This window comes from Carcharhinus amblyrhynchos, chromosome 12 (assembly GCF_965287045.1).
Source record: "Carcharhinus amblyrhynchos chromosome 12, sCarAmb.v2.hapA, whole genome shotgun sequence".
NCBI classification, from domain to species: domain Eukaryota; kingdom Metazoa; phylum Chordata; class Chondrichthyes; order Carcharhiniformes; family Carcharhinidae; genus Carcharhinus; species Carcharhinus amblyrhynchos.
Window position 1 is genome coordinate 48,184,454 of NC_137335.1, and position 144,179 is coordinate 48,328,632.

Consider the following 144,179-nt stretch of genomic DNA (forward strand, 5'->3'; position numbering starts at 1 on the left):
TAAAGACCGCGATTCTCCCAAAGTGTTTCCAGCTGGCGCTACCAGCGATTTGCTTGCACTATTCAGAATATGATAATTGATCAGTTCTCCCTCCACGTGTTTCACGCTGGCCTCCTGATGCCTGGCGTGTGGTTCGCTACAGTCAGGATTCAGCTGTAAGCCCTTTACAAGCAGGAGCAGGATTTCACCACTCCCTTCTGCAGCACTCTCATTTCAACCAGCAACATGGCAGGGAGAAGGGCAACTCTCAGATTCCTGGAATCAGAGGTGGAGAGGATGCTGGAAGCTGGGGAGGAGGGGGGGTCACTCTGTTTCTGAGAGCTGGCAGGAGGTTGCCATCAGATGAGGGATGAGGGTGCTGAAGCACAGGAAGCAGCGGCTCTCTCCATAAGTGCCAGGAGCAATGCCACAAGAAGGTGAACTACCTGCTCCAGTCTGCAAGGATGAGTGCCCACTTCCCTGCCCCTGGCATCACTCATGTTCTTAACCTCTCACCTTAAACCCCCTCTATCCCACCACACTACCTTCCAATGTGGTCACACAGAAATCCCATCAGAACCACACACACCCCACCCCACAGTCTATATCACACCCCCTGATTGGCCAGCCCCAGGCCCACACATTTCACCAGCTATTAACACTCCCCCCCCGCCCACCCCACACGATTGTAGTCCGGAGGCCGTCTAATTCTGTCATCTTTGTGGTCCCATAGGCAAAAATTTCCATTAACAAGAGGGAGCAGGCAAAGTCAGATAGGGGCATTCCCAAAATATGAGTCTTCACCCCTTCGGAGAGGGCCCTGGAAATTGTAGATGAGACCCAAGAGTGAGCAGTCACTGATTGTGAGGTTGGCAGGCCCTGAGCAAATAAGATCACAAAGCATTGTGATCCAAGTGACCTTTTACAGGTGACTCTATCATCCCACAATCCTTGACATCTGCACCAGCTGAACCCACGTCCTTTGTCTTGCAGGATTCCCATCGGATGAGGCCAGGCCAACCTGGGTTGCATCCTGCCGTCCAACCTTCCGAGCCACAGCTCCGGGGAGGACACAGACATATCGTCAATACATTCACCAGCACCAAGCACCAGCACAGCAACATTCATCTCAGTGGAAACACTGGTGGACAGGCTGCTGGGGCAATCCCTAGTGAGCACCGCACTGCTGTTATTGCAGGTCAGTTGTCCGAAAGCAGCATTTTAGAGATTACTCTGAACTCTCTCCCCAGAGCATGTTGACCTTCAGCCAGGAGAGGCAGTTGGGGTGGTGGGTGGGGAACCTTCATGATTGCCTCTCAGCCACCAATAGGGATACCACTACCCACAGGTGCTTTGCAAGACCCTCCCCCAGACGTAGACTCTGGTACAACTCTCCAGTTGTGGTTTACCTCTTATTCCCACATGGTGCTCAGTCTGCTGGGTCTCTGCTTGTCAGGACCCGTACCAATTCACACCCATGTGACTTCTTGCTAGAGGGACGGAAGCATCTCGAGTGGCCATTGAATCGGCCTCCTAACCCACTAATGAGATGCTAAGGAGGCCATTTGAATATTTATAGGCTTCCTGCTGGCTCTGGACAGGAATACGATCAGGGCCGACGGCGCAGCCTAGGAGGTTCGGAATGAGTTTGACGACCAGCGCGGAACCTGGTTTTCAGCCCATGCCCGATTCTCCGGGCCATCGTAATACTCGCTGGGAGTTAGCGGACCGGGGGAATGCCCCTTTTCGGGTAGTTTCTCAGAATGGCAGGAAGTGGGAAGTGCTGTTTCACAAGGATCAGTGCTGGGATCACTGCTGTTCACAATTTACATGAACAATTTGGACTTTGGAATCAAAATCACAATTGGTGAGTTTGCAGATGAAACCACCTTGGAGTGGGGATAATCAATACTGATTGGCGTATATCTGGTGACAAGAGCTGTGCTCTCATGATGATAAGGTTGTGTAGCTTGCAGTAAACCAGGATGAATCTTGACGTTTACTCTGCCAAGTGCTCCAGGAAGTGCTCAAGGTAGCAAAAACATTGTTTAAACATTCCACCACTCCACTTGATCACTTTCCATGTGGCAGCATGGTTTTCCTGATATGAATGTTCACCGCATATACATGGGTTGCGCACAGGAGCTGTGCACCATGCGCTCAGCAGGTAATGCTAGTCACCCAATAACCACCCTCTTGTTTGTCATGGTTGTTTAAGTGTAGCTGACACAGCTGACTGCAATACAATGAAGACATTATGACTTCTGACAAGATTCTGGGCATTCCCCTGTAGGATCCATTGGGTATGGTCACATAGCAGCTGGAATATGAGGAAATTAAATCCATTTCATTGTGGTACATCTCAGAGTTGGTATGCATCACCTAGAAAGCAATATGTATGCGGTCATGACAACTTGCACTGTGGGGAAGCCTGCATATTTCACAAAAACATTTGCTTGCTCTGTCCACTTCTCTCTGTTATAGGAGAATGAATTATAATCAGCTCTCTGAATCTCAGTAACTTCCCTTATGCGAAAAGGAGATATCACAAACTATCACCTGCTCCACCCTGCAATAAATGTCCGTGTCCATAGTTATGTTCACAGCCACTGGCAATGCCATCCTTGCCCTGCTCAAGCGTTGCAAGTGATAGATTTCAGTGAGGGATTCCTTCATGAAGCAGAAACATCCGACACATTGTTCCTCGCTGAGCTTCAGGTATGGGAATTGCTCCCTGAAAACCTTGAGATGGAATATGACCTCTTCCTCAGAGTCCTTCTCCTCTTTCTCCTCCTCCATCTCGCTCTTTGAGCAGCTTGTCCTGCTTTGCGTTTCCTTTCCTCACTTTCCCTGACATGCTGTAATCTGTAAGGATAAAAGCTGCCGTACCTCTGAGTGGGAGCAAGCCATTTGTACAGATTGTTGAAGGCAGGAGGAAATGTGTCAAACCATGCCCTGTATGCTTTAACAATTTCAAACAACTCTGGAAACCGCCATATTTCTTCAAACTCAGCAATGGCCAATACAAATCAATCAGTAACTAGCTTGAAGGTGGTTGATGATCCCTTTAAGTCGCATTGGTGGAGGGTCATCTGTGCTATTCAACACATGTTCAGTCTGTATGGTTAAGAGAGGCAAATGGCTGAAGCTTTGGGCTCCAAAATGGCAGCACTGACGTCAACACAACATTACATACTGATTGACATTAGGATCTACCTATTCTGCGTACCTCATGCAGACTGACCCTACACCTGCACTAAGACTTTGACCAAAGTAGTGTCTGATACAGCTAGCACCAGAATGGTGCACACACACACCACGGATGCCATTTTGTAGGCAAAGCAACACAAAAGCACTGCAGAGCTTAAATTTGTGGTCTGAACTTGCATTTAGAATTTCACCTCTGGGTCATTTTGTCAAGATCTGGGGAGCTAATTACCTTTTGTAATTGTATTTACAATTATCACAAATGATGAGTGAGAAACATTCTATTGGTATTTGATTACATCTTATGCCAGCTGCCACACTATCCTGCTGCACATTCTTCACACAGACCTCCCAAGTCACTTTCCAAATCCAGAGAAATAATATTTTGGAAGGCACCATTGCTTTGACAGTTTAAGTAAAATGAAACCTATTGAGATAGAATTTCCAATGGGAAGGGGCAGGGAGGGGATGGGGGTGTACAGGTTCTCATTATTCTCTTCATTGTAAATGTTAATTGAAATATTTAGAACTATCATTGAATTCGGTACATCATAATGCATCTTCTCACCAGAGAGGCAAACAAAAGACGTATTTACAAAAATATTGTAAACCCCATTTTACACTATTTTTTCCTGTGCTCTGTAATGTTCAACTCATTAACAGATTCATCTGATAATTTCCCTGGGAACTTTTCACAGTTTTCCCCTTATCTCAGGGCAAATAGCTTGTAGCTGACCTACCGGATGGTGCTCATTAACCACTGAGTCCCGAAGGAATACTGGAAGTCCTTAATTAGGATGTTAGGGTAAGGGTTCCAAGTGCATAAAGATGGTAGGAGGAAGCTGGATGAAAGACAGAGGCTGCTCATCTTTCTAAGTTCAAGGCAAGCTGCAGAATGGGACGCAATGAATAACAAAACACGAAAGCCTTCGGCCGGAACTCGCTGTCCAGCCATTCACACAGAATGTGCAGCTGGGAAACTGTGATGTCTGACCAGTAATCTAGATCAATTTGTTTCTTATTTAATCAATAGAATCAGGGTTACATAAGAACACAACACCCTTAAGTACTAACATATTTAGAAATACCTGTTTCCTAATGATGGGAATGAAAGGAACTTAGTTGGCAATAAATGCTTGACAAATATGCTTCCACTTTGTAACAAATTGGATGAAATCCTTGATATGATTAACAAACCATTAGTGAAATCAGATGAATTATATTTTGATCCCAGCTCATATTTTTCCAGTGGAATTCAGAGCACTTTAGTCTTCAGCTGTTCTCTGGTGAATACATGTTGTTCAATTCAATGTCTAATTCTTTGCATAACGAAGCAGCGGAAGGCCGGCCAACATTTAGATTTGGACTAATAAGTAACAATGAATATGTGAATCACAAGGTAAGGCAATGGCCATCTACAACAAATGGCAACCCAAGGGAGCGACCTTATCAAAAAAATTTCTAAGTCCAGCTGGGTGTGAAAATGGGAGAGTTTCAGATCCATTTTTTGGGAGAGTTCAAATCTGCAAGCTTATGCAGTCAGTATATGAAAAAAACAGCAGCAAATGTTTCTCGCCTGTAGAGGGAGGGGGCAGAGTTTCAGTCACCTGAACACTGACTGAGAGCAGCAAAGGGAGTCATTGCGCATGTGCAGATCTCCAGCAGCAGAGAGCTGCCACTCAGCCTCTGCTGCTCTCTGCTTGCCTCCCTGCCTAAACAAAACTCCACCCCAACTATGACAGGGGCCTGCAGCCTGTCATGATCTCATCACCCACCTAGATCTATTGCCCCCCCGCATCTACCTGCCCCGCGACTGGCTGCCCAAACCCACTGCGATCAGTGGCCCAGCCCCTCCTCCCACAATCAGCCACCCAACACCCCCTCAATCGCTGGCCCAAATCCCACCACCACCATCTCCACCCCCACCCCCGGCGAGCGACCATCCCTGATCATATCCCTCCTTCCTCTTACTGATCCCAATGCAGAATGGTAGCTGATCCCCCTCCCCCACCCACCGATCCCTAATGCAGACTGTGCTGAGTGCTCCCCACGCCCCCCCATCACTGACTGACCACCCACAGTCTGGCCAAAACCTCCAGTAAGCCCTGCCCCCTCCAGCCCCACCCATTTCATACAATAGAATCGCTACAGTGCAGAACAGGACCATTCAGCCCATTGAGCTTGCACCAACTACAATCCACACAAGCCCTATTCCTGTAACACCGCATATGTACCCTGCTAATCCCCCTGACGCTAGAGTCAATTTAGCATGGCCAAGCAATCTAATCCATACACCTTTGGATTGTGGGAGAAAATTGGAGCACCCTCGCAGACACGGGGAGAACGTGCAAACTCCACATAGACAGTGACCTGAGGCTGGAATTGAACCCGGGCCCCTGACGCTGTGAGGCATCAGTGTGAATTATTGTGCCACATGCTGCCCAAAGGTTGATCACACTGGATACCTGGTGCCATTAAGGTTGTGAGAGGCGAGAAATCAAACCTGATTCCTAAGCTCTCACGTTTTCTTACTGACTTGCCCCGCCAATCGGCCAGTGGGGCACAAAGGTATGGTTGCCCCAACCCCGGTAACTCCCTGACATTCAGTTACATTGCCATCATCAAATGCCCTATTGTCAGCATCCTAGCATGTCACCATTTGCCAACACTTCCATTGAGCCAGTTTGTCATGGTAGATTAATAGAGCAAGGACAGAGACTGGGTATTCTTCAGTGGTTGACTCACCTCCAAACCTCCCACAGCATTTCCATCTCCCACAAGGCACATGTCAGGAATACTCTCTACTTACTTCAATTTGTGCATCTAAAAATAACATTCAAGAAACTCAACACCAACCCGAGTCTGACTGGAGGCCAATCCACCCTGAGCAGCCAGTCCACCAACTGCCAGCATACATTATCTGAGTGTGCACTACCTTCAGGATACATTGCAGAATTTGGTTTCATCTATATCGTTCCTAATTGATTATGGTAGCAAGCAAAACCAGGATGATTCAGTGTTAAAGTGGGAGAAGATCAATGGGTCAACGCCCCTAACACCTGTGGTGAGAATGTGGAACTCTCTGCTGAAGGGAGTTGTTGGGGTCAATAGGATAGATGTATTTAAGGGGAATCTGGTGAAACACATAAGGGAGAAAGAAATAAAAGGATATGTTGATTGGGTGAGATGAAGTGGGAAGGAGGAGGCATGTGAGTAGCAAAATCACCAGCAGATGAGCCAAAAGACCTATTTCTCTGCTGTAAATACATGTGCAATTCACTGAGGCTTCAATAGAAGCATCTTCCAAACTTGGATCTCCACAACCACAATTTTTAAATGGCCATCACTGGCAAGGTCAACATTTATTGTCCATCTCCAATTGCCCTTGAGCAGGTACTGGGAGGCTGCCACCTTGAACCACTGCAATCTGTGTGATGAGGGTATTTCCACAGTGTTGTAAGGCAGAGAGTACCAGAACTTTGGTCCAGTGGTGATGAAAGAATTGTGGTACATTTCCACATGAGGAAATTGGAGATGGTATTCCCACAGATCAACTGCCCTTGTGCTCCTAAATGGTACAGTACATGGGATTGGGAGATGTTGTTAGCCTTGACGATGGAACAACATCATCAAGATTTTCCAGATTTTCCATCAAGTCACACATCACTATAATTTGGACAGATACCTTCCTTCTTTCCTTCTCAGTGTATCAAAAATCTGGAACTCACTGCTAACAGTATAATGCCAGTACCTTCACCACATGCAATACAATAATTTGAGAAGAAAGACTCCCACCACCTTCTCAAAGGCAAAAGCAGATAGACTGGACTTGCCATTCAGTGGTAGTGACACCCCTAGAACGAATGTATACTTTTAAAGTCATTAAATGGGTGAAGCATCAAATTTTTAAGGTTAATCAGATTTATTGGACAGCACACTGGCACAGTGATTAGCACTGCTCCCTCACAATGCCAGTGACCCAGGTTCAATACTGGCCTCAAGGGACTGTCTGTGTGGAGTTTGTACATTCTCCACATCACTGCGTGGGTTTCCTCTGGGTGCTCCGGTTTCCTCCCACACACCAAAAATGTGTAGGTTAGGTGGATTGGCCATGGTAAATTGTCCCTTAGTGTTCAAAGATGTACGGGTTAAGTTGCTCTTAATGTCAGAATGATTAGCAGAGTAAATACATGGGTTATGCGAATAGTGCCTATCTGGGATTGTTGTCAGCACAAGCTTGATGGGCAGAATGGCCTCTTTCTGCACTGTAGGGACTCTATGATTCTATGATTATCAGCTTTTATGATCAACAAAACATCAAAACTCAAACCATGATTTAATCCGTTTCTCTGCTCCTATAGTTTTCCTGTTGAACTTTACTGATCTTACGTTTCTCTTTATTGGCCTAAATTGGTAGCTTGCATCTCTGGCAGCATTTATAATGTAAAGCTTATCCAAGTCTGACCTCTAGGGAAACTTGGAATCACCTCCTGGATTATGGTCATGGCCAGAGTAATAAAGCTTCTCACACTAGGGAGTGGGTCAGCAGCAGGAAGGTGTGGGAGATAGGGTGAGGGACAGAATTGAAACAACATCGCACTTAGTGCATATGACAGGAGTAGCAAGAAAAGACATGAGAAAGTGGGTATAGTTGCACCAGCTGCATTTCTCTATCTCAGAAGGTTTAAAAAGGTAAAGGGTTTCTTCTGTCATATCACTTCAATTAAAGCAACACCATCTACATTAGGAATGGGGACTGAGATTTCAATCAAAGCTAAGCACACGATAAATTTAGACATAACATGAGAAATAGTGTGACATAAAGAAGTAATTAGGGATAGTAAAAAGAGAAAATGACACAGTACTTTTGATATTATTATAGACATTGAAATAATCTTGCTCTTTCTTTGGGCCAGCACAGTGGCTTGGATCACTGTCTGAACAGAGACTGCACGTTCTATCCATATCAACTTGGGTTTCCTCCGGGTGCTCCAATTTCTTCCCACAGTCCAAAGATGTGTTGGTTTGGTGCATTGGCCATGCTAAATTGCTCCTTAGTGACCCAGGATATGTAGGTTAGAAGATTAGCGGGGTAAATATGTGATGTTACGGGGATAGGGCACGGGTAAGATTGTTGTCAGTGCAGACACAATGGGCTAAATGGCCTCTTTCCGCACTATAGGGATCCTATGATTCTGCTTTTAATTCTTGTATTGGGAGGATGTGAGACGGCTCCTATGAGTATGAAGCAGGGAATGCTCAACACTGAACAATTAAGATGCTACCAAGTCTCTTCAGTGAAAATTCAAATGCAGTCCACCAAAAGAGATGGCCATCGATACTGAGCATTAATATGCAGTAAATATGTGCGGTAATTCTTTCCAACGTATGTTTACCTGAAAACTTAAAAAGAACAATATAGATATTATATGTAATGAAACATTTGAAAAATCTGAACCTTGTATGTCACATTTATTTGAATTGAAGAAAAGGAAGAGATGGCAAACTTCTTTGGGCCCTTTCAGTAATTATAAGCTAAGTATTGGCGTAATTTATATTAAAGCAAACATCCCATTGTATCACTTACAAACATAGAACAGCACAGCACAGAAACAGGCTCTTCTGCTCACGATGTTGTGCCGAATATGATGCTAAATTAAACTAATCCCTTCTGGCTGTTCTTGGTCCATATCCCTCTATTCCTTGCATATTCATGCACTTACCAAAAAGTCCCTTAAATGCCCCTATCGTATCTACCTACACTACCCCACTGGCAGCACATTCCAGACCACTCTCTGTGTAAATAACTTGCCAGTTGCATCTCCTTTGAACTTTCCCCTTTCGTCTTAAGTGTATGCTCCCTAGTATTAGACATTTCAGCTTTGAGAAAAAGATTCTGACTGTCAACACTATCTATGCCTCACATAATTTTATAGACCTCTATCAAGTCTCCCCTCAGCCGCTGCTGCTCCAGAGAAAACAACCCTAGTTTCTCCAGCCTCTCTTTATAACTCTTACCCTTTAATCCAGACAGCATCCTGGTAAACCTCTTCTGCACCAAAGCCTCCACATCCTTCCTGTGATGTGGTGACCAGAATTGAACGCAATACTCTAAATGCAGTCTAACTAAAGTTATATAAAGCTGCAACATGACATTCTGACTCTTGTACTCAATGCCCCAACAAATACAGGCAAGCATGCCACGTGCCTTCTTTACCACCCTATCCACTTGTGTGGCCACTTTCAGGGAACTATGGACTTGAACACCAAGGATCCCTCTGTTAATCAATGTTATTTAGGACTTTGCTATTAACTGTATACTTACCCTTAACATTTGATCTCCCAAAGTGCAGCACTTTACAGTTGCCCGGATTATACTCCATCTGCCATTTCTCTGCCCATATCTATTGCTGATCTATATCCTGCTGTATCCTTTGATGACCTTCTACACTATCCATAACTCCACCTATCTTTTTGTCTTCTGCAAACTTAGTAACCCATCCATCCATGTCTTCATCCTGTGGGCCGAAAGGCCTGTTTGTGCTGTAGTTTTTCTATGATTCTATGGTTCTAAATATATATTATGTCACAAACAGCAGAGGTCCCAGTACAGATCCCCGCAGAACACCACTAGTCACCGACCTCCAGCCAGAAAAACATCCTTCCAATACCACGCTCTGACTTCTATGGGCAAGCCAATTCTGAATCCAAGTGGACAAGTCACCATGGGTCCCATGCATCTTAATCTTCTGGATGAGCTTCCCACGAAGGATCTTGTCAAAAGCCTTACTAAAATTCATGTACACAACATCCACTGCTCTACCCCCATCGGTCACCTTCATCACCTCTTCAAAAAAATCAATTAAGTTAGTAAGACATGGCCTGATGGCAACAATCTATTCTGACTTGCCCTAATTAGGCCACGCTTTTATGAATGAGAGTAAATCCTATCCCTAAGAATTCTCTCCAATAGCTTCGCAACCACCAATGTGAGGCTCACCAGTCTATAATTTCCTGGATTAAGCCTTTTTCCTTTCTTGAACAGAGGAACGACATTAACTACTTGTCACTCCTCTGGAACTTCTACAATAGCTAGCAAGAATACAAAGATCTTTGTCAGGGCTCCAGCATTCTCCGCTCTTGGCTCTCTCAATAACCTGAAGTGTATCCCATCGAGCCCTGGGGGACCTATCTACCTTAATGCTCTTCAAGAGACCCAACACCATTTCTTTCTTGATCTCAAAATGTCTTGGCATGCTCCATACTAATCTCACTATCCTCCAGACCCTTCTCCTTGATGAACACCAATGCAAAGTACTCATTTAGAATTGCACCCACATCCCCTGCTTCTAAGCACAAGTTCCCTCTTATATCCTTAAGTAGTCCTATCCTCTCCCTAGTTATCCTCTTGTTTTTAATGTATGTATAAAATAATAATGAAGAGCTGAGAGACTCCAGAACCGGACTGCCTCAAACTAAGTTATTTTATAGCTCAATGAAAACAAACATATAATGAAATTTTGTGTGCCTGAGCTAATGTTCAGCACTTGAGTTCAATGAAAATGAGAAGATGGAATGTCTGATACTGTATTGGAGCTCTGAACAATATTCCATTTTACCAAAGTACTTTATTGGCATCAGTAACCAGGCATGCTCTACTAAATTCATTATAATATTGCACATGATTTTCCTGGGCCTGAATTCTTGGAGGGGAACTCGTCCCCGCTGACTCCGACAGGCCCAGTGCCATTTCATGCTCTAACGAGTGTTAATTGGCAGAAGGCAAGAGTTTTGTTCTCACTTGGGAGAAAGTCTGGTCTTGGAGTCCTGCTGGCCAATCAGATTGGCTGGCAGCTCTCCAGCCCTTCGAGATACAGCACTGCAGTGGCCGGAAAAGGCACTGCAACAACACGCTGAGAACTACATACAGGGATCCGGACTGAAGGTCAGAGGCAAGGGTCCCAAGGAGGGGGGAGTGGGGGATGCCTGCAAGGGTCATGGTGGAGAATGCTGATGGGGCCTGACGATATTAAAGTCACAAATCTCGCTGACGAGATCGCGATTTCAGATCTGCCCCCATCCCCCCACCCCCCCAACTCCCCCACTCGCCACCATCACCATATTAGGCGTGAATCTGATTTACATTCACTTAAATATATTCCATATTAGTGCTATGTCCCTCAGCATATATTGCCCCACCCCCCGCGTTATTTCAAATGGCACATCAGCGCAGTTTACAACAGGTTCACACAGATGTGAAACTGTTCTGGGGACATCCAGAGGGACAAAAGTGAGTATAGCCCCCGGGAGAGAGGGCCATAGCCAGGCAGTGGCCTGGCAATGCCCCCTGGCACAGCCCCTTGGCACAGTTTGGCGCTGCTGGGTTGGCAACTTGCCCACCAAGTGGCAAATCCCAGTGGGAGCCTCATGGAGTGGAATCATTTGTAAATGCTGGTGGGCTGGGGCAGGCAGGTGTAGGGATGGCAGGGAATATTGGGGATGGCATTTAGGGGTGGGCAACTGGGAGGTGGATGCCAGGTCCAACGGTTTAGGGATGTGGGGGGGTGCGGTGATCACGGCGGGGCAGGAAAAATGGGCCAATGAACACGGGGGCAAGGTAGCAAAGGCCAATGATCGTCGGAGGGTGAAGGGGCGATGATTGTGAGGGGTGGGCAGATCGGAGTGAATGTTGGCTCCAATTGAAGTAGAGGTGGGGGTGGGTGGTTGGAGCCCCTGAGACCTTTGTGGTGGGCCGAGGGAGGGAGATCACTGTTTGTTTTGATTGGACTGCCTTTTAATCATGGCATTCGGACCTCAATGCGGAGCCGAGCTCTGTTGGCGTGTTGAGGCCCCGCTCGACATGATGACGTGAAACATGCCTATCTGTTTGTGGCAGCGTGTGGTAAGATCTGGAGAGAAAACCGGCTGGTTTATCTGAAGAGAAAGACACCAGTTTTCTCGCCGGCACCAACACTCTGCCACTTTTTGGTAAGATTTGGTCAATGGCTTAACAAACTTTTTCTAGTTTAATTTATCTCTCTTTTTCCCACAGCAGTACATCAAACTTCTTGTAGTTCTGGTGAAAGACAGATGTGCTGAAATCTCTCTCCAGTGGTGCTGCCTGAACTGCTCAGCGTGACTTGTATGTTTCAATTTTCATTTCAAATTTGCAGCATCTGCACTATTTTATTTTCACGTGGAGAAACTTGTCAGATCTTACAGTCCAACATTTGAGCTGTGATGATATTCTTTCCTCCCCACCTAGAGATGGCTTGGACTTTTTCTGCGCTGATCCATTCTAGGAAAGACTCTGGCACTCTGTATTGCAAGGAAGTCAGAGGTGGTTAGGGAGCACCGAGGTTCTGTAGTTATGGAAGTCTTGGGGGACCCAGGGACACTTGGGGCCAGAGTGTTAGCAGGCTATTTGATTGTGAAGGCATCACAGTTGAGTCCAAATCTACCCTCAGCTGGAATAGGTAGAGCTAAAATAAAGTAAAAAATTTTCTTTTAAGTTTATTTATTAGTCACAAGTCGGCTTACATTAACGCTGCAACCAAGTTACTGTGAAAATCCCCTAGGCATCACGCCCCAGCGCCTATTGGGTATATTGAGGGAGAATTTAGTGTGGCCAATTCACTAAACATGCACATCTTTGGATTGTAGGAGGAAAGCAGAGCACCCGGAGGAAACACACGCAGACACAGGGAGAGCGTGCAAATTCCACACAATGATCCAAGCTGGGCCCCTGACACTCTGAGGCAGCAATGCCAACCACTGTGCCTTCGTGCCACCCACTGTATGTTACAGTAGGATTCACTGGACAACAGTCAATGGCAAAAACCCTGCTTGCTTTCTCTCTTCTCAGCTCAGAGTGGATGGGCTGAAAGGCTGTCTGTCTATCCTGTTCAATGCTCCAACTGGGCAGCACCGTGGCACAGTGGTTAGCACTGCTGCCTCACAGCGTCAGAGGCCTGGATGTGATTCCAGCCTCGGTTGACCGTCTATGTGGAGTTTGAACATTCCCCCTGTGCCTGCGTGGGTTTCCTCCAGATGCTCTGGTTTCCTCTCCCAGTCCAAAGATAGAACATAGAACATAGAACATAGAACACTACAGCACAAACAGGCCCTTCGGCCCACAAGTTGCGCCGATCACATCACCTACCAACCTACAGACCTATCTATAACCCTCAATCTCATTAAACCCCATATACTCATCCAGAAGTCTTTTAAAAGACCCCAGCGAGTTCGCCTCCACCACCACTGACGGCAGCCGATTCCATTCACTCACCACCCTCTGAGTGAAAAACTTACCCCTAACATCACTTCTGAACCTCCCTCCCCGCACCTTAAATCTGTGTCCTCTCGTAGCGACCATTTCAACCCAGGGAAATAGCCTCTGAGAGTCCACCCTATCTATTCCTCTCAACATTTTGTAAACTTCTATCAGGTCGCCTCTCAACCTTCGTCTCTCCAGGGAAAAGAGTCCCAGCTCCCTCAACCTAACTTCATAAGGCATGCCTCCCAGTCCAGGCAACATCCTTGTAAATCTCCTCTGCACCCTTTCAATAGCTTCTACATCTTTCCTATAGTGAGGCGACCAGAACTGCGCACAATACTCCAAATGAGGCCTGACAAGGGTCTTATAAAGTTCCAGCATTACCTCCCGACTCCTAAACTCAATCCCTCGATTAATGAAGGCCAGTACACCATACGCCTTCTTGACCACCTCCTCCACCTGCGAGGCTGATTTAAGAGTCCTGTGGACCCGGACCCCAAGATCCTTCTGCTCCTCAACACTACTCAGACTTCTGCCCTTGATAGTGTACTCGTTCATCCCGTTGGTTCTGCCAAAATGGACGACTACACATTTATCCGCGTTGAAGTCCATCTGCCACTTCTCCGCCCAGTCCTGCATCCTATCTACGTCCTGCTGCAACTTTTGCCATCCTTCCAGATCATCCACAACACCACCGACCTTCGTGTCATCAGCGAACTTACTTACCCATCCCTCCACTTCCTCATCCAGGTCATTTATGAAAATGACAAACAACAAGGGTCCCAGAACAGATCCTTGAGGCACTCCGCTGGTGACTGACCTCCATTCAGAAAAAGCCCCATCCACAACCACTCTCTGCCTTCTGCAGGCAAGCCAGTTCTGGATCCACAAGGCCAAAGGCCCTTGGATCCCATGCCCTCTCACCTTCTCAAGAAGTCTTGCATGGGGGACCTTATCAAATGCCTTGCTGAAGTCCATGTACACTACGTCCACGGCACTTCCTTCGTCAATGTGTTCAGTCACATTATCGAAGATGTGCAGGTTAGGTTGATTGACCATGCTAAATTGACCCTCATGTCAGGGGGATTAGCAGGATAAATATGAAGTGCCAAGATGTGCAGGTTAGGTTGATTGGCCATGGTAAATTGTCCCTTGGTATCAGGGCAAAAACATGGGGTTACAGGGTAAGGCCTGAGTGGGATAGTTGTCGGCACAGACTTGATGGGCTGAAAGGCCTCCTTCTGCACTCTAGGGATTCTATGATTTTATTGCCAGGTTCTAAAGAGCTGACTTCGCACACAGTTTGGCAATTAAATCTAGAATCTTTCTTGTCTGTAAGCCTCAATACCACACATCGAGGTAGCCTCTACTAAACATGTGAAACCCCCTATACTGATTAAGCACAAAGATCAGGAAACCAAGTATGGAGAAATATTGAACAAAATCTGAGGTAATGATATCATGTATATATAAATTCTCCAATATCATTCAAAGTGATGACATCTGTAAACGTTCAAAACAGTCAATTCCAAAGGCAGGCTTCAAAACACTGCCAATAATTCCACAAACCAAATCAAGTGGCAGTGTTAGTCTGTCCAACGTGGCTGTGAACTAACTGAATGTGGCTGTCAGCGCCCAAAGGGTTAAAGATGTCAGTCTCTGAACTAACTGCCTTATTCGCAGCTGTTGGTGGATTGTGTTTCAAAATCACCTGCATTGGTTGTGGATACAGGAAGGGACTGTCAGAGAGAACAGGATAATTACCTCTAGTCATCCGCACTTCTTCTCTGCTGGCTAATTGAAGTTTAAATGGTATCAGCACAGTATTTTCTTACACTTGTAAAGAGATCTGTCTCATTTGAACCCCAGACCTATTCTTTTGTGTGTTTGGGTGCATTAAACATGACCCCTTTTTAATCCTCAGATCTACGTGTTTCACGAGGGATGCTGTTCTTCATATACAAGTTTTTTTCAGGAAGCATTAATCATGTCAGATAAAACTCCTGTTTAATTTTGTGACCTGAAAGAACATAACTGTTAAGTTTGTACTGACATTAGAGCAGGTTGTTCCACTGGGAAACACTAAATTGAAATTAAGGCTGTTGCTGATGACCTACAGGATGTGTCTGTGAATGTAGCAATATTAGAATGGTGAAAAAGCCTGTTCATGTCTATTCATACCGGGTGAATGGCCAGTAATGTTCTTACCCCAAGGGGATGGTGGTTACATTGCAAATGAGAAAAGAAGGCAGGAAGAAAGGAATGGATATGACATAACTTTATTTCAGCGCACTACAGGTTCCCTCCTCCCTGTGGTCCAGTGGTATGCACCTCTGAGTCTTGTTAGGAAGGAACAAGACTGAACCCCTACAGCTCTGGTTAAGGTCTTCAGGTTAAAGATCTGACCAAATGTCCTCGGCCAGCCACCTTTACAGCTGCCTGAGGTACAAGAAGAGGATGGGCTACCTTAAATTCTTTTGACAATTAGCTCATTTCCTCAAAGAAACAGTATCTGGAAGAATATAAACCGTTTGCAGTCAATCTTTCAGGCTAACAGCAGCTTGCTGTATTGCTCTGTAATTTGTCTTATAATAATATAAATTTTATTATCCGGTAAGACAGTAGTTAGCACTGCTGCCTCACAGTGCCAGGGACTCTGGTTCAATTCCCGGCTTGGGCCATGTCTGTGTGGAATCTGCGCATTCTCCCCGTGTCTGCATCGGTTTCCTCTGGGTGCTTCTGTTTCTTCCCACAGTCCGAAAGACGCGCTGGTTAGGTGCATTGACCGTGCTAAATTCTCCCTTAGTGTACCCGAACAGTAGTGTGGCGGCTGGGGGATTTACACAGTAACTTCATTGCAGTGTTAATGTAAGCCTACTTGCAGCACTAACAAACTTTAAAAAAGTGCAACTATCTTGCAAAGATGTCAGATTTTGCAAAGTGCTGAGAAGGCCTGAAGTAACATGTCAGATTAATGGCCGAGCACTTCAACGTATTTTTCGGTTAGCAGCTGTTCTTTTCCTCATTTTAACTTTTAATTTGATTGGATTTATTATTGTCACATGTTAGAGCACACAATAAAAAGTATTGTTTCTTGCGTGCTATACAGACAGATCATAGCGTACATAGAGAAGGAAAGAAGAGGGTGCAGAATGTTGTGTTATAGTCACAGCTAGGGTGTAGAGAAAGAACAACTTAATGTGATGTAGGTCATCGTTAGAGAGTTTAAACGTTTTAGAAGCACAGAGCGTGAGTTAAAGATAGAATTAGTGGGTATGCTGGGCACAGTTTACAAGAAGTCGCCTCTCTCCGGCACCATCTTGGAGGTCCCCCTACCAAATGCAGCAAAATGCAATTCAAATCTCTTACTGTTAGTCCCCAAAACATCTGCATTACTCACTGGAGCAAGCAAATTTCTGAATTCACCTCACTGTTGCTGTTGCCCTCAAAATTGATATAATGGATAGCAGTGTTGACATTGTTCATGAATTAGTTTCCATTGCACATCATTTCAAAGATTTAAGGTACTTAGCTGCAGATTTGGATCAGTTGAGGTGCAAAATTTTATTACAAGCAGGCAGTCAGTAGTCAAAATGACAGTTACTGTATCCCCTTTGCCCTTTGAACTGTCAGGGCAAACAAATAACAGAAGTGAGTCCACCTGCAAAAAGAATGAAGCGAGAAGCTCATTGACAGCCTTCCATTTTCTTATTAAAAACTGTCATGTTGTTTCTGGTGAGAAAACCAATCTGTTTTTCTCCAAAGAAACACACCAGTTTTCTCTCCAGGTTCTACAAGACTCTGCTTAAAAAAGTCCAGGGGGCGTATTTCAAGTCGTCATGCAGGGGGGCAGGGTTTAAACATGTTAGCAAAACCCATACCTTGATCGTAACAGAAATAGACCCCCCCCCAAGCCCACAATGGAGGTCTCCCCTCCCAACCCCCAATCAGAGTCAGCACTTCTCTCCCCCTCAACTTCCCCTCCCAATCAATTGTTCCCTTCTCCGCTTTCCCTCCGATTGCCAGCCTCCTTCAGTCACAGCCAACAAACACCCACCCTGCCCCTTCCCAACAGCCATCACCAACATCCCTCGCTCATCCGTCCCCTCCTGGCCTACAATCAAATCTGAATGAATCTGCCTTCTTCTCCCATGAAGCTGGGGTCTGCCCCATGATACAGGTTGGCACTGCCAAGTTGGCACTGCCATGGGGGACCTTGCTGTGCGCAAAGTTTGTGTGGTGTTTCCTACAACAGTGACTGCACTTCAAAAATATTTAATGCGTTGCAAAATGGTTTGGACATCCCATAATGGAAGACAGTTTTTTTTCCATTCTTTCTAGGAGTATTTATCTGGAAGAGGTTCCATCGTCAACTGCAGATGTAAAAAAAATGCATGAAATCTTAATTTTGATATATTCATAAATAAGGGCAATTTCAATAGCCTGCAAAAAGCCACCACAACCTGCATTGAACTATAAAACTTATTTCCAGGAGATAAAGAGTCGATCGCAAGCAAGGAGTATATCAATAGTAATACGCACAATAGCGGCAGTGTGTAATATATACAAGGCGCACTGCAGCAACTCACCAATGCTTCCTCAACAGCACCTTGCAAACCCATTAGCTCTACCACTTAGAAGGATAAGGGAGCAGCAAGTTCCCCTCCAAGCCACACATCATGCTGATTTGGAATTATATGACTGTACCTTTGCTGAGGTTGGGTCAAAATCTTGGAATTCCCTCCCTAACAGCACTGTGGTTCAAGAAAGCAGTTCACCACCACCTTCTCAAGGGACGGGTAATAAATAAAAATGCTGGCTTAGCCAACTACACCCACACCCCATGAATTAATTTTAAAAATGAACTGATCACCAATTCACCAATTCAAATATGGCAAATACGGCAAAGGGTAAGCGCGCTGTCCAGGGTCTTTTCACATTAAGTAATGTTCAATGGACAGTGGCTTAAGGCAGACTATCTAAAAACCTATTTAATAAGATTGATTCCATTCCTATGCTAGTAATTACCAGAAGGAAAACCAACAAAGCTGACTTTTGAAAATGAAATTATAACTGCAAATTCTGGAAATACAGTATAAAAACATCTGAGGAATCACTTTCCAACCAGAACCTGTTCTTTCTGTTTTGTTACCATAGGAGGGCTGACCACAATATGATGAGATTTGAGATAAAACTGAAAGGTAAAAAAAAATGAGTAGAACAAGAACAAGAACACCAGATACAATGGAGACAAATTTCAAAATATGACAGGCTCAATTTGAACTCCGAGCAAATGGGTGGGCTTCAAATGGGTTAAAATTGGACCCAAGAAGTGAACTAGCTGAGGTGAGATAGGAGGAGAAATTGGTATTTAGGACTGTAGAGTAACAATGCAATGTTTAAATTTTAGTTTGAAATGGCATAGAATCAATATATTATATTAAAATAGAAGGAAGCTATTAGTAATTTAACCAAGTTTGTGTAAGGAATCAGGCAAGCACAAAGATTAGCAACACTGTTGACAGCATTGCATTTCCCAATCGTTTTCCCAGAAGCTGGATGGTGTTTGGCAAGATTATCCTATTATTTGGTAAATCAGTGAAACTAAATTAACAAATTAACAAACAAAATATGGTGCGGCACGGTAGCACAGTGGTTAGCACTGCTGCTTCACAGCTCCAGGGACCTGGGTTCGATCCCTGGCTTGGGTCACCGTCTGTGTGGAGTTTGCATATTCTCCTCGTGTCTGCATGGGTTTCCTCCGGGTGCTCCGGTTTCCTCCCACGGTCCAAAGATGTGTGAGTTAGGCTAGCGGCCATGCTAAATTGCCCCTTAGTGCCCTGAGATGCGTAGGTTAGAGGGATTGGCGGGTAAAATATGTAGAGATATAGGGATAGGGCCTGGGTGGGTTTGTGGTCGGTGCAGACTCGATAGGACAAACGGCCTACTTCTGTACTGTAGGGTTTCTATGATTTCTGTGAAAATAGAAATGCAGCCCCTTAAGAGGACACTGCATCAAACAAAAACAAATTTCAAAGGAAACTTGAAACATTAAAACAAAAGATAATTAATGGGTTGGCAGGTAGAGAGCCAATTAAGGGGAACAAAAGGCCACCTAAAGCTATTGACAGAGGCTGACCAGGATGTTGCAATCAAAGTTCTGAAGCATCGGGGCTGGATCAGCTATCTGGAAGTGGCAGCAGACCTAGGGAACCACACTCCTGGCAGGCTCTGAGACCTTCTCATGGTCACAGACTGCCCTGTGAAATGGCTTTTCCTCCACAATGGTAGCCTGGCAGTTGATTCCTTTTAAATAGAAATCTGCTAAAAGCTGGAGAAAGGGCTCCTCAGTGTGGAAATTCCCTCATCCTCTTACCAGAAAAGGCATCCTAATCTCTTGCTTCTTCATGGCTAAGGGCTTCCAATTGGCCTTTCAGCCTCAAGATCCTGCCCACCATCCTAAGAGAGGCAATGATGTAGTACAGGAGGAGGTGGGGTACTGGTATTGTCACTGGGCTAGTAATCCAGAGACCCAGGGTAATGCTCTGGAGACCCAGGTTCCAATGCTACCACGGCAGATGGTGAAATTTGAATTGGATAAAAATCTGATGGTGACCATGAAACTGTTGTTGTTTCAAAAAAAGATCAGTTCACTAATGTCCTTCTGGTCTGGCCTACATGTGACTCCAGACCCTCAGCAATGTGGTTGACTCTTAACCACCCTCTGAAATGGCCCAGCAAACTACTCAGTTCAAGGGCAATTAGGAACGGGCAATAAATGCTGGCCCACTCAGTGATGCTCATATCTAATGAGGTAAAAAAGTTACTGATGGCAAACTGAACATAATATCCAAAATCATGGCATAATCTCTTAAATGAATTATTTTATTTATCAGTAAAAGTTGCATTCATATAGTGTCTTTTATGGTGAACCCATCCCAATATGTTCATAGAGGCATGATGGCAATATAGCTACTGATTGATGGGAGATGTTAAGAGTGTTGATTAACAGCATGGTCAAAGACATCTATTTTAAGGAGGATCTTAAAGAAGGAGAAGGAGAGCTTGAGAAAGAGATAGATTAGGCAATTTCAGAGAATGGGGCCTACACTAAAAGTAGGACTACTAGTGATGGGACAAATGATAGATTCTTCAATCCCAATCCCTAAATGATAGAAGAAATTGTATCATGTCATTCCCCCCAAAAAAATCCCATTATGAACAAAAATGCCCTATTTCTCTTATACAAAGTTCAATTTGCACATTTTACTATGTTTAATAAAAGTTTAACACTCGTGAACTAAGGACACTAAATTACTGCAGCCACCTGTAAATTAAATGAAGCAAAATAGCTTATTTTGAAATTTGGCATTTTTAATCAAATCATTCGAAGAACCAGAGGTGATCTGATTGAAACTTACAAGATTGTTATGGGGCATGACAGGGTGTCATGTAGATGGCGGGGGAGGAGGGGTGATTCTCCAGACGCAAACAAAGTTATGGCCGAAGACTATTGTGAGAGAGGCCAAATGTGATCTGTGCCAACGAGAACCCATTTGGGATTCTTCCCATGTCAGTGTAATCTGATTGACTATCCCAGAAGGCTGTGGAAGTTCAATCACTGAGCAAGATGGACAGTTTGCTGGGCTATTTCAGTGGGCGGTTAAGAGTCAACCACATTGCTGTGGGTCTGGAGTTACATGTAGGCCAAACCGGAAGGACATTAGTGAACCAGATTTTTTTTAAAACAACAATTTCATTGTCACCATCAGATTTTTATCCAGTTCAAATTTCACCACCTGTCATGGTAGCATTGGAACCTCGGTCTCCAGACATTACCCTGGGTCTCTGGATTACTAGTCCAGTGACAATACCAGTGCCCCACTTAGTCTCGTAAATTTCTGCACGGAAAATCTCTGTCCTCGTTTGTGGCTAGGATTATCCAGTGCTGCTGAAAGCGAATGGAGTTTTAGCTGGGAATTAGAGGCCAAATTCCCCATCGTCACAGGCGGTGGACAGCCACAAATAAAGTCAGAGGATCTCACCAGAATGACATCAAAGGATATGGGAATAGCACAAAAAGTGGCTTGCGCTAGATAATCAACCATGATTTAATTGATTAGTGAAGCAGGTTTAATGGGCCAAAATGGCCTACTATTGCTCCTATGACCATAAGACCATAAGGTATAGGAGTAAAATTGGGCCATTCAGCCTATCAAGTATGCTCCACCATTCAATTATGGCTATGTTCATTGTTATAAAGGATATGGGGTTAGTCTTGACCAATGTCAGAATACTACGTGACATTCCCAACTCTGGCAACAACAAGAGTGCTGTTAGAAGTGTGTGGAATAAAGCCTGGTGCCACAGAAAAAATAAATAAATATTTTTGGAATAGATTGTTACAGATCTTGTATGATAAAACAAACCCTGTCAACAAAGCAGACCATATGGATGCACAGACTCAGGTGATGACTTGATATCTTCACTTATCAATGGTATTATGACGTTTTGAAATCCAGGTTACTGCTTTAACAGAGAAATAGTAAGTGATACATTTATAATGATAAAACTGTGTAAGGTGGCTATATCCAAAGCTCCTAGAATTTCTTTTGGTCTGACTGACAACATCCTCTCATGTCTATATCATTCCTATGTTAACCAGTATCCACACTCAAAATAAGTCCTATGACATAGTTTGCCATAATATAAAGAGCCGTATCAACCTGCTGCCAAAGATCCAAATCTGTGCTTGATAAAGAGCTTTGAAAGATTCTCTGCCCATTGGCTCACTTCTAGATTTCAAGAGTACCCCAAACTGTAATAATGTGCTTTGGGGACTTCCCAGACAGCTTTTTCTTACATATATCCTACTGCAATAACCTAACTAACTCTTTCCCTCATTGCCCATATCATCGCCTTTTGGAAATGGAATTGCTAAGTAACTGCCAGTGGTGAGTAATTGAAATGAAACTTGCCAAACCTTTTTTTCAAATTGAGAAACACTAACAGCCTTTGAGAAAGAAGCTTTCATTCAGCACTCGCTATGTTCTGGGTTAGTATCCAGATGTATGGACTAAAAGGATATAATTCCAATCTATTAGCTCCCTAAATTTTAGTTAGAAGGAAATTCATGATTAATGTGATGTCAACAGCTTTGGCAATATCCTCCAAATTTTGGATTGTTTAAAACTACCTAATGCACTTAAGAAATAAATTGTTATTTTGGAATGTGAGTAAAAAACATTCAGTAATTTATAATGGATAGAATTACTCTGACTGTGGGCACATTGTCAACTACACTTTTTTGACATCCAAATGAGACTGTAACCTACCCAAAGATTTGATTTGCTCGTCCTGCAGTTTTTAAAGTGCTTTTTTTTTCGAAAATGTTCTTGCATCCCTATATTGAGACAAAAAGGTGGCATGATGCTGCCCATGGATACTTTTGTCAGGATATAATAGTCCAGTTGTTATTGGACCTAAAGGTCTGATGCAGAGTAATGTACGCTGAAATTCTAACAAGTCTTTTAGAGAATTGGTTTCAGCCCAAAAGAAAAATAAATAAAACTAAAGACCTTGAAGTTATTGGAAAAACTCTGTTGGGACTCACTTTAGAGAAAAAAACCTACCATTTATGTGACTCAGCACCAATGTGGTTGACTTAAAAGGGCCAAGCGAGACACTCAGTTACATCATTCTTCAGTTAGTTCATAAAGAAGGCCCACTATTACTAATAAAGATGAGCTATTATTAGCTGTTGGGAGAAAAATAAAAGTATTCAGCTGTAATGTACTTCACTCTCTCACCCTTGAGAAAACCAGACTCTTGGAGTTTTAGGCCTTTATTATGAACTATAGTGCAGGCTGGCCCCATGCTCTGACTAGTGGTTCACCAGGGACAGCCCCGATCCAGGAATTATATTTATAGTTAAGATCCAGTTACATAGCATGTCCAACTCAAAGATGTACATTTGCGCAGAAGATAAATCTATATCCATTCACAACTATGGATTAGGTTTACATCATACATAATATAAGGGCATAGTTTTCCAATTACAACTTGTGCACATCTACCTAATTATAGTATCACCAAGCATGTATTTCTTTCTGTCCAATTATGAAGTTATCTTTCAACCAGTGGTATATGAACTCCCCTATCCCATTGCCTCTTGTTAGAACAGACACTAACAATCTGCAGCTATGTAACTGTGTCTTCACTCATAACTAGGAGTTTTATGGTCTTTCACGCTTATCTGGGTCTGCTTTATTCAAGACCTGTGGTTTTCTCGTGGCTTTCCCTGTGTGACTGAGTTTAGCAGCTTGCAGTTTATGTGGTTTTTAAACCTGTATGATTATTAAGTTGCCAGCAGTGCCCTCGTTCTGAGAACCAATAAATATACACACCAATGAAAGGTCATCAACCTGAAACAATAACTCCACAGATGCAGCCAGACCTGCTGAGTATTTTCAGTATTTTCCATTTTCATTTCAGATTTCTAACGTCTGGAGCATTTTGTTTCCACACTCTTGCTTTATTAATTTATTATTATGATATCTATGCATTTTGAAGGAACAGGGAAGGCTATGTGGTGGAAAATTGAGAGTGTAATAACAGGAGAAAAGGAGAGGATGATGGTTTGACTGAGTCTTCTACTTCTATAGGTGGCAGGGTGGAGGAGTTTGTTATGTAATAGGGAAACATTTAATTGTGGCTCAGAAAGTAGAAAGAAAGAATTCCTTTCACAGTCGTTAAGTTGCTTGTGGATCTCACTATTCACCCTGCTCAAGATAACGGGTATTGCAACCCAGTTTAATTAATGTGAAGGTGAATCGTTAGGCAAAGTACAGAGCATGGCCCACTTGCAAAACACCAGCATCGTTGAGCAACAAATATTGAAGCAGCAGCATCATTTTTGCCATAGCTTTCTTGACAACTCTCAGCATCAGCTGCCAATTGATTTGAGGATGATACTTCTCAGGGACATGGATTTCTGCCATGAGTCTTCATATGACTGAACAGGCCAATTCATGAACCTTGGATCTATGTACACGTAGGGTTCATGATATCCCATGAGGAAGTGGGATCCAGAATCTGCTTTGTTGTCTTTCCTTCTCTGCTGTCCCTCTGCCTCAGCGCTAAGGCATTTCAGCTCAAAGTGTGATGCAGCTTGATGGACAAGTTGTTGCCATTTTGAACAATTGTTAGGAAGCTGCTCCCAGTCATAAAGGTCAATACTTCAAGGAAAGCCACAACACTTGAAGGAGAGCTTCAGTGTGTCTTTGAAGAGTTGCCCCTTTCCTACCCTGGAACATTGGCAATTTGAGAGTTGAGAAAACAAGACCTGGTGGGGGAGACACTTTTCAGCCAACTTGTTGTGTCCAGTTCATTGAAATTGATTTTTCAGGAGTTTTGCCTGATTGCCTCTGGAGATGACTTTAAGAGGGACACTAGCTTTGTTCGATGGTCGCCACATTGAATCTGGAGAATGTAGCGGAGGCATTGCCCATGGAATTTCTCCAGCACTCTTATATGTCACTGATATATAATCCAGGTCACACATCACTACAGAAATGTTGACTTTTGTTGACTTGTGGAAGCTTTATTGTCAAATACTCAGTGTCATGGGGGAGATCCACCCATCGTGAGCTGCAACTTTTCTGGCAGGTCAGGCTGGGAGATTCGCGTCATCGGCCTTTTTCCGGGATTTGCGCATGCACTGGGAATGCATGTACACCTTCCAGAGCTGGAGAACAGTCTGAGTCCAAATCACGCTGGAAACCAGTGGGGAGACAGGTAAGTAAGTTGAATCTTTTTTTGATGTAGTTTAAATATGTTGAGCATTTCATTATCAGGAACTTACCGGTTCCAACTGACTCTCCCATCCCGCCAGGAATACTTCACTCAGGCGGGATTTAGAGTAACTCCCCCACATTCAGGAAACTAGCAAGAGACGCAGCCAGAATGAAGGGGGATCAATCAGGGACCCCCAAGAGGTCAGACAGTTGGGGGTGGGGGGGTGCCCCTGGGCATGGGTACCTTGGCAGTGCCAGTCTGTGCCCTTGGCACTGCCCAAAGGGAAAAGTGCCTATGCCCAGGGGGCACCTTGACACTGCCCACTGGGCATCGGGCAGTGCCAAGGGAGTGGGGCCTATTGTGGGCAGGGTCTAAGGGGCAATTGGCAGGGGTCCCTCTGCCACTTTGGGGATCAGTCTGGGCTGGAGGGAAGCCAGCGATTGGAGTGGGCTGGGGGGTGTGGCAGTGTGCTGTGGGAAAGGGCCTGCTTCCCAAGTGGGGGCGTCTGACCCTGGGATCGGGAGCCAGCGAGTGGGAGGGGGATCTGCCAGGGTTAAATGGGTGAGGGGATCACCACTGCTGGGTGCAGGGGTCTAGACATCACGATGCTCCGGGGCAGGGGGGCCAATCTGGCCTGGGAATTGTTGTAGGGAATGAAATTGGGCCATGGGGTGGTGCTGGAGGGGCAACACCGCAGGGGTCCCGGGCTGGCCAGCAATTAAGCTGGCCAGCAAAAGGGGAGTCTGATAGATCAGGGCCACTGCACACGTGCAGAGTTCCAGAACTGTCAAACTCTGGTGCGAATAGGCCCCGTCCTCTGAGTTTTTAATGAGATTCATGATTGGGACCTCTGCAGTGCAAGGTGTGGAGATTTGAGTGAGAAGCTGAACTGAGAAAACAATCGTGGTCTAGAACAGTTTTCCCACCAATTCAGTATTTTTGGGAGAATCATCCCCAAAGTTTGTAGAAGGCTGAGTTGATGATGCTAATCCTGGATCTCTCTGTCAATGATGGCCTTTTGAGACAGGTGGTGGCCAAGGTATGGGAAAAGCTCAGTATGTTCCACATTCTCTACTTCAGCATGCCTGGGAGGGATGTCCAGGTGTGGTCGCATTAGAGTTTTGTTTTGGCAATATTTAAGGACAGGCTATATCACTTGTATGCAGAATTGAAGAGATCGAGAATGGTGTGCAAATCTGATGTAGAGTGGCTAACTACACTGCAGTCGTCTGCAAACTGTAGATCACGTGGGTCTGTGGTGATTAGTTTAGCTTTGGCACAGGGGTGATTGAGGTTCAAGAGTTTCCCATCTCAGCTGCATTTAACACTGACATCAGAGGGCAGTTGATTTTTGATGAGGCGACTAGCCACTGTCAGGTAGATTGTAAATAGGATGGGAGCTATCACACAAAACCTTGTTTGACCCAACTCCAGATTTTGAAAGCATCTATTTCACATCTCCCATTCAAGACAGTTATATCATTTTGAAACAATGACAGGATTGTGATGAAGTCTTTTGTCCATTTGACTTTGGTCTATAAATGGCCCCGGTAGCTTCAAAATAGCTTTGCGTGTCATGATGGCAGCACATAGTTGGATCTGTTGGGCTTTCCCTTTCTTAACTTCCTGATTTGCCTTTGGGTGTCAGCATTGAGCTGCTGGAATTCTGCTTTTTTGACCTCAGGTTGTTCTGCTGGGCAATGAAAGCTAAGAGGTCATAAATTTCAGCATCAGTTTCATCGAACCCATCCTGTTGATGATAATGCTCAAACCCAATGGTCTGAACACAGGAGTCTGGTATAGATGACTTTATTATTAAATGGGATGTGTGAAGATTTTCCAGATGGCTTGTGGGCTGCACTTGGAATTCCTCTACTATCAGACTGCTTTTGAGTTGAGATGTTGATCTTCCAGCTCTTCAACATTTGGGTCCCACAATGTCTTGGTGTTAGATGGATGTTCATCACCAATTGAACAAATCAATGGTTTGTCCAGGAGACATCTATCCCCCACATGGATTGAGTGATGCAGCCATCAATCTGATCTTAAACCCAAACAATGATTTAATCCAGGTGCTTTGATCTTGGATGTTATGTGTGGTTTTGTGTTTGTCTTTCTAGTGGAAGGAGCTATTTGTTAGAATAAGGCTGTGCTATGCACACTTTGACAGCAGGAAAGCACCATCTGCATTGGCTATTCCCAACCTTTTTCCCAATGGTTCCTCTCCAGACGTCAGAATTATGGCCAACTCTAGCATTAAAATTCCCCCAGAAGGACAGTCTTTTCTTCTTGTGGGTTGAACTGAGGACTTCATCAAGGACAGAATAGAACTTTTCCTTAAATATCTTAATCAGAGCCAAGGGTTGGGGCACAAGTGTCGAAGACGGCGAGGTATTTATTATGGTTGAGCTATAGGTGAAATGTCATGGCTCTTTCATTGGTACAACTGGGGACCTGTACAATTGGTACAATTGGTACCTCTGGAAGGCAAAATCCATGGATGCGAGGATCACTGTCAGCCTTTCTTTTATCCCACTTGTTCCTTCAGCTGCCCTTCCCCAGGAAGGCAGGTTTCACTGAAGGTGGCAATGTTAATTTGGAGCCTTGATAGTTCCGTGATCCGATTGCAGTTCATCTTCCTGGAACAGTCTCTCTTGAGATTATCCATGAGAACTCTAACATTCTTGATTATAAAATTTACAAGTTCTTTCTTTGACCATGAAGTTGATAATCCCAGCAGGAGAAAATGGGACAATCTATTTTTAGAGCATTTTCTCTTCCCTTCTCCCCATTCAAAGTAAGCAGAAGGTTTCCTGAAAAAAACTTCTCAGTCTCAGGTGCTGCTATCAAAGACATGCCCAACCCAACACAGTAGGATAGTCATGCACATGTCATTTGTGTGCAGATTCTTGAATAGGAACTCCCAGCTTGCCAGTCCTGTCCCTGTCCCCTAGTGGAGTCTGGTAGAGGCCTGTGTGTGACTTTGTTTAATATGGAGACGCTGTAATCTCCACACAATCTTGACAGATAGGTCATGTCTTGCCACTTTAATGTGGTGGAGAGGCTTTGATGGTCTTTTGAATTATGCCACTGGTTCCTGTTAGGGCGGACCATGGCAGCAAGATTGCCAGACAATGTGCAGTCCAAAAATTCCTCAAAAAGCAGAAAAGATGAAGGAAGACTGGATACAACAGCAGAAGAAGGTTGCTGCAGATTACTAACTTTGTGGTCCGTGTGGTAATTCTCAGTTATGTCAGTGATATCATATAGCAGCCATGGCTTTGCCTGCCCTTGCGCAGTCAACATACAGCCAGTAGCACTGGTCTGAATTCTTCCCCACAAGTGCCATAACAGCAGCACAGAGAGCAATAGAATCAGGGTATTATGGAAGATGTTTTCTCACCTCCACGCAGTTTCACTGGGTGAAATCTGGGAGCATGGCCAGAAGGGACATGTGATTTAAATTATTATACCTTGTTTGGACTGAGTCAAACCGTAGAAAAGTAAGTTCTGGAAAAGGATTATTTGGGTACAAAATCAGTTCCGGGATGGTAGAAGGAAATTCGCCCTACTGACTTGTGTCAAAAGATAATGTTTAATTTTTTTTATTCATAGGATGTGGGTATCGCTGGCTGGGCTAACATTTGTTGCACACCCCTAATTGTCCTTGAACTGAGAGGCTTGATTGGCCATTTTAGAGGGTAATTAAAGTCAACCATATTGTTTTGGGTCTGGAGCTACATGTAGGCCAGACCAAGTAAGGACAGCACATTTGCTTCCCTAAAGGACATTGATGAATTAGATGGGTTTTTATGACTATTGACATGGTTTCACTGAATTCGGGATTTTATCAAATTCAAATGTCATCACTTGCTGTGGTGGGATTCAAACACACGTCCCTTGAGTGTTAACCTGGGTCTCTGGATTATTAGTCCAGTGACAATACCACTGTGCCACTGCCTCACCACTGAGGGTAGGAACATATGAAAAGGAGTAGACCATTCAGAGCCTGGAACCTGTTCCGGCATTATATTAAATCAGGACTGATCTGTATCGTAGCTTCATTTTTCCAATTTGGTTCCAAATCCCTTGATTACTGAACCAAACTCTATCAATCTGCTTTGAAATTTCCTATCGGCCTCGCTCAACAACATTTTGGGTGACGGAATTCCAGGTACCCACTAACCTAAGAATTAATTGCTTAGTTATGGAGTATAAAAATATATTTGTAACTGCAAAAGCCCATAAGTCTTGAAGTAACTGCTGTCAATATGGATGGTAACCAAAGTCAACAAATTTATTAAATTTCAATATCACCTGGATTTTCTCTCAAATGATTTTTTGCACACTGGTTAAAAAGTATTTGTATTCAATTCCTGTTTGTACTATTTTTGTTCAGTCATGAATTCTTTATATTAACTAGGTTCTGAAAATTTAATCAACAACCTGCACAGGGAATCAAACTCTTTGACAACTTATTTGGTCATCCATACATTAATTGTTTATTCAATTTAAACTAACTTATCAGGCTGAGTTTTCACTGAGTCGCCATAATTCAAGAGCCCTTTAAAAATGGTGGGCAGCTCCCCGGGATTCTGGGATTCCCAGCCCTATTCCCAGGCTGTCTGATTTTTTGGAATGGCCTGGTTTCTGTTATAAGCCTGTATCTGGCATTCCCAACCTGGCTGCCTCCATGTCTTATCCCCTGCAACTTTCCTGGAGTCAGGCTAGATTTTTAAGAAGTTGCACTTCATGGCTCCTGAAAGGAGTCGTGAACCTGAGTCTGCATGAAAAGACCATTTAAAAGGAAAGTTCCAAAGGCCCTTCTCATGCCTCCTATGCTAAGGCAAGGCCCATGTCAATCTTCATGGCCTCTTACCTCCAAACAAAGTGATGGCATTCCACCAACCCCACAAAAGCCCCTCATACCCCTATGCCAATATATGGTATTCCACCCACTCCCTACCATTGCCACTCATGCCTACTACACCAAGCTCTGGTGCTTTCATGCCCATTGACTCACTATTCACTCTATAGAATCAATGGACCCTACAGTGACAGTAGGATATGCAGCATAAAAATCTTTAAAAAGTCATTCATTCATTCATTACGTTCCACTATATTTTTAAAAAAGTAATTTCACTACAGGCTATCATCCAGACCCTTTAAAGTGTCAATAACAGAAATCAAAACCCCTTGAAACCACTTAACCCTGTGTGAATAAACATTGTGAAATTGACTGCAGAGATCAGAGAGGTATAACTGTCTATCAAGCAATGTTTTCTCCAGGGCTCAACCATTTCAACATGAATAATGGGTGTCTGGGCTCTCAGCCAAGCATACATGATCGTTTGTGGAGTGATGGACACAGCTTCCATGGTACCCAAATTTACACCACAATCCCCCCCTCCCCCCAACAACCTCAGCTGCCATCCCATCCCTGGAAGGGGTTGTAAAATTCAGGCAATTGCATATTTTAAAATCAGACACATTACAATTAATGGACAATTGAAAATCAAATGGAAAATGTATGCCTAACAATGGAACTGAGGCACCAAATAGCACATTTAATAGATCCATGAATCCATTTTCTTCAAAATCAAGGGAGTTATTCCTGGTATCTCAGCCAATATTCATCCTTCAATCAACCCCACTAAAAAAACAACGCTATCTGTTCATGATTACACAGCTAGTTCATGAGAACTTGCTATGTGCAAACTGTTTGCCATATTTGTTACATTACAACAGTCACTATGTTTCAAAACACTTCAGAAGCATCCTAAAAAGTGCCATATAAATGCACATCTTTTCCTTCTTTTTAATGTTGATGCTAAAGCACATTAGGACAGGTGACAAATTGTTTGCAACAGATAAGTTTTAAGGAATGTCTAAAAGGAGGGGAGAGATGTAGGGAGGTGAAGAAGTTTAGCAAGAATAATTGCATACTTATGGCCTCAACAATTGAAAGCTGTCGGACAAGAACCAGTAAAATCAGAGATACATACAAGGGCAGAATTAAAGGAGCACAGATATCTTTGGAGGGTAGCAGGAGATCACAGGGATATAGAATGATGACATTCTTGAGGCATTCAAAAATGAGGGAGCCAAGGTAGGTTAGTGAGGACCTGGTTTAATGGTGAATATGAATTGGTGAGGGTTAGAAAACAGATAGTTTTGAATGAATGCAAACGTTTACTAGCTGGAAAATGGCAGGCTGTCCTGCAGAGTATTGGTGTTATCATGTCTATAGGTAAAGTAAAAATGAAGTTTATTTACTAGTCACAAGTAAGGCTTACATTAACACTGCAATGAAGTTACTGTGAAATTCCCCTAGTCACCTGTTCGAGTCAATGCACCCAACCAACACATCTTTCAGACTGTGGGAAGAAAAAGGAGCATCCAGAGGAAACCCACACAGACACGGGGAGAATGTGCAAATTCCACACAGACAGTGACTCAACCTGGAAATCAAACCTAGGTTCCTAGCGTTGTGAGGCAGCAGTGCTAACCACTGTGCCATCATGCTGCCCTTGGGAAAACAAAGGCTGAATGAGGCTCTCAGAAGCAGATGAGCTGTTGCAGTGGCGGAGTTGTGAATGATGTTACAGTAGTGGAAATTGTGGCATAGATAGGTGCCATGAGCCTCATCTTGGGATGAAATGTAACACCAAGGTTGTGAAGAGTCTGGTTCAGCCTCGGACACCTGACAGAGAGAAAGATGGAGTTGGTTGCTGTGGAGCAGAGTTTGTTCCCTGGGTTCAACGTTTTTGTTCAAACATGGAGCTTTGGGAAAGATGAAAACTGATTTGGGAGGTGACCGCACATTCCAGGACTTCAGAGAGTGTGTGCAGTTTGAAGATGAGTCAGTAATTTAATCACTGAGCCACAGGCAAAAACAAAACCAATGTGAGCAAAAAAGAATTCAAGTGCTGTATTTTATAGCCTTCCCGATCTCTTTCTAGGTGCAGGACTTTCCAGCTCAAGACAGAAAATCGCACCCAAGGCATGGTCTGTATCCCACCCACTACGATCACTGTGGTGGGCGTGACAGGAAAATTTCCAGGTATTTTTCTGGTGGCGAGGCCATGTACAATATGTCACATGGACAGCCCACCATCTTCTCACCCAGCCCAACCCAGTCTACATAATACGAGTTGTGAGTAAGGTATCCACTAGCCTGCCCAATCTTAGACGTCTTGAGGAATTAAGTGGACAAATGTTGCCCACTTGCCACATAGAGTCATAGAGGTTTACAGCATGGAAACAGGCCCTTTGGTCCAACTTGTCCATGTCGCACCTTTTTTTTAATAATTAAGCTAATCCCAATTGTCTACATTTGGCCCATATCCCTCTATACCCATTTTACCCATGTAACTGTCTAAATGGTTTTTAAAAGACAAAATTGTACCCACCTCTACTACTACTGCTGGCAGCTTGTTCCAGACAGTCACCACCCTCTGTGTGAAACTATTGTCCCTCTGGACACTTTTGTATCTCTTCCCTCTTACCTTAAACCTATGCCCTCTAGTTTTAGACTCCCCTACCTTTGGGAAAAGATATTGACTATCCAGTTATTCTATGCCTTTCATTATTTTATCAGCCTCTATAAGATTACCCCTAAGCCCCCCTATCCTCCAGAGGAAAAAGTCCCAGTCTTTCCTTATAACTCAAACCATCAAGTCCTGGTAGCATTGTAGTAAAACTTTTCTGCGCTCTTTCTAGTTTAATAATATCCTTTCTATAATAGGGAGACCAGAATTGTACACAGTATTCCAAATATGGTCTTATCAGTCTCTTGTACAACTTCAGTAAGACATTCTAACTCCTGTATTCGCTATCCGGACCAAGCATGAAACCAAGCATGCTGAATGCTTTCTTCACCACTTTGTTCACCTGTGACTCCACTTTCAAGGAGCTTTGAACCTGTACCCCGAGATCTCTTTGTTCTATAACACTCCCAGCATCCTACCATTAACTGAGTAAGGCCTGCCCTTGTTCGATCTACCAAAACGCACCACCTCGCATTTATCTAAATTAAACTCCATCTGTCATTCATCAGTCCACTGGCCCAAGTGATCAAGATCCTGTTGCAATCCTACATAAACTTCTTCACTATCCACTATGCCACCAATCTTGGTATCATCTGCAAACTTACTAACCGTGCCTCATCAATTCTCATCCAAATTTTTAATATAAATGATAAATAATAGTGGACCCAGCCCCAATCCCTGAGGCACACCAGTTGTCACAGGCCTCCAGTTTGAAAAGCAACCCGTTGAGCCACTCATAAACACTGGATCCTAGTGTCAGGCAAGCCAGTGTGAAAGGTCATCTTTTAAACAACATTGTTGAGAAGATGGGAAGGTAGAGAGGCATATCAATCTACAAGGTGTTACTCCATGTTCACTTCACCAACCCAATTCCCAAAAATATAGCCCTTTATCTTGATTTATATAAATTTTAAAGTTAAAATGAGGCTGCACCTTCTCTAGGTTCAAAATGAGACATCAGTAAGTTTCAAGCAGAGATAAATTAGACACAAGAAAGGTCTCCTTGATGGGGACAGCAGGCTTAAAATTTAAATGCTAATAAAAGCCATTCCAACTTATTAATAGTTCAACACTATGTCCTGAATTATTGAATGCCAATTTTCTTTCAGAAGTAATGCTTGTAAACAACATTATAACTTTTATCACTTACTGCAACTAGCAATTCACTTAGAGCTAGTTTGTTGAAACTTAATAATATGATGGAAAATTAGTTGGTATGCAATTTCCAATTATTAACATATATTTAGTTACATGACAACTTAATGGAAGGCTCATGGATAAATACCCCAAACTATTGAGATTCCAAACTGTTAAGAGACTGTTTGCTAAACACAGGCCTCATAGAATTATTTCTGAATCAAAAGAACTTAATGTTTGAAAAATGTCAGCCCTGATGACTAGTAACTAATGGTGTTCCAAAGGGATCAGTGCTGGGACATGTGCTGTTTGAAATACATATAAATGATTTGGAAGAAAACGTAGCTGGTCTGATAAGCAAGTTTACAGGTGATATTAAGAGTTGAGGATAGTGATGAAGATTGTCAGAGAATACAGCAGGGTATAGATAGACTGGAAAATTGGGTGGAAATGGCAGATGGAATTTAATCTGGACAAATACAAGGTGATGCATTTTGGTCCAGTTCAGGTGCAAGCTATAAAATAAATGGCAGAATAATAGGACATAGACAGACAGAGCGATCTGGGAGTACAGATCCACAGATCTTTAAAAGTGGCAGCACAGGTGGAAAAAGTGGAGAAGAAAGCATATGGCATGCTTGCCTTCATCGAATGGTGCATTGAGTATAAAAATTGGCAAATTATGTTACAGTTGTACAAAATGTTGTTTAGACCACATTTGGTATATTGTGTCCAATTCTGGTCACAACACTACCTGAAGGACGTGCAGGCTTTGGAAAGAGTATAGAAAAGGTTTTTCAGGACGTTGCTTGTATGGAGGGTTTTAGCTATAAAGAGAGATGAATAAATTGGGATTGTTCTCCCTGGAAAGAAGAGGCTGAGAGGCGACCTGATAGAAGTTTATAAAATGATGAGGGATATAGATAGGGTGAACAGTTGGAAGCTTTATCCCAGGGCGAAAATGATAATTACAAGGGGGAAAGGTTCAGTGGAGATGCGCAGGGGAAGATTTTACACAAAGGGTGGTGGGGGATCTGGGAATGTACTGCCAAGTGACTTGGTTGAGGCAGTTACGTTAGCGATATTTAAGACTTACCTTAATAGGCATATGAACAAACAGGGAATAGAGAGATATAAACGGTTGGTTTAGATAGCTAAACATAATCAGCACAGATTTGGAGGGCCAAAGGACTGTTCCTGTGCTGTAGTGTTCTTTGTTCTTTGACTGCTTGTTAATCCTGCTCGGTATAATGTGATGACCCAGAGTATGTGGAATTCTACAAGCAGTTGTTTGTGTAGGCACACATTTGATCTCCCAAAATAAAGAGCACCAGTCAGGAATTTCACTAGTTTATTTAATCATTTATTTTACTTCATTTCTAATATTCTTGACAACGATCAGTACATACTATATGCCATAAGTGACAAGGCTACATCATGTGAGTGCTTTAAAGCAAATGATAATGTTGGTCTACAGCCACTTGCATTTGGACTTTATTTATATTTTCTCTTTGCAGAGCTTCCATCTAGCTAAAGTCAATCATTAATTTAGAAAGGTCCTGGGGGTGATTCTCCCAGCCCACTGCGTAGTTTTAGCAACACAGTGGGCCAAGAGACTCAAGCGGAGGTCGTTTAGGAGGCTCCCACCGAGGTACCATGGCCTCTGTTTGTCAGCACCACGCAACTCATTGTTCTCGAACGTCACCTCTCATGTAGGTATCTTCCACACAGTAGTCACACTCCTACAGCCCACTTTGCTATGTTGGATTGTTGCCATACACACTTTGTAAACTCAGCTGAAGGCTGTCCTGCGGAAAATGTTTAGGTTATTGAGGTGACATTTCTTCCTGAGTGTGACCCTATTGGTTTAGGATTTCTCCCACAGTGCCTCATACACTGATAAGTTCAATAAGTTCAATTTTCGGCACCATCGGCTCCACACCAGAAATCAGTGCAGAGCTGTATAAATTATTCAGATTCAAATTTAAATAGAATTGGCTATTTAGCAGACCCAGGACTGAAATCTCCGGGCCTGCTAGCCTTCTCCCTGCCAGGAGTATTTCAGTAGCTCCCCACTTGCAGGCAGCTGGCGACCCAATCCTGCTGGAGTGAATGGGGGCCATGGAGGCCCCACAGGAGGGCAGGGTGTAGGGGTTGCCAAGGGGCAAAGTGCCAATGCCTGGGGAGCATCTTGGCACTTACACTGGGCATTGGGCAGGGCCAAGGGAGTAGGGCCTAATGGGGCAGGACCTAATAGGGACAGGATTTCTGAGGGCCATTGCTGGGCGTTGGGGATCCTGCTGCCACTGTACACTCAGCAGTGACAGAGGAAGGGAGGCGAGCATTTGGAGATGGCCATCAGGGTCATGGGGAGGTCTGAGCTGCTGATGGGGGGGACAGGGCTGACAGTATGTGGTGGGAGATCGGGAGTCTCAGGGGTGGGGCTGGTGGTGGGGGTTGGGGGGGGAGGGGGTGGTTGTCAGGGCTGGCCCAGACATGTCCAGACAACCATCGTAATTGTCAGATGATCGAGCTGGCCAGCAATTGTGAGGCCAGCAGTGTGGGACTGCTCCATGTGTGCCAATCTCAGCACTGACAGATCAGTACAAGCACAGAGGCTCACTCAGCGCTACACTGCCAGTCTCTCCAGCAGGAATAGTTCCCACCCATTGATTTTTAGCATGATTCACACTAGGGCACTCCATGATGCACAGAGTGTGGGAGATTCACTTTGAAACTCCCACTGAAACAGCCAGAGGGATTTACTTCAGTTTTTACTCGATAACTCTGACCTGTATAACCAATCTAGTGTGAGCTGAGCCAAGAATAAAAGCATTGAAAGCTGAAGAAGACATTTGCTTCTCCACCTGAACATATAGCTGTGGTGTTGTGAACTCAACTGAGCCAGCATTAGAAGGGCAAATCAGCCAGAGACTATGCAAACATTATCCCATCTCATCCATCATAATGTTAGGGGGCTCAGTCATTCTAGAAAATTCTCAGTATACAGTTTTAACTGTGCAAAAGTCAGGTTATTTAAAATATTTTACAACACCATGCAACTCATTGTTCTCGAACGTCACCTCTCATGTAGGTATCTTCCACACAGTAGTCACACTCCTACAGCCCACTTTGCTATGTTGGATTGTTGCCATACACACTTTGTAAACTCAGCTGAAGGCTGTCCTGCGGAAAATGTTTAGGTTATTGAGGTGACATTTCTTCCTGAGTGTGACCCTATTGGTTTAGGATTTCTCCCACAGTGCCTCATACACTGATAAGTTCAATAGGCAAAAAGTGAATATGTTGCTCTTGCAATTGGCTGTGACTTATCCACCTTAACACACTTGTTAAACAGTACGTTTTAAAATGGCATATTTATAAATTGATAGTGGTTTGATTTCTTTGGCACTACCTTCTCAGTTACTGTTCTTGTGGACAGTAATTGATTTGAATATTACTAGAAAGGTCAGGATATAGTGTCAGTGATCTATCATGAATATGTTGCCAGCAATAAACCACCAAGCTCGTCATCTACAATGGCAGGAGATGAGGGTCTCCTCATGAACTCCATTGTATTCTCCTACTTATATGGTATGAGGGATTTAACAATTGGGATGTTCCCTGGGGTTGACTGCATTGTGCACCAGTTTCTCCTGAAAAAACATTGAGTTATGAGGGGAAGTCTGGCATTCGGATGTGTCCCAGGTGGCATATGGGAGAGCCAAAACAAGAGGGGTGGGGCTTACAGTTTGCTAAATTGTGGAAAGCAGTTTCTGGGGTCATGGCTAAATGACTGCTATGACTGAAGTTGGGTAGCCATAGTGCAAAATGTTAAGTTGGCCTTTAGCTATCATCTGTAATGAGTTGGTTGTGAAAGTGTTGTTTTGAGCAGTTGTTTGTGAACAAATAAAGGGAGAGCATTTGGTATGTCACTAGTTTGTTTGGCCTGGGGAAAGTTCTTGAACTTCCTGTGGAACTGACCTACAGTCCTGATATTTAGAGAGAGAGAGAGAGAGCATTCAGACATTCAGTGCCACTCTACTCCGGGAGTCTGAAACCATTTAACTACGTTTCCTCAAGAGAGGCTTGGAGGTATGAGTCAGAAGATTGCTGTGTTCCACTGTGGCTAGGCGCCATTCCCTGCCTCCTTGATTGACTGCTTGGCCAAATGGATATGCCGTTCTTGAAAACTATCATGAAAAGGTTGATGCGACGTACAGTGATGTTATCTCAGTGCCAAGTGACTGACACAAGCATGGCTCTTTCCTTATCTGGTTGGCCTCCTGTCCGTTGTTGTAAGCTGAACTGTCTTTTGAAATGCTGCTCTCCAGTTTCCATGTATTCCAGCAGCTCACACCTGTCTTACACAGAACCTCTGCCAATCAATACTACAACAAGTATATAAATGAGTTGGCTCAAGACAGTGTAAATACCTCTGCTGAACACTAGCGGGCACCGATCTTTCTTCATTGGTAAAACAATTGTCACTCTATCCCAATGTCACATGGAACTTCACACTTATTCATTAACCATTCAGCCAAATGCTCTGTTAGTAATGTCCTGGCAACATAAACCAAAAGGTGATTTGAACTGAGGTTTCTGAATGAGAATGGGGTTGGTAAACTAATTCCATTAGTTTAAAGATAGCTATGAAGAATGATAGGCCTGATCCAAAAGTTAAAATTCTAAATTGAGGCAAGGCCAATTTTGATGGTATTAGACAGGAACTTTCAAAAGTTGATTGGGGGAGTCTATGGGAAGGCAAAGGGACATCTGGTAAGTGGAAGGCTTTCAAAAGCGTGTTAACCAGGGTTCAGGCTAAACACATTCCTGTTAGAGTGAAGGGCAAGGCTGGTAGAAGTCGGAAACCCTGGATGACTCGAGATATTGAGGTCCTGGTAAAGAAGAAGGAGGCATATGACATGCATAGGCGGCTGGGATCAAGTGGATTCCTTGAAGAGTATTGAGGGTGTCAGAATAGAGTTAAGAGAGAAATCAGGAGGGCAAAAAGGGGACATGAGATTGCTTTGGCAGATAAGATAAAGGAGAATCCAAAGAGCTTCTACAAATACATAAAGGGCAAAAGAATAACTGGAAGAGAATAGGGCCTACAGATCTACAAGAGATGGGTGAGATCATCAGTATTTACTGTTGAGAATGGTATGGATGTGAGGAAACTTGGGGAAATAAATAGTCATGTCTTGAGGTGTGTACATATTACAGAACAGGTGGTGCTAGAAGTCTTAAAGCGCATCAAGGTTGATAAAACCCCAGGATCTGATGAAGTGTATCCCAGGACATTGTGGGAGGCTAGGGAAGAAATTGTAGGTCCCCTAGCAGAGATATTTGAATCATCGATAGTCACAGGTGAGGTGCCTGAAGATTAGGGGGTGGCAAATGTTGTGCCTTTGTTTAAGAAGGGCTGCAGGAAAAAGCTTGGGAACTACAAGCCAGTGAGCTTAATGTCTGTAGTGGGTAAGTTGTTAGAAGGTGTTCTGAGAGACAGGTATTTACAGGTATTTAGAGATGCAAGGGTTGATTAGGGGCAGTCAGCCTGGCATTGTGAGTGGAAAATCACGTCTGATGAATTTGATTGAGTTTTTGAAGGGGTAACCAAGAAGGTAGATGAAGGCAGTGCAGTCAGCATTGTCTACATTGACTTTAGCAAGGCCTTTGACAAAGTACTGCATGGTAGGTTGTTACATAAGATTAAATCTCATGAGATCCAGGGTGAGGTAGCCAATTGGATACAAAATTGGCTTGATGACAGAAGGTTGTAGAGGGCTGTTTTTCAAACTGGAGGCCTGTGACCAGCGCAGTGCCTCAGGGTTCAGTGTTAGGTCCACTGTTATTTGTCATTTATATTAATGATTGGATGGGAATTTAGGAGGCATGGATAGTAAATTTGCAGATGACACCAGGAAACAATCTCCCAGCTTCCACCCTAACAAGCCCCTTCAAAAATGTACATGATACAATGAGGCTAACTCTCAATCTTTGAAACTCCAGAGAAAATAGACCCAATTTACTTATTGTCTCATCATAGGACAACCCCTTCTTCACAGGGACCAATTTTGTGAACCTTCGCTGTACCGTCTCCAATGCAAGTATATCTTTTCCGAAAAGTGGAGACCAAACCTGTGCATGATATTCCAGATGTGGTCTCACCAAAACCTTGCATGATTGTAGCAACTCTTCTTCATTCTTGTACTCCAATCCCCTTGCAATAAAGGTCAGCTTGTCATCTGGCCTTCTATTTTGTAGCTGCATCAGCATGGTGACTTTCTCTAGATCAAAGCAAAATGCAGCAGATGCTGGAATCTGAAACAAAAACAGAAAATGCTGGAAAATCTCAGCAGGTCTGACAGCATCTGTGGGGAGAGAATAGAGCCAACGTTTCGAGTCTAGATGACCCATTTTCTGTTTTTGTGCTGACTTTCTGTGTTCCTTGAACAATAGAACCTCACTGGATAATGAGATGTTTTACTTTTCGCTTTTCCAGGAGAATTTACAGTTTCCGGTTTGCAATGTCTATACTTTTCTTGCCGTCACTGATCTTTCTGTATTTGGGAACTATTCTTGATTCCTGGCCTTGGAGGGAGCAAAACTTGTTGGGGGAGGTGCACCAACAGCCTTGGCAACCACCACCAGCAACACATGGGCAGGGGAGCATGCCATGCCCATTGACCTCAGGATTATATACCATTGCAGGGCACATCAGCCAGATCTCCAAATCTGCAGGTTACAGCTGCATTAAGCAAGTCCTCAACACTTTCTTAGCCAGAGCTGAGAAGGACGGCATCTTCCTCACTGGGCCTTTGGTGTAGAAATGGAACTTATTTCTCTCTTTCCTCATATCTGTATTTTCGCTTTCATTTTGTCACTGTGAAATGTGTGGAAATATTCATTGTCTGGGGAGAAAATGGTTTTCTTTCCTCCTTTCACATTAATTTCTGTGGCACCTTTAGCTTTCCCCTCTACCCCATGCCCCTCATGTACCCTGACACCCCCTCCCCCCCATCCACCTACCGCACTCACCCCCCACCACTGCACCCCTCCCTCCCTCCACCCCCCACACCTGGGCCTGGATATTCAGCATTGTCAGATTTCTCTTCAGCCAGCCGTTTGCATGATTGCAACAATATCAGGAATCAACACACTTTCTGTTTTCCTTCTCGTTTTCAATGGCAGTGCTTTTCTCAGGTGTTCACGCTGAGATCTCAAGCTTAGCACATGGAACATTTCAGACTGAACCCATTGTTATGATTCTGGCTCACTCAGATAGCTTTCCCATGCCCTCAACAGATGTTCACTTCTATAGTCAAGCTTTGTTTCTGATGAAAATGTGATCTTACACACAACACAATAGGGGCAGCATGGTGGCACAGTAGTTAGCGCTGCTACCTCACAGTGCTAGGGACTTGATTTCAATTCCTGGCTTGGGTCACTGTCTGTGCAGAGTCTACACGTTCTCCCCATGTCTGTGTAGATTTCGTCCGGGTGCTCTGGTTTCCTCCCTCGATCCACAAGATGTGCTAGTTAGGTGTATTGGCCATGCTAAATTCTCCCGCAGTGTACCTGAACAGGACCCAGAGCGTGGTGATTAGGGGATTTTCACAGTAACTTCATTGCAGCGTTACTGTCAGCCTACTTGTGGCACTAATAAATAAACATTGAACATTCTGGGATTACAGTCTGCAGGATGAAAAGTGAGACCTTTTACTGATGAGGTTTCACAGAAAAAGAATTAAAACATAAATTGAGAGGGCTGGCATGGATATGATGGACTGAGTAGTCTCTTCCTCTCAATTTCCTTGCTACTTAAAAAAGGATAGTCAGGAAGATCTCTATTTATAAGATTAACTTGGTGTTGATCCAGGCTAGAACAAAAGAACAATTAAAAAAACCTTTACAATTAATCAGTGTAAAAATAAAGTCAAAAGAAACAATAAAATAAGCTTTATAATTAGACAATAGAATGTTTGAGCTTAAAAAGATTACATACCTTGGTGACTTATCAACTTTTAACATTAATATCATAATACAAATAATTTGGCCTCGATGCCTGTTTCAACCAGAATATTTAACGGAAAACGTGTTAGCCCTTTAGTCTCACTGCGGATCTGCTAACTTTTAAAACAATTGCAGTGTATTGTAAAAGCAAAATACTGCAGATGCTAGAATCTAAAACAAAAACAGAAGATGCTGGAAAATCTCAGCAGGTCCAACAGCATCTGTGAGGAGGGAATAGAGTCAACATTTCTCAGAGTAATATGGAATGGGAGCACACTTCTCTAATTTATGCAAGAAGCAAAGTTTACTTTAGTTTATTTGTTAGTGTCACAAGTAGGCTTACTTTAACACTGCAATGAAGTTACTGTGAAAATCCTCTAGTTGCCACACTCTGGCACCGGTTCGGGTACACTGAGGGAGAATTTAGCATGGTCAATGTACCGAACCAGTACATCTTTCAGACTTGTGGGAGGAAACCGGAGCACCCGGAGGAAACCCACACAGACACGGGGAGAACATGCAGATTCTGCACAGAGAGTGACCCAAGCTGGGAATCAGACCTGGGTCCCTGGCACTGTGAGGCAGTTGTGCTAACTACTGTGCCACCAAACCATGGGTTTGTGATTCAGATTCTCCAGCTGAATTGTAAGCCATGCAAGTTCCAAGAATGGAATTCAATCAGCACTTCAGCCAAGGAATCACGTTTTCTTTTCCATGCAAAATGTTTGAATAGTGAAGTCTGTCTGTTTGCATTGGATCCTGTTTCATTGCTTCTCAGTTAGGTGCTTTTGTGAATGGATAGTTCAAGGTGATTTTTTAAAATATTTTGAATGAAGTTGTTACATCTGACCTTCCAAATCCACAAATGCACAATATCATAAGACTACTTGTTACCAGCCTTATAAACACTTGAAAGAGTGATTCAAGAACAACCTAAATATCAATTCACTTTCTCTTTCCTCAGATTGATCTTTGTTTGTCCTGCAGTTCATTCATTTACCCTTTTTGCTTTCAGACACTGAGCAAACAAACAATGGTTAGATGAGAATCTGTACATGGCCACCCCATTCTGAGTGCTAGTGTTATCTCAACACTTCATCCATCGTCATTATCACCCCAGCAAATTTTGGCTCCAGGTAAAAGACAAGAGTGAGCCACTGTCTTACTTAGGGTGCACAGTAAGAAGTCTCATTCACCTGAGGAAGGAGCAGCGCTCTGAAAGCTCATGATTCCAAATAAACCTGTTGGACTTTAACCTGGTGTTGTGAGACTTCTTACTGTGCCCACCCCAATCCAATGCCGCATCTCCACATCATTACTTACAGAGAACATCAGCAATAGCATCGTTGCAGCAAATTCCCATCCAATAAATGAGTTAATTAGCTTCTGAGAACCCATCTTTGATGAGATAGTCATTTGGAGATAATCAGAAATGCCTTCCATTGTCTCAAATTTAAAAGTTTTGTCTTTGCTTTTTAATTCACACATAGCCTTTCCCACCCCTATCCTTGTTATCTCCTGCAGACCTACAGCCACCAGTCCCCTGACTACTCCCTTTCTCTATGCATTCTTCCCTCCTTTGTGCCTTCAGATATTAAGATCCCGCTCAAATGCTTCAGGCCTCCTATCTCTCTAAGACCATCTTAAAACTCACCAGCTTGTGGACCCCTCTCCTAAATTTTTAACTCGGCTTCCCTGTGCATCTATGAAACGCAGAGTGGTTTTCTTTACTGAAGAAACTCAGGTTGTTGTTGGTGTTGTTTTGGCTCCCTGACAGAATGAAGCTAAATGAATCGGCAGTACACAAACTTCAGCTGTTTGTCCATCCATTTCAAATCTGATGAGGGACCAAAGAGGTAAACAAACGGCAGACTGGCACACCTTCCCCAGCCCCGTGCATCCACCCCTCAGCACTTCAATGTCAAGCATTGCTTACTGGTGTCTCTTAATCTCCCCCAAAGTGCAGTCATTAAAAATTGTCACAATGCAGGAAAATCAGACATTTTTATACAGAAAAATAAGGTTTAGTGTTTTACGATCTGAAGCATGATGTACCGTCAGAGTAAATCAAAGTTGCTTTCTATCTATTGTATCTCAGTGCATTAAAACAGCAGAGCGTGGCACATTAAACCTTCTCTAATGTCTTTTTACTGTCAAAATGCTAACAAATGTATCTATGACTTGATAACACAATGTTCTTTTATTTATTAAAAATCCTATTACCCTTGTAATTCCCTCTGAATAACACGTTGGGATGTTAAATGTTTGCAGAAATACTGTTCATCTCTTAAAGGAAACACAGAAAGAATTAATTACATTCTGTGTCTATTTTAGAAATGGAACATAAGGAAAGGTGGTGGTAAAGAAGTGGAAACAAGATGATATAACATCATCAGGGGTGTGTGTAGGGTATGCAGTATGAAAAACATGACAATAAATATTTGCTGTTTGCATTTTAACACCAGAGCAACTCATGGAAGGAAATGTAATGTGTTTTCAAAAGGAAATGTGCTTTTCTCCACTTCATCCATTTTAAACCTCAGTGCTTCCACTGTGCTGAAGCATAAAATGTCGAGAGATAAATTAAATGGTCCTTAACTTTTCCCTGTGAATGCTGCCTCGGAGCACCACTAACTATTCAGTAGGGTCAGAAAGGAAAACCATTTACAGTATTTGGCAACATCCATCTTATGAGGGTTCAGATGGAGCGACAATCCATTCTCATGGTCCGCTATGCTAGCTACATTCCTCAATATTTGCTCATTCGTCTTCCCTCCCTACGGAACTGCTGCCTGAGTTTCCCAAAGCTGGTATTAATATCACAGACCATTGTGATACAGTTATTTTCATGGAACCCTTTAAGGAAGTCATGTGGCCTTAATTGGTCCCCTGTGCCCTGAAGGTCTCCGTTTAGTTCGTTGTTTTTACTCACATAATCATCAATGAACTGGAAAGCTGAGGAAGTGGTGATCATTGTCTGCATTCAGCTGGTAACAAGGCTGTTTTGTTAACAGATCTCGATTCCTCCTATCCCCAATCCTTTTAAAGCCTGCATGTACGTGTGCATATGCAGACACATCTAATTCCTCTGACAGTGCTTCAGCCAACTTACTCCCATGCCTACCTCACCACTAATAGCAAACTCTAAAATCTGTTTTGAAAGAATTGTATCAGGTCCATTAAAAGACTGAGAGATTACAGTTTTAACGTCATATCCCTGCTGTTTCTAAGATTACATCAAGGCAACAGGTGAGCAGCAGCACTGTTTGATTTTTCCAGCCTCTCTCCAGACTGAAGCAAATCATAAACCAAATATCTGACTGCAGGATGGATGTGGGGTGCTCCCTGAGCAAACTGAGAGGGGACATGGATCAACAACAGGTCTTCAGGGACTGTAAATCAACAGCCTAAAAGGGAGCTGAATGTACTTACTGGGCCTCATGAGCTCAGCCCAAAGCTGAGGCCTCTGTCAGTCAGGGCCTTCACTAATGTTAAAGCCAGCTGTAGCTGGAAGCCAGCAGCTGAAGAAATGATTGAGCTATATCTGTCAATTACTAACAGTCCACTAGAGGCCATTGTACTGTCATTCAATGCAGCCCCGGAGCAGAAGTACTTAAAATACAACCACCACTAATCTATAAATCTATTTAAACAGGCTCTGTTTCCCTATTAGAATTCTGGAAGGATATTATTTCTCCTCATGATATTAGTTGCACATAAATCGAGATTTAAATCTGATATAGATAAAGAAGATACACTGTGCTAAAACTGATGTTCTCTGGTAACCAGGCAGTGCAATTAGTAGGAATAGAAAAGTAACAAACAAGTTTAATACATTAGACATGGAAGTAATACATTTAAGGTGATAAAAACTAACTTTTGTTGACATATTGTCCATAAATAAACATGGCTCTGTGTCAACAACAGCACCAATGTATTTTGTGAAGGTTTCCTCCCAGGCTTGAAAAAGAATATAGCACATAGAGACCAGGGTGATTCTTACCCTCATATATCTAAATGGGCTGGTGCGTTAAGTCACTTTTACAAATCATAAATGTCAGTCTCAACATTTTTTTGATGTTTACAGCCCCGGTAATATATTCCCTACTTTCGGAAGATCTTCTCCACATGAGGACATTGGCAGGAAACAATCTCAGTGGGATTTGGAAGGGAAGCCAGAAGCCCACAACCAGAGACTATCGTTAGAACATCTCTCAGGAATGTTCTCCCTAAGGAGTTTGAGCCATTTGGGTTCGGCATTCAAGGCATGATTAATGCCACTTTAAAAATACTTGAAGTACATTTGGAGCAACCATCATCAACAGATTCGATGAATTAATAGAACTACTATGGTATCTGTCTACAGGGATCAATGTATTAGCTTTGAGGCTTTACCTGCAATGACAGCATGCATGCAGAATCATAGGAAATGCCAAATGATTCTCTAGTCTCTGCCAGTCCTTTGCCACAACATATTTTTGGACAAGTAATAGGAGATAACTGTTCCACATTTAAAAAGGGCAGTGATTCATCAGTGTCTTTTCAATGATAGGTTTTATTGAACTGAAGAGAAATGTAATGCGACAGTGAATTTATCTTATGGCAGAGTCACATAACATGGGGATAGGCCCTGGGTGGGACTGTGGTTGGTGTAGACTTGATGGGCCAAATGGCCTCCTTCGGCATTGTAGGATTCTGATTCTATGACTACAGCAAGTCAGAGGTAACATCAGACTGATTACTCTTTAAAACCCAAACATTTCCTTTTCCATATCAAACAAAATATGCAAACATCCCCTTTTTCCGAGAAAACAAAAGACACACTTGCACACATGATCCTGTGTAACTGTGAGTTGCCCAACTTACTCACTGTTGACATGCAGTAACAACTGTTTGTTCTGCTAGTCAGTCACTGCACGTGGATTGAAAACAATTTTCCCAAATAACCAGCAAAGGCCAATGGTGGATGGGAAAAGTGGTGTTGAAGCAGTCGGCACCAATTGCAGCATTCTCTGTCATATCATTCAGGGCATAGGGCAAAAAACTTGTCCCACGACGTCACGCTGATTTTTGATAATCCCAAGACCATTTTTGAAGGCCGTGCAAATGCACAAAAATTGAACCCCCTCGTCATCCATGTCACTTCCCCCATCCCCTACCCCCCACCACAGTGCATCCCGCCCCACAGCACTGCTCTCTGGAACTGCCCACTGGCACTGCCTAGGCTTCATCCTCCCGTCATAAGCAATGTGCTCATCTGAGCTCCTCTGGGAGATCGGCCTGCCATGTGAAAGCCTTAGGGGACCAATTGTAATTCAATCTGGTCTGCACTCATGCCAATGTGAACGGACCCTGTTTTAGAGGTTTGGGGGGGAATGATTCAGGTTTCAATAAAGCATTTGTATAATTTCATATTTAAATGTTGTTTTAATGTTTCAATAAAGCATTAGTAGACTTTTGTAAAATTTAATGGAAATAATTTATTAACAAAATTAATATTATAACTATTAAACTTTGATATGTTAACATTCAACTAAAGATTTTACTTCAGCAGATACACTATGACATTTTGTTTAATTGCATCATCTTTCAAATTTCTTACAATAAGATGTATTTTTCTCTCTAATAAAATGATCAATTAAGTATTTTTATACATTAACGCAACAGTTCTGTTGTCTATGTAAGCAAGGAGGTAAGGGAAGGAGGTGAGGGAGGGAAGGAGGGATATGGGGAGGAGTAAGGAGGGGAGAGAAGGGGAGGGAGGGGGAAAGGGGAGGGGAGAGTTTAGATGTTAAAATTGCACATTTACATGCAGCTTGACTCTTCTGCATCTACTTCGAAACCCCAGAAAGAATTTCAGTGATTTTAAGAATGTGTACCAGTGGTGGTGGAAGATGACTCCAGACTTCCAATCTGCACTGGATCCTGCAATACTGACCAAAGAGATAGTTCACATCAGCTTACAGGAGACTTATGTCACCATAAGGAATACACTTTCTTAAAGCATTTGAATGAGCCAAGTTGTATATTTCGCACTGGAAATGTAGAACTCATTTTATCAAAAGGCTTCTAAAGATCACCGCTACATCAGGGAGACCCTTAAAATTGGGATAAACTTAGGTGAGAGGTTCTTTCAGAAAGTCAGTTAGGCTTGATGGATCAAATAGTTTCCTTCTGCACTGTAGGGATTCTATGGTCCAAATGCACATTTTGGCCAGAAAATTGAGCGCTGCAAGCGTGTGGATTTCTGATGAGCGTTTCCTCCTCATCAAGAGTCAAGTTCAAACCTCAGTCCCTTTAGTCAACCCTATCCTTCAAGCATTTCATAGACAGGGAGAATTTGGGATGCAATTAACATCATAATTTTCTCCTGAGAGATCATCCGGCTGCATAATACCATGTAATCCCCTATTCAGTGTTTGTCATTAAGGCCATGTGAGGAAGCGTTAAAAATTATTTTCCTATCCTACCACTCCAAGTCTGACCATAACAGGGATTTTGCTGAATTTAGAAGCATGAAAATAGTTACACATTTTCTGTGCTTAACCATTTACATGCTGATTACAAAGAAACTAGTGTGGCAGGCTTTCTTGATTTTAAAACAAAAATGGGTCCATTTTTAAGAACATAAGAAATAGGAGCAGGAGTAGGCTATCTAGCCGTTCGAGCCTGCCCCGCCATTCAATAAGATCATGGCTGTTCTGAAGTGGATCAGTTCCACTTTCCCGCTTTCTCCCCATAACCCTTAATTCCCCTGTCTATCGGAGACCTATCTACCCGTGACTTAAATATATTTAGCGAGGTAGCCTCCACCACTTCAACGGGCAGAGAATTCCAAAGATTCACCACCCTTTGAGTGAAGAAGTTCCTCCTCAACTCTGATCTAAACTGCACCCCCCTTATCTTGAGGCTGTGTCCTCTAGTCCTGCTATCCTTTCCAAGCGGGAAGAATCTCTCTACCTCTACCCTATCCATCCCCTTCATTATCTTATACGTCTCTATAAGATCCCCCCTCATCCTTCTAAACTCCAACGAGTACAGACCCAGTCTATTTAGTCTCTCTTCATAGTCCAACATCCTCATCTCCGGTATCAGCCTAGTGAACCTCCTCTGCACTCCCTCCAAGGCCAAGATATCCTTCCGCAAGTGCGGCAACCAAAACTGCACACAATACTCCAGCTGCAGCCTCACCAGTACCCTGTACAGTTGCAGCAAGACCTCCCTACTTTTATATTCTATCCCCCTTGCTATAAAGGCCAACATTCCATTCGCCTTCTTGATCACCTGCTGGACCTGCAGACTGGGTTTTTGCGACTCGTGCACAAGGACCCCCAGGTCCCTCTGCACCGTAGCATGCTGCAGCTTTTCACCTTTTAAATGATAATCCCTCCTACTATTATTTCTGCCAAAGTGGATAACCTCACACTTGCTAACATTATACTCCATCTGCCAGGTCCTCGCCCACTCGTGTAGCCTATCCAGATCTCTCTGCAGACTTTCCACACCCTCCATGCAATTTGCTTTTCCACTCATCTTCGTGTCATCAGCAAATTTTGTCACCCTACATTCAGCCCCCTCCTCCAGATCTATATAAATGGTAAATAGTTGAGGCCCCAGCACCGATCCCTGCGGCACTCCACTAGTCACCAACCCCCAACCGGAATAGCACCCATTGATACCAACTCTCTGCTTCCTATTAGACAGCCAATCCTCTATCCATGCTAACACCTTACCCCCAACTCTGTGCACCCTAACCTTCTGTAGCAACCTTTTGTGGGGCACCTTATCAAATGCTGTTTGGAAATCTAAAAGCACCACATCCACCGGTTCCCCTCTGTCTACCACTAATAAAGTTAAAAATCCTGTCAGGTGAAGGTATAAAAAACTTGAAAAGGTAAACCCGCAACCCAACATTCCTAACCCATAATTTTCATACACAAGCATGGAAAATTTACTAGTTATACCGTTGGTAGTTATTTTCTGAACCAAACTAAAATTCAATGCTGGAAGGTAAGAAAATTGAGAATTCTCTGTCCTTTGCTGGTACCTGCGACTGCGACAGACTTTTCTCCACAGTGGTCTTGAGGTTTCAAGAATTGAAGCCCAGCTGTAAGTTTCCAGATGTCATTTTTTTTTAAGTTCCTTTCAATGGAAATTCACTATCTCTGTGCTGGACTTTAAACTGGAATAGAATTAAGATTTTAACTTGGAGGGTAGGGATGGAGAGAAGGGAAATCATCACTCCTTCATTGGTAGCTTTCCCAGATTACTCTTCAGCAGTTTGCATCTAGCAATAAAAAACCTCAGGAATAGCTACTCCAGTCACAAGACCTCTTTCCCCATAATGATTTTAGAAGGTATTTACTTAGTTGATATCTGGACAGAGTGCGGCTTTTGTGGTATTTAGATCCTATAATGTCCATTAATTCCTGAATATCCATTAGCCTGATGAGATAGGAAGAACAGCTCTTCATATAGCTATTGTCGGAGTAGACTCCGTGCTTGAGAGGTAGAAATGCAAACATTAGGTCCAATGCAGTTTCAATAAACCTTATTAACTAGCCCTTGACATAGCAGTCGTGAAATTTTACAGAAAGTTGTCATGCCGTGTCTAAATTGTAATTCACAATGGAAATTCCCAGTAATTAGCCAACTTGTAATATCAGGCGTCAAGAGATTTGTGGCAGCCATCTTAAGTCAGTGCTGTTTCACACTTTTAAGAAGTCCTTTTAGACAGTATGATTGGGATTTTCCAACTGTGCTCACCCCAAAACCAGAAAATCCCAGCCAAGATCAATGAACCTTTGCACAGTCTGTGTCCCGTCCGCTATGATTCTTGTGGTGGATGGGATGGGAAAATTCCGCCCTACATGTTTGATCAGCTGATGAACTGACAGATTGGTATCATTCATGTACAGGTCACATCATCGCAACATTGTGTATTTTTATAATTCACTTTCTTGATCTAGCAAATGAATTGGAACAATATATAAAAGTAAGCAGAAAAAAAAGAACTTAAATCTTTAGTAAAGACTTTTTAGCTTTGGAACAAAACAGAATAATCCTTTTGCCACCAAAGTTTCATATATTAGTCCACTGTGAATGTTTATTTTAAATCACCAATAACCTTGAGTAACAATCATTCTGTCAAAACCAAAAATGAAAAGTTTTCTACTGAGCAAAAACATTTCTAATGTTGTCCTTTTTTTCCTTTTTCATTTTTTTCAGTTGTTCTCCTTTCTGCCCTCATGCTCTCCCTGAGCTAATTGTGTCCATGAGACCCAGTGCTTGATCTCTCACTTCTCTTCACACTTAATTTCTGGCTCCCTGTTATATTTTTAACAATTCACTCTCCTCCAGCATTGTACCTCGCTCCTTTAAGCTTGTCGTTATCAACCCTCTCCATAAAAGACGTTAGCCGCTCTGTCCTTTTGAACTATTGCTCCATACCCAGCCTTTCTTTCTTCTCCAAAGTCCTAGAATATGTTGTTCTTTCCCAAATATGTGCCAATCTTTCACAGAACGCTGTGTTTCAATCTCACAACCGAGTTTCCGCCTCTGTCACAGAATCAAAACCGTTTTAACCAAAGTCACAAATTGCACTCTTAGGCCGGAACTCTATCACTTTGCCCGCCCACAATTAGAGCGGGTGAGCATCCAACAACAGAAATCTCCGCTGACTTCGGACAGGAATTTCTGGTCTCATCCGAGAAAGGTGTGTGATAAAGGCAAGCTATCCCTTCTTTTCCTTCTCAACCTGCCTGCAATCTTTGGTACTCTAGCCCACAACATCATCTTCCAATGACCCTCCACTGTCACTCAGTTGAGTGGGGCTTCTTTCACTAGTTCCATTCCTACCTACTTGATCAAAGCCAAAGATTCACCTGCAATATCTTTCGTGTCACTCCTGTAAAGTCACTCATGCACTATAACCTCAGTAGTACCCAAGGATCTATCTTTGATTCCTCTCCTATTTCTCAGCTGCATCCTACCCCTCGGCGACATCATCTGAATACACAGCATCAGTTTTTATCCATGCACTCACAACACTCTGCTCGACCTCACCGTCACTTCTATTCTCTTGAAATTGTCAGACTGTTTCTCTGATGTCCAGGACTAATGAGAAAAAATTTCTTCCAACTAATTATTGGGATGACCAAAGCCACTAATTTTGGTCACCACCACAATATCTGTTCCCTAGTTACCACCCTGCACATCTCCCTGCCAACTGTTTGAAACCCAAACCAGACAGTTTATAACTTTGGGGCCTGATTCTGTCATTGCGTTGGGTCCATTTGTGGGCGTGAAAACTTGGTAAAGTCGGGCGTGAAGTGAGTAACATAATCTACGCCGGTTACCCCTTTACCAAGGCCCAGAAATGGCCATAAGCAGGGCCGTACCATTTAATTGTATTTGCATGCATTTAAATTGACTTAATAGGCTGCACACCCAACTTTACTGGCACTTCCCCCTTTATCACCACATTCACCCATCTAGAATTGGCATGAAACAGATATGCACCATAAAAGTCCGATTCGGGCATTCCATCAGTCAGAGTTAGTGAGGAGGTAAGTGTCTAGTTTCTGATGGATCTCTGCTTAAGATCGATGGGGGGTGGGGGGGGTCTGCTGCCACTCTGCCTGTGATCAGTGGCGGGGTGGGGAGGGGCCCATGATGAGTCTGGGTGGTGGAGGGTAGTGGGGTCAGTGGGGGTAGGGCAATATCTGTGGGGGCTATGGGGAGGAATTATCTGGCCTGGGAGGGATGTGGCAGGGAGCTGGATTCCATCATTTTTTTTGGCGCATGTGCAGTTGGAGGTGCCGATCAGAACTGTAGCATTTTGGGCGCATTAAGCCCCAACCACAGGCCTGTGCAGCACGATTCAGAATCGCTGATATTTTTGTGGGCAGAGTGCGTATGGGATCTAAAAGTCAAGTCTGAAACACTCCCAGTTTCAAGTCTGCCCAGCACCTCGAATCAAAATGGTAAAATAGGGACCTTGGTGTCACATTTAACCCCAAGATGAGTTTCCAGCCACAAATCCCAACCATTATTAAGACTGTCAAATTCCACATCCTTATTGTATCAATACTGGCGGTTGGTAAGCACTGCGCCGCCATGTTACTGTTGGGCCTGTACTGCTCTGCCATCTCACACTCACTGACACAGGTCCATTATGTATAATGTGCAGTAGAAAATAATACAGCCTCGTTTGTGCGTAGGGATACGTCTAATCACTATCCAGATGCACCATTTGATTTCAAACCAGAAAATTATAAGCGGCTAGATGTTATTTAAAGTAGTTATCCAGAAGGACATAAATCAGCTGTTGTAATCCCAGTGCTAGACTTAGTTCACAGACAACATGATTGATGACCTATCTCAGCCATGAATTAGGTTGCTGAGCTTCTGAATATGCCTGCAAAGGGGGTGTATGTTACTCTATGTCTAATCACAAGTCAGTGGGCAAGTTCCACATTCAGATCTGCAGAACCATGCCATGCATGCTGCACAACTCTGACAGCACTGTAGCACATATCAAGAAAAAGCTTGGTATCCCCGTTGGATAAAATAAACTGACAAACTTTATATTGTCACAGCGATGGAGTGTCTGTGCGCTTGTGTCAATGCACCAATCGTGCAAATTAACGTCAACTATTATAAAGACCTACTGACTAAAGATAGGGAGAAAATAATTGACAAATTAAAAGCTGGCAAAATTCCTAAACCTGACCCAAGGAGTGGATATTTTTCCTATGAGCCTCCTAAAGGTTTAACTCCACTATTAGAACTACCCAAGGGATCGTGTTTTGGAATTCAGCCGGGCCTGTAACCAGCTTATTCCAGTTACATGATCAATGATGTCTTGAAATTATGGCACTGTGTACCCAAGTTATATGAAAATGCTCATACCAATGAAAAGAATTAACTGATCCGCCCTCCTATTTCAGATTGTCTGCTGCTGAAACCCTCATCCACGCATTTGTTACTTCTAGACTTGTCTATTCCAATGCACTGGCCTCCCATATTCTATCCTCCCCTAAACTTGGTCACCCACAACTCTGCTGTCCTTGACCTAACATGCACCAAGTTCAACCATCACCCCTGTGTTTGCTGACTTACATTGGTCCCCAGTTAAGCCATGCTTTGAGTCAAAATTCTCATCCTTGTTTTCAAACCCCTTCATGGCTTTGTCCTCTCCTACCTCTTCCAGCCCCACAGGCCTCTGAGATATCAAGGCTGCTCTAATTCTGGCCTCTTGTGTATCCCCAATTTTAATCGGTCCACCATTGATAGCCATACTTTCAGCTGCTGAGGCCTCAGGTCTGGAAGATTTGCCCTAAGCATCTTCCTCTCTGCCTTTCTTCCCTCCAGGGACAGTTCTTAAAATCTATCTCTTTGACCCAGCTTTCAGTCTTCTCCCATAATATTTCTTTATTTGGCACATTGTCAAATTTTGTTTTATAATGTTGCCGTACAGCATTTTAGGGCATTTTATTACACAAAAGATGCTAAATTAGTACAAGTTGTTATTGGTGTTCATATTCATTGGAAAATCCCATTTCAAGAAGGAATAGTTACCAAATGTATTTTTTCCAATGATTTGAACTGACAAGCACCATGATTTACATTTGGTTTCTCTAGTAGTTTGTGTGAGTCTGACCGTCTGAGTGCGACTGAGAGATCCATTAGCATTCCTGGCAATCTAGCAGGAGGAGAAAGGGAGTTAACAGGCATCAACTTACAAAATCAAAAATGAATAAGGTCAAAACAATGGCCACAATACCGTTATTGTACTTACCGACAAATCACAATTGATTTGGTACCGTGAGGTTCTGTTGCACTTGAAACCTCTTTAATGGCAAAAATCCAATGAGCAAAAAGAAATGGGCTTGTGCAAGCTTCATTTTGACAGCTTAAAAAATTCACTGTAAATATATACACAGCAGGAAATGGTGGAACCAATTTTCATAATTTTTTTCCACTCATTTTTCATTCCTGTGGGAAGAATTATATTTCCTAAATGATTTTAGCAGTCCAAAAGGCATACGTGTATGCAATCGAGTGGCTGTAATGAGGAGATTTGGGAGAAGGCTTTGTGCAAATTTAGCCAAAAAAATCACTATTTTCTAAATTTCTACAGGAAGGGATAAGAATTCCTCTGTAATGACACTGTAAATTCATTCATAAAGGTTTAATCTGATCATAATTTCTGTTGCACCGCTAAATGTATTCTAAAGGGTTTAGAGGGCAGCAAACAGAGGAAATCATCATGAATAAATTTGCGATGTTGCTCGACATGAAAACTGATTCCATTGTGCTGATCTTAAAGAGCAGCCCATTGCCAGCAATGTGTGTGGGCCATGAATTTGGGCAACTGGGCCTCCATGCACTAGGCCCTGAACACCCAATTACGCAGGAGCAAAAGCTTCTTTAAAGTTTTTGAATCAGTGCTTTGTCTGTGTATTGATCTCATTAATCTCCTATAAATTTACGTAAATTTTTTCAGTGACTCAATATTTAATACCCTTTATTGTTATACACCAGATTTTTCGGTTCACAAACTCAACAAGACTGAAAGATCCAGAAGCTATAGCGCTAACCACTGTGCCACCATGCCACCCCCACTGACTTGCCATCTTCAACCTGGTGGCATGCACACTTAGTGGAAACACGAGGTTGCCTCATTACTAATTGCAAATTGAGGCCTCATGATATAATTAGGACCCAGGCTTGAACAGAATCAGAAATTGCTCTTAACTTCATAAACTTTTCTTGTGTGTCAGAAGCAGACTGACATAGCTGAATACTCTATTTTAAGTGGAGTTCATTTCCAGGCACTCAGGTCATTAGGATCCATTTACAAGCATGCTTTATGAATTCTCCATTTTGAATTTGCTTTGTTCTGACTTTTCCCCCCTTTCTTATCCTGAAGAAGCACTCCCGACTTACAATAGGTGCCTTATTTGCATCATTCATTTGTCTGGGAGCACATTTGAGGGAAGAGGAACAGCTGCAATCAGTAACTAAGATCAACTGCAGATGAAGGTAACCACTCATGTTAGGCTTTGTTTACTATGAATGCAAGTTCCCCTCCAAGCCACTCACCATCCTGACTTGGAAATATATCACCATTCCTTCACAGTCACTGGGTCAAAATCCTGGAATTCCCTCCCTAATGGCATTGAGGGTCAACCCACAGCACATGGACTGCCGTGTTTCAAGAAGGCAGCTCACCACCGCCTTCTCAAGGGCAACTAGGGATGGGCAATAAATGCTGACAAGCAAGGGAGAACCATGTCCCACGAATGAATTTAAAAAAAGACCAAGGCGTGAAATTTCAGGCTTCTATCTGTGTTGGAATGGAGGCAGCTGGCTGATGGGATTGGATACAGCAGTCCTGTCCTCATTTCCAGCTCAGCATAATTTCTTCAGTGTGAGTGAGGCATTTTTCACAAATGAGTTTAGGTAGAAATCAAAGGGGCCCGAACCTGTCATTGAAAAACTTTTCAGATCCCATCATTCCCAACGCTGCACTGAAAGGACAATGGGAGCATGTCCATGGCAGGGAGATGTAAACAATGTTGGAGGGGGGACGGAAAGTTGGGAAGCTTTATTCAAAGTTATCCCTAACCTGTTAGTACTTTGTTAAAGTCACCTCAACATCGCTGATCAAAGCGTATATCCAAGACAGAGAGAGAGATGAGGGGTGAGGGGCAGGGTGGAGGGTAAGGGTGCTGAAACCTGCTTGGGACTCTCGCCCTCCTCTTTAACCGCCTCAGTCCTAAATAGGCTTTCAAGCAGCCTATAGGGAGTGGGTGCTTGGGTGCAGCTGCTGAGGACCCCAGCTTCCATTCCGCCACCAGTGCAAGTATCCAGTTTTACATATTAGCTTCTCAGATACTCCTGGAATTCAGTGCTTATTATGAATAGAGTGCTCCAGGTTACTAAGTATACCTTGTAACCTGTGCAGGATCTTCTTGTGCTCATGCATGCACTCCAGTTATGTGGCTCACTCTGAAGTAAGCTATTTTCTCCCAGAAAGAGCTCATTGAACTTCTGAGATATGAATAAGCTCATCTGTGCCATGGCCTCCTCCACTCACAGAGCATTGCCTCCTGCAATTCTGCCAAGTGTCCACACATCTGCTGTAGCTATTCCAAGTACTGAGCCCCTAAGAGTGATTCCTCAGGCTCTCCCTCAGTGTGTTCCACAGTGACATCACTGTGATTACCCTTCCTCCCCCAAGGGGTGCTGTCCATGAATGCCCATGACCTCCTCCCACAGTCTGGCACCACATTCCTCATCCAGTGAATGCGATTCTAACCACACATGTGGACCCATTGATGTGCGAGTATCAGCAGCAAGAGGTGGTGTGCTCATCTAATGCATTCTCAGATATTTCTTCCTCACCTTAGTGGCCAAAGGATGGCCCATCCATGGGGGTGGCTGTAAGTTACTGGAACCTGTGTGAGACACCAGAGGTGCTAATGAGAATTAACCTTTGACATTCTAATGCCTATTATTAGGCCCCTTATAGGTGGCAAGTTATTGCTAATTTCAAAACTATGGCCGGGGTTCTCCCAAAACAAAACTAATTGCCCAACGGGCAGGAAAATGGGAGTATTGCATAGCTGAATGCCTCAGTGTGATTCCCTCTGCTGAGTAAGGGGCAGGGCCAGTTCCCACCTAAGAAGTTAGCAACATTGTGGTAAATGGGCCACAGCGCATGCGCCAATACGTCAGCGTGGAGATTGGCGCATGTGCAGTGGCCCCTGCCCCCATTGCCTCCAGATTGCTGGCCTCCTGACAGCTGGCCTTTCCTGGAACCCCCCCCCATTGCAGGCCTTCCCAAACCCCTCCCTCCTTTTCACTGATCACTGGCCTACTGGACCTCCCGGGTCAGCCCCAATATGCCACTCTTCCCCCCTCCAGCTAGCCCCAATCTTCCTCACCCCCCTCCACCAACAGTGACACCCCCATGGCCAACTCAAACCCTGATGGCCAGCTCTGACCCCACCCCTCCACCCCAATGGCCAGGCCCAATACCCACCTCCGCCCATTGCCAGCCATATTCACCTCCTCTCACCCTCCCCCATCAATCCTGATTGCAGAGTGGCAGTGGGTCCCTCCCCTACTAATCACCCTCCAATAGGTCCCCTCAGTATGCCCCATCCCCTCTAGCCCCATCCCTTTCAGGTGGGCAGTGCCAGTTTGCTCCTTGGGCAGTGCCAGTGTGCCAGGCTGGAACTGCTAGGCCAGAAGTGTCCAGGGGGCACATCCCTTGCCTCTGACTGACCGGGGAAGGCCTCATTGGATGAGCAATCGTAATCCCTACTGGAGGGAACTACGCCTGGCAGAGTGGGGGGAGACATTAGGGAGCCTGGCGAATATCGTCCCCGGCCCGCTAATCATGTGGAAGTGGAGATTTCCGGCACAGAGCTGAGTGCACTCAAAAAAAAAGGGGAAACTTGCGATTGGCATGTCCCAGCCCATTGTGCTCAAGCAGTGCAGCAGGCCAAGAGAATCTTGGCCTATATTTTTAAAATGGCTATCCTGTGACTTTGTCATTATTGACTCCAAACAGAACTGAAACTTCAGCAAGTAGCTCATTAAAATGTGCCACTTGTGAAACTCAATTCCTTTTGTTAAGGTTGAACCGTAAACAGAACAAGTCTATCACATATCAGCCAATTCATTATCCTGGACCACAGAAGCCAACAAAATTCATTGTCCTAGACATGGAAATCATTCAGTTTGAATTGAATGGGTCACTCAATTAAAATCATCTTAACTCTCTCGCAAGTCCTCAATATGTGAAAGACTGAAAATACAGGATGTGAAGAAAAACAACCCTCTATCTCTCATTGGAAGAAGGACTTTGAGCTTGTAGTCAATTTAAGGAAACCTTAAGGATTCTTAGCCATTCTTCTTAAAAATTATAGCAGAAGCTGTCCAGATTGGAAATGCATAGTAAGAAGTCTCACAACATCAGGTTAAAGTCCAACAGGTTTATTTGGTAGCAAAAGCTTTCGGAGCACTGTCCCTTCATCAGGTGAGTCTGATGTGAGATTGGAAATAGCAGAAAGATCACCAGAAGGCTATCAAACCAGCGACAAGACTGTGCAGCTAAGGTAAAGCAGTTATACCTTGAAAGAGGGGAAAGGAATCTTCCCCAACCTGTTCACCTGAAAAACAGCCTCCTAGAACTTCATTAGAGCTTACTGAGATTCCTTTGCTTTTCAAGGCCTCCTCTGCAGCCAAAGTATCAAGTCAATTACAGGCTTGCTACAAAAGAGACTGAAATCATTACAACTTGCGATTCTCTTGTTTCCTTCTTCATCTGTATGGTATCTGCACACGTGTGGTGATGGTGAGTGAGACATTGTGTTAACAACCTCTCAAAAAAGTGGGTGTCAATCTATAACCAGCTTTTTTTTTAAAGCTGGCTGCTGGCAACCATCCTGAGGGGAAAGCAACACACACCAACCTAACAGGTTAAAATGCTTGGTTCACAGACAATGATAAATGCATTGAGGAATTTTACAGCCCCATCCATCATAGTGGGGGCAGGAGCCTAAAAGTGCACTGATCCATTCAAAGATCCATTGACTTCGGCAGGACCGGAATATCCCACCAATGGGAGGCTGTAAAATGCATCTCATAAATTCTATCCATTACTCCACTTAAACATATTACCATCCACACTACCCAGTGCTTGGCATTCAGTAATGATGCAGCATATGTCTCAGGCCTGAAGCCATAACTGTACATCCCTTCCTACCAACTCCCTTGCCACCATCACCTTGCATTTCCCTCCCCCCTCCTCCCTATGCCTCACCGGCACTTAACAGCGTCATTCCTTTCAGTTAAAACATGCTATTGTATGTCACACTCATGACCAAGTACAGCTGGAATAGGAGAGTCCCCATCTCCAATGCTCTAGTGACAGGCCATATACACTAGTTCCATGGCCCTCTACTCCATGACCCATGTTGTCCTCAGCTGCAGTGGCCTCACCAGTCCTGCCCATCTCCCTGGCTATGTATGCCTTCTTTTCCTGCGAGGATAAGAGAAAGAGGACTGAAATACATTCAATTTGGACAATTGCTGCTCATCAAATGTGGCTTGACCTGACAGTGATCATGTACATTTTACAACATGCCTGTTCTCCCTCCCAATTGTCTCATGTCCGTAGAGTCCTCCTGGATAAAGGACACACTGGCATGCCACTTGGAGACATTCACTGGTCATCCCTGCGCTACTGAAGGTCAAGTACCTTGCCAGATGCAGAAGGTCATGGAAGCACTTGAGGCATTGAATCCAGGTGCATCTTTGCTCACCTGAGACACTCACAATCTATGCAGTCTCCAGTCATGCTTGTTTTGTGATGCTTGGGGAGAGCTTTTTGCCCACTGTGCGCAGGATGTCCCTCCAGTCACTCATTGACTGCATCAGGAGCTCCAGGTCCTGGTCACTGAATTGAGATACGCTTGATGCCTGGCTCCCCATTGATGTTCTCCATTGATGACATGAAAACGAATAAAGCCCATGGGTCATTAAACATGCTCACCTCCTGTGAAAAGTTACAACCCATGGGCCCACTTGGATAATCTTGTGAGTGTGGTGCTGAGAAATGGGGGAGAATTTTACCGTCCCACCCGCCATGGGAACTGCACTGGGTGAGGGGTGGACCATAGAAAAATCTGTTGGCCTTGGGTGAAATTTTCTGGTTTTGGTGCGAGTGAGGCAGGAAAATCCCATCCATGGTGTTGGGCTATGTGGACAGCATGTGGACAGTATGGACTCCTCTCTTTAGGCCCTTCATTTTCTTACCTTGACAGGTTGTCCGCCCACAGCCCCCACCAAATTCAGAATGTCAGGCCCTTCCCATTTCGCTCATTGCTCCCAACCCCTGTGCTTGCCTAATCTAATTAATTCTTTTGTTTAAATAACAGGGAAGGTTGATGAAGGGTTTGCAATGGATGTTACCCATATAGATTTTTAAGAAAGCGTTTGACAAAAATTCCACATAAAAGATAGATAGACCAAATTGAGGCTGATAGAACAGGAAGTTCAGTATTAGCTTGGCTAAAAAATTGGCATAAGAACTGATAACAGCAAGACATGGTAAATAGTTGTTTTTCAAGCTTGAGGATGGTAGGGGGTGGAGCTCCTCAAACGTCAGTGCCAAGGAGTACAGGTGCAAGGTTTTTGGGCAAGGGATGGGAGGGGTGGCCGAGGTGTGAGGGTAACTTTCTTTACACAGCAAATACTTCTGCCGACACATATAAGAGTCCTTTGGTAGCTTTGGCAGAAAGACTGCAGGAACGTCAGTAAAGGGGCTGAAAAAAGTAGCTCTTTGTGCAAACTTACTGGTGATAATCAAGAGAATTCCCCCAAATTGTTTTTTTCTAATTACGCTGAAAAGTGAAGCAACTCTCATTTCCTTTCTTAACAGATAACAATCTAGTTCCCCTTTAATGGTCTCAATTGACTCTGAATCTGCTACCTCTTCTAAGAATCGGTTACATATGTCCATTATTTGGTGTTTTGTTTTGTCTCTAACCTCCCAGCTTATCTGAGGATTGTGAGTTTCATATTTATGTCATCGAGATCCGCGCACATTGTCAATGTTACATAGTTTCCTCACATCAACTTTGATCTATAATGTTGTGACTGCCTTTTGTTACTTCACGACTCTATGGGGACGGAATTGAGCCCGTGCTTGCCATCCTCTGGAATGACAAAGCTAATGTACATTTAAATATAATTAAAGACAGATATTGACCCCCTCCCCACCCTCTGTTGTACATTCAGACTATACCAACGTGACATCATGTCAACACGGTTTACAACAGATTCACCCAGAAGTGAACCTATCAAGGGGATCCCCTTGGGAGCATAATGTAAGTATAGCATCTGGAGGAGAGGGGCAAGGCCAAACAGTGGCCTGGCACTGACCCCCAGCACTGCCCCTTGGCATAAGTTGGCACTGCCAGGTTGTGCTCAGGACAGTGCCAGGGTGGACCCCAGTGAGGAGCATCTCACGGGGGCAAAGGGCATATCTATTTGTTTGTGATGATGGGCAGAAGCGGATGTGGGAGCTGGGAATACCATTTGGGTGGAGGGGAGGAGCGGGGGGAGATGCTGTGGGGAAGGTGTTTGTGGGCATTGACTGTGTGTGTGGGTGGTTGGGGATTGGAGCCCAGTGTTCATGGGAAAGGAGGGGGTGAATGCTGGCTCCAATCGAGGGGGGGCAATGGGAGGGGCGAATGCAGTCTCCAATCCAGGAAGCTGAGAGAGTGAAATTCGGTTTTGATTGGGATGGGGGGATGGGGGTGAAATATGGGCTCCAATGGGGGTGGTAGCAAGGAGCAACCTCTGTGGTTGGCTGGGGAGGAGGACATTGTTTCTTTTGATTCAGGTATCCTTTAAACATAGCGCCCCGATCTTAGTGCAGCTGGGCTTTACTGGCATGTTAAGACCCCGCTCCCCCTACATGATGGTGTGAAGCACGCCTACCTTTTTTTTTGGCAGAGTGCAATAAAATCTGGCAAGAAAAGCAGTTTGTGTCTCTGGAGAGAAATACACTGTTTTCTTCGCCAGAACCAACACTCTGCCATTTTTTGGTAAGGTTTCAATATATACCAAGACAATTTATGATCCAATCCATACTGCAGCCCTTCTTAGCATTGAAAAAAATGTGGAGGCTGAAGAAACACTTCTAGTGTTTGTAAAGGCATCTTACCAATGTGGAAACATATCAACCAGTTATTCTGGCAGTGGTTAGAAATTTTCACATTGCCTTGCTTGTACAAAGATAGGAAACGAAAATGCATAAGGAAAATATGCAGCAGGAAATTTCATAAATCTATCAAAATGGTTGCATATCCAATTTGTGAATTCACAAATTAAACCTTTAAATGCGGGGAGCTGAATAATCGGTTAATTTACTTATTGCTTTGCTACTGTAAGTAGAGTGTAAGAATATTTCCAGGTGGCACATTAAATCATGTAAAATAAGAAGATAAGAACATAAGAAGTAGGAGCAGGAGTAGGCCATCTAGCCCCTCGAGCCTGCTCCGCCATTCAATAAGATCATGGCTGATCTGATAGTGGTTCAGTTCCACTTATCCGCCTGCTCCCCATAACCCTTAATTCCCTTATTGGTCAAAAATCTATCTATCTGTGAATTAATCACATTTAACAAAGTAGCCACCACTGCTTCAATGAGCAGAGAATTCCAAAGATTCACTACCCTCTGGGAGAAGAAGATCCTCAACTCTTGTTCTAAATTGACTCCCCCATATTTTGAGGCTGTGTCCTCTAGTTCTTATTTCCATTCGAAGTGGAAATAATCTCCCTGCTTCTGCCTAATAGAAGCAAGTGAGTTCTCCCTGGTCAATGCTTACCCTCAAATAGCATGATAGAAAAACATATTTTCTGGCTGTTACCACATTGCTGTTTTTAAGATTCTTGATTAGATTCTTCAGATTAGATTAGATTCTTCTAAAATACATCAGCTACTGGCCTAAACAAGCCTAAAGTGCTGCATGTTTTAAATGGAAGAGCTTTGTTTGACTGGTATTTACAGTAAAAGAAAGACCTGTATTTATAAAGCGTCAGTCATGACCTGAGGTTGTCCTAAAGTGCTTTTCAGCATTAATCTACGCTAGAAGTGCGTTAATGTTCTAATGTAAGAAAAGTTGGAGCCAATTAGTGCACTGAAGAATCTTAAAAACAGCAATGTGGTAACAACCAGAAAATATGTTTTTCTATGATGCTATTTGAGGGTAAGCATTGACCAGGGAGAACTCACCTGCTCCTCTTCAAAATAATGCCCTGGAATCTTTTACATCCACCTTCTTTTTATTCATTCATGGGACACAGGTGTCACTGGCTGGGTCCTATTCCTAGTTGACCTTGGAGGGCAGTTGAGAGTCAACCACATTGCAGTGGCTCTGGTGTCACATGTAGGCCTGACCAGGTAAGGATGGCAGGTTTTCTTCCCCAAAGGACTTAGTGGACTCAGATGGGTTTTACTGACAATTGACAATAGTTTCAGGGTCATCAGTAGATTCTTAATTCCAGATATATTTTATTGAATTCAAATTCCACCATCTGTCATGGTAGGATTCAAATTTGTGTTCCCAGGAGATCAACTCAGTTTCTGGATTAATAGTCGAGCGATAACATCACTAGGCCATCACTTCCCCAAAGGGCAGATAGGACTATGGTTTAACATCCCTTCTGAGGGAGAGAATTTCCAACAAAGCAGCACTTTCTCAGCCGTGATGTGTTAGCCTGAATTTTATTGTGAATTAACAACTTCTGATTCAAAGTTCTATAAACTGAATCACATCTGACACATTCCATTCCAAATACCCCCATCCAAAAATGTTAACGTCATTTTTTGCTTTCAAGTATATCAATGTTCTCTGGAGGGGGTGCAGAGGAGATTCACCAGGATGCAGCCTAGAATGGAACATTTAGGTTATGAAGAGAGATTGGAGAGTCTTGGGTTGTTTTCGTTGGAACAGAGATTGAGGGATGACTTGATCGAGGTGTACAAGATTATGAGGGGCGTGGACAGAGTGGTTTAAGATTAGCTGTTCTTGTTGAAGGGTCAGTCACAAGGGGCCATAGGTACAAGATGAGGGGAAAAACCTTTTTGCCCAGAGGATGATGACAGTCTAGAATTGCTTCGGAGGGTGATAGAGATGAGCTGCCTCACATCCTTTAGAAAGTACCTGGGAGCACTTGGAACTTCATAAAATTCAAGGCTATGGGCCAAGTACTGGTAAATGGGGTTCGGTGGGAGGTCAGGTGTTTTGCGCATGTCAGTGCAGACTTGATGGGCCGAAGGGACTCTTCTGCACTGTATGATTCTATGATTTTAATTATAATTTGACATTGAAAGCTCTAATTTGGAATGACTTTGACATCAAATTTGATAGTGTGCTCTAAGCTATCTAGTGCACTGCCTCCATTCCAATCCCCCCAGCAATCTCAGGACCACAGCCCTCGCTAACTTGCTGGGTCTTAAGGCTCACTGACTTCTCTCAACCACCATTCCCTTTCCCTTAACGATCACACAGACCACCTCTCCTGATAACCCCACCCCTCTGCGCCGCTCCGCCGCTTGGTTGGGGGATGGAACGTGAAAAGGGAAGCAAGGAACCAAAAGAAAAGAGGTGACGGGGAAGAGGAGAAGAGGGGGAGATGGGAAAGAGGAGAGGGGGGAGGACAAGAGGGGAGAAGGAGATGGGGAAAGAGAAGTGAGTGACAGAGCAGAGGGAAAAGGAAGGGGAAGGAGACTAAGGGGAAAGAGGAGGATGAGGAGGAGAGGAAGAAAGAAGAGGGGGAGAGGAGAGGAAGAAAGAAGAGGGGGAGAGGAGAGGGGAAAGGAGGAGGAGGAGGGAAAAATTAGAGGAAGAAGGAGGAGGGGGTGGGGAAAGAGGAAGTGGGAAAGAGGGATGTGAAGCAGAGAAGAGGAGGAAAGAAGGGTGAGGAAGAAAGGGAAAGGAAACGGAGAAGGGGGAAGGGAGTAAAGGGTGTGGTGGGAGAAAGGGAAGAGAGGGGAGGGAGAGGTGGGGGTTTGGCGGGGGGGTGGGGTGGTGTAGGTGAGACCCTATACACTGCATATATATTTCCATTTTTTGTGATCATTGCAGGACGGCAATTGATGGCAATGATGGTGGTTGATAACCATTATGTGACATTACAATTATGGTTCAGAGTGAAAATGAAATAAATTGATAGCCAGATGATAGCAAATGATATCAAAATGATTGCAATTGAGTGCAGTTGATGTAAAATGAACACAGTTGAAAGCAAATGGTGTCAAATGATATGAACATTTTCAGATAGGGACTCATTTAATCTTTCTAAACTTCCATTTTCTGTAAATATTATAGATCCATACTCTTGAGAAGTAAATTGCCTCAAAGCTCCTCTGCGCAGCAAAAGTTTAACAGAAACCCCACTGACATGCAGAAAAGGAAGCTTACACCAAACTTTTGACAAAGTTATGACAGCAGGGAAGGAGAAGGTAATTGGTTCTCTTTGTTCAATCTTTTATCACTGAACAGTGATCACCAAGTGGAAGATTTTTGATATCAGCCTAAAACAAGCATGAGTTCAGTAAAAGGAACACATCACCTGTCTGAAGCTGATGTTCGGTGATCGAGAGTCATTTTATTTGAATGCAGCTGAAGGCTGTGATGTCAATTAGGCACTTCTCTAGGAACGGCCGGTTTAAACAGGGCCTGATATGAGCTGAATCTCACACACTGAGGCAGCAAGCTCAGTGGCCAGGGAAAGGAGAGCCTATCCTGGATGGGGTAGCAAGCCAGGGCCCATGATAGGTCACAATATTTTTATAAACCCCTCTTGCTGCACATCCTGACACCACTTAAAAAAAGAAAAGGAAAAAAGTACTTTTGAACTCCTTTTGTGAAGATGCCACCGATCATGGAATCCCTACAGTGCAAAAGGAGGCCATTCTGCTCATCAAGCTTGCACCGATAACAATCCCACCCAGGGCCTATTCCCGTAGTCCCACACATTTACCCTGCTAATCCCCCTGATACTAATGAACAACGTACCATGGCCAATCCACCTAACTCGCACATCTTTGGAGTGTGGGAGGAAACCTGGAGAAACCCACACAGACACAGGGAGAAGATGCAGATTCCACACAGACAGTGCTGTGACCCAAGCCAGCAAATGAACCCGGGTCCCTGGTGCTGTGAGGCAGCAGTGCTAACCACTTGCCACCATGCTACCCTTGGTCCCACTAAGGAGAACTTACTGCCCGGTACAAGTAGAAGATTTGTGCCAAGCACACAAATCTGAGAATTAAAGTCTTAAAGCCAGTGTTGGAGTACATTTTGTATATTTAAATAAACTTATGCCTGTTCAGGTGCTTGCCAATTTACATGCCCAAGCTCACCTGGATATTGCATCTGTTGGACCTTGGCATTGAGACCATCCCCATCCCCATACACTTCCCTCACCCTCAATAACAGCTGCTAGTTTGTCAGATCAGATCAAAGTAGGCAACATTGAAAATTTCCTCCCACGTCTCACATGTTCAAAGCTGCTGGAAAGGTGAAGTTTTTTTGACTTCTTTCCTGGGATGTGGGAGTCACTGGCAAGGCCCGCAATTGTTTCCTCTCCTTAATTGTCCTTGAGTGCCATACTTGCCGTGGGTTTTGGAGTCGGATATAGAGCAGGAATGGCCGATTTCCTTCCCTAAAGACATCAGTGAAACAGAAGGGTTTTTGCAACAATTGATGACAGTTGCCATGGTCATCACTGTTGAGACTAGCTTTATATTCCAAATTAATTAATTAATTAGATTCTACCAGCTGCTATGATGGGATTTGAACCCGTGTCCCCAGAACATTATCCTGGGCCTCTGGATTGATAGTCTAGGGAAACTTCCACTACCTCATTACCCCCTATAAACAAACAAAGTCTAGTAGTGTACTTTAACATGGAAAGAATATGAACATTTTGTGATCAAACTACTGTACAATTCCAGCATCTTCAATTCTAATTAATTTTTATTTAGATACTTGGCTGGATACATTGTTTTCTTTTGTACAATACACATACAACTCAATCACTGTTGAACTGGAAAACTCAAACAGACAGATGCTGTAAAGAAACTTTGCAAATGTAATTTGTACTCTATTTTGGTAAGTGTCCCAAAATGTGACATAGAAAGTTCCAGTAACATTAATATCATGCATTTAAAATGCATCATTTTATAAGAATTCATTATTTATAACCCTGGCACGCTGAGGATTTTACTCGAAAAAATAATTGTTTTTGCTGGTGTTTAGTGGAATGCAGGATAATGTGTGGAAATTTTGAACAATATATACACATTCATAAATTTTGTTCAGATTTGTCATACTGCATATGTATTTATTTAGAAACCATGGCAACAATATATGAATATGTGTGCTTCCATCGACCACAAACCACACAGTTCTCAGGTTTTTTCTTATTGTTCGCATTGAAATTTCACTCAGTGCACCTTTGATGAGCACTTCTTCACTCCTAGTAGCCATGTAATTTCCTTCCAGCCCTGTGTCAGGAGGTGCTCCATTATGAGACAAGATGACTTGGAGACAATAATAACTTGAATTATTATATGTGCCTGTCATGGCGAAAGCTTGTTGTGTGTGTGGACTTGAGTAGATACTATATGGCACTTGGATAAGAGACCGGAGGGTACATTCTGCACTAGATTTGATTTGATTTATTATTATCACATAAAGGACAAAGGACAAAGAAATGTCCAGCAAGGATCAGACCTTTTGGCCTTCCAAGCCTGTGCTGTTCATGAAACCCTAACTAAACTAAAACAAAACTTTCTTTGGTCCATATTCCTCTAGTCCCTCCCTATTCATGTACCCATCCAGATGCTTCTTAAATGTTGCTAATGTGCCTGCTTCCACCACCTCCTCTAGCCATGCGTTCCAAGCACCCACCACTCTCTGCACGAAAAACCTCCTCCGCAGTACTGGAATACATGAAAAGTATTGTTTCTTGCATGCTATACAAACAAAACATACTTTTCATAGAGTACATCGGGAAGAACAAAAGGAGAGGGTGCAGAATATAGTTTTACAGAATATAGTTTTACATTTAACTAGGGTATAGAAAAGGATCAGCTTAATATATGGTAGGTCCATTCAAAAGTCTGATGGCAACAGGGAAGAAAGCTGTTCTTGCGTCAGTTTGTATGTGATCTCAGAGGTGAAATTGATGTCCAGTAACCCAGAGGTATAAGTCAGCGATGTTGATAGAAATCAAACAGTTTTCTGTCATCAGGAAAAACATTAGTTCCAGAGGGGATGACAACATTCCCTAAGCCTGATGTGGTGACCAGAGTTCTGAGACAGCAGGCAGATTGAGGTGTGAGAGGAGAATACCAAAGTAATATGAAGACTTTGTATAATTTAGTGACAGGGCATGAACTTGGAAATAGCAGTTCCCGAAAGTGAAATATTGAGCAAAAGACTGATTTTTGTTTGCAAAACTTATTACAGTATAGAGGCTAAGCCAGATACATCAGGCAGAAAATGCAGGAACAAGTTTTTGGTCTAATAAGAGAGGGATCTCAAGATGATAGCTGATTATCGGTGTGGACTGGAGTATTAGATACTATGTGGTACTTGGATAAGATACTGTAAGCTATACAGTGTAAGGTACACTCTGTACTGCATATGGGGTCATTCTTGAAATTGAAGGTCAGGTAGCACATGTGAGACATTAGCCAATGATTAAATGATGTCAGTCTTTCAGTTAAATCTGTGACTTTGAGTGTTGTCCTTTCAGTCTGGCATTGCAAAGGAACCATCACAGAGTGCTGCTGGAATATTTTCCTTCATATACGGATGAAACGTAGAACCCTAAGCAAAATGTTCTGTAAATGATCCCAGCAACTAACAATTTTCTTTTTCTAGCTTTTCTAGGAACTTAGCCTGCCCAAGAATTCTCCTGTGCGATGGTAACGGACTTCAACTGATCTCCAGGGACAGCCAGAACAACATTGCCTAGCAGACTAGCTACAAAAACATAATCCCCAGTTGCAGTATATGGACATGCATGTCTGCATGGAAGGAACGTGCTGTCACCGCTCCTGTACCAGTGCTGATCCTGTTTGAATTTACACTATGGAAAGAGAGCGCTAGAGATGAATATTGTGCAACAACATGGGATAACCCTAGAGGCCGTCACCTGAGAGTTATTTTATTTTGTATTTGCTATGGTGGAGACTAGTCTATTGAAATGGAAAGGAAGCAAAGACTTCAAATTTGCAGTAACATCTGGGCCAGCATGTGGCCACTGTTTATGGGGGGGTGGGGGGGGGGAGGGACATGGGCAAAGTCTGCATTACTATAAACAATGTGATAAGTCACATTCAAAATATGTGACCTTTGCTTTTTACTGATCTGAATAGGAAGCTGAATTTTATAATGATGTTAATTCATATTACAGTACAGATATATTTTGACTAGGAATTTCCTGCTTTTGTCTTGCTGAAACTGCATTTATTTTAATTATTGCAAGATCACAATTTATTAGACCACTAAATGACAAGTAAGGACTTTTCTTATTCGAATAACAGAATTAGAGAAAAAACATGTGCTATTCTGAAAGTCCAGTCATGTCAGAGGAAGAATGATCGGTCTCATAAAAGAATTTCTGCAATGCTTTGTTGGCATCAATCTGATCAATCTCAACTATGGAAAATCTTGCCATTAAGTTGGAACTTAAATCACGTGCACTATTACAGGCCAAACTAAGCAGGCAAAAGTTAAACCTTACCAATACTGAACCCTTCTTTGTTAAAGTTTTGCAGTAGATGTTTTATGGTGTTGCCCATCATCAAAGCTGTTTCTATGATTTGTGTGCTTTAACCTACAATACCACACATCACTTTATGTTTAGCACATGTGATGACAGGCTGGCTTGATGTGTAGTGAGATAATAACAACTTCCCCAATTTTTATTGGCCTTGAGTGCCAAGATCTTTGGCCGTTCACACAGTTACCAAAGGATCCGATAGCTGAAGCTTCCTCTCCAAGTGAAATAGTATCAATGGCCGTTCCAAAACCCACCACCAGCTTCAGCAAAAATGACGGCGATCCTTATCTTTTATATCTAGCTGGGATATATGTGCACATCCCTGTGAAACTTTGCATTTTAAAAGCATCCAAAGCTCAGCGGGGTTTCTCAAAATGACTAGGGATCTGGTACAAATGCAAAAAAAACCACAGTGATATTTGTAACTTAAATGTGTTTCAAGTAACTGCATTAATACCACAAGACCTTCTTTGTCTTCCTTTTTTGCTGATTGCACATTGACACCACTTCCTAAATATCCACTGCTATTGAAACACGATAAACTTCACATTTTTGCATAACACTCTGCTGATATCATATTAGAAGAAAACTATTTCCATCCTGTTCCAAAAAAATAATGAAAGCTAACCATGCTAACTCCATTATACTCATGCTGCAGCTCCGACTTCTCCTCCTGGAAGCAGCTGCAGCAGCAGCGATTCTCCCCTTAGACACATAAATTTGATTTGTAGATTTTGTGAGATTTTTGAGTGAAAGAAACAGTTCCAGGAGTTGAAAAACCAGAGGTTGTATATCCTACTCCAGGATAACATGCCACTTAAAAAAAAATAGCTACTCATTTCAATAGTCATAAATGTGTTCATTTGTTGAATGATTGAAAAATGGGCTGCCATTTTAAAATTAAGATTCATAAATAGGAAAATACCCTTTCACTTTGGATTTTGGCATGGATTGCAATAACATTAGCAAGTACTAAAATGAATTTGAAGGTGTCAAAATGAATAGTAATATATCATGATACGTTGCCCACAGCCACTAGACTGCACTTAAAGTCCCGACTCGTTTGTAATATGTAATAAAGTGGGCTGTTAAACTCAGGTCATAAGAAAGCTGACTGTATAGTTTGAGAATTCAGGCAAGTAGAGAATTGGGTGTGAATTTGTTGACATCAGTTTTCCACATCAAGGTAGCAATGGGCTGCAATGTGCAGTCCGACCAGAAGGCCTGAGACCAATCCAAAATTGGATCTCAGGCTTCATTGAAATAACCTGAGTGCCCTTCTCACAGCTTGAACTCCCACCTATCGTTGTATCATCAGTAAACCTAGGTACATTAGTCATGATTTATTCATCCAAGTCATTTATATTCAAGTACTTTTGGAGCGCTACTCCTTCATCAGGTGAGTGGAGAGATAAGTTTCACAAACATGGCAAATATAGACACAGACACAATTGCAAGATAATGCTTAGAATGTGATTCTTTTCAGGTAAACAAGTTTACAGGTGTGAATTGTCTCAAGCCAGGACAGTTAGCAAGACTTTGCAAGCCCAGGCCAAATGGTGGGAGTTACATGTAGTGTGACATGAACCCAAGATCCCGGTTGAGGCCGTCCTCATGTGTGCAGAACTTGGCTATCAGTTTCTGATATTCATTGCTAAGACTTTCTAAATAATTAATTCCTGCACTTCCCTGATAACTGATCTCAGGCTTACTGGTCTAGAACTCTCGGTTTTCTCTCTCCCTCCTTTCTGTTACATTTACTAACTTCTAATCTGTTGGAAACATTCCGGAATCTCAGGAATTTTGGAAAATCATAGCCAGCACATCCACTAGCTCCGCAGCTATGTCTTTCAAAACTCTAGGATGTAGGCCATCAGCTTATGAAATTTGTTGAATTTTAGTCTCTCAGTGCAGTTATGAATCCACTCACAGAAGTTGTATTAACAATCTATACCTTATAATGAGGCTGTGTAGCTCAAATCTATCCATCATTTCAAATTTAACCTTGTCAGCTCTCAGGAAACATGGCTGTTAAAGCTGGACATACATGTCCCAATTTCCACCCATATCTCCATAAAAGTTGTAACTTCCTATGTCACTAAGCACTGGTTTACATCGGAAAGGAGCTTGCCACTTATGTGTTGTAGAAGTGTTTGAAGGAAACACTTTTGTGATCTTTTGACTCATTTGCCCTGCTAACATTAGCCTGAAGAGCTCACTCTTCTCCAGTAATCATTCAGAGACAAGAACTCATGGTGCTGATCTAAGCCTATGTTTTCTCCAATCCAATTCTTCATCTTGTGCAGCATGGTGGCACAGTGGTCAGCACTGCTGCCTCACAGAGCCAGGGATCTGGGTTCAATTCTGACCTCAGGTCACTGTCTGTGTGGAGTTTGCACATTCTCCCAGTGTCTGCGTGGATTTCCTTTGGGGGCTCCGGTTTCCTCCTAAAGTCCAAAGATATGCAGGTTAGGCTGATTGGCCATGGTAAATTGCCCCTTAATGTCAGGGAGATTAGCACAGTAAATACATAGGGTTATGGGGTTAAGGCCTGGGTGGGATTGTTGTCGGTAAGGGCTCGATGGGTTGAATGGCCTCCTTCTGCACTGTAGGGATCCTTCTACCTTTCTTGATATATCTCTTTGTGATAGGCTGCTACTGTTCCTTTTATCCCTGATCTCTACTAAGCCTGTAGTTCCATTTTAGTTGACAATTCACATCCTTTCCAATTACAATGCAGGAACCACTTTTAGTGCAAGTGTTCATTTTACAGAATTTAAAACACAACAATTCTACTTGTCAACAAGAAGCAACTACAAAAGCATTGTTTTTACAATGTAAATTTTGCCATTGTTCCATCTTCAGATTATGTACTGGAATAGAGAATGAAGAATTTATTAATTGTTAGGTTCTTTAGTCAGTGCACAATCCCCGATAGAGTGAACTGGACATTGGCTTTGAGCCAAAGATAGACAGCTTAAAATCTTATTTGTTTTGTTTTTACAGGTAAATTCATTTGAAAGATACATTTCTCTCAGCAATGTTCGGTCAGAACACTGTCCTAGAGTGTACCTAATTAATGGTAAATGAAATAGATTATACCGAGATGTGTTATTTTCTGACCAGCATTATGATTTGGCTTCATGGATTTATGACTAAAGATTGTTTTTACACAGCAGATTGTCATGCTGAATTGTGATTGTAGAATTCTCTATGGTACAAGTATCACATTACAGCAGTATTCTTCAATGTCAGAATTGTATGATCTCTTGCCAGCTAATCAGAACAGGCCAAGTGCATTATCTTTTTATTGTTCAGTGCTATCTGAACCCAGCGTCCGTGTCCGAGCAGACAATGGGCAGAAGAGGGTTGAGGGTTGAGAATGGTGGGAGTCAGTGGTTAAGGAAACAAACCCCCTCAGATAACTCAGTTGCCCCTGTTTTCAAACTTTAACCTAACCCTCAGGGCACTCCCTCAGCTATGACATAGACAGGAACCTAGGAAGGAGGGCACAGGAAGCATCGCCTGCATACCAGCCTTCACAGCCCCTTTAAAGCAAGGGGCACCCCACATGAAGGGAAGGTAAAGCCTGTAAGTGACTCTGTCCCCAGTATGGCTATTCTGGGACCCCCATACTTGGCCATGAGCTGTGTCTCCCACGTACTCTCCAGTGCTCCCCGATCAATGAAAATTCCAAAGAGTGCTGGCTGTCTGAGCACTCACCTTCGAATTTCCCTTCTGAGCACCAGATTCACACTTACGTAGAACTGTTGTAAATGTCATGCCAGCATCTACTAAATATCTGGTAAGGGGTAAGTCTGGGGGAGTGTGCTCGCTAGTGACATGTTAATGAATTAAAATGAGCTTCCTGGAATCCCGTAACATGTTTCACACTGCCCAGCTGGTGAGAAGGCAGAAAGATCAGAGCTCAGAAACTCAATGGCAACAAATCGCATTTTCCAAATCTCTTTGGATTTTGAGCATGCACAGCCATTCCCATGGATGGGAATGTGGCTTTTTGGCGAGACAACTAGATTGCAATTTTCCCAAACTTAGTCATTTTGGGAGAGGAGTGAATTTTGCACTGATTCTGAGAGGGGCAGGACCTAAACATGCCAGCAAGCCCAAATTCACAGAGACCAGGCACCATTTTCAAAGGGCACCCTGATCTCAAAGTGAAACTGAAAAACCCCCTCCTTCTCCCCATGGACATCTGGGACCCTGCCCCATTGAAGAGATGTTTCCCCACCCCAAGCCCAAAAAAGATCACTGGCATCAGAGCATTCAGGCCCTCCCATATGGTCCCCCTTCATAACTGCACCCTTCATAACCCCTTGATGCCCACTTTCATAAACTCCCATCATTCGTCTTCCATGTCCCCCCCTTGAGATCCCACCCCCGCAAGCCCCCACTTAATCCTCCTCTTGATGCCCACCTCCTTCATGCCCCCTTCATGTCCCTCATTCATGCACGCTCTTTCATGACCCCCTTAATGTGCCACCACCATCACACTCCACCCCCTCTGAGGCCCATCCCTATAGAACTACTCCCAGCATCTTGGCAGTGCCCACCTGGAAGTTTCAACATGGAATTGCAAGTTTATACTGTCAGGCTGGCACTGCCCAACCATGTCCCCAACCATCAATGACCTCTGAGTCATCACTCCTCCCCCCACCCCCATCCTCACATGGCCATCATACCTGGTCTGTTTGTGGAGACCAGGTGATTCTCACCAGGTTGCCACTGCATCCAAGGATCAGAAAACCCCGGGAACAGGGAGAATCCAGCTTCAAACGGACTCAGCATATTTAAAGACTAATTTGAATCGGTCAATTTGGTTCCCGCCCTTACTGGGTGGGAAACAGATTATGCCTGGGATCATTGGCTGGGAGTGAGCATGCTAAACTCCTTAACTCCAGTCATCAAACTCGATAAGGGGTGTTGCTTGTTCAGGGGGAGAGATGGGAGGGGCAATCCAAGTCAGTGACCTCAGGGGTGAGTGGTGTTTGATGGTAGGGTTTTGAATGACCAAGTTTGCGTGGGCAGGACACCTCAGGCCAGCTATGCTTGCATTGGAATCATGCCTAGAGAGAACAAAAGCACGGAGGAGGGTTTCAACAGCAGTTTTCTGAAGATAGGCAGAGTCTGACAATGTTAAGGAGTTGGAAATAGGCAGTTTTATTTGGGAAGAAGCTCCATTCAGGGTCCAGCACAAGGCTATTGTTGCAAGCAACTTGGTTCAACCTGAGACAGTTGCCAGGGAGAAGCAGAGTTGGTGTTAAGGAAACATTGTTTGTGACAGGGATCAAAGACAATGAGCTTCAATTTTCCCAAATGTAACTGGATTAAGTTTCCGCTCACCCAACCCTTGGGATGCAATCGTACCACCCGTTCAGGCCATACTCCCGCTGCGGCGAGGTCAGTGCCCAGCAAAATGGGCAGCACAGTGGTTAGCACTACTGCCTCATTGTGCCAGGGACCTGGGTTTGATTCTCAACTTGAGACACTGTCTGAGTGGAGTTTGCATGTTCTCCCCGTGTCTGCATGTGTTTCCCCTGGGTGCTCCAGTTTCCTCCCACAATCCAAAGATGTGCAGGTTAGGTCGATTGGCCATGGTAAATTGCCCCTGAGTGTCAGGGGGATTAGCAGGGTAAATATGGGGTTAGAGGGATAGGGCCTGGGTGGGATTGTTGTCGGTGTAGGCTTGATCAGCTGAATGGCCTCCTTCTGCACTGTAGGGATTCTATTCTATAACAGATCTCCGTTCACTGCAGCGGGATGGGAAAATCCGGCTGGCATGAACAGTTGGAAAATTCTGGCCTTGATGTCAGACAGTAAGAGAATTCATAGACAGTGGAGGGGTCAAGTGAAGTGGAGGAAATGAAGCGTTATGTGAATCATACTTTTACATTTAAAATGCATTTATAACTTATATTAAAAGAGAGATGTTTGCCTCAGTTAAATTGAAATGAGAAAATAACTTTTGTTATCAATTCATTGAAATACGAAAACAAACACAAAGTAGCCTTTCTGTTCTCATTTTTAAAGTCTCATGGAAATTCAAGCTGGAGTTTTTTAGCCTTTCTTCTGGTCCTGCCAAAGACCCTCCCCCATCCCACACCATGATGGGTTTTCCAGTGGCACAGCCAACAAGCAACACAAATGGGTATGGACTTTGACAAAAAGAAACCATTGGCGCCATTAGCAAGCCACCTCCAACCAGCAAACCCAACATAAGTGAAATCTAATCTAGGGAATTAATTTTCATATTTTCAGTTGTTAATTTATGGATTAGATTGTCACATGTGGCAGAAAAGTATTTGGTTGAAGCAATCAGGAAACAAATGGATGGTTGTCTGAACCCACAAATTATTGCCCCACACCCTACCATAAGTAGAGAGATCGTCTTCAGCAAACAATTAATGCTCTCCACACTACCCCAAGACAGGCCATCTCCGCTGCTCCGCTGCAGCTCCCCCATCACTCCCCACACCCCCTCACCCACCCAAGCCCCGCCACTCACATCTCTTACTCTCCACAATCAGAAAACAAAGTCCCAGGCCTAATTATTGGGCATGCATTAGGCCTTAACATTCATGTGCAAGGATTACATCCTATACTTTATTGTATGCCCAAAAATAACTAGGCCTGGATTTCTCTGTCATGCAGTCGTTGTTTAATTCTGTTAAACCAGAGTGAAGTGAATGAGAGTGATAAGCAAAGTGGTGAGTATAAGACAAGATAAAGAACAGATTAGGGTCGATTTGCTTCATATTTCTCAAGAGAGGAGGAAGAATTTGTCAATCAGTGGGTTCGCTAAATTTGAAGGAGGCTGGAGTCTGATAGCCAGCATGAAACTTGAGTTTCTGCCTAAGCTGTCAGCTCTCATGTTAAAACAAAACGTGCTGGAAATGCACAGAAGTGTCCATGGAGAGAGAAATAGAGTGCTTCAGGTCAATGATCCACCATCAGAAATGTCAGCTCTGCTTGAGTGACAGGCTTTATAACCACACAAGGGAAAGTGAATTGAGGGATTAAAGTTGGGAGAGGCTCACAATACTAGTATAGACCTTATTGGCAGAATATGTTGCCTCTATCCTGTTGATTCTGTGTAATCAACACAGAATCAACATGTCAAAGTACTCTGGGCCATCATGAGATCATGAAATTTATGACTTAAATGAATTTTTTTTTAAATTCTATGTGACCTAACCCTGTTCATTAGAGTGACCTGTACACAGTTAATTTTTCTGACTGCTTTTCCAACTTATTGGAGAATTACTTCAGACAGATAAGTGGTTGGAAGTCAATGTTGATGGAAACTCAGTAGCAGATGCCTTAATTGAACAGTTCAGCTTATTAAAGTTCAAACCAGAGTTTACTTGAAAATTATTTTTGAAACTAAAATATTAAGGGGAGTTTTGGAGTCACTGTTCATAATGTTAGTGTTTTCAAACCAAACCTTTCAGCATCTCGAAGGTTGAGAATGGAGGCAGGCATGGGGAAGGGCCCAAAAAATGTACTGGTGCCTGTCTTTCCTGGAGCAACAATGTTCATCACATTAGGACAGGAACCATGCCTGCCTCCTGACTGGGACTAATTAAAATATTTCAAGACATTGTTCTTTATTTATTCTTTCATGGGGTTGGAATGTCACTAGAAAGGCCAAAAGTTGCCCATCCCTAATTGCCCATGAAAGGATTGCAGTGTGCTGCCCTCTTGAGATACACTCATGGTGCTGTCAGGGAGGGAGTTCCATGTTTTGAGCCAGCAATAGTGAAAGAATTGTGTGATATGATTCCAGGTCAGGATGGTGTGTGACTTGGAGGGGGCCTTGTAGGTAGTAGAGTTCCCATGCATCTGCTGCTCTTGTTCCTCTAACTGGCAGGCGCTGTGAATTTAGAAGGCACTTTTGAAAAAGGCAGCTCGATAGCACAGTGGTTAGCGCTGCTGCTTCACAACGCCAGGGACCTGGGTTCAATTCCCAGCTTGGGTCACTGTCTGTGTGGAGTTTGCACATTCTTCTCATGTCTGAGTGGGTTTTCTTCTGTCCCACTGTCCAAAGATGTGCGGATTAGATTGATTGGCCATGCTAAAATTGCACCTTAGTGTCCTGAGATGCGTATGTTAGAGGGATTAGTGAGTAAAACATGCAGGGATATGCGGGTAGGGCCTGGTTAGGATTGTAGTTGGTGCAGACTCAATGAGCCAAATGGCCTCTTTCTGTACTGTAATGTTTCTATGATTCTATGAAGAAGCCCTGCAATGTTGCTGCAGTGCATCCTGTAAATGGTATACACTACTGCCACTTTGCATTGGTGGTGGTAATGAATGATTAAGATTGGTGGATGGAAATGTTGGATGGAGATCAATGGGGCTGCTTTGTCCTGGATGGTGTTGAGCTTCTTGAGTGCTGTTGGAGCTACACTCATCCAAGCAAGTGGAGAGTGTTTCATCGCACTCCTGACTTGTGCCTCATAGATGGTGGACATGTTTTTGGGCATCAGGAGGTGAATTACTCACCATGGAATACCCAGCCTCTGATCTGCTCTGGTAGCCACAGTATTTATATGGCTGGTTCAGTTTAGTTTCTGGTCAATGGTAATGCCCAAAAGTGGGAGATTCAATAATAATCATTCCATTGAATATCAAGGGGAGATGACTGGATTCTCTCTGGTATGAGATGTTCATTGCCTGTCACCTGTGTATCATAAATTATACTTGCCAATTCTCAGTCCAAGTCTGAATCTGGTTTCATGTGGCCTCAGAAACTGAACATTGTACAGTGGACATCCCCACTTTCAGCTTTGTGATGGAGGGAAGGTGAGTGATGAAGCAGCTGAAGATGATTGGGCCCAGGACACTACTCTGAGAAATTCCTAAATGATGTCCTTGGACTAAATTGATTGACCTCCAATTACCACTACCGTCTTCCTTTGTGCTAGCTATGACTAATCAATGCAGAGTTATTATAACACTTATTGGAGGTGGAGGGTGGTTTTCTAAAGGCATTGCAGGAGGTGTCTGTTTCACTTTTGCTGATTGGAGTTGGATACAGAAGTGGGGACCCAGTTATGGCTGCCCCAGCATCATCCAAGACCCATAGGGGAGCAGCATGGCAAAGGCAAATGCAGTATTTGATAACGAGGTGCCCTTGGCACTGTATAGCAGGCACGAGGAGTGGGAACAGTTCTCAGGCATTGTTTGGGGTTGTCAGGGACAGAGAGTAGGCAGCGAGGCTGGCATGCTCAGCATCTTTCATGTGTGCACTCACTTTCACAGCAGCTGCCATGACTCCTTCATCAATTGGCACTCCAGACTGCCTCTGATCTCTGCGCCAAACCCTAAAGTTTTTGGACAGTCTTGTGCAAAGGGGATATCTCTTGAAGGGATGAGAAAAATTCAGATCTTAATTTTTCCTACAAGCAATTCCACCATTAGTTGAATATAATATGCTTTTTCTCTTGCATAAAATATATTGAAACAGAACATAACCAGGGCAATTCCAAGAAATAGTTCCAGGTGATGAATTATTGCCCAGACACCAAGTTATGAACAGAACTGGTGAAATCACAAGTATGTTCATACCTTGATTTAAATTACTTGTACAACATACCAGGTTCATCTGATTGATTCCGAGGATAAAGGGGTTGACATATGAGGAGAGATTAACTGTTTGGGCTTGTGCTCGTTGGAGTTTAGAAGAATGATATGGGATCTGATCGAGGTATATAAAATTTTAGAAGGGATTGATAAAATAAATGTAGATGAAATGTTTCCTTTTATGGGGAAATCTCAAAGAAGAAGTCACAGGTATAAGTTGAGAGGTGATGGATTTAAAACTGAGATGAGGAGGAACTACTTCTCGCAGAGGGTGGTGAATTTGTGGAGCTCACTGTCCCATAGTGCGGTGGAGTCTGAATTGCTGCATGGTTACAAGAAGGAGATAGACATATTTCTAATAAAAAGGGGACACTGGAATGTGGGTAACAGGTGGGAGCTGGATTTGAGACCAGGGAGAAATCAGCCATGATCTGATTGAATAGCGGAGCAGGCTCAAAAGGCTTAATTTACCTACTTCTTCTCCTAATTCCTACGTTCCTATATACAGAGGAAATGAGCAGCAAATGCCCTTGAGTTAATCCTTATAGTAAGAAGCCTCACAACACCAGATTGAAGTCCAACAGGTTTATTTGATAGTAAATGCCACAAGCTTTCGGAACGTTGTTCCTTTCTCAGGTGAGTGGAGAGTTCTGATCAGAAACAGGGCATATAAAGGCGCACACAGTTTACAGAATACTGTATCAGGTCCCTGATACTATTGGCAGGTAACTGAATTAGCCCTTATTTGGAAGAAAGGAGGTTACTTCAAACCTTCTGACCTTATTGGGAGCACTGTGTGTTTTGCCATTATTTCTTACTGATTACCACCATCTTTCACAACAAAACTCTCTGAAGAAATGCAGAGAAATCCTACGGAGACACAAGCCTTACACCACATGCTGAGAAAAGTGTAATCCAGCAGGTGTCCCGGGGGAAGGAAAGCCAGTTAAGACTATGAGGCAACTGTGTCTCATTGCCCCAATTTCCCCTCATTCCCTGGTGCAGTTTCACAGAGTTTTGATTAGATTTATTATTGTCACATTAGTATGCAGTGAAAAGTATTATTTCTTACATGCTGTACAGACAAAGCGTACCATTCACAGAGAAGGAAAGGTGATGGTACAGAATGCAGTGTTACAGTCATAGAGGTGAATCCAGACCATAACTTAATATTCAGAGTCAAACTTACTGATCAACATCAAGAAGTATTCCAGCGACAGTCAAAGTGAGGAATTCAGATACCTAAAAGAAAGCCGGAATCAGATATTGTTGCTAAGTAGACTCTACCAGACAGCAGGCACCTGATTTGCAGTCTCAGAGGTTCAGGGAAAATGTAATTAACTGATGTCAAGACCTGTGAAGTGCTATCACTTCAATACACAAAGCCCAATATCATAAGAACATTTCATTGTTTTCCTATATCTGATGACCTACTACATTTGGACCCTAATTAAAAATCACAAGGCTAACATGTTGTCAGAGCTGGATAAAGAATTTATTTGATTAGGGAAGGCCTTTGTACGAATACACCTCGGGCATTCAATTATTTTTAGTAGGTCTCAACAAAGTTTCACATTATGTTCTACCCAAAATTGACTAGTTTCTTTTATTCTGTACATATAAATATATGAATAGATCTCACAAAGAGTCAATGTTAGGTCATGAATTATAAAGACAGAAGAAATGTGTTATTAATACTGATTATAAATCATTCATAATATGAATAATTGTTTGATTCAAGATATAACCTTTCAACTTCTCTAATCCATAAATTTTAGATAAATATTTTAGTTTGATTTGAGTTATAATTAAACTAACCAAAAGGGAAGTCATCAATAGAGTTGGGTACATATGTCATATTCAACATCATTAAAGTAATTCAGTAAACTCAATTAAACATGAAAATGCTGATTTCTCCTTAAGTAGCACTTAATTCAGCCACTTCGGCCCCACACTTTAACATTCCCTCCCTCAACTCCTCTGTCTATCTACCTCCCACTGCCCCTTTCACTGTAGTGGATTTCATTGTACATTTTGTCATTTAAGGCTACCGTACACATGTACCAGCAGAGGGATTCCAGAAGATGCATAAAGGAGTTCATCTTTTAACAGCACATGCAGTTCCGCTTCTGAATGCTTCATAATGTTTCTTCCCATATTTTACATTCAGGTCTTCTTTAAAACCTACTTCTTTGATCAGAAGGGGTATTTCATATATTATTTCCATTAGTTTTGGGTGTCCATTTTTGTCTAATATAACTTCTAAATGCTTTTCTGTGCCAAAGGTTTTACATAAATGCAAGTTGTTATTGTTACATAGAATTATAATAGCGTAGAAATACAAAGAGTAATCTAAGCTTGATTTTCTGTATATGTTTAGCAAAGCACTTTGATTTATGTTCCCAATATGAGGAATTGGACCTAGATGAAATGAGATGGGAGTACTTGAGACATTTGCGCAATAAGAAAATCATTTGATCCTTCTTCATCTAATATATTTTCACACATTTTTCCAACCCCTTCAACCAAAAATGGCAAATGTTTATTCATAAGCTTTGAACTAACGTAATGAAGACAGATGGTTGATGATAATAAATGGATTACACTTAGCATAGAATCATATGGCCTATAGCAAGGCTGGAGCACCCGGCAACTTGGCAACTAATAACTTAGGAGCAAAACTTTCTATCAATTGTGTTACTGAATGTTGACTGTTTGAACTCTTTTTTGCCCTCAGGCACTACGCCTGACATGGAATGTATACTGTAAATATTAAGACTACTACAATTGTGCAGAGTCACTAAGAGTACATACTATATGGAGACAAATTGAATTTTATTGCCCTTTCTGCCATTTTCATTTTGGAATGTACTTCTACAAATTTTATGGATAACATATATTTTTGGAGGAAAAAGAAACTGCATATTTACTGTATCGTGGGGGTACTTCAAAAGATAAGTTGGTTTCTTCAAAAGCAGATGTTTTGTAGTAGACTTTAACTTTGGCTGTACAAAGTAAGTGATAAAGAATCAACAGCCTGTACTATTGATGCCAGCAAAATAAAAATTGGGCAAAATGTATTGATTCACCATTTTACACTATCACACATTGTCAAAATCTACCCCACTAAAGTCGGATGGTTTAATTATATATATTTTTGCAAGAACATTTCTAAGTTACAAGGAAGAATAACAATAGCCTTTATATAATCACCCTTGTCTACTCAAAGAAATTGAGATATTTATAATAGTTAAAATCCAAACACAAAGCCACAGTTTAGAAAATAATGACACAAAGATGACCTCTTTAAATTAATGACACCCACACTCTATCTCCTTAGAGGCTACATTCAACTCAAAGCCAACAGATCCAACAGCATTGTCTATAAAAACTGACATTCATTAAATAGAAAACAACACAACAATTTTTAAACTAGGATCCTGATTATTATAGAAGGTTATTTAAAAATGTATTTGTTCATGGAATTTGAGTGTCGCTGGCTAGGACAGCATCTACTGCCCTTCAAGTAGGCCATTTCAGGGGTCACTGAGTCAGCCACATTAATGGAGTCACATGTCGGCCAGATGAGGTAAGAATGGCAGATCTCCTTTCCTAAAGGACATTAGTGAACCAAATGGATTGTTTTGACAATTGAGCCATGATCATCATTAAGCTTTCAATAACAGATTTTTATTGAATGCAAATTTCATCATCTGCTGTGGCAGAATTTGAACACAGTAAGAAGTCTCACGATACATAGATAGGCTGGTAGATTGGGCAGATAGATGGCAAATGGAATTTAATCCGGAGAAATGCGAGGTGATGCACTTTGGCCGGAATAATGTGGAGGGGAGTTATACGATGGCTACATATAGGGGGATATAGTAGGCCTTACTAAACATTGTAGGCTTGGGAATACGTTTTGCCTCAGGATGTTAGTCTTTGCCTGTTTAATAATGAATCTTTTTGTCTCCACAGGCATTTAAGTCCAGCAAGGGGCATGCATGCGGCAGGTTGTAGTGGGCTGCTCTTGGACGTTGCTTCGGGAGTTGCCTATTGCTTCATGTCATTAGTGTGCTTAAACTGGACCATCTCGAGGGCAACAGGACAGCTCAGAGACTATCTCTGTTGCTGTGCGGACACATGGATTTGGGCCTGTGTCTGTGGGAGTTTGCACGTTCTCCCCGTGGTTGCGTGGGTTTCCTCCGGGTGCTCCGGTTTCCTCCCACATCCCCAAAGATGTGCTTTTAGGCTGATTGATTGGGTACTAAATTGTCCCTAAATTGGACCTCCCAGATCCTCGCACATTAGGCGTAGACTAAAATCACGAATAGGACACTGAGACAGTGGGACGGCGGCGCGGGCTCGTTGGGCCGAAGGGCCTGTTTCCCGTGCTGTGTTGTTCTTTGTTCTTTGTTCTTTGATACCAGGTTAAAGTCCAACAGGTTTATTTGGTAGTTGACAGAAGCTCTTTCAGTCAGAAGAGAGAGGTGCTGGACCTACCAGGATCTTGGGTTCATGTCACACTATCTGTAATCCCCAGAATCCTAAAATATAACCAATAAAGACAACTCAAGAAATATAGGGTGGCACAATGGCACAGTGGTTAGCACTGCTGCCAAACAGTGCCAGGGACCCAGGTCTGATTCTGGCCTTGGGTCACTGTCAGTGTGAAGTTTGCACATTTTCCCCTTGTCTGTGTGGGTTTCATTCGGGTGCTCCAGTTTCCTCCCGCACTCCAAAGATGTGCAAGTTAAGTGGATTGACCATGCTAAATTGCCTCTGAGTGTCCAGAAACGTGCAGGTTAGGTGGATTAGCCATGGTAAATGAACAGGGTTACAGATTGGGGCAGGGGGGGTAGGGGATGGTGCCTGAGTGGGATGCCCATTCGGAGAGTCACTACAAAATATCCAAATGGCCACCTTCTGCACTATAGGGATTCTATGATATTATAGTGGCGAAAGGGCACAAATTTAATATAATTTCAAAAGTTGTTATAGAGCAGGTTAGAAAATCATTGCTTCCACAGAGCCTGGTTTGTGGGATCCTCTACTGCAAATGGCTGTTAAAAGCAGAGTTCATCTATAAATTGATTGAAAAACAGAAGTGTTGGAGGATGTTTGAAGGAAGTCAGTAAGCAGGTTTAGATGAAGTGCCTCTTGTGCACCAGCAATGACTCGATGAGAAAGTGACTTATTTCTGTGCTGTCATACTCTGCGGTTAGAAAGTTTGGTTTAAACCTGACCTGCCTAGTTTTCCTACAAATTTTTTTAGGTGCTGTTCTAAGTCCCACAAGAAGGGTTTAGGACTGCCCTCACACAGGGAGACAGAGAACACAAAGGGAGCCAGAGGATTCACATGTAGCAGTGGAGTCTGAGGAATCCAAATGGAAGCATAATTTAATCCCTCCAAGGCTGCAAAACCCAACAAATGATGATCTCAGGGGTTCTGCCATCGATAGAAGAACTCTAACTGAACTTTACACACATTGGATTATTTTGAATGGCCTCAAGCAAAACGTGCAGTAAATGCCTGGAATGGCATTTAAGCCTACTGACAGGTTGTGCACCATTAGGAGCTGCAAGGGCTTTCAAAAAAACTTCCCTTACTTCTTGAGTGATAAAGACAATTCCAAGACCTGCAATCCTTCAGTCAACTCAAAATGGAGACACTGACTGAAGGATTGCAGGTCCTGGAAATAGTTTGGGGTGACATCTTGCATAGACTAAAAGACATTTGACTAACTCTCTGATCTTTTTATTCTGTGTGATCTGTTGTCCTGCTGTTGTGTGGCAACCAGAATCCTGTCCTCAATGCTAGTGGAGAAGCTGTTGGGCATCCTCAGAGGCTGATGCCCTTCAAAGCAACCGTGACTGAGTCCATTTCCTCCATGTCTATCCTGGAATTTTGGAATGAAAGGAGCCACCTTCAAGCTAAGAAGCTCAGTTTTTGGCAGCAACTGTTTAGATCTCAGGCCCCATGCCCTCATGGGGCTGATAGAAAAAGTGATAGAATAGGGCAGAGAAACATTCAAGTTTTCATGAGGAGTGTGAAGGATACCTAATGGTGCTTTTGTAACCACTCGTAATAAATCATTTCAGTGAATTGCTGTTTTGTTACACTAGAGCTTAATAGCTTTATTTTTTGATCGCTGGTTTTATCAGACTGTCTTTATTTTGGAGACACAGTAAGGAGTCTCACAACACCAGGTTAAAGTCCAACCAGTTTATTTGATAGTAAACCCACAATCTTTCGGAAACGCTGTTCCTTCATCAGGCGGGTGGAAAGTTTGGAGACTCAGTGTCACATATGAAAGTTTCCCCCAAATTGGTTGAATAAAATGGATAAAGTGTGTTTTCCTGTCATGAGATCCATCTTAATCATTTATTTGTTGATAAAGAACAGCAGACAATCCACGCAGGCTAAATTTGTAAGTGAGCGCCACAGAAAACACAAAACCTCCTGGAGATATCCAAACATCAAGCTACAAAGGTGCATAAGACAATTCCGCAATGTATCTATGGAGTTACATACCTGTGACATATGTGTAAAGGTTCATGGAACTGTCATTCATTTTGCAGTGCAGAGAATTCGTCTCTGAGGGTGGACAGTGTTCCAAAGCATGGCACTGAGTTCTGCTGCCCATCCTGCCAGTTTTGGAGGGTTTATCCATTGTTTCAATGCATTATATGGCTCTGATGCTCTGAGAGTATTTGCCTTTGGCAGGACCTCTGAAAGAGATAAATATCTGAATGATTAACATTTGGGCTCAGAACGTTCTGAAGCCCCTCCCCAAGCATGTATATATCTAGCATGGCCACCATTGTCCAATCCTCTAGGCTTCCTTGTGAGAAATGAATCAACCTGTATCAATTCCTAATCTAGACTACTTGCATCATCCCAATTTACCTTGGAATTGCCTTCTTAACAGCATTGTGGGTATGCCTACTCCACATGGATTGCAGAGGTTCAAGAAGGCAGCTCACCATCACCTTCTCAAAGGCTTTAAGGGGTGAGAATAAATGTGGCTTTTCCAGTGACACTACATCCCCTGAAAAAGAAATAATGAAAAAAAAAACAAGTTTAAGTTTATTTATTAGTCAGAAGTAAGGCTTACATTAACATTGCAATGAAGTTACTGTGAAATTCCCCTAGTCGCCACCTACCCGAAAGAACCCCCTCCAGTCGCCACCTATTCAGGTCAATGCACTAACCAGCATGTCTTTCAGAATGTGGAAGGAATCCAGAGCACCCAGCGGAAACCCACGCAGACATGGAGAGAATGTACAAACTCCTACAGGCAGAGATCCAAGCCAGGAATTGAACCCAGGTCCCTGGTGCTGTGAAGCAGCAGTGCTAACCACTGTGCCACCGTGCTGCCCCATTTGGGTTTCCAATTTGGGTTTCCTATTGCAAATGGATGTGCTTATAAGATCATAAGAAATAGGAGCAAGAGTAGGCCATTTGGCCCATTGCAGACTCTCTGCCATTTAACAAAATCATGGCTGATCTGATTGTGGCCTGAACTTTCACTTTCTTGCTGGTTCCCCATGATCGTTGACTCACTTCCAGATCAAAAATCTGTCTAACTCAGCTTTCACCAATTTCAATGGCCCAGCCTCCACTGCTGTCTTTGAAAGGGGATCCCAAAGACTAACAACTATCCAAGAGAAGAAGTACCTCCTTATCTTAAGACCTCCGTCTGAAGTGGGCGACACTTTAGCCGGAATTCTCTGGCCATTCACACCGGTGGGGTATTCCGGTCCCGCTGATATCATACCTGTGGGTTTCCCATCATGTGAGGTGACATCAGTGGAAATTCCCATCGATAGCAGCGGAGCCTGAGAATTCTGCCACTGACAAACAAGGTGCCATCTCCAGCTGGCATCTGGTAGGCTGGAGAATCCCGCTCCTTACCTTTAAAATGTGCCTCTGGTTTTAGGTTCCACCAAGAGGGGAAACACCCTCTCAGCATCTACCATGCCAAGTCCCCTCAGAATCTTATATGATAACATAAGAACATAAGAAATAGGAGCAGGAGTAGGCCATCTGGCCCTTCGAGCCTGCCCTGCCATTCAATAAGATCATGGCTGATCTGTCGTGGCTCAGTTCCACATTCCCGCCCTCTCCCCGTAACCCTTAATCCCCTCTCTTATCAGAAACCCATCAACCCGCGTCTTAAAAATATTTAGCGAGGTAGCCTCCACCACTTCAACGGGCAGAGAATTCCAGAGATTCACCACCCTTTGAGTGAAGAAGTTCTTCCTCAACTCCGTTGTAAACCACCCCCCCTTTATCTTGAGGCTGTGCCCCCTAGTCCTACTGTCCTTTCTGAGCAGGAAGAGTCTTTCCACCTCTATCCTATCCATCCCATTCATCATCTTATACGTCTCAATGAGATCTCCCCTCATTCTTCTAAACTCTAACGAGTACAAGCCTAGTTTATTCAGCCTCTCCTCATAACTCAACCCCCTCAACTCCGGCATCAGCCTAGTAAGCCTTCTCTGCACTCCCTCCAAGGCCAAAATATCCTTGCGTAAGTACGGCGCCCAAAACTGCACACAGTACTCCAGCTGCAGCCTCACCAATGCCCTATATAGCCGCAGCAAGACCTCCTTACTTTTATATTCAATCCCCCTCACTATGAAGACCAGCGTCCCATTCGCCTTCCTGACCACCTGCTGCACCTGCAAGCTGGGTTTTTGCGACTCATGCACAAGGACCCCCAGGTCCCTCTGCATCGTCGCCTGCTGCAGTTTTTCTCCACGTAAGTAATAATCCTTCCTACCATTATTCCTACCAAAGTGGACCACCTCACACTTGCCAACATTAAATTCCATTTGCCAGTTCCTGGCCCATTCGCCCAGCCTATCTAGATCCTTCTGTAGACTCTCCACACCCTCCGCACAATTTGCCGTTCCTCCAATCTTGGTGTCATCAGCAAATTTCGACACCATACACTCGGTTCCCTCCTCCAGATCATCTATATAAATGGTAAAAAGCTGAGGCCCCAGCACCGACCCCTGGGGCACTCCACTAGTCACCAACCGCCAATCTGAATAGCACCCATTGACCCCCACTCTCTGCCTCCTATTTGACAACCAATCTTCTATCCACGCTAACACCCTACCCCCAACTCCATGCCCCCTGACCTTCTGCAATAACCTCTTGTGAGGTACCTTGTCAAACGCCTTCTGAAAATCAAGAAAGACCACATCCACCGGCTCTCCTCTATCCACCGCCCTAGACACATCCTCATAGAACTCCAGTGATTCGTCAGACACGACTTCCCCTTAACGAAACCGTGCTGCGTCTGCTCTATCAAGCAATTCCCCTCAAGATGCCTCGCTATTTCCTCCTTGATGACGGATTCTAACATTTTACCTACAACAGACATTAAACTAACCGGCCTATAATTCCCCGCCTTTTGCCTGGCACCCTTCTTAAACAACGGCGTAACATTAGCCGCTTTCCAATCTTCCGGTACTTCCCCAGAATCCAGCGACGTTTGGAAAATAACCACCAAGGCATCCACTATCACCTCCGCCATTTCTTTTAGAACCCTCGGATGCATTCCATCCAGTCCTGGGGACTTGTCCACAATCAGCCCCTCCAGTCTGTCGAGCACCGCCTCTCTAGTAACAGTAATGTCATCGAGACCCTCCAGTCCTACCACCTTTCCATCTCTAACACCCGGCAAATTATTCACGTCCTCCTCCATGAAGACTGAAACAAAAAAGTTATTTAAGACCTCAGCCATTTCCCTATTCCCTACCACTAAATCCCCCTTCTCATCCTCTAAGGGTCCAACGTTCACCCTAGCCAGCCTCTTCCTTTTTATATACTTGTAAAAACTCTTGCTGTCCTTTTTTATATTAAGCGCTAGCCCAGCTTCATAGTTTCTCCTACCCTTCTTTATCAATTTCTTTGTCAATCTTTGTTGACATTTAAACCTCTCCCAATCCTCTTCTCGCCCACTACTCTTAGCTACTCTAAACGCCTCTGCTTTTAACTTAACACTTTCCTTCACCTCCTTCGTTATCCACGGCTTATTACCTCTCCTCCTACGGTCCTTTTTGACCATCGGAATAAATTTCTGCTGAGCACCAAGAAAGATCTCCTTAAAGATCCTCCACTGTTCCTCAGCAGACCTACCTTCCAACGCGCTCCCCCAGTCCACATTCGCCAATTCCTCTCTCATCCTACTGTACCCCCCTCTGTTCAAACAAAGGACACGTGTCTGGGAACCCACTTTCTCCTCCTCCATCTGCACCAGAAACTCCACCATACAATGATCACTCTCCCCAAGAGGATCCTTCACCGCAAGGTCCCTGATTCTACCCGTCTCATTACATAACACCAGATCCAAGATAGCTCACTCCCTCGTCGGCTCCAACACACACTGTTCAAGGAAACTATCCCAGCAGCATTCCAAGAACTCCTCCTCGAGCCCACCGCGTCCATCATGGGTCGACCAATCAATACGCAGATTGAAATCCCCCATAACTACGGCCGTCCCGTTCCTGCACACCGCACTTATTTGCGCGTTAACAGCCCGCCCCATCTCCAGATCATTATTCGGGGGCCTATAGACGACACCCACCAGCGTCTTCCTCCCTTTGCTGTTCCTGATCTCTACCCACAACGATTCCACTTTCTGCTCTTTGGCTCCAATATCATCCCTTGCTACCACCGTGATGCTATCCTTAATCAGCAGAGGTACGCACCCCCCTTTTTCCTCCCGCCTATCCTTCCTAAACACTTGATACCCCTGTACATTCAGCTCCCAGTCCCTGTCACCTTGCAGCCACGTCTCTGTAACGGCCACCAGATCATATCCATTTGTGCCGATCTGCGACACCAGCTCATCCACTTTATCCCGAATGCTTCGCACATTCAGATAAAGTGCCTTCATCCCAGCCTTCACCTGTACCCTATTTATAATCATAGAATCCCTACAGTAGAGAAGGAGGCCATTCAGCCCATCAAATCTGTACTGACCACAATCCCACCCAGGCCCTCTTCCTGTAACCCCACATGTTTACCTTGCTAATCCCCCTGACATTCGGGGCAATTTAGCATGACCAATCAACCTAACCTACACATCTTTGGACTATGGGAGGGAACTAGAGCACCCGGAGGAAACCCACGCAGACACATAGAGAAAGTGCAAACTCCACAGAGACAGTGACCCAAGGCCAGAATTGACCGTGGGTCCCTGGAGCCGTGAGGCAGCAGGGCTAGCCACTGTGCCACTGTGCTGGTGACAAAACAAGCCATTTTTTGCTGACTGTGTAAGTTTTTGAAGGTTTTTTTCTCCCTATGCCAACGGCTGCTTTCTTCCTTGCAGTTAAGAGATAAGCAAGATAAGAAATGTAGTGAGATTCTTCCTGTCCCACTTTGGTCTTCCTGTTAGGCTCATGTCATGTCTGTGCTTCATAAGTGGAGTAAGTGATTGAATTCCCAGGATTTGCCCTGGTTCATCCTCATGCTTGCTTTTACTGGGACTTTGTCCACTTCCCCAGCCATAAATATTCGTGCTCTTCCTATGTTCACGGGCACTTTCTGATAGAAGTTGGACTTTTGATGCCCCATCCCTCCCTATGTGCCTTTCTTTAAATTTGATGATCCTGGAATTAAGGGTATGTTCAACGTTCAGATGGTTGGGTAAGTTGCAGTTTCCCTCTGCCCAATGTGCACAGCACATCACAGGACTCAGAACCTTAGATAGTGAAAAAAAGAAACTGCTTGAAGCGCATATCTTGGGGTGAAGAAGGAATTTTAAAGAGTATTTTATTCAAAGTATTTTTCTATTTATGCACGAAAATAACAGTTTCAGCAGAATGATTATGGAAGTTTTGGTAAAATTGACTTTTTTTACTGGCATGAAGTGGGCGTGGAAGTACCCTTATCTCTTCTCCATCTCTACCAAGCTGCTGTGATGATGGCTGAATTGGGAAGTCATGCTGTTTAGTGGCATTCAGATTTACTTTCCTATAGCTGGCTTCTGTTGTTCACAGTAAGTCTCACACACCAGGTTAAAGTCCAACAGGTATATTGGGTACACAAGCTTTCAGACTGTCGCTCCTTCTTCAGGTGAGTGAAGAGTTATGTTCACAAACAGGATGTACATAGACACAGACTCTGTTGTTCACGCGGGGCTAAATCTTCCCAAACCCTTAGAGGCAGCTTTGGAAGCACAGTGAGTGACAGTGAGTAGGAGTGACAGGATGGGATGACTCCCTGAGACTGTCCCACCTCCGGGCAGGTTGCCCACAGAGGCTGACAGACAATAAATTCATTTTGGAGCCCAATCAAAGGCCATTACCTCAAAGCAACACACGCTCCTGGCATCAGGCAGCTGACTGCCACCCCCACTGAATCCTGAGCACAGAAGCCGATTGGAGACGGATTTCCCAGTGGCAGGTTAGAGGACCATCAGAGTTTCCTCTTAAATGACCAGTGATGGAGCCACAAGGCTGAAATGGCTGCAATCACTCCTATGGAGGAGATCCCACTGATGGCTCAAACAACTTTGGGCCTTCTTTTTTTCAAGGTGTTCAGCAGCCTTCTGAGAGCACCTTCATCTTGAAGTGTTCTCGAGTTCTTCTACCTGCCTCAACAGCCCCCACCTCTCCTGTTGAGTCTGCTAGCTGATAAGCCCTGTGAGCTCTTCTATTAGGCTTTGTGCTCCCCCCCCACTTCCTCTCCCCACCCAATCCTCAATTGGACAATGAACGCAGAGGCATGTTTTGTTCATTGGTGGTGTTTGATAAGGTGCCGCACAAAAGGTTGCTTCAGAAGGTTAGGGTGCATGGAGTTGGGGGTAAGGTGTTAGCGTGGTTAGAGGATTGGCTATCTAATAGGAGGCAGAGAGTTGGTATCAATAGGTGCTATTTTGATTGGCGGTTGGTGACTAGTGGACTGCCCCAGGGATCGGTGCTGGGGCCTCAGCTATTTACCATTTATATAGATGATTTGGAGGAGGGGGCTGAGTGTAGGGTGTCGAAATTTGCTGATGACAAAAAGATAAGTGGAAAAGCAAATTGTGCAGAGGGTGTGGAAAGTCTGCAGAGAGATCTAGATAGGCTGAGCGAGTGGGCGAGGTCCTGGCAGATGGAGTACAATGTTAGCAAGTGTGACGTTATCCACTTTGGCAGAAATAATAGTAGGAGGGACTACTATTTAAAGGGCAAAAAGCTGCAGCATGTTACGGTGCAGAGGGACCTGGGGGTCCTTGTGCTTGAGTCGCAAAAACCCAGCCTGCAGGTGCAGCAGGTGATCAGGAAGGCAAACGGGATGCTGGCCTTTATAGCGAGGGGGATTGAACATAAAAGCAGGGAGGTCTTGCTGCAACTGTTCAAGGCACTGGTAAGGCCACAGCTGGACTACTGTGTGCAGTTTTGGTCGCCGCACTTGCGCAAGGATATTTTGGCCTTGGAGGGAGTGCAGAGGAGGTTCACTAGGCTGATACCGGAGATGAGGGGGTTGAACTATGAAGAGAGGCTGAATAGACTGTGTTTGTACTCGTTGGAGTTTAGAAGGATGAGGGGGGATCTTATAGAGACGTATAAGATAATGAAGGGGATGGATGGGGTAGAGGTATAGAGATTCTTCCCGCTGAGAAAGGATAGCAGGACTAGAGGGCACAGCCTCAAGATAAGGGGGGGACAGTTTAGAATGGAGTTGAGGAGGAACTTCTTCACTCAAAGGGTGGTGAATCTCTGGAATTCTCTGCCCATTGATGTGGTAGAGGCTACCTCGCTAAATATATTTAAGACACGGGTGGATAGGTTTTTGGTAGACAAGGGAATTAAGCATTATGGGGAGAAAGCGGGAAAGTGGAACTGAGCCACTTCAGATCAGCCATGATCTTATTGAATGGTGGGGCAGGCTCGAAGGGCTAAATGGCCTACTCCTGCTACTATTTCTTATGTTCTTATGTTCCCTAATATCGCAGTACCATACTAAATGCGGCAGGGTCAGGATCTGAGAATGATATCAATCTTCAATTATTTTCTATGTTGGGAAGGTTCCTCCTGTGTGTAGGAATCTTAGCTGGCCTGAATGAATGTTATACGCCTTCTTTTTTCTTAACAAATATGAATTGTAGCAATTTAGCAAGTTACAGTTCCTTCTTTAGTTTTGACTTACGTTTTACTTATACTCCCCCCTTTACCAAATAGACAGAAACTGTGGGTTCAAATTTTGACCATGAAATGTTAAGTACAAACATTTTTTTTAAAGCTAAGAATTGCTGAGTCTGGAGTTGTTGTACTGGTTAGATTCCAGATTTATTTAACATGTTATCTCATTGTGAAACTAGCAGTCTTTAGCCACCCAACTTCTCAATTGCTGATATAAACCACATCAGAGTCTTTATTTAACAGCAGTGGAAGTTTGGAGAGTTTTGGATAGAAATTGATCATTGTTGCCCCAGTTTTGCAGAACCATGGCCTGTTCCCCCAGGGCACTTGAACGATATCAGAAGCCATAATGGCTGCAGCGGCCAACTTGAGACTGGCTTTAGGCCCTTTGTCTTTGTTAATGAAGGACCTCACGCCTGTTTTTGAAGCTCTGAAGGAAAGGTCTGGATTGATGTCATAAATGCAGCTGCCACAAAAAAAGCTCTTCTTGTTTTAATGTGAAGTTAGAAGGAACAGGAAAGCCAAGTGAGGCAGCCCAAAAGCCAATCATGAAAACTGATGAGGCAGAGTTAGGATAGGGGATTGGGCCTGGGCAGGGTGCTCTTCTGGAGGAGCAGGTCCAATGGACCGAAAAGTCTCTTCTACATTTAGGGGTTCTATGATCTGAGGCTCAGTCTCGGTTCAGGAGCAGGCTGAATTCCAACCTTGGGTGCCTGTCAGTCCAGAGTCTGCACATGCTCCCTGTGTCTGCCTAGGTTTCCTCTGGATGCTGCAGTTTCCTCCCACAATCCAAAGGTGTGCAAGTTAGGTGGCTAGGCCATGCTAAAATGCCCTTTAGTGTCCCAAAATGTGTAGATAAAGTGGATTATTGGGATAAATGTGTGGGGTTACAGGGATAAGGCCTAGTTAAGATAAAAAAATGAGCTGGTGCAGACTCAATGGGCCAAATGGCCTCCCTCTGCACTGTGGGGATTCCATGATCTGCAGCTCAATCTCAGTTCAGGAGAAAGCTGACTGTCCAGAGCCAATGCCAGAGCCCAAAAACAAGGCCAGAAAGATTTCTGCCCTTTTAACTTAGGGACCTTGAAGAAAAGATTGTTGGGAAAATTTTAACCCGACAAGGACAGGTGTTGCTCTGAATGGATGGTGTGTTAAAATACATAAAATCACCAGTAGGTTGAGAAGCCTCCAGGAGCCAAACATTCGACCTGAGCGTGAATTGGAACAACTCTCAGATGAGGAACTAAAGGAACAGCACAAACAGCTGTCTTCTCCTCAATCAGCTCTCACTCCAGAAGACTCAGTGATCCAGCTCGCTGAAGAAGGTGCCCCCAACAGGTGTCTTACTAACATACATAAATCTCCTGAGTGGGATTGAGCACCAGTCCCTCTGGAGGCCCAGACTTTCCTGTCAGCTGGTTGCACATTTGCTCCCTCCTGGAAAAGGACCTCCTGTCAACTGGGCCAATCGCCATATCCCTAAATTTCTTTGTCTTATGCCCCTTTTGAGGATCTTCTGGTGAGATTTGTAGAATTTCACAATCGGCGACCCAAAGCTGTTTCTCACAAATGACAAATTCTATGTTTAACTGGGCTAACAATGAATTTTGCAGCAGATTATGCCAGTCAGTCAGAGTGGGTACTCAGATTTGCTGCTCTTTCTGGATGCCCACAGATCCAGGGACTCATTGGTTACAGGTATATGGCAATCAAGGTGCTCCCGGATCATCCATCAACAGAAATGAATTCCACTCAAGCAGTGCTTAGTCAGCCTGCAACCAACATAAGATGCAGCATGCATGTCTGTGCAACTGACACAGGGATCTGCCACGGTGCATTCAGTCTGCACCAGTCAAGTTCCCCTACCTTAGATTATGGTGCATAAGATGATGCGGCATGTAGGATGACCCCATTTTTCAGCCCCAAAGTTCACATTTTTACACATACTCAGTACATACATCGATCTCCCTCTTGGCCACAATATGCTGTATTTGTTTAATCATCAGTCTCAATTTTTCACCCCATTGTTCTAGACAGGAGAAAAAGAAACCGAACCATCTTTACCTTCACCATTCTGTCTGCCAATAAAGGTGTTTTGAAGTTGTTTCTAAAATAGCCTGTGGCATGTTTCCCCAAAACCTGCGTTTGTGTGATCCAATTTAATAATAACTCGCTGCAAGCTTATGTTATGGTGAGATCAGAAGGTTAGTTTATTCACACATTCAAACCCTGTGGAGGGGGTTGGGGTGGAGTTCATAGCCTCACACACTCATACATAAATACAAGAAGGGGGGATAGAAAAGAGGAAGTTTACATCTATAGACAATAACAATAAAAGAACCACAGAAATGAATATCAGTTCACATGATTTGCAGAGTCCAAGAAGTCAAAGTCTAGAGGGTGTTTCCTTTGTGGCAGCGTTTCATAAAAATTAGTTCTGGTTGGAATCAACAACATGAAAATCATTGAAAGAAAGACACGGCCACACAATGGGCTTTTTATACTTGGACTCTGGGGAAGGCAATGATCAGAGACTATTAAAAGCAAATAGGCTTTGAGGAGGCGAGAAATGATGGCTCAGTCAGCTGCTGAAAAGAACAGAATCAACCTTTGGACCCTTTGGGACTAGAAAAGAAGAAATCAGGACTTTCTGAGGAACTTAAGGTAATGCTGGAAAATCTCAGCAACTCTGACAGCATTTTGCAATCATAGAATCCCTATAGTGTGGAAGGAGACCATTTGGCCCATCAAGTCTGTACCATCCACTCAGACCCTATTCCTGAAGCCCCTGCTAATTCCCTGACCTTAGGGTTAATTTTACATGGCCAATCAACCTAACCTGCACATCTCTGTATTGCAGGATGAAACCAGAGCACCTAGAGGAAACTCATGAAGACACAGGGAGAATGTGCAAACTCCACACAGACAGTTACCCGAGGCCGGAAATTGAACCAGGGTCCCTAGCGCTGTGAGGCAGCAAGGCTAACTACTGTGCTACCTGCTGACATGGGAATCTGATGAAGGATCATCCTGACATGAAACGTTGGTTCTATTCTGTCTCCACAGATGCTGTCTGACCTGTGGAGATTTTCCAGTGTTTTCTATTTTTTGATTCCGAGGTTGTCGATGACCGAAAAGGTATTGAAGATCTGAGATTTCAATTAACTTACAAGTCAAAGGAAAGAAACAAGAAACTTCTTGTAACACTGTCAGGAAAAGAAGACATTGGTCAGATTTCTCTGACCTTGCCCCTTGCTGGGATTGCACAGTCCCCTTGCAGTGAGTGGAGATTTGATTGTGTGCTAAATTTTCCATTCTTGATGGTGATGGGACGTATGAGCCCGGAGAATTCCAGCCATAGTTTCCCAATGATAATTCGGGAGGTCTTGGCTGCTTTCTAGATATAGCAGCTAAATATAGCACTTGGGGCAAGTGGGATCAAAGGTTATGGGGAGAAAGCAGGATTTGGCTATTGAGTTGGACGATTGTGATGAATAGCAGAGCAAGCTCAAAAGGCCAAATGACCTCGTCCTGCTGCTATCTTCTATGTTTCTATGTATTTTTCTATGTTTCTGGAGGCTGTGTAAAAGAGCCACACCTCCCCATATGGAGTTGCTCAAAGAAGAAGACTTTCAGCTGGAACTGAAGAACGTGTGACGATTGACTTTCACACTAGGAAAATACCAGTTCTTTAGCAGTGATAACACTATTTTATGGACACTGACCTGGACTCAAGTAAACCATTTTCTGTGGATGACTCTTCATGGACAACAGGAGATAAAGTAACAAAACATCGGTAGATTCAGAGGTACTAAGATCTGAATGCGACTCAGTCACTAAAAGCATGGCTGATTCTTCTAAAAAGACAACAGAGACTTCAAAAGGAGCATCCATCTTTTGCCTGTTCCTGTGCTACATGTCTCTATGACTCTGTGAGAGTCTTCACTTCCATATCCCCTTCCTGTATCATCCCTCCCATGGCCGACTTTCAATTCTCTCCATGCTAAGACTACAAGAATATGTCACTCCACTTCAAGGAGAATCTGGCGATTTTTATAAATCCTCTGAGCGTGCAGGCTATGGTGAGCATACATTTGATGGACAGCCACATCTGATACTCCGTGCCAGTGCCCTATTTTCTCCTGGACAAAGACATCAGTGCAAAAGTCTGAAATACCATGGCGCTCATACTGGGATAGTGTGCAGCTGAAAAAGCGAGGAGAACCTTGGACATTTTCTGCTTCGACTCCAGAATCATCCTCTTCATCAACCCAGGCTCAACATCTATGTCCAGCTGGAAAGAGCGTAGAGGATCCTTCACCTTCCAACTGACACTCGCCACTCCTGCATCCACATTTATCGCCTGCTCCAGTTGATATCTGCTGTGTGATTCAGCATGGGACAGCCCAATTACTTGTATTGGCAGCCCCACCGAAACATGTGCAGACCTGAGCTGGTGGAGCGTAAACATCAGTCAGACTGAATGAATTCCTCTGTGGAGTCTGAAGTGAACCACATTGTTACATTTCACTCCCATTTCTGAAGCTTTTGGCATTCCCTAGCTCAGGGTCTCTTGAAATAATGGAGCAGAGAGAGAGAGACTTATGTGGGTCATCATCACTCTAACTTGCTGGGAAAACCTAGAGGGTCCAGCAGACCCTCCCATACCCTTGGGTTAAAGCAAGACAGTTTGAATTGATCTTTTGCCAATTCTGAGGTCATTAAGTTTGAAGTATATTCCACAAGTGTACCCGTACCTCTTCTGAAGGAAATGGCAGAGGTGATTGTTGATGCCTTATTGATTATTTACCAAACTTCGCTGGATTCCAGGGAAGTGCTGGAAGATTGGAAAACAGCTAATGTTACGTCGCTGTTTAAAAAGGGTAGCAGGCAAAAGGCAGGGAATTATAGGCCAGTTAGTTTAACGTCTGTTGTTGGAAAAATGCTTGAATCCGTCATCAAAGAAGAAATAGCGAGGCACCCTGAGAAGAATTGTTTGATAGAGCAGACGCAGCACGGATTCGTTAAGGGGAAGTCGTGTCTGACAAATTTATTGGAATTCTATGAGGATGTGACTAGTGCGGTAGACAGAGGGGAACTGGTGGATGTGGTGTTTCTCGATTTTCAAAAGGCGTTTGATAAGGTGCCGCACAAAAGGTTGCTTCAAAAGGTTAGGGGGCATGGAGTTGGGGGTAAGGTGTTAGCATGGATAGAGGATTGGTTGTCTAATAGGAGGCAGAGAGTTGGTATCAATGGGTGCTATTCTGGTTGGCAGTTGGTGACTAGTGGAGTGCTGCAGGGATCAGTGCTGGGGCCTCAACTATTTACCATTTATATAGATGATCTGGAGGAGGGGGCTGAGTGTAGGGTGTCGAAATTTGCTGATGACACGAAGATAAACGGAAAAGCAAATTGTGCGGAGGGTGTGGAAAGTCTGCAGAGGGATCTAGGTAGGCTGAGCGAGTGGGCGAGGACCTGGCAGATGGAGTACAATGTTAGCAAGTGTGAGGCTATCCACTTTGGCAGGAATAATAGTAGGAGGGGTTACTATTTAAAGGGCGAAAAGCTGCAGCATGCTACGGTGCAGAGGGACCTGGGGGTCCTTGTGCTTGAGTCGCAAAAACCCAGCCTGCAGGTGCAACAGGTGATCAAGAAGGCAAATGGGATGCTGGCCTTTATAGCGAGGGGGATAGAATATAAAAGTAGGGAGATCTTGCTGCAACTGTACAAGGCACTGGTGAGGCCACAGCTGGAGTACTGTGTGCAGTTTTGGTCACTGCACTTGCGCAAGGATATTTTGGCCTTGGAGGGAGTGCAGAGGAGGTTCACTAGGCTGATACCGGAGATGAGGGGGTTGGACTATGAAGAGAGGCTGAATAGACTGGGTCTGTACTCGTTGGAGTTTAGAAGGATGAGGGGGGATCTTATAGAGACGTATAAGATAATGAAGGGGATGGATAGGGTAGAGGTAGAGAGATTCTTCCCGCTCAGAAAGGACAGCAGGACTAGAGGGCACAGCCTCAAGATAAGGGAGGGGAGCAGTTTAGAACAGAGTTGAGGAGGAGCTTCTTCACTCAAAGGGTGGTGAATCTCTGGAATTCTCTGCCCGTTGAAGTGGTGGAGGCTACCTCGCTAAATATATTTAAGACGCGGGTAGATAGGTTTTTGGTAGGCAAGGGAATTAAGGGTTATGGGGAGAAAGCGGGAAAGTGGAACTGAGCCACTTCAGATCAGCCATGATCTTATTGAATGGTGGGGCAGGCTCGAAGGGCTAGATGGCCTACTCCTGCTCCTATTTCTTATGTTCTAATGTTCTTATGAAGGGGTACACTGGTTATCCAAACAAATGGACAAGTTTCAGACCTGCTGCTGCCAGGTCTATCCTGCACTTGTCGCACCTGTGAGATCAAGAGCTGACTTGACCAAAGGTGACTGCTCATTTAAATGGGTAGGTGATTCCAGGAAACATGCATGTTCAAACCCTGACCCAGGCCCATTCCCACCCTTGCAAAAGTGGTAGGTGCTGTTTTCGGGGGTGAGACACATGATTTCCAGGTAAGTCTACCATTTTGACCATGATGGAGAGGCTCACCGTCTTGATGGAAATGCAGGCCTAACCTTTCAATATCTACCTTTAATCGTACATCTACACAGTCACTATGACATGTGTGCATAAGTGCTACTATCCTTGATGTTACATTGACTATAGTGTTGCCACAAGGTAGCTAAATGCATTTATTTGCAATTAGTAGTAGCAGTGTCTAATGCTAAACTGACCTAAGGAAAAGTCCAATTCAGAAATGACTGATATTAATCCTGAGTTAGTTTCTATTTATTACTGCAACAATGGCTCAGAATTTGATGACCGTAGTTATAGGGAGATAATGTTCTCAACAAACAGTCAAATATAAGTAAAAAATATATGGAATTCATTTATAACTATTGAGAGTTTTACTTCTGTATTCATTTGTTTTTATTACTTTTTACATTTTTATTATTTAAGTGCTCATAATAAAATTGTAGCAAGGTTTTAAATCAATCAGACAGAAGTTTATGCTATTCAATGACTCTGGACGAGTATGTATAACCCATTAATTCTTCGACATAGATCTTCAAGAAAGCAAGACCATGTTTTCCCAAGGGCTCTATAAAATTAAAAAATGAACATTATGTCATCATGCATCAAGACTGCCTTCTCCTTGGTAAATGCTAATAACAGAAGCAGGAATAGATCAGCATATCCCTCGACTGATACTCCAGTAGTTCATTCTAACCATATGGATCTTGCTGATCTATTAACCCACCTCTGTTTTCTGCATCTGGCCATATGAATCTCACTCATCCACATTTAGTGCTGACTAGTTTTCAACATTCCCATTTTTATCTTTACGCGCTGTTTCGGACATCCATTGTTGCCACTGATTTTATCAGGCAGCACGGTTCCCCCAAGCTTTTGAAGAACGAATATTTACTTTCCTTTCAAAATATAAGACACACCCAGATCCAAGACAAAATAACTATGCATTGTTCAATAGTTTTGCATCAATCAAGCTTAATGGCTGGAATTTTACCATCCCGCTCGCCACGGGAATCGGAGCAGGCGAGGGGTGGACATTGGGAAGATCCATTGACCTCAGGCAGGATTTTACAGTGCCAGAACAAACAAGGCTGTAAAATCCTGTTCTGTGATTCTGCCCCACCTCCTCTGCCCCTTTCCAACTACATAGTTCTTTACATTTCTACCTTTCTGTAAAAGGGTCATTTAGGCCTGAAATATTGGCCAGAGTTTTACTGTTGCACCCATCATGGGAATCGGAGTAGGCGAGGGGCGGACCATGGAAAGATCCATTGACATTGGGTGGGATTTTACAGTTTTGAGATGAACGAGGTCATAAAATCCTGCCCAATATTAACTCTGTTTCTCTCCACAGATGACGCTGGAGATGCTGAATTTATCCATCATTTTCTGTTTTTGTTTGATTTTAGATGCTGTTTACTACAAAAGTAACGGTGTACTATAATTTCACTTAAATTGCAAGATGTTTTGAAGATTTCCAACATTTGCAGTCTCTGTCAATTTGAAGCTGGCTTTTAGTTTATTAGAAAGAAGATACTACCTTCAAGGCTAAAAATGGCAAATTTATTCATTTTCAAGCACACTGTTTATCTGCGGGGAATCATTAGCCCTGTTGTGATTTATCACTAACATTGTGCAGTCCTATTAATTCCCTGATATAAATTTCTAAACAACCCACATCTCAAATGCAGTTAGCCAGCTTTTGAAATTGTCCACGACCATCTTAACATGAGTCAGTGCATGGAGTTGGGTGAAGTTGGGAGGTAAATTGTGTAACTTTCCAAGTGCATTGGGAACAGGCCTCCATCCTGTCCACTTCCGGTTTTAATAAAGCTGGAATAAAGTGATGTGGGGGTAGGGTGATGAGGAAGAGGTGACCAAACCAATCTCAGGGAGGTCCTGAACTCCAATATTTTACCGAGGTTGAACACTTGCCGGCCTATGATTTAACCTGTTTGGAAGGTTTTACAGTGGGCAGGCCTGCTCTGACTGGAAGCCAACCCTATCAATCAGGCTGCCCTCTCAGCAGGGGGCCAGTCAAGTGCAAAAGACACAAACTTCACATCATGCAGACATTTATAGGTTTCCCATCCAAAACTCTATCTCACCGCCAATATGATGACTTGTTAATATCCAGGCCATACCCCTGCTCTCATTCTCCTTTGCTGATTCAAATGAAGATGAAATGTTTCTATCTGGGTGTTTACTTCAGGCAAAGGGCTATGAAAATATACACATCACATAAAAAAGTAACATAGGTATTGGTGATCCAACATTTTCCTTAAACACTGACAATAATAATCAAAAATTACCTGCCAATTTGGAGAACTTTGATATCCAGCATCACAAATGAAGTGCTTAACCCAAGGTATAAAATCTTCATGATAGTGGAATTTAGATTTTATAAATCTCATTTCTTTCCTTGGGTGGAAGAAAAGATTATAAAACCTTGAGGCCTATTTCTCTGAAACTGATAGCAGACAATACAGAACATAAGTACAGTATATCCAAAAGAATCAATATCCCCTACTGTACCTACCATAAGCTCCTATTTATACATCCCATTTTCCAATGCATATTAATGGTGCACTTACATGATCTCAGAGTTGTACATCTCGGGGATCACAGATGCAATTTTGGAAGTGTCTAATGTCACTTCGTTCTGAATCAGAATATAATGGACTCAAACCTGATTGTGTAACCTGAGCACATAAAGTAGATTGGTATGTTAGTGGTGCGGTGTACCCTTAAAAATGTTGGCTTTTGTATTACATTAATACCTTGACCAGGAATTTCCTCTAAGCTATTACTGTTCCATACGCTGTAACTTTGCCAGAGGCTGGTGGAACATTTGTACGTGCAACTTCTGGTCAAGTTAAGAGGGTGGCAATGAAATAGGCAAGAAAATTTCTAGACTTTGTTTACCTATTCAAGGTCTCTAATTGAAGAAGAGAGGGAAGTACCTCACTCAACATTCCTGCATCAATCAATGCCGCCAAACAGGACAGATTAACTGGTCATTCACCTGCATGCTCCATGTGGGTTTGTCTGCAAATTGGCTATTTTCTCCCACAAAATAGTGGCAGCATTCCAAAAGTGAACAATTTTATTTCAGTGCTTTGAAGCATCTGGAAATATGATAATGTCCTATATCATTTCAATATGAATGGCCCCTATTTTAACATGTCCCTGCCTAGGTGGATGCTAGGCTGGGTAAAAAGTTTTTTTTTAGAAGTCTATTTATTAGTGTCACAAGTAGACTTACATTAACACTGCAATGAATTTACTATGGGAAGTAGGCATTAATTATATTAAGTGAGGGTCTTGCTCATTCCTTTCCATCTCAGCCACCGATATTAATATAGCACAGGGCAAAGGTGCCTTTCCCAAGCCTCTTTATGTAGATTGGCTTTGAACAATATCATGGGACCTGACCCGCCATTTCAACTCAAGCAGGAAATAATAGTAGTTTCCCCGTCAAATTTGCCAGGAGCTGAATCAAGGGCCTGACGAGACCTGGCAAAGTAAGTTTTGAAACTTCCTTTCCAATTCCTTGTGGACAGTGGGGGGCAGGCACGTTTCTCCCAACATCCTGTTCACATCACAAGAACCCCCTTCATCCACCCACCTGAATGTTGATGACCATGGTTTCCTGGAGGTAGATTCTTGCCACCCAAATTCTCACTCTCGACCAACAGGCAGGCAGTTAAATCAGCCGGTGTGGACAGGGGGCATCAACTATGAGTTTGTTATTTGTGTAAAGTCCCTGCATGGGCAGATCTTGGCAGACCCCGTCAACAAAATCAAGCCAGGTCTATTAGACCTTATGGTCAATTTAGAAAGTCTGCATTGGGACCAATTTTCTGTACCTATGTTAATCTGGAAAATCACTTGTTTTAACAATAATTTAACCACTATAATGTATGTAGACATTTCAGCCTTTACCAATGTTTGATATGACAGCCTCTTCAATAAAGTTCAAATTAAGCATAAAATTGCAAACTACAAAACCACTCCCAAATTACTGCTATTACATAGAATCCTGATCCAAGCAAAACATTTACACAAAGGTCCCATTCCAAGCTTAAAATGTTCCTCTATTTACTGTGCACCAGCACATTTGTCTTTTACTGTCAAAAAGCCCCATACAGATGAAAGTATGTTTAAGAAATCTAATCATGTTTGGATATGATAATGTTAATTCTGCTTAAACTAAATTAATGAATAGACATTACAATGATTTACAGATTGACTGTGTTTTATCAAGAGGTCATGGAAACCCTAATCCCAGCAGTACATTTCTTGGAAAATCAGTCATTTGCTCCTCAGAATCAAACTGTAATGTATGTTGGATAAAGAAGCTGTGAAGCATTATGAAATAATCCAGAATAATTAGAAAATATAATTTTCATTCTATCAGATGAAATGATGACTCATGACTGACAAGAGCTGGGAACATCCTAGGAGCTGCTCTTATTCCTGTGTTTGGGCGGTATTGTGGCATAGTGGAAAGCACTACTGTCTCACCAGGGACTTGGGTTCGATTCACGGCTTGGAGACAGCTTGTGTGGAATTTACACATTCTCCATGAATCTGCGTGGGTTTCCTCCTGGTGCTCCAATTTCTTCCCACAGCCCAGATGTGTGGGTTAGGTGGATTGACCATGCTAAATTACCTCTTATTGTCCCAAGACATGTAAGTTAGGTGAATCACCCATGGTAAATGCACAGGGTTATGGAGGTAGGGCAGGGGTGTGGGTCTGGGTAAGATGCTCTTTCAGGGAGTCAGTGCAGGCTTGATGGGCTAAATGGTCTCCTTCTGCACTGTACAAATTCTATGATTCTAAGCTACAACTCCTAGCAAAGAGGAAACCTTTGGCTCATTCACTCAAAGAGTCCATTAGGCTTGCATTAGCACACAGACATCAAACATAACTTACATGGACAAAACCGTTTCTAGATCAGTATGAATTATTATTTAGGGATGTCACAACTGTTGTTGATTGCTGGGACATGGAATATTCGCACTGGTGCAACAGAGGGTACTCTGACCTCTAAGAATTTGTGTTATGGAATATTGTGAAGGTAGTCTATGATTTTCATTCGATTCATGTTATGACTGATCTGAAATTTACTAAGCTGATTGCACTAATTGCATTTTTGTCGGCAATAAGAACTGGATGGTGTACTTTCGTGCAAACTAGTGGAGAAGGTTAAGCAAGGTAACTATGTCAATTAAGCTAATCTCAGAATGCAAAGCCATTCATGAAATTCATTGGGCAGCACAGTGGTTCAGTGGTTAGCACTGCTGCCTCACAGCGCCAGGGACCCAAATTCAATTCTCGGTTTGGGTCACTGCCTGTGCGGAGTCTGCACGGACTCTCTGTGTCTGCATGGCTTTCCTCTAAGTGCTCCGGTTTTCTCCCACTTCCAAAAGACTTGCTGGTTAGGTCCATTGACCATGATAAATCCTTCCTCAGTGTACCCAAACAGTTAAAAGCCTCACAGCACCAGACTCACCTGATGAAGGAGCAGCGCTCTCAAAGCTCATGATTCCAAATAAACCTATTGGATTTTAACCTGGTGTTGTGAGACTTCTTACTGTACCCACCCCAGTCCAACGCTGGCATCTCATATCATGACTCCACCTGTATCCAAACACAATGTGGAGACGCTGGCATTGGATTGGGGTAGTGAGTGACTCACCTGATGAAGGGACAGCACCCTGAAAGCTCATGCTAGCAAATAACCCTGTTGGACTTTAACCTGATGTTGTGAGACTTCTCATTATGCCCAAACAAGCACTGGAGTGTGGCGACTAGGGGATTTTCATAGTAACTTCATTGTATTGTTAATGTAAGCCTACTTGCAACAATAATAAATAAAAATCTTTAAAAAAAATGTTTTAAAACTTTAAAACATTGAATTCATAAACATTTAGAGATACATGGACAAATCAAGGATGGACTTCTTTAAGGTAATTCATAAACATAACACTATGCTGTATTTTGAACAATTGAACAAACATATAGATAAAGGCAATTCGGTGGCATTTATAGTCCTGTTTGTAAGTGACTGTCAATGGCAAAGTGTAAACACTCATTGTGGAGTCCAAGTACAAACAAATTCGACTGCTTTCTTGAAGTTTTCATCAGTCTTCTGCCAGAGTTATGGTGGAATACAAGCAGAAACCTGAAGAACTTTGGTCCCTGAGTCTACATCCCCTATACTGTCATAGAAAGGAGGAGTGAGGAGTAGTGTTTAACAGCTGGCGAATTACCAGACTTGAAACAGATCCTGCCCCAAGCCCAGGCAGCTAGTTCTGCCATCTGGTTTTCTTCATTTTATTTATCTTTTATTTATTCATGGGACATGGGCGTCACTGGCTGACCAGCATTTATTGCCCATCCCTAATTGCCTGAGGGCAGTTGAGAGTCAAGCACATTGCTGTGGCTCCGGAGTCACATGTAGGTCAGACCAGGTAAGGACGACAGATTTCCTTCCCCTAAAGGGCATTATAGTGAATAAGATGGGTTTTTACGACAATCAACAATGGTTTCGTGGTCATCAGTAGATTCTTAATCCCAGATTTTTTTTATTGAATTCAAATTCCACCATCTGCCATAGCAGGATTCGAACCTAGGTCCCCAGATCAGTAGTTGAGTTTCTGGATTAATAGTCTAGCGATAATACCACTAAGCCATTGCCTCTCCTTTGAGTAAAGGTGCCTCAATGGGCAGCATGGATGTGAAAGATGCAATGCTGCATGATTTCTGACAGCTACTGTTGATGGAATCAAGTCACATTGCCAAAACCTTCAGCTCCTATATTGAATGGTCTTCTGCAGACTGGGCCACTATGACATCAACCCTTTGCCAAACCACTGGCAAATGTCAAGAATGAGAGAAGAAAAAGGACTTAAAAGAAGATAGGTTGCTGATAACAAAACAGGTGAGTTGCTATCCTTTCATTGACCAAAGATAGCGTCACTCAGAGTTTCAGCAGCGCACAAGTTTTACTACCCACAGATAGTCAAAATTGGAGCAGCAGAATAAATGTGGAATGTTACTTGTAGAATATTGTCTAAATCTAACCCAAAGGTTTCAAATCATTACAATGCCATGTGGTAATGGATGCTTCTCTAAGCAGGAGTTAACATGTTCATGTTGTGGGGCGCTGTTGTGAATGTGGTTGGGGAAGGAAAGTGGGAGTTCGGGTGGTGGTGGGCTTGAGGGAGGCATCTGATGGTGGTCAATGGGGGGGCAAACAGGTTGTGAGTGGGCCTAGCTCAAAGGTTATGTGTTTCCTAACAGCCGTTGGCCTTGAAAGGCCTGGGAAACCTGGCCCAGCTGGGTTAAAAATGGAATGGCAATGGAAATGAAGGTGGATAGCCTGGTTATAATATATAAATGACCAATCCATGTCTGTGACTCCATTTAAACCAAAAGTGAGTCGTTCAAGGCACTTTGGGCTGCTGTTTCAGATTCTTTGTATTTTGGATTTTTGCATTTTGGCATAGGCTTGGAGGAACAAAGGGCAAGTTCCTGTGCTGGGCTTTCCTTTGCTAACTTCTGACATTACCCCCAACCCACGCATTTTTTGTTGTTAGGATTCAGCCCATTGTTTTTAGAAGCTATTAATGCTAGTGTGAAATTTTAAATCAATGATAATTACAACAGCAACATCACTGAAAACCATGTTGATTTATCAGATTTCTCAACTTGTGGATGTGGAAAGATCATCTCTTTAAATTAGCCCATTGCCAAGAACTAGGAGCAGGAGTAGGCTATCTGGCCCCTCGAGCCTGTTCTGCCATTCAATAAGACAATAATAAGACATGGATAAATTAAGTACTTAATGTATCCAGTAAAACAAATTCTTTGCCACCTCTACAAGTAAACAAGAAATTGTATTACATCTACCCTTCTTTAAATACATAATTGGTCAGCCTGGGTTCATATCCAAATCTCAAGTGTTTTATTTGCATGCCCCTAGATGTTTCAAATGGTTTTAGGCACCTTCAAGCCTTTAATAGACTTAATGATAATTTTCCATTTGAGGTTACACATTTTATTTAGAGTCTCTGGCATGAGATGGCATGATGAATGATCCCTCAAAGTGTATTTATGTTACCAAACTGAAGATTGTATTTCATTTAAGAAATTCATCATGCATACAGCTACAAAGTGTTTTCATATAGAACCCTCTATAACTTTTCATTATTCAACTAACCATATTACAATATTGCATAATTCCTAGCCACTCTTTTAATTAAAAATAACTCAGATATATTCTGGAAATTTTAAATGCTTATGTTACAACAGCAACTAACAAGTCATGCATTGTGTAGCTAAATAGAAACTACTATGTAGAAAAGAAGGTTGCTTTGTTGCCAAGTTGTGTGAGTTACAGTCATGTGAGATTATCTGGACAGCAAAACTAATTGAGCAATATTTTTTTCGGCTAAGTCTGCATTTATTGCCATCCCTAATTGCCCTTGACAAGGTGGTGGAAGGCTGCCTTCTTGAATCACTGCAGTCCATGTGATATTAGGGAGGGAGTTCCAGGATTTTGACCCAGCAACAGTGAAGGAACAGTGATATAATACCAAGTCAGAATGGTGTTTGACTTGGAGAGGAACATCGAGGTGGTGGAGTTCCCATGTGTCTGCTGCCTTTATCCTTCTGTGATGTGGATGCTGGTGTCGGACTGGGGTGGATAAGATGAGAGGCCACACAACACCAGGTCATAGTCCAAAAGGTTCATTTGAAATCACAAGCTTTCGGAACACTGTTCCTTCACCTGACAAAGTCACTTCACCTGATGATGGAACAGTGCTCTGAAAGCTTGTGATTTCAAATAAATCTGATGGACTATAACCTGGAATCATGTGGCCTCTCATCTTGTCCTTCCAGATAGTAGCAGTTGTGAATTTGGAAGATGCTGTTGAAGGATCATTGCTGGATTCTTGCTGAGCATCTTGTAGATAGTACACACTGCTGTCACTGTGTATCAATGTGAATCGTGTGAATGTTTGTGGATGGGGTGCGAATCAAGCTGGCTGCTTTGTCCTGGATGGCGTTGAGCTTCTTGAGTGTTGTCGGAGCGGCACTTATCCAGCTGTGTGAAGAGTATTCCATTATACTCCTGACTTGTACCTTGAAGATGGTGGACAGGCTTTGGGGAGCCAAGAGGCAAGTTATTTGCCCCTGGATTTCTAGCCTCTGACCTCCTCTTGTAGCCATAGTATTTATATGGCTAGTCCAGTTCAGTTTCTGATCAGTGGTAATCTCCAGGATATTGATAGCGGCGAATTCAGCGATGGCTATGCCATTGAATGTCAATGAGCAATGGGTAGATTCTTTCTTGTCGGAGCTAGTCATTGCCTGACACTTGTGTGACACAGATGTTACTTGCCACTTGTCAGCCCAAGCCTGGATATTATCCAGGTCTTGCTGCTCTTGGATGCAGACAGCTTCAGTACCTGAGGAGTCGTGAATGGTGCTGAACATTGTGCAGTCATCAGTGAACATCACCATTTCTGACATTTATGCTAGAGAAAAGATCATTGATGAACCAGCTGAAGTTGATTGGAAACTACCCTGAGGAACTCCTTCAGTGATGACCTGGAACTGAGATGACTGATCTCCAACAGCCGCAACAATCTTCCTTTGTGCAAAATATGATTCCAGTTTTAACCCAACTGCCATTGACTCTTGTTTTGCTAGGGTTTATTGATGCAACAATTGGTCAAATGCTGCCTTGATGTCAAGGGCTGTCACTTTCACCTCACTTCTGGAGTTCAGCTCTTGTATCCATGTTTGAAACAAAGTTTTAATCTTGTCGCAAGCTGAGTGGTCCTGGCAAATTCGACCTGAGCATCAGGGAGCAGATTACTGTTAAGCTTTGCTACATAGTGCTGTTGATGACCCCTTCCATCACTTTATTGATAATCAAGCGTAGACTGATGTGGCAGTAATCGACTGGAGTTGATTTGTTCTGCTTTTTGTGTACAGGGCACACTGGGCAATTTTCCACATTTCTGGGTGGATGCCATTGTTGTAACTGCGCTGAAACAGCTTGTTGAGGAGACGGCAAGTTCTGAAGCACAAGTCTTCAGTTCTATTGCCAGAATATTGTCAGGACACACAGCCTTAGCCGTTTTTTGACATCATGTGGAGTGAAACAAGTTGGTTGAAGACCAACATCTGTGATGCTGGGGATCTCCAGAGGAGGCCGAGATGGATCATCCACTCGGGATCTCTGGCCGAGGATTGTTGCAATGCTTCAGCCTTATCTTTTGCACTGATGTGCTGGCCTCCACCGTCATTGAGGATGGGGCTATTTGTGGAGCCTCCTCCTCCAGTGAGTTGTTTAAATGTCTACCACCATTCAACACTAGATGTGGCAGGACATATAACAACAAATGAAATGAATAACGAATAATGAAATGAATTCAAAATATTAGAATTGGTAAAAAGGCTGCCCTGTTATTTTCACAAAGTCAACATGTGCAAGAAGAAAAGGAAATGATTGCTATTATCAATTTATTTCAGTGGCCCAACAACAATAAGGCAATAGTAATCATCGAGCAATGAGAGCTCAATAAAAACTTGGCTCTGTTGATTGCTTCCTGAATCATTTCACATCCCAGCAGTTTAGCTTTACAATCACATGTTCTTCTCCCTCGGCTCTCTGGCCAAAGGCAGATCCTTTGTGATTCTTCACCAAATCACAACAAAGTACTGTGGTTTTTGTTATGATGGGTACACTGAGGAGGCAGGCCCTGAGGTGGAATGGAGATCCGACCTATGCTGTTGGCACTAATCTGACCCACAGGCTAGCCAACTAACCAAATAGGCTCTCCACGTTATACAGAGGAAACGTTGCAGGATCAGAGATGTTGGGCAGAATTTTCAGGCTGTTCATGTCGGTGGTACTTTCTGGTCCCAAGTCAGTGAACAAAGATTTGGCTGAATGCCAAATTCTCTGTCCTCACTTGCAGCAACAAAAGGGTGTGAATGGCTGGAAAATTCCGGCAGCTGACTTTTGGATAGATACTTAACTGATACTAACACTTGTAGTCCTGGTGGTGTTAAAGCTCTCACGACTATTCAAAGAAAGGGCAAGGAGTCCATGACAGCATTCATTCCTTTGCAAATTCCACTAAAAACATATTAACTTGCTTGTCCATCTGCTTGTCTGTGGGATACTATGTGCTAAATTATTGCTGTAATTTCCCAACAGTGACAGAACTTCAAAAAAGTAACTCATTACATGTGAAGCACTGTAGAGTATTTAGAAATTTGTGGTACGAGGCTAAGTAATGACAAGTTCTTTCTGAACATCATTCTCTCTCTCTCTCTTCAGATACCATTCCCTAAGAGGGCATTGGCGACCATGGACCTCGATGTTACTCTTACTCTAGAGACGTGGCTGCCCTTCATCATAACATACAGATAAATGCTTATGGTTCCTTCTTATGATATTAACTAATAATCATTACTGAGCTATAGCGGACAGATAAGAATTACAGGGGTGATTCTCCCAGCCCGCTGAGCTGGGAGACTCAAGCGGAGGCCGTTTCGCAAGTTTCCCGCTGGGCGCCACAGTTTCTGTGAGTCTCCAGCCTCCGGATTTCCAGCACCTTCAGCTCTACACCAGAATCAGTGCACCGTTGTATAATTTACACCAGTGCTGATTTAAATCTGATTAGTGGGCCCGGGGCTGAAATCTTTGGGCCTGTTAGAGTCTCCTCCCCCACTAGGAATGTTTCTCACCAGCGAAATGTACAATTGGTCCCTGCTTCTGGAGAGCTGGCAGCCCAACCCCCCTGGAGTGAAGGGAGGCCGTCAAGGCCCCCAGGAGCTCGGGACTGGGGGGTGGGGGGTAGGTGTGCCTGGGCATTGCCAGCTTGGCAGTGCCAGCCTGGCCCCTTGGCAGTGCCCAAGGAACAAAGTGGCAATGCCCAAAGGGCATCTTGGCACTGCCCACCAGGCATTGGGTAGTGCCAGGAAGATGGGGTCAATTGGGGCAGGGCCTCTAGGGACGATCAGTGGGGGTGGCATGTCCCGTTGCCATTCTACACTTGGGTTTGGTAACAGCAGGAAGGGGCCAGCGATTGGATCTGGCCATCAGGGTGGGGGGAGCGCCAGGGCTGCGGGGAGAGGGTTGGGACTTGGGGGATGTGGAGGCCGGGATTGCCATTGGTGTGGGGGGGAACATAAGAACATAAGAAATAGGAGCAGGAGTAGGCCATCTAGCCCTTCGAGCCTGCCCCGCCATTCAATAAGATCATGGCTGATCTGTCGCTGCTCAGTTCCACTTTCCCGCTTTCTCCCCATAACCCTTAATCCCCTCTCCTATCAAAAACCCATCAACCCGCGTCTTAAAAATATTTAGCGAGGCAGCCTCCACCACATCAACGGGCAGAGAATTCCAGAGATTCACCACCCTTTGAGTGAAGAAGTTCCTCCTCAACTCCGTTCTAAACCTCCCCCCCTTTATCTTGAGGCTGTGCCCCCTAGTCCTACTGTCTTTTTTGAGCGGGAAGAGTCTCTCCACCTCTATCCTATCCGTCCCATTCATCATCTTTTACGTCTCAATGAGATCTCCTCTCATTCTTCTAAATTCTAACGAGTACAAGCCTAGTTTATTCAGCCTCTCCTCATAGCTCAACCCCATCAACTCCGGCATCAGCCTAGTAAACCTCCTCTGCACTCCCTCCAAGGCCAAAATATCTTTGCGCAGGTGCGGCGCCCAAAACTGCACACAGTACTCCAGCTGCGGCCTCACCAATGCCCTATACAGCTGCAGCAAGACCTCCCTACTTCTATATTCAATCCCCCTCGCTATGAAGGCCAGCATCCCATTCGCCTTCCTGACCACCTGCTGCACCTGCAAGCTGGGTTTTTGCGACTCATGCACAAGGACCCCGAGGTCCCTCTGCACCGTCGCCTGCTGCAGTTTTTCGCCACGTAAGTAATAGTCCTTCCTACCATTCTTCCTACCAAAGTGGACCACCTCACACTTGCCAACATTAAATTCCATTTGCCATTTCCTGGCCCATTCGCCCAGCCTATCTAGATCCTTCTGCAGACTCTCCACACCCTCCGCACAATTTGCCGTTCCCCCAATCTTGGTGTCATCAGCAAATTTCGACACCCTACACTCGGTTCCCTCCTCCAGATCATCTATATAAATGGTAAAAAGCTGAGGCCCCAGCACCGACCCCTGGGGCACTCCACTAGTCACCATCCGCCAATCTGAATAGCACCCGTTGACCCCCCACTCTCTGCCTCCTATTTGACAACCAATCCTCTATCCACGCTAACACCCTACCCCCAACTCCATGTCCCTCGACCTTCTGCAATAACCTCTTGTGAGGTACCTTGTCAAACGCCTTCTGAAAATCCAGAAAGACCACATCCACCGGCTCTCCTCTATCCACCGCCCTAGACACATCCTCATAGAACTCCAGTAAATTTGTCAAACACGACTTCCCTTTAATGAAACCGTGCTGCGTCTGCTCTATCAAGCAATTCCCTTCAAGATGCCTCGCAATTTCCTCCTTAATGACAGATTCTAACATTTTACCTACCACAGACGTTAAACTAACCGGCCTATAATTCCCCGCCTTTTGCCTGGCACCCTTCTTAAACAACGGCGTAACATTAGCCGTTTTCCAATCATCCGGTACTTCCCCGGAATCCAGCGACGTCTGGAAAATAACCACCAAGGCATCCACTATCACCTCCGCCATTTCTTTCAGAACCCTCGGATGCATTCCATCCGGTCCTGGGGACTTGTCCACAATCAGCCCCCCTCCAGTCTATCAAGCACCGCCTCTCTAGTAACAGTAATGTCATTAAGACCCTCCAGTCCTACCATCTTTCCATCGCTAACACCCGGCAAATTATTCACGTCTTCCTCCGTGAAGACAGAAACAAAAAAGTTATTCAATACCTTAGCCATATCCTCATCCCCTACCACTAGGTCCCCTTTCTCATCCTCTAAAGGACCAACATTCACCCTAGCCAGCCTCTTCCTTTTTATATATTTATAAAAACTCTTGCTATCCTTTTTTATATTAAGCGCTAGCCCAGCTTCATAGTTTCTCCTACCCTTCTTTATCAACTTCTTTGTCAATCTTTGTTGACATTTAAACCTCTCCCAATCCTCTTCTCGCCCACTACTCTTAGCTATTCTAAATTCCTCCGCTTTTAATTTAACACTTTCCTTCACCTCCTTCGTTATCCACAGCTTATTGCCTCTCTTCCTACTATCCTTTTTGACCATCGGAATAAATTTCCGCTGAGCACCAAGAAAGATCTCCTTAAAGATCCTCCACTGCTCCTCAACAGACCCTCCCTCCAACGCGCTCCACCAGTCCACATTCACCAATTCTTCTCTCATCCTACCGTACTCCCCTCTATTCAAACAGAGGACGCGTGTCCGGGAACCCACTTTCTCCTCCTCCATCTGCACCAGAAACTCCACCATACAATGATCACTCTCCCCAAGAGGATCCTTCACCGCAAGGTCCCTAATTCTACCCGCCTCATTACATAGCACCAGATCCAAGATAGCTCGCTCCCTCGTCGGCTCCAACACACACTGTTCGAGGAAACTATCCCGGCAGCATTCCAAGAACTCTTCCTCGAGCCCCCCGCGTCCAACATGGGTCGACCAATCAATATGCAGATTGAAATCCCCCATAACTACGGCCGTCCCATTCCTGCACGCCGCACTTATTTGCGCGTTAACAGCCCGCCCCACCTCCAGATCATTATTCGGGAGCCTATAGACGACACCCACCAGCGTCTTCCTCCCTTTGCTGTTCCTAATCTCCACCCACAACGATTCCACCCTCTGCTCCTTGGCTCCAATATCATCCCTTGCTACCACCGTGATGCTATCCTTAATCAGCAGAGCTACGCACCCCCCTTTTCCCTCCCGCCTATCCTTCCTAAACACTTGACAGCCTTGGACATTCAGCTCCCAGTCCCTGTCACCTTGCAGCCACGTCTCTGTAACGGCCACCAGATCGTATCCATTTGTGTCGATCTGCGCCACCAGCTCATCCACTTTATTCCGAATGCTTCGTGCATTCAGATAAAGCGCTTTCATCCCAGCCTTCACCTGGACCCTATTTGCCGTAACGCCACCAACCATACTCACGCCCCCTACTCCCTCTATTATTGGGACATCCTCGGCCTCTTCCCTTACCTGTACCCTCTCCTTAACTTTAGACCTCGTAACATCACCTACCCTCGCACCCTCCCCCCCCTAATTAGTTTAAAGCCCTGTCTACAGTCCTCTTTACTCGATTCGCCAGCACTCTGGTCCCAGCACGGTTCAGACCAACCCCATCCCACCTGAACAGGTCCCACCTACCCCAATACTGGTGCCAATGCCCCATAAATTCAAACCCATTCCTCCCACACCAATCTCTGAGCCACCCATTCACTTCCTTAATCCTGTCAACCCTACGCCCGTCTGCACACGGTTCAGGCAGTAGCCCAGAGATAACCACCTTGTCGGTTCTACTTTTTAATTCCATTCCCAGCTTTTCATACTCCCTCCCCAGATCCTCAGTTCGCATTTTGCCTACGTCGTTGGCACCCACATGTACCACAACGACCGGATTCTCACCCTCCCACTCCAGGTTCCTCTGATCAGGTTTGCGGAGGATAAGGGTGATCAAAGTGGTCTGGTGGGAGGGTGGGGGAGTGGCATTGAGGCTGGCCAGGACATGTTTGGGAGGCCAATGATCGGGACATGGAGGGTGGAGGGGTAGGGAGGGGGTTGCGGAATGACACAGCCAACAATGAAGGGTGCTGTACAGACCAGCATTCGAGATGATCTGATTATATTTACTTCAAAACTGTGTTTGATTGATTCCTCACCAGAGGAATTTTGGAATTGTGAACAAAATATTCCATAAAAGAATCACATCAATCTACACTAACACATGTCTGAGCTTTAATGTGCAAAGTCATTTCAACATTGTTTCACCAAATTGCTCTGATTGTTCTATGACGAAACATTTCCTCTGGCCTTGGATTTAACGACAATTTGTGATGAACAGGTTCCTAACCACAGTTGGTCTAGCTGGAGCACATCAGAGACAGAAAATTGGAATTCAAGCAAGCAGTTTTTGATATTTTTTGAGGCCCGATGTCAGTTGGAGTGCTTCGTTAATTGTTGGCCAATGGTATTCGATGACGAAGTTCTCCCTGTGGACATCAGAAAGTTCAACGTGTGTTAGCACAGGAAGCCATTCGGCTATGGAGGACAAAGCGTTCCAGAAATAATCAACACCACATTTTTGCAACAGCTCCTGAACCAGTACTTAGTGATATTTCAAACTGCTTGCTATATATTGTAATGCCAGGGAAGTCATGTGACAAGGTATTCAACAACCCACACTGTTCCCAACCCATTGGCTTGCTCTCAATAATATATAAGGCCCTGAAACACCTCCTGTTAAACAAACTGAGTTCCACCCTGGTACTCCAACCCATACCCCATTTCCCTATCTCTGCAACTATTCCAAGCAGATCCTGATACAGACGTTAAGGCCAGTTTCTGGAAAGGCCTGAGGAAGAGACAACCTTCTTTAAAGTAAAAGGAAAAAAGGAAAAGGAAAAGGAAGAGGCTGGCTAGGGTGAACGTTGGTCCCTTAGAGGATGAGAAGGGGGACTTAGTGGCAGGGGATGGGGATATGGCTGAGGTCTTGAATAATTTTTTTGTTTCTGTCTTCACGGAGGAGGATGTGAATAATTTGCCAGGTGTTAGAGATGGAAAGGTGGTAGGACTGGAGGGTCTTAATGACATTACTGTTACTAGAAAGGCGGTGCTCGACAGACTGGAGGGGCTGATTGTGGACAAGTCCCCAGGACCGGATGGAATGCATCCGAGGGTTCTGAAAGAAATGGCGGAGGTGATAGTGGATGCCTTGGTGGTTATTTTCCAGACGTCGCTGGATTCCGGGGAAGTGCCGTAAGATTGGAAAACGGCTAATGTTACGCCGTTGTTTAAGAAGGGTGCCAGGCAAAAGGCAGGGAATTATAGGCCAGTTAGTTTAACGTCTGTTGTAGGTAAAATGTTAGAATCCGTCATCAAGGAGGAAATAGCGAGGCATCTTGAAGGGAATTGCTTGATACAGCAGACGCAGCACGGTTTCGTTAAGGGGAAGTCGTGTCTGACAAATTTATTGGAGTTCTATGAGGATGTGTCTAGGGTGGTGGATAGAGGAGAGCCGGTGGATGTGGTCTTTCTTGATTTTCAGAAGGCGTTTGACAAGGTACCTCACAAGAGGTTATTGCAGAAGGTCAGGGGACATGGAGTTGGGGGTAGGGTGTTAGCGTGGATAGAGGATTGGTTGTCAAATAGGAGGCGGAGAGTGGGGGTCAATGGGTGCTATTCGGATTGGCGGATGGTGACTAGTGGAGTGCCCCAGGGGTCAGTGCTGGGGCCTCAGCTTTTTACCATTTATATAGATGATCTGGAGGAGGGAACCGAGTGTATGGTGTCGAAATTTGCTGGTGACACCAAGATTGGTGGAACGGCAAATTGTGCGGAGGGTGTGGAGAGTCTACAGAAGGATCTAGATAGGCTGGGCGAATGGGCCAGGAAATGTCAAATGGAATTTAATGTTGGCAAGTGCGAGGTGGTCCACTTTGGTAGGAATAATGGTAGGAAGGATTATTATTTACGTGGAGAAAAACTGCAGCAGGCGACGGTGCAGAGGGACCTCGGGGTCCTTGTGCATGAGTCGCAAAAACCCAGCCTGCAGGTGCAGCAGGTGGTCAGGAAGGTGAATGGGATGCTGGCCTTCATAGCGAAGGGGATTGAATATAAAAGTAGGGAGGTCTTGCTGCGGCTGTATAGGGCATTGGTGAGGCCGCAGCTGGAGTACTGTGTGCAGTTTTGGGCGCCATACTTATGCAAAGATATTTTGGCCTTGGAGGGAGTGCAGAGAAGGTTTACTAGGCTGATGCCGGTGTTGAGGGGGTTGAGCTATGAGGAGAGGCTGAATAAACTAGGCTTGTACTCGTTAAAGTTTAGAAGAATGAGGGGAGATCTCATTGAGACATATAAAATGATGAATGGGATGGATAGGATAGAGGTGGAGAGACTCTTCCCGCTCAGAAAGGATAGTAGGACTAGGGGGCACAGCCTCAAGATAAAGGGGGGGAGGTTTAGAACGGAGTTGAGGAGGAACTCCTTCACTCAAAGGGTGGTGAATCTCTGGAATTCTCTGCCCGTTGAAGTGGTGGAGGCTGCCTCGCTAAATATTTTTAAGACGCGGGTTGATGGGTTTTTGATAAGAGAGGGGATTAAGGGTTATAGGGAGAGGGCGGGAATGTGGAACTGAGCCACGACAGATCAGCCATGATCTTATTGAATGGTGGGGCAGGCTCGAAGGGCGAGATGGCCTACTCCTGCTCCTATTTCTTATGTTCTTATGTTCTTATTCCATGCCTATGACACAGTGTGGTTCATAGGTTCGTTGCTGAAACTCTCCAAAACCATCTGCTGTATGAAAACACAAACCCAAAACCCAAACACTCCATGATCAGCAACCATGTACACCTTGGAGATCAGCCACCTCCACATAGCCAACAACAGCCTTCCATCAGCCCACATGACGAACATATGTTGAGGTCTTGGTCTTGGCCCTGAAGAACTCCAGAATCTTGAGAAAACGCTCACAGAAGGTCTATGTTTTCTGAAAGCCTGCTTCAGAAAATGGAGACTTCAACCAAATGCTGTCAAGGCTGGTATTTCAGCCTTCCAACTGAAAGCTCAAAGGCTAAGGAAGAATGTCGTGTCTGAGGTCTATGGCTGACCACTCACTTGTAAACTAACGCCAAAATAGCCTGATGTCACTCTTGACCACATGTTGACCTACCAACAGCACCCCCAGGCCAGAACATCGAAGCCAAAGTCAAGAAGAGAGTGAATTTTACACAGATATTGGTGAATAACACCAGGGGTAGCAGAGCAGAGGTACTGGTTCAAGAGCTGCTACAAAAAAATTGTGATAATATCCATCTCAGCGTAATCATGAGGATTATTTCTAGAACATTGAGACATATACAACCTGAGTGGCTTCCTGTGCTAGTATGCATTGAACTTCCTGATGTCTTGATGTCTTCCTCTTGATGGCATGCTTCCAGGTTGATTGAAAGTACCACCAACAACAACATGGAACTGATCTGAGTGGTGATGTCCCAAGTTTCTACCTTCCATGGAAAATCTGGACAATTCTCAACAGCTTGAGGCCAGGCCGGGGAAGATGTGGCCATTTGCTCCATTCGTGAAGCATGAGAAACAGCTCAAATTATGACAGTGATTTCCAATCAGACTTTCACAATGATTCATATTGAATTGGTTAAAGCCATTGAACAGATTGTTAATCTTGACATCGGACTATAACTGCTTCCCCAACCATACAAAATAATAATAAATGATTGCTGGCCATAAACCTTTTCATATCCTAAACAGTGCTAGTGTATTCTTTCTGGCAATTCGTGAATGCTTTCTACACCCTGATATCACACCATTAGGAAATGCTCCAGAACTGTTCACTCTTACATTGAAGCAATCATAAGGTTTATTCGGAGACAAGCCATCTTCCACCAGTGATACTGCAACATAAGTGTGAGCCCAGGGTATGATTACATCATGCGCAAAGTACATCGTCGGCATGGGAATGACGCAAAGTAAGTCTTGCTATAAAAATCTAGCCATCTTTCTGGTGAAAATTGCGCCCCTATCGATGTGCAGTGGTATGCAACTGATTGCAGTGGAGAAGCAGTGAGGATATTTGGATGTCCAAACAGCTATTCAGATTAAAGGACTCTCACAAACCTCCAACAGGAAGCAAAAAGCAGTCACATAAAATCAATTTTAAAGCATTTTTAATTGAGTGAATTAATGATTGAGTCATGCATATAAATGAAAATGGAAGCTAAAATATTCTGAAGGAACCTTTATTTCATAAAACTAATTTACATAAAATTTGTTTTAAAAATATAATAATTAATCATTTAATGGCACTCCAGAAATCTAAAACTATTAGTTCATCAAAGTTTATTAATGACATTGTCATTGAAAGCCAGAGATATTTAAAGGGCCACTCAACAAATTGCAGATAAGGTGCATTTGACTGACTTTAGTTTAAGCTGTTTGTGAAAACACTGCATTGGGTTTTTGCAGTGCTTAAGGTCTGACGAAGAGTCGTCCTGACTCGAAACATTGGCCCTACTTTCTCTCCACAAATGTTGACAGACCTGCCGAGATTTTCCAGAATTTTGATGTTGTTTTAGATTCCAGCATCCCCAGTATTTTGCTTTTATCATTGGGTTTTTGAAGTCACTTTGTGGCACTTGGTTAGGGAAAACCAGAAAAAAACAAGACTCAGAAACAGAGACCACTTTTGCAACATGACAGGAACATGGAACTGGGGAGACAGGGTGAGCAAGGCCTGCAAGGTAAAAGGCTGGGGCCGGGGAGGGCGAGGGTGCTCTCCACTGAGGGTCCTGCCTCCCAAGGAACTTTAAAACAGTAGCTCTCCTGACTGATAGGCAATGCCTGAGGTGATTCAGGTTCAAAACAGGAAGTGGCCACTGATGTGTGTTACCTCCTGCACCCTGACCTGCAGCCTCAAAGTCAGGCCAGGAAAGCCCAGCCCATGGTCATCAGGTCACTGTCGCCCTCAATGTTTACACCTCCAGCTCCTTTCAAAGTGGAACTGGAGACTTTGCAAGCATTTCCCAATACGTCGTCCATCACAGCATCAGGGAGGTGACAAAGGCCATTTATGTTGGATGAGAGGATTTAATCCTCACCCAGGAAGGACAAACAAGGCAAAAGGGCACATGGCTTCTCCAGGATCGGAGGATGGTGTAGAGCAGCAGAGACGGCACTCAATTGGCTCTATGGCCCCTTCCACACTGCAGTTAAAATACTATGAAGTTAAAAGGTCCTCACAGTTGGAGGCTAACTTGTAGAAGCTTTGATGCAGTACCTCTATGTTAATGGAGATACAGGAATTGCAAGGGCTTCCGTTCTATAAATGCAGAGTTGCAGTGTGATAACACTACGATCTTCAATTCAGTGAATGCCATTAACCTGATAACATCTATAAGGTATCTATCCTGTGGCAGTCAGCCCTACCCAATATATTCAGCACACTTAGAGGAACCATAGGCTAGCTACTTAGAGACAAGGACAAGATCTTCTGTATTTGGTTGACAACCTTCTTCCATTTTCCCAGCCTGGAATGAGAGCCGGGGAACATCATGGAAAAGCAGCACGGTGGCACAGTGGTTAGCACTACTACCTCACAGCATCAGGAATCAGGAGTTCTAGCTTCGGTCACTGTCGGTGTGGAGTTTGCACATTCTCCCCATGTCTGTGCAGGTTTCCTTTGGATGCTCCTGTTTCCTCTCACAGTCCAATGATGTGCAGGTTAGGTGGATTGGCCATGCTAAATCACCCCTTAGTGTCAGCAGGTGTTATTGGAAAAAGGGCCTGGGTGGGATTGTTGTCGGTGCAGGCTTGATGGGCCCTGTAGGGATTCTATGACTCTATGATTCCGAGATTAGACAATCAACCTCCTGAAACAATGGTTCCATTATCTTAACTGCTTTGGGGGTCACTGATGTACTGTCCAGAGAGGGACAGAGGTTCGCGCTGGTCTGCTGAATCCTCTAAAATCTCACAATCATGAGGCACAGCTATTACCATCCAAAATCATCTCAAGAGAAGGAGGAGGCTTCCTGAACCCTGAAATGAGATGGATTGTGGGAGAATACACTGCGAAATTCTGCTTCCAGTGACAGGAAACATTCCCTGGGCAACAAGGACCTGTCGTTCCCCATCCACTTCATTACATCCATTCTAGACACCCCATCACCAAGATCCCTCCCTTCCCAACAGCCCTGTGGGTGTGCCTACACCACATGGGCAGCAGGGGTTCAAGAAAGCAGCTCACCACCACTTTCTCAAGAGTAAATTGGGATGGCCAATGAATCCTGGTCTAGCCAGCGATACTGACATCCTGTGAACAAATAGGTGGAGAAAAGGGTCTGCATGGACAGCATCCAACAAAAAGAACTATCGAAAAATCATCATATATCATCCCTATAAAGCACACGTCCAATTAACAAACAAAAATAAATAATTGTACAATCCTTTAGTTAGGTGCCCTTGCCTTGTTCATGTGGAACTACAACATGGCTGGTGAAAGACTGTTCCTTTTCATTGGCCATTAAGTGGAGGTGTTGGTGTTGGACTGGGGTGGACAGGGTGAGAGGTCACATGAAGCCAGGTTATAATCCAACAGATTTAATTGGAATCATAAGCTTTTGGAGCGCTGCTCCTTCATCAGGTGAAGTGACTTTGTCAGCAGTGCTCCGAAACCTGGTGACATGTGACCTGTCTTCCTTTTCACTGGGGGAGTCTATAAGCATCTCTGAGACTTGAGAGCCTGGCTTCAAACTAGACAACTTTAACGTGGGTGGCAGCAGTCTGGCGGGCTGGCTGAGAGGCACCAGCAAGGGCAACAGTTCAGAATGACAGTGCTAGGAACATGAATACTTTGATCCTGCATGAGGCTGCATGTTGCTTTGGGCACTGAAATCCAGGGCCATAATGGCAACTGTCTGAACCAGCATAGCTTCAAGCTGCTCCAAAGCAGAGTCATATTGAACTCGAAACATTAACTCTGCTTCTCTCTTCACAGATTCTGCCAGAACTACTGAGCTTTTCTAGCACTTTCTGTTTTCATTATGATGTCAAGCTGGGCTCGTTTAGGCCCAGCTTTGATCATCTAAACCCTATCTGAGATTTCACTGCAGCGCTGAGATACTGAGTGGCTTCCAGCTGTGCTAAAACAGAAGCTGAGAGAATGGGCACCAAATGCGACGTCATTGCTAAGCCTGTCCTTGGATTGATGAACTTTCCCGCAGTGGAAAGGATAGGTCCAAGCTTTGTTCAATAATGTCTGCCACGGTGGAGCTAGAGGCCTCCATGCTCCTAGATAGTTTGAGAAGGTTGCCTGGCAGCCCTGCCATTTCCCCAGGCATTTTCTTGAACACTGTCATCAACTTTCCCCTTCATGTCATCCCATTAAAGTCAACAACTGAGTCCTCAGCAGCAGAACTCATGTACAATTTATTTGTTTCTGCTTGCCTGGCTTCAGCCCTCTAATGCACAGTGACACTCTCTGTGCTCCGATCCTCACTCTGTTTTAGCCTTTAAAGTTTATGCAGTGCCAGTATCGCAGCTGGTGGCTGTGTGTCCGATCAAGTGATAGTGTCTCCACATCAAAGTCATTGCATTGCTCTTCCTCATCCTCTAGGCTGCATTGGGGGTGTCCAAGTGGCAGATCTGGGGAATCCAAAAGGCCAAATCTAAAAGGGGAAGATTGGGGAGATGGAAAAGGATGGGGAAGAAAGCAGGAATGCCATGGACACATCAGCTCCAGCTCTCACTTCACACCACAGGATAAAGATGAGGACTGTGTCGAGAAGAAGTATTAGGCTGTACTTTCTGTCATCCTCATTGACCTCAGTAGTGCTGGATGGCACAGGCACTATGGTTGCTGACTCAATGATTTAAAGCATCTGTGTTGACCACCCATTGGTTCAGTGGGTCTCCTTGGTCTTGTGGGCCACCTTCTCCGACAAGAGAGGAAGTAGAATGCCAGTGCCTGTGTTGGGGGTGATATTGGTGCCTTAATTAAATAACTGTATGCATGTGGAGTGACTGAGAGGTAGGTGTATGCTGGAATGATTGAACATTGTGTGTGTGTGAGTTGGAGTATCTTAATGTTAGGTATGAGTCCTGACTTCCATAGATTGCTGCTAGGTGAGTGTTGAGGGTATGGTGCATTGAGTAACCTAAGTAGGTTGGTGGCGTCATGGGTGCAGGAAGTCATTTGAAGGTATGTTCTCTGACCTTGACCAGCAGCCTGAGGTTGTTCATCTTCTTGCGTCATTGCTGTTAAGCACTTGGGGTCAGGCTGCAGGAATTCAGCTCCCTACCCACATTCTCACACTGCTGCATGAGGGCCTCCTGCCCCTCCCACATGCTGGGGAAAATGGTTGTCCTCCTGGATTGCACCAAGGTTGTGTCAGAAAATCTAGGAGCCCTCTCCTTTGCATGTTGTGATATTTCTACAGCTCTTCTCTCTCCCAAAGTTCAATTACTGGCTGACTTCTGTTCTGTGGTGCAGCTTCTCTTTAAAAGGGACAGCTTGCCTTTAAGAACTGAAGGCTAGTGGTGTCACATTGCTCGCCCCACATTCTGTTAGATCGTCTCACTGTCAGCTAGCCAGCACTGCCCAGCACTATAATTATACAAGTGAGGAGATGGCACAGAAACCAGGGCAGAGAAATATTGAATCGCAATTGTGCTATTCCATATGGTGCTTCTCTTCCCATTTTCTGCCTAAAATTTATAACTCATTGACCTCGAAATCATGAGATTTCTCAACCTCCATTCTTTCCCTTCCTTAATAATCTCAGGCTTTTAAAATTTTGTTAATCCTTTCAGACTTGGTATCATCAGAATCCTGGGCAGTGTCTCTTCAGCATGAGTTCTGAACATAAGGAGCAGGGACAAACAATCAGAGTATTCTATGACAAATTTGCCTTGCCATGAGAAACTTTATTAACTGAAATGTACAACAATCTGATTTTTCAGAACCTCCCACTGACCTTGTTTACCATCAGCAGGAATGATGGAAGCCACAATGAGCATTCCACGTTATCACCTTCTTGTTAATTAATATTTTAGTCCATTCATGGCCACTCAGCACAAAGCAGGCATTTGTCAAGCCCTTCCACTGATTGAAAGCTCAAATTGAACTGATTCAACTCAATCTGTCACCATTTAAAGAGCTTCATTACAGTATTTGTGACAGCTTCACATAACTGCTTCCAACAGCTGAAACTGGGAACCTCTGTCTAAACAGATGATGCAATATATATAGAACTGCTGTTCTGGAATGCTGTTAGATCATTGGAAACATTGGCCACATACAGACATTCAGCCCCTTATTATTAAATCAACATATTTGCACCAATGTACCCACCAACAACAATAATTTTCAGTGGGAACAGTTCAGAAATTCCAATTTGAAATAAGAACAATGCTGAAATGTAGAAAGTAGGAACAGGAAGAGGCCATTTAGCTCTTTGAACCCACTCCGCCATTAATTATGATCATGGCTGATCATCCAACTCAAAAGCCTGATCCCAGTTTCCCCCCATATCCTTTGACTCCCCCCCCCCCGCTTTCACCCCAAGAGCTATATCTAACACAATGTTTTGGTCTCAACTGCTTTCTGTGGTAGCGAATCCCACAGGCTCACTACTCAATTAAACTAAGCTTTTACATTGTCCACATTAAGCAATCTGCAAGTTACAAATTCAAACATGTCACTTCTTAAACATTACATTGTCACTTCAATTTTCTTCTTTCCTACTCTTCGCATCAGGGAGTTTAGTATTTTAGATTTTTCCAAAATAAAGCAGCTATACTGCAACCGATATCTTTTGTTTGAGTCCAATTTCGAATCATAGAATCCCCATTGTGCAGAAGGATGCTATTCGGCCTATCGAGCCTGCACCAACAACAATCCCATCCAGGCCCTATCCCTGGAACCCTGCCCATTTATCCTGCTAATCTGCCTGACACTGAGGGACAACTTACCCTGGCCAATCCACCTAACCCGCACATCTTTGGAGTGTGGGAGGAAACTGGAGCATCCAGAGGAAACCCACGCAGGCACGAGAGAACTTCAGACAGTCACCCAAAGCTGGATTTGAATCCAGGCCCCTCACGCTGTGAGGCAGCAGCGCTCACCACTATGCCACCATGCCATGGCATCATCAACTATACAGAAGAAAAAACAGGCTTGCTTTTAACATTATTGTAATTACATTCCTGCCAGCACCTCTTGGAAAAGGCCAACCAATGCTCATTTCTAAAGAGTCTGATTCAATTGTATCTGAAACAAATTTTGCACCACTCTTTTTTATTCATTCATTTGTGGGACCGGGATGTTTGCTGGCTAGCCAACATTCATTACCTATCCTAGTTGCCCTTGAACTGCATGACCTGCTAGGCCATTTCAGAGGGCAGTTGAGAGTCAACCACATTGCTGGAGTCATATGTAGACCAAACCAGATTGCCTTCCCTAAAGGGCATTAGTGAACCAGATGGGTTTTTCAGAAAATCGACAATGGTTTCATGATCATCTCGATTCTCGATTCCAAATTTTTTAAAAATTGAATTCAAATTCCATCATCTGCTGCGGCAGGATTCAAACCCGGGTCCCCAGAACATTTTCTGAGTTTCTGAATTAATAGTCTAGTGCTAATACCACTAGCCCATTGCCTCCCCTCTTGATAGCATGTAGCCTTGCTCGCAGTACAGATGGAGCTATTGCTTTCCAGCAGCAGTTCCTTGTAAAATTACTCCTCATGTTATGGGTAAAAAAAAATGATAGTTAAAAATAAATAATAAAGTAAGTTTATTAATCCAGCACTCCCAGTGGAGATCCATGCTTAAAGGGAATAAAGCATACTGTAATAATTCCATGGTTCTACATACAGGTTTAAAGGCCTTCCCCACCACATCCCCACCCCACTCCACCCCCTCCCCCATCTTCAATTTGCGCTGTCCTTCAATGCAATCTTTTTTTTCTTTGTTCTGCAGATATGAGCTTTATTGACAAGGCCGATATTTATTACCCATCCCTAATTGCCCTTTGGAGGGTGGTGGTGGTTCATCGCCTTCTTGATTAGAACTGAGAGACTTGCTAGTCATGGTTCTCCATTAGGATCGTAAGAACCTGCACATTTGCACATGTGTACTAACGTCAGATTCTAAACTTAGGTGCAGACTTCAGGTCTGTAGGTAGCCCTCCATTTGCATTCTTGGATCATAAAAATGAAGCTTTCACTTCAGAAAAATCAACTTACTTGAACTTTGAACAATATTTTGGATTGTTTCGATTTGCAGTTAAATATTAGGCTGTGCTGTGTTGATTCGTGCTTCAGTTGACATTTTGACATCCAACCAATTTTCCTGACAGCACAGTTTCAGTTTCACTCATTATCATCTCTTTCTTAGGAAGTTGGTGCTTCATATGATACAATAACCTTATAAGGTCTTTTTCTCTTAAAAAAAATGAGAACTTAATAAAAACCGATGTATTTTGAAATCTGCTTGAAAGGGAAAATCTTGTTAAAGCTGCTGTTGTGTTTGAAAGTAGGAGGTTGGTATATTAATATAACCTGTCCCATGATCCTTAGTCATAATACAGCATCAGAAACTTAGAGTTTAGCGATTGTGAGATACAATTTTGTGTTTTAATAAAAATTGGATTACTGCGTAGGATTGTAAACCTAATTTTATAACTACCAAGTCATCATAGGAGGCATTATTTATTATTCAATAAAGCATCCAAAAACTTAATGTAGCCACCATCTCACTTACAGTTAATGATGTTGTTGTTGTAGCCTGTCACTTGTACACAGGTGATATATAAGCAAAGATGAACATCCTCTGAGCCAACAGTAACCGTGCTGATGCAAGTGGAGCTTGGGGCAGGCAATAGGCAGTAAAGTTGGGATGTGTCCCCCTCTGGCTGAGAAAAAGCCAACAGGTTGGATTTTTATCCTTGAGGCAGTGCAGGTAGCGGGAGTCGGAAAAATTCCCAGCTTGATCCATCCACCTCAACAGAAAGTGCCCAGAAAGACAGAATTTTCATTCCTGGTGGGGGGAGGGGAGGGCGCGGTGGGGTGCAGGCTGCAGACAGGCCAGCAAACCCAGGAAAATGATTGGAAGCAACCACAGAGGCTGTCTAAATTGCTGTAGGACTTTGTCGTGGTTATAATAAAAACAGAAAGCCCCTCCAGCCCTCAATCCCCACATGATCATGAATCCCCTATCCATGCCATCCACTTCCCATGGCCACTCATAACTTCCATACCAAGCTCTAATCATTGTGGCCCCTCATGCCCCATGTGCCAAGCTATGGTTTTCTGTGCTGTTTCACACATTATACACAGTGGAGTCTGGAGTGACAGTCAGATGTATTTTAAAAAAGGTTTTTAAAACAACAGTCATTCATTGGCAATTTTCTGCTTCCTTAAAAACTCCTTTTTAATATTGATCAATAAAAGTGTCAATTGACCCGATCTTCTTAAGCATCAATAGCAGAAACTGCAAGCACTTGAAATATCCTTATGTGCAAATAAACATAAAATTGACAGATCAACGATCTAGAGCTGCTAGTCAAGCAATCTGAGGCTCAAGCCCAGAAATCCATTAGAATTTTCTTTTAATTATTTTATGGGATGTGGGCAACATTGGCAAAGCCAGCATTTGTTGCCCATCCCTAATTGCCCTTGAGCTAAGAGGCCATTTCAGAGGAAAAGAGTCTTCCACACTGTTGCAGGTCTGGAGTCACGCGTAGGCCAGAGTGAGTAAGGGTGGCAGATTTCCTTCCCTCGAGGGCATTGGTGGACCAGTTGAATTTTATGATAGTTTCATGGTCACCATTACTGAGACAAGATTTACATTCCAGATTTATGAATTAAATTTAAATTCTATGAGCTTTAGCCTGGGCCTCTACATTACCAGTCTAGAGACATTACCACTACGCTACCAATGTGTGTCTTCCATTGCTCTTGCCATTGTAGTTCTTTAGAAAATAGGGATGGAATTAAACTGGACCAGATGCTGGGCAACACGACAGCTCAGTGACTATCACTGTTTGCTGTGCAGATACATGGATTTGGGCCAGTGTCTATGGGAGTTTGCACATTCTCCCCGTGCTTGCATGGGTTTTCTCCGGGTGCTCCGGTTTCCTCCCACACCCCAAAGATGTGCTATTAGGCTGATTGGAGGTAACAAATTGTCCCTAAATTAGTTTCCCTCAATGTGGAATGCCATAAACAATAGATAAGGGTCATGGGTGGAGGGGGGGACTGGTAATGTTAAAATGGTGGCGCGGGCTCGTTGGGCCGAAGGGCCTGTTTCCCGGGCTGTTTTTGATCTTTGTTCTTTGTCTTTTACGGCCTCACTCGTCCTGAAATCATAAAATCTCACCCGAGGTCAACGGACCTTTGCATTGTCTGTCCTCACCCACTCCGATTCCCGTGGCAAGCGGGACAGTAAAATTGCAGTCATATATATTTATTTTTAAAGAGTATGGACTACAGAGGGAAAAGTTAACCACCCTGCATCTGATGATTTTCCAGTGACTCCTGTTAGAATTGTGCATGTATGGATGTTGGGCAAGGCAACATCTTCTGCAATACTCCTCCTCTTTTGAGCTAAACTCACACTGGCAAGCTTCACTCATTGAGTTGTTGAAGATTGACAACCATCCATGAAACCAAAAGTTCAGCACCTTTAAGACAGAAAGCAAGAAGAAAACCAGAAAATCAACCGTTTTGAAACAGCTTTATGATCTACTCATTGCTTGTTCTCTTAAACAAATGACAAAACTTGGAATGACCTGGTTGTGATGAAATGGCACATCAGACAGATTCATGTGTAAAGTGTACGTGAACAGGATATTAAAGTTATATAGTGTTTGAAGGAAAGGCATTGTTAACTCATCCCATATGCCGCAAAGTGAGAGAATCCTGTCTACGGGATAAAAACAGTTGAGGATTTAAAAGCTAGTCATATGAAAAGTGATAATTAAGCACAATATGGTTATCCATGAATCAAAGTAATCCTGTCATGGCAAAGGGAAGAAAGGGTTATCACAAAGATTAAAGTATGGTGTGCAGTGGACACATACTGTTAATAAAATGACTCAAGTTACACAAGGTGTGAATAAGATATGCCTTTAGAGCCTCAACTTTTATGAGTAAGCAGAGCTTTGCTAGTTACCTATATCTGCAAACAAGGGCTTTAACTGTTGCGTTTATTGCATTTACTGCAAACATTTCTTATTGGCCTATTGGATGTGGACAATGGCTGGAATATTCTGATAACTGGATCAGCAGAAGCCAACCATCTAGCAAACTAGAAGGTACTGAAGTGATTTCAAAAGGCTGGAGTTCATCTCAAGAAGGAGAAATGTTCTTTTCAAGCCACTAAAGTAACTTAACTTGGGTGCGATGTCGATGAACAAGGATTACACCCCACAAGGTCAAGGCCGTAAACATGTCTGAGCGCAAGTCGTTTTTGGGAATAGAAATTACTATGGGTGTTTTTTAACCAAACTTGATAATGTTATTGATTTCCTTACATATTCTGCTAAAGAAAAACCAGTCTTGGAAGACTCCCAGAAAAATCTTCCAAAAGTAACTGCATTCTTCAAACTTGTTCACTCATTTTGACCTGATTAAGGAATTGGTGTTGACCTGTGATGCCTCTCCATATGGCATTAGTGTGTTGTTGTCCCATGAGATGGATGATGGATCTGGAAAGCCATTAGGCGATGTCTTAAGCACTCTCGCAGAGGCCGATAAAGGCTACTCACAAATTGAGAAAGAGTTTTTGGTGTCATGAAATTCCACCAGTACTTACATGGTAGACACTTTAGCATGGTTTCTGACCACAGGCCATTCTTGGATCTTTTCAAAGAAAACAAGGCTATTCTGCCATTCGCATTGGCAAGAATTGTGTCTATCTATGAATATGCATTCAAGCACTGACCTGGAACATGCATAGAGAATGTGAATTTACCTACCAGCTTATTTTTAGAAGAAAGTGTTACAGCTGCTCCAGTACCACAGGAAATTGTCATGACTTTGAAATTTTTGAGCACGTTATCAAACTTGGCAAAGCCAATCAGGTACTGAGCCAGTCAGAGTCCACTTCTAGCCAAAGTGAAACACAGCATATATACAGGTTGGGCTAATGAGCCAGTCTCTGAAGAAATGAAAACATTTGTTACCCGCAAAAATGGATTGAGTTGCCAGGATGGCATCATATTCTGGGGAGCAAGGATAGTCACCCTTGTATCAGGCAGAGAGTTGCTTCTAATGAAATTACACAGTGCTCATCCAAGCATTTCAAAGATGCTCATCAGAAGTTATGAGTAGTGGCCTGGTATTGATGCCAACTTCAAGAGCCTAATCAAGAACAGCAAACAGTGCCAATTGCAACAAAGGTTGCCTGCTGCAGCCTCACTGCATATTTGGGAATGGCCTGACTGGCTATGCATACAAGTCTATATTGATTAGATTCATGTATGATGGATACAATCGGCAGGATTTTACAGCCTTGCTTGGGTGAGATCGTAAAATCCCACCCAAGGCCAAAGGAGACTTCCGTTCTGAGGTGGTGGAGTTTCAGACAATATTTCTGCTCATTGATGATGCACACTCTTAGTGTATGGATGTTTCAGCGGCAAATTTTACTGCATTGCATGTCACCATTGAAAGATTATGCCAATGGTCTTCCACCCTTGGCGTACCTGAAGTAATAGTGTCTGGCAATGGAATATTATTCACAAGTGCTGAGTTTCAAAATTTCACCATACTCAATGGAATAAAGCAGATTGGAAGTGTGCCTTACCATTTGGTGTCCAATGGACGAGCTGAGCAAGCCATCCACACTTTTATATCTGGCATAACTAAGCAGTCAAGAGAAATCCCCGTGAGCAGAATTTCATGCTTCCTTCTTGGCTACCAAACAACTCCACGTACAAAAAAGGGAGTCCCATCAGCAGAGTTGTTACTGAACCATCGTCTCAGAAGAGACTGAGCCTCATGTTTCCAAATCTGCAAGAGAGCAGAGACCAGCTGAAGCAAAAAGAAGGCAAGTTGTGATTCATGTCAGTCAACACGGTCATTTACGGTGGATGATGCCATGTATGTAAAGAACTTTGGTAGTGAGTCGAGTTCAGTCACTGGAAGCATCACTAAAACTGGGCCCCTATCCTATCAAGTGGATGCAGAAGGAAGGACCATCTGAAAACACATGGACCATTTGAGAAAAGAAAAATACCCTAGCAGCCAGTTTTGCCATCAGGAAGTATATTGCCATCAGGAAATATTGCCAGCTGTTTCAATACTGACATATCTGGTCGTCCTGTGGCAGGCACAATTGATGTCTCCATGGAAACAGATAGAAGTGAACAGCCTGTGTTGAAGAGACACCTGCCATTGTGGGTTCAGCTGACAACAATCCTGTAGGAGCGCCCCAGACAGAGGGGGGTTACACCACTCCACAAGGATACAGAAACCCCCCTGAAAGACTTAACTTATAATGGACTAAATGTTTAATTATGTGTCAATTGAGTATTGACATTTTTATTAAATGACTGAGAGGGGGGGTAGATGTGGAGATGATCCCTTTAAGGAATCACCTGCAGAATAAGGGTTACACGACCTGGGGAACCAAAAGGGATGCAGGTGGAGGATCACCCTCATAATGCAGCCTTCTGTACTCAGAGTCATCTCAGGAGGTGATTGCAGCCGCAAAGCTGCAAGCCTGCGTATAGTTTGAACCTGTAAATAAATGAGTTGTGTTTTCCCTAACTTGGTGAACAAGCACCTTTCATGCCCCTTGGTTGGTTAGAAGACAACAAGTTGCTTCACTCTGAATACATGGAGATATTCAGTGTTGTACATGAACTTTGTACAGTGTTGTACAGATGAATCAGACTGATTACATCATAGTCAGAAGAAGACTTGGAAGAGAAGGACTAGGCTCCAGAGTCTAGTGTCGATTGTGGTTCTGACCAGGTGTCAACTGGTATGGATCAAAGGAAGAAGCTGATGTCAGAAGATGAAGAACAGGCAAAGACCGAAGAGAAAGCTTCATGAGAAAGCTAAGAATATTTGAAATAAAAGTAAAAGAACACATGCAGGACATCATTGTCAATAGTGCTATTGACTGCATTAGGTGAACTATGCTCGAAACAGCCATGGAGCAGTGTGGTAGCATATAAACTCTCATGTATGCAGACTCCACTATGCACTGCCAGACAAAGGAAAAAGTAGAGATTAGTCAAAAGACACAGTAGGGTGAATTTTCCTACTCTGCCCACCACGGGAATCACAGCCGGCGAGGGGCGGACCATGGAAAGATTCATTGACCTCGGGTGGAATTTGCCACTTTCAAGGCGAGCGCAGCTGTAAAATCCCACCCCATGAGTCTTTTGAAGCATTGAGATAGAAACATTAAACATCTTCAAATACCTTGACTCAATGATAAAAACCACCAAGTTACATCCAAAAATGAAATCCAGGTTAACTTAGTTACGGCAAGAGGCTTGACCACGAACTTAAGTAGCAACTGTTAGTCCAAAAGCATCAACATGACACTGAAAAACATCTAGTACAGTCACTAGTGTGGAGTGTTTCATTTTATGGATTCAAGAGTTGGACTCTGAAGAGAGAGAATGAGAGGATAACAACTTTTGAAATTTTATTTAGTTTTTATTTATTAGTGTCACAAATAGGCTTACATTAACACTGCAATAAAGTTTCTGTGAAAATCCCCTGGCCGCTACATTCCGACATCTATTTGGGTACACTGAGGGAGAATTTAGCATGACCAATGCACCTAAATGACATGTCTTTCAGACTGTGGGAGGAAACCCAAGCACTCGGAGAAACCCACTGAGACACAGGAAGAACATGCAGAATCTACAAAGACAGTGACCCAAGCTGGGGATCGAACCCGGGTTCCTGGCACCGTGAGGCAGCAGTGCTCACCACTGTGCCACCGTGCCAGAAATGTGGCTATGATGAAGGATGCTCAGAATCAGATGGATGGACAGAGAGACAACTTGGTGGGTTTGATCAGGAGCAAAAGTTCAGAAATGAAAACAGTTGCTTAGTACAGTTAGAGAGAAAAAGATAGCCAACTAGGGACACTGGAAATGAAGACCGACAGCCTTCTTCTGGCAACAATTGGAAGGACAAATTGAGGGTAAAAACAGCAGAAGAAACTTCAGTTGGGTAGAAAACATTGAGGTGTGGACTGAGGGAGGTTTGAAGAAAGCTAGAGAAGAAACAAGACAATGCCAAAGGCTCCTCTAAAGCTATGGTAAAAAGTTACAAACACATGCAATCTGTGAAATATACTTATGAGGCTTACAGCATTGCTAAGTGTCCGAGCATCAGGTAAAGCTAGGATTATGAGCCCTGTTTAATAAAAATTCAGGGAGTGAAGGTCAGGATGGTGAATTGAACAGTACATGAAGTTCAGTTGAAAGTATTTCACATTTAAAATGCATTTACAGACCTTGACAACTTGACATTGAATGTTTCTCATTGCCGTATCCAGTCCTCAGAGCATTACATCTACCTGCTTACACTGCCTTCACAATGTCTGACTTAAGGCCCCCCTGGTCTCTCTCTCTGTTGATAGAGAAGTCCTCTCCATTAGTCTATCTCCTGCATCTTCAGGCCATCAGTGCTGAATTGGAGAATGCTGGACTGTACTCTCTATTCCTCTTGTAGATTTTTTTCCTCAGTGGCTTTCCCCAGCCATTCCCAGCATCTACTGAGGCCACTTTAAGAGGTGTGGACTTACTTTTAGTGCTGGCTAGTTATAAGAGAAGCTAGCCTTGCACAAACTCGGGCCCCCTGCCGAGGCATGCAACCACTCAACAGAACACTTGGCACTGGATTGTGTGCTGCTATCATTTAATTTCATGGTCAGCGTGAAGTTTGCACGCTGCCTGCTTTGGATAAAAACAGACGGGTTAATCGCACATCGCAAAACCTGCGTTAGTTTTTGGCACTTATCCATATTTCCCCTCTCATGCTTGAAAAGCCCAAACTGAAACACTATACCATGTTAGTCAAAAGAAACTAATAATATATTGTAACTTCCCATAACTATGAATTCAACATCATAAGCAAAGAATTACAACTTGACAACATGTTCTGGGACTCATTGTTACAGAACACAGCAGGAATGACATCACAGGGCACTGGTTCAAAAATCTCAAATTATAAACAACAGATTCTTCAATGAAACACAAGATAATTTATCCAACATGTTACTTACTGCTAAATGTGAGGTAAATCTAGCTATTACATGTCAAATCCATTAACTTAATTTACTGCAATGAATATTGTCGCATACTCTTAACGTATACTCTGTGTGTATCCTGTGACTACTTAAAGGAGGAATTTTCTCCAAAAAAGTAAAGGCCGGAATTTTCTGGCCGTTCACACCCTGCCTCTGCTGCAAGTGAGGGCGGAGAATTTGGTGCTCAGCCAAATCGCCGTTCTCTGCAGCAGGACCAGAAAATCTCACTGGTGTGAACAGCTGGAATATTTCACCTTAAGTATCACAACTGCAGGAATATCCCCACCCCTCCCCGACATGGATCACTAGCATCCGGGCCCCCTTCATATCTCCTTATCAGGACTCCCGACGTGCCCCCCCCCCATCATGATGCTGACACGTTCCACCCTTGCGTGACCACTCCCCCCCCGCATGATCCCCCCTGCATAGCCACCCATTATAGCTCCTTGTCATAAACCCCCTTCATAGTCCCCCGTTATAACCCACCATCATAGCCATCCCAACATAGCCCCCCGACAGAGCCCCCCGATGTAACCCCCACTGAAGCTCCACCCCCTTGGCACTGCCCCTTACACACTGGCAGTGTCTGGTGGGCTATGGCCAGCCATGTCCCCAAACACCTGGGGGCTTCAATGGCCTCCAAGCCCCCAGGCACACTCATCACACCTGGTCTCCACTGATGGGGACCAGCAGTGAATCTCACCATTCTCACACTGCGTCCAAAAGTCAGAAGATCCCGGGAGTTGGGAGAATCTGGCGTTGAGCGGGTTGTACATATTTAAATGTTACTCTAAATTTGCTAATCAGTCTTGTGCCCTATCTGGGAATGATCTAGTTTGCGCCATTAGAAAAGGGGCCGGGATGATTGCAAACTGTTTGTCGCCAGGCACACTAATTTTCAAGATTGGTGTGATCTGCAAGGTTGGAAAATTGCCCCCAAATAATTGGACTTAGTTACTTTGCCTGTAATGGGGATAATTTAATTTTGGGTGCCAGTGAAAAATGAGTCATATTGAACTGACTACCATGGAATTGACCCTTCCATTGATTGCAATGGTGATAAAATATTGTAGTCAGGCTGATATCCTTATTCAACATCATCAGTGAACCTCACAGGCCTTCGATTACAGTGGAACAAACAAAACTGAGTTGCATTTTCACCATATTGCAGTTTGGTTATACTCAAGAGTCATTTACCTGCACTGAGACTTTCAAGAAAGAGGTTGATTATGATAAAGTTTCACCATGGAAGTTTATCATCGATTTTCAAGAATCCTCACAAAGCATAATGTAACAATACATCATTATGGAAACATGATTCATGAACTTTGCAATCCTTGTGAAGTGAATTTTAATACATTAATGCCAACTGCAAGCTACAATTATCATACCATTAATTAATGGTGGAATATTCTCAGGAATATCCTTACACTGCAAGTGCTATGTGTGAAACATCAAGACATTAAAAAATTCCATAGTGTCAGCACTTCTCTGTAACCAAGTGGTGGCTGTTTTCTCTAAAACAGATGCCTGATAACACTATTACAATGAAATCCCTTCTCATTTTTGTCCTAAGAAATGTGGTCCTTCCTGTTTTATTTCCCCTTTTTTGTTTTGCATTGACAGCAACCAGAAGACAATAATCTGAATATAAAATGCAGTTTGTACAATGTGTTTCCGTTTTCTAACTGGTCAGAAGACATCTGAGAATTTCAACATTATGATCCCTTATATAAAGGACCTCAATAAATGCTAACTTCAATAGCTTGCACAACAGATTTTTCACTCTTAAAATATCCTGAAATATTAATGACACTCTGCAGAAACTTAAAAATAGCTGCAGTTAATTTTCTTCTGTAAGATGCCTAAGCTCATTCTGACTAACAAAAGTTGCCATTTATGCAACAGCTGAATCAAGAGACCATAGTATGAATCATCATAAATGCCAAGGAATATTTTCATTGACTTAAGATCTGCTTCCACCAATGATGCTGTGGCTGAACCTGTATTAACTTCCTTCAGTGTATACAATAGAACCAGGTCTGCTAATGTGTGAACAAACTAACAAATGCTGAGGGTACTAAATTCAGAACCATAGTGGATCCTATGTTATAGAACCATCCAGGGAATACATACTACGTGACCGGCCAAGTCCAGTGCCCACTCCCACTGACCTATCTGTGTAACCACCACCATCACCCCCCCCCCCTCCAACCTCCCCCACCACCCCACCTCCCCCCCCCCCCCCGACCCCTGCATTTGCCTCGCTAATCCACCTAGCCTACACATCAGGCAATTTAGCCAAGATCTCTTAACCAATGCTGTGCTCTCTCTCCTCTTGGGCCTGCTATAGATGGTAAGATCAAAAATTTTGGGAGTTTGAAAGCAGAAAATAAAAAGAGAAAAGGTTGGTGTGAAGGATGGTAGGTTGTGTGGGGAGCAAGAAGTCCATGGTCACACCATATGCACTTGTTCATCATGCCAGAGAGCAGGATGAGAGTGAGCTGGGGGTTGAGAAGGGGTATAAGGCAGGGACATACCATCATCCTCAATGTTCACAGTGATGTTGGATGTCATAGTCTCTGTCACAGCCAGCCCAATGATATGAAGAACTATCATCTCCATAGGACTTATGAGTTGTAGGAGCCTTTGTCCCCCTATTTGTTCTGCTCTGCTTCCTTCTCTTGAGGGACATCTTATCCTGCAACACAGAGGGAAGAATGTCAGTGATTGTGTTGTTTGGATGTTGTGCCTTCCTTAGCTGTGGAAGTTTTGGGGGTGAGGTTCATTAAGCACCAGTATTCAATCATGGGCTCGTATAATTCAGGGCCTTGAAGAAGGACAAACTTCCTTTGAGAGCAGAAAGTCAGCTGTGCCTTTGTACATGGTATCCGGCACCCTGCTGAATACAGAGGCAGTCACACAGATCTTCAAGCCTCTGCTACAATCAACAAAATGAATAACTTGGTTAATTTAACTTCAGTTATTTAAGAAGCAATACTTTTCCCATTTAAAGAAAGCACTCATTGTTTGAAGTGCATGCTGTCAGTCAAATTATTCATTTAGTAAGCTCTGTTGCTTTAATAATACTTCCCCAAATCCTTCAGAGTTGTCGAATTGTGGGTGTGAAAATCTGCTGAGGTTTGCTTATATGGAAACTCCATGTAAGAGATTGAAAGTTAGATCTTCTCAGATATAATTCTTCTGGTTGTCTGTAGGTCTGAGGTATTTTGTCAGGGGAAGTACAACCAAACATTTGACTAGAAAGATGACACTTGTTACAAGTAATTACTATCTCATCTTCACCACAAAATGCAGTTTCCATATGCAGCTCACCTTCTGCATTTAGAGTGGTGAGAACAATCTTCCTAGATTACCACCAAAAGAGTATAGAATCACATTGCATCTCGCTTCACTTCAGAAGTAATATTGGTCACAATGGCTACTTTTCGTAACTTGAATGGAACAGTTTACAGAAGTGAACAGCGTAGGCAATATATGATAAAAACCTAGGATAAGGGTAATGGAATCTAAGGACTTTATCAGAGATTTCAGAATGTCATGGATAACATATATGAGCAGATCATAAGGAGATGAAATATAATGCCAAAAAAAAGTGTAAAGTACTGTATTTCCTAAGCACTTGTTAAAATAGCCAAGGGTGAATCTCAAAGAATAGTGGTCTAAGTAAAATCAAGCCACAATATGTTTCCTCAAAATCAACAATCAATAAAGTGAGTGAACTATTTGAGCCACAAGAGTAGAATACAAATGAGAAGAAGGGGAATCCAAAACGTATAAGGCTTTGGTCCATGCTGCATCTTCCGTCCAGTTCTGCTCACTGTGACAAATGGAGGACCTTCCAGCACCAGAGGCAAAGGAAATGGAGAAGGCATGTGGATAAACCTTCATATAGAAGTTAGCCATGTTCTGAAAAGACTGGAGAAATTTAGGGTTACAACCTTGAAAGAGATATCTGAGAGATAGGAGGATAGATAGATTTATACCACAGCTACTAGTAGAGGAGATGGCAGAAATAGTAAATATTGCTGTAAAAAGAAATATGCTGTCAAAGCTTTTAATCCTGCACCCATCACAAAGAATACAGAATGTAAAGGGAACAATAATTTATACTGCATGGCAAGAGAGTACTGATTGGTAAGCCATTTGAACTTTGATCGAGGCTTTGCTATGTGGAATGAACCAACGAGTGGTTTTCAAGTTTAAATTAATGACAGGTCAATTTGGAACTGATGTTCAGACTGTGGGATAATTGTAAATATTGACGTTAATGTAAATGAGCAATTGATAGATATGAACATTAGGTGAGGTATGTAAAGGGTGACTGAACTGACATCACACATTGTAAACCATTGCCAAGTGATCTTATGCAAAGAGCAACTGTATTATGGAATAAACTGAAAAGGAGAGACTTTAAGGTTTTTCTGAATAAATTAATTAAGAAGTCTTCCTCACCTCTAACTAAATTGTGATCTTGAATAATCAGTGGAGGACCAGAGCATGTGGAAGCTTGCACACAGAGGGTTAATCAAACAAATCCCTTTCAATAAATTTGAGATGAAGTACTTCTTGTTCCTCACAGAATACAGCCTTTATAGGAACTCAGTAAGCTGGAGTTTATAGAATACAATTTGTACCTGGCAAGAAAAACTAAACTGCTGAAGTAGGAAATGTGCTATGGTTTTAGCATTCATAATCCCTTTGAAAAATGGGCACTTAATTTGAAAGCCTGTTGAGCAATACCAAAATACTTACAAACTATAAACACACAGGCAAAGGGATCACCATATGGAGCTTTCAGTAGGAATGTAAATATACATCATCTGGGCCTCGGAAATTGTGACATAAATTCAATCAGCAATAGAAGTTAGACATGTTCCATTCACACCTGGTTCATTGCATCTTTAACACAAGTGATTTTTCTGAAAATAGTTGCCTTCTTTAGATCTTTGCTTAAATCATTAGCTTGTCAGTTCTCTCTCCAGGTGTTGACAGTCAGCTGTGTATCCAGCAATTTCTGTCTTCCTTTATTGTTCCATACAAAATTCGCTGCATTTTGCTTCTTACAAGCAACCTTTTTCCTTACTTGAATGTAACTGGTACATGTTACAAAATATGAAGACTGAACCTGAGGTTCTTTCTGGTAGTATCACAGCTTGGTATGGCTCCTGCTCTGCCCAAGACCGCAAGGAACTACAAAAGGTCGTGAATGAAGCCCAGTCCATCATGCAAACCAGCCTCCCATCCATTGACTCTGTCTACACTTCCCGCTGCCTCAGCAAAATGGTCACATAATTAAGGACCCCACGCTCCCTGGACATTCTCTCTTCCACCTTCTTTCTTCGGGAAAAAGATACAAAAGTCTGACGTCACATACCAACCGACTCAAGAACAGCTTCTTCCCTGCTGCCATCAGACTTTAGAATGGACGTGTCTTGCATTAAGTTGATCTTTCTCTATACCCCGGATATGACTGTAACACTACATTCGGCACTGTCTCGTTTCCTTCTCTATGAACAGTATGTTTTGTCTGCATAGTGCACAAGAAATAACACTTTTCGCTGTATGTTAATACATGTAACAATAATAAATCAAATCAAATAGGTAGGACCACAATTCATCCAAAAAAAATTTCAAAATCAAGATTAGTTTTGACAACAGAGAACCCACATAAAAAAATTTTGTAAAAGTTGAAATTGTAAGATAAGATTTGTAAGGCCAGGTCAACAAGAATCAACATTTTTAAATAACTCAAAGTTGCTTTGTGAATTGTTTTTATCTAGTCCATGTAAGTGTTTGAATTCTGTATGAACTTAGCTCAAGCTAGAGTATAATAGCCAGCGGTGAAATTGTTAAATTAATGTGTAGATTTTACCATGACCTTTGATGTTTCTATGTACAGAATGCCTTAAACAATACTGAGAAAATCAAAGCCATTGTCTTCACTCCCCATAATGAGGTCCTACCCTCTCCAACAATTCCATCCTTCTTCTAGGCTGCTATCTTAGGTTGAACCAGGCTGTTTGTGAACTCACTGTCCCATTTGATTCCAAGTTGAATTTCTGCCCATATCCCCACCATTACAAAGATTTCATATTTCCATTTCCAAAACAGTGTTCATCTCAATAGCGACCTCAGCTTATCTGGGGATGGACCCCTCATCTGTACTTTTATTATCTCCAGATTCATATATTCCACTGCTCTTCTAACTGACTTTATCTTCCATTCTACATAAACTTGGCACCATCCAAAACTCTGTCAAGTTTATTCTAACACATGCAAAGACATGTTCACCCATTGGCCTGCTTTGGCTTATAGCCTACCAACATCTCAAATTTATGATTCTCATCAAAGCATTCAAATCTCTCCATGGTCTCATGCCTCCCTATCTCTCACACCTTTTCTGGATTACAGCCATCTGAGAATTCTGCACTATTCCAACAGTAACGCCTTGAGGTGGCACAGTGGTACAGCGGTTAGCATTGCTGTCTCATTGCTCCAGAGACCCAGATTCGATTCCTGGCTTGGGTCACTGTCAGTGCATGTTCTCCCCGTGTCTGCGTGGCTTTCCTTCAGTGCTCTGGTTTCTTCCCACAGTCCAAAAGACATGCTAAATTCTCCCTCAGTGTACCCGAACAGGCACTGGACAGTGGCGACTGGTGGATTTTCACAGTAACTTCATTACAGTGTTAATGTAAGCCTACTTGTGACACGAATAAATAAATAAATAAATAAATAAACCCTTAACACTCTCCACTTCACCATTGTCGACCAATGCCTTCAGCCACTGATGCCCCAGATTCAAGAATTCTCTCTCTCTCCTCTTTGTCTTCCCACCTCCTTTCAAATGCTTCTTAAATTCTATCTCTGTGTCACCTCACTCACTGAGCACCTGGTTCTTTGATTTAATTTGATTTATTATTGTCACATGTATTAACATAGTGAAAAGTATTGTTTCTTGCACAATATACAGACAAAGCATACTGTTCATAGAGAAGGAAAGGAGAAAGTGCAGAATGCAGTGTCACAGTCATAACTAGCATGTAGAGAAAGATCAACTTAATGCAGGGTAGGCCCATTCAAAAGTTTGATGGCAGCAGGGAAGAAGCTGTTCTTGTGTAGGTTGGTGCATGACCTCCAACTTTTGTGTTTTCTTCCCCGACAGGGTGCATGGGTCCTTAATTATGCTGGCTGTTTGCCGAGGCAATGGGATGTTGCCATTGAGGCAACAGAGTCAATGATTGGGAGGCTGGTTTGCTTGATGGTTTGGGCTACATTCATGACCTTTTGTAGTTTCTTGTAGTCTTGGGCAGAGCAGGAGCCATATCAAGCTGTGATACAACCAGAAAGAATGCTTTCTATGGTGCATCTGTAAAAGATGGTGAAAGTTGTGGCACTTTTGTCTGAGGATGCACCTTTGAGACATTTTCCAATGGTGCAAGAAAGTGCAAGTTGTTTATTGCTGTTGTAAACTAGATATGTTTTTGCTGTCGATTGGGGTAAAAATGATTTAAAACTTTTCACAGAGATCAGGCAATAGAAAACACATTAATATTATAAATGTTATTGATATATTATCAGTTTGTAAAAATATTTATTTTTCACTTGTTTGGTTTCAAACAAGAAACACAACAGTACATTATTAAACATTTCTGTCAGCTTTTGATTCGGACAAGAACATTTCACGATACTCTGGAAAGAAAAAAAAACAACTTAACAAGAATGTTAGTAGAATGAAAGTATATTAGAAGTGAAAATAGAAAAGGCGAGCATTTAAAATCTTTACAACAGCAAGAGTTTAATGTTGTAGAGGAGCTCTTCCATTATCTCAACAAATAAATGTTTGAGAGCATTTGTTAAAAGAAATTTTCTTTTCCTAAAAATCTTTTTACTAATCATCTTTCGGATGGAATTGTCCAGTCCAGCCAGCAGCGGGAAGCATGGCAGGCGGGAGCATGGAATGCGGCAGGAGGCGAAAGGTCTGTTCCCATGTTGGGATAAATGTTGTTCTCTTCCAAGGCAGGTTAAAGACAGGTAGAGCTTCCTAATGTATGACATAGAGAATCTTATTTACATTCCTTAGCATTTCATGCAAGGCCATTTCATTATAGGCCACATCCCTGGAATTAAGCTCCCCCTCCAAATTCAGTTCGCAACCAGTGAGTATTGAGAACATTCAGCTTTATCACTGTGTATAAATGGTGTGCACCTGGTGAACTTCATCTTTTCCATGGTTTTCAGGTTAGTAGACACTGCTTTCGCCTTCTTAGGAACCTCGCATCAGAAGCCAGTACCAAAACCTGGACCAAGCCTGGGCATGAGGGATAGGCGATGCTCAGGAAGGGGGGCACGAGGGAAGTACCTTGGGAAAATGGAGAGAGAGTGTCTTAGAGACCAGGGTCAGTGCTGCGGATGGTGGGTCCAGAGCAGTG

The 144,179-nt window shown here is 43.5% G+C and overlaps 1 pseudogene; it reads left to right on the forward strand.

The window, feature by feature from the left end:
- Positions 1 to 53,079: 53,079 nt before the first annotated feature.
- Positions 53,080 to 53,794, forward strand: LOC145350592 (NADH dehydrogenase [ubiquinone] flavoprotein 2, mitochondrial pseudogene; annotated as a pseudogene).
- The last annotated feature ends 90,385 nt before the right edge of the window (positions 53,795 to 144,179 follow it).